Source organism: Equus asinus, chromosome 29 (assembly GCF_041296235.1).
Source record: "Equus asinus isolate D_3611 breed Donkey chromosome 29, EquAss-T2T_v2, whole genome shotgun sequence".
Classification (NCBI taxonomy): domain Eukaryota; kingdom Metazoa; phylum Chordata; class Mammalia; order Perissodactyla; family Equidae; genus Equus; species Equus asinus.
The window spans coordinates 15,548,047-15,674,935 of NC_091818.1; the positions used below are offsets into that span (position 1 = coordinate 15,548,047).

At 39.8% G+C, this 126,889-nt stretch overlaps 1 protein-coding gene and 1 long non-coding RNA gene across 51 annotated transcripts; one reads left to right on the top strand and one right to left on the bottom strand.

Annotated features, from left to right (window-relative positions):
- Positions 1-26,599: 26,599 nt before the first annotated feature.
- Positions 26,600-88,775, bottom strand: CREM (cAMP responsive element modulator). 50 transcript variants are annotated; one of them, XM_044762545.2, is made up of 10 exons: positions 88,468-88,683; positions 79,805-79,931; positions 72,221-72,344; positions 57,508-57,654; positions 55,007-55,104; positions 54,716-54,858; positions 46,710-46,898; positions 36,141-36,176; positions 32,304-32,460; positions 26,600-27,326 (listed from the first exon to the last, which is right to left on the bottom strand). In XM_044762545.2, exons 2-10 carry the CDS (start codon positions 79,846-79,848, stop codon positions 27,182-27,184), a joined length of 1,083 nt encoding a protein of 360 aa, XP_044618480.1. In that variant the 5' UTR covers positions 79,849-79,931; positions 88,468-88,683; the 3' UTR covers positions 26,600-27,181. The 50 variants fall into 50 exon arrangements, with proteins under 50 accessions (XP_044618480.1, XP_044618479.1, XP_044618489.1 ...); XM_044762544.2 differs by having other exon boundaries at positions 26,600-27,735; XM_044762552.2 differs by lacking the exon at positions 26,600-27,326 and adding an exon at positions 29,094-29,128.
- A 136-nt stretch (positions 88,776-88,911) lies between these two features.
- On the top strand, positions 88,912-98,259 carry LOC106836626 (uncharacterized). The gene is made up of 2 exons (XR_001399415.3): positions 88,912-89,812; positions 95,195-98,259. It is a non-coding gene; the product is annotated as an uncharacterized lncRNA (long non-coding RNA).
- Positions 98,260-126,889: the final 28,630 nt, after the last annotated feature.

The window sequence follows — 126,889 nt, forward strand, 5'->3', positions numbered from 1 at the left end:
GAGAAACGCTGTTGTGAGTTCATTGTTCTCACATTGTATCCTTCCTTCTTTGTTGGGGATGGGGAGGTTAAAAAAAGGAAGGAAATTCTGACATATGCTACCACATAGAGGAAACTTGAGGACAGTATGTTAAGTGAAATAAGCCAGTCAGAAAAGACAAATACTGAACAGTTCCACTTATATGGAGTACCTGGAATAGTCAAACTCAAAGAGATGGGCAGAGGGGTTGGTTGCTAGGGGTTGGGAGAGGGGAAAATGAGAGCTGTTGTCTAATGGGTACAGAGTTTCAAGTTTGTAAAATGAAAAAAGTCCTGGAGATTGGTTACACAACAATGCAAATGTACTTAACACTACTCAACTGAACACTGAAAAGTGGGTAAAATGAGGGGCTGGCCTGCTGGCGTAGCAGTTAAGTTCACCAGCTCTGCTTTGGTGGCCCAGTGTGTATGGGTTCAGATCCTGGGCACAGACCTACATACTGCTCATCAAGCCATGCTGTGGCAGCATCCCACATACAAAAGAGAGGAAGACTGGCACAGATCTTCCTCACACACACAAAAAAGGTTAAAATGGTAAATTTTATGTTATGGGTACTTTACCACAATTAAAAATAAATTTTAAGAATGAGTTAGGAACATGCATTAATTCATTCAGTAGATATTTCTTCTGTGCCTACTATGTGTCAGACCCTGTTCTTGGAGCCAGGGCCAAAGTGCTGAACAAAGCAGCCGTGCCCTTGCTGGCCGTGTGGGTGCAGAGTCCATGAGGGTGCACAGCTCTGCCATCTGCCTGATACAGGGCAGCATTTTAGGACACTGGTTTTCACAAAATAAATGATTTACTCATATATGTGCAACCCGGTCTACTTAGATGAAGAATATATCTGAAGTTTAAATATCTTAATTCTAAAAGAGCATAATGATTAAAATTTAAAAACTGACCTATTGCCAACATCCTCTGAGTGTGTTCGCTTAGTTTTTCTTTCCGTTCTGTAGATTAAGGAGTGGGACGTGAGAGACTAAATACACAGACAGACAGTGGCCAGACTGCATACGAAATAAGACATCACTGCACCCTACCACAACTGCCAGGACAGCAGCCTCTCCTCAAAGCCAGGCCCAGGAGGCCAGCCTGCTGGCAGACAGACTTACAGGACGCCGGACTGCTATCACCAGTGACAATGCAGGCAGCTAAACAAAAACTTCTGTAACAGTCAACCTGAAATGGCCAGGACTTGATCAATAACTGACGGCTTCCCTAATGTTTGGCCCTGCTTCCAATTTAGGAACAACCAGAGAAAGCCAAATATACACTCCTAACCAATCCCACAGGACGCCCTGCCTCAGCCTGCCTACAGCTTCCCCAGGCCAACAGCCTCCCACCCAGCACACCCAAGGCCTCTCCTCACACAATATAAAGCTTTCCCATCCTCTGTCTGCCTTCGAGTCTCTCCAAAACGTGAGAACATGGTTGGCTGCCTTCTGCAGCAAACTCAGGAAAAACAGCTTTTGCTTTGCTCATTTCCTCTGTCTTTGTTTACTTCCACAGATGTTTACTATATAATTACAAACTGCTATTCAACCTTTTAAAACAGCTAATAACTACCGAAGATAACTGTTGCAGCTACTGGGTTACTATCAAGATCACTGTCCTGTCCCGTTACTGTCTCCACCTAGCTGCCACGACATTGACCAGTCATCCAGCAGCTGGCACAATCACTATGGGCCTGCCCTGGATCCAATAGTTCTTTCATTATTACAGTGGTATAATTTTTAACAACAGATGATCATTTGAAAAATTCTTTTAGAACAATTCTTTTGCCATTTAGACTCCTGGTCAAATGATCTTTTTCTTTTCTTTCTTTTTTGTTTTGGTGAGGAAGATTGGCCCTGAGCTAACATCTGTGCCAATCTTCCTCTATTTTCTATGCGGGATGCCACCACAGCATGGCTTGTCAAGCCATGTATAGGTCCATACCTGAGATCCAAACCCACCAACCCCGGGCTGCTGAAGTGGTGTGTGCAAACTTAACCACTACACCACCTGGTTACATGATCTTTGACTGTGCTTACCTCAGACATTGAGTTTGTTTCTAATGTCTAATGGGGGTGGAGTGGCCCCAGAAGATGACCTCCAAATAATAGGACATTTGTACACCCTTGAGAAGGCACATGCAGGAGATCAGGGACAACATCCGTTTGCTTGGACCTGAATAACTACTGGCTAACATCAGGCATAAGAAAATACCTGATAAGCTGGGTTGACTGTGATGCTGAATAATCAGTGAAATGGATATTATTTTTAAGATACATCATGTGCCTTTCTCCCTGTCCTCCATGTATATGACCACCCCCCCACCCCCATTCTGTTGGCAGCGTCCATTTTCCTCAGGCTGGATTAGGATTCCTACGGCAGGAAGGCAAAGAGAAAATCTACACTTTTACAGTCTAATCTTTGCTTTTGAGAATTTTTAAGATCACAGGGTTGTAAAACAGGCTTTCAAAGAGGAAGGACTTTCTAAATTCCAAATACTCCCTCTTTATATTTCAAGAGGCAAATCTGGCTGGCTCACAGGTTATTACAAGGGCGTAATTTTTAACAATGATTGATTATTTGAAAAATTTAAAAGTAAAACAGAATTTTACGTGAAACTGGATTGTAAGGGAATCCCATGAAATGGGAAGGGAAAATAGAAAAATCCCTTCTCTTCTCAGGTCTGGGAAGAGGAAACCACAGCAAGACAAGTGGGACCAGACTTCCCCTCTTGTCAGAGAACTACTTGGGGAGTGGCCTCTCATGGGCTGAGAGGAGAGATTTCCTACACTATTTTTCTGGTCTTTTTCTCGAAGGCTCACTAAATCATCTGTCACATTACATTCTTCCTGATAATTCTAAGTTTGATGTATTACATACTCAGTCTTAGAACTCGGTGTCTGAGTATTTCCCATGAATCTGCGTCTGCTCCCTGCTCCATCCTCATCTCTGTCCAAGGGCAAAGGGAAAAGATTTCATGCAAAGGATCCTTTTGTTGAAAAACATATATTGCTTATGACCTTTTTTAGACATCGAATGTGTTAATTATGTTTTTTCAAGAAAATGTTTTTAAAAATCTATCTTTCAGAAAAGTGATTAATTCTCACCCGGGGCTTGTTTTCAATTTGTGCTTTAAGACTAATCAGCCCAGGAACTGGGGAGTGACATCAACATCATGGTGGAGTGAACCTGCCCAGGACTCTCTCCTCTCTAACATACAATAAAAAGGGGCATCTACAGTACAGAATTCATTGTAACAACACAAAATCCTCAGAGAGACACACAAGCACATGACGGAGGGTGGAGAGGTTGAAGCCCGCCTCGGAGGAGCTGGAATGGGGTAAGAGAGAACTTTGCTCCCTCCCGTAGAGACTGTGGTCGCTGCTGCCAGAGGCTCGGTGAGGGAAGGAGTGGGGAGGGGTTGTGTGTCTGCAGGATCACCCAGGACGCCCTAGCACCCTTGCAGCCTACAGGGAAGCCCTCTAATGGGGTGAAAGCTTTCCTGCTGGGTGACCTCATCAAGCCAAGACCCCAGGAGACCAGATGGTGAGAGCTGATCAGGAAACCCCCAGACTGCACACAGGAGGAAGCACCCCTCCCTCACCCCACATGGTACCATCTCACCAGAAGGCAGAGAGCTCAGAATATGGGCTCTTGACTCCCACCCAGTGCCGATAGGCGGCAACTGCAACCGAATAATATCAGAATGAGAAAGACCTGACCTTCCAGCATCAGATACTTCATCAAATCACCAGACCAGAGAGAAAATGACAACCACCCAGAACTCAGCCCCAAGGACACAGAAATAAGTAAACAAAATGACAATGAATTCAAAACAGCTATCATCAAAAAACTCAATGAGGTAAAAGAGAATGTAGAGAAACAACTCAACAAGTTCAGGAGCTTCTTCACAAAAGAGATTGAAACTATAACGAAGAATCAATCAGAAATATTAGAGATGAAAGACAGAGTGGAAGAGATAAAACATTCCATGAATGCTTGAGTGGACATGATAGAGGAGCAAATCAGCATAATCGAAGATAGACATGTTGAAATGCTCCAGACAGAGGAGGAGAGAGAACTGAGACTAAAAAGAAATGAAGAAAGTCTCCGAGAAATATCCAATTCAATGAGGAAATGCAACACAAGAATTATAGGTATTCAAGGAGAAGAGAAGGAGAAGGGAGAAAAAAGTTTGTTCACAAAATAATAGCATAGAACTTCCCAAACCTAGGGAAAGAGAGGGAAATCTGTGTGGAGGAAGCCTTCAGATCTCCTACATTTGTCAATGTAAAAAGACCTACTGCAAGGCATATAGTAGTAAAACGGGCAAAACTGAATGACAAAGAAAGAATACTCAGGGCAGCAAGGCAGGAGAAAATAATCTACAAAGGAACCCCTATCAGACTTTCAGCAGATTTCTCTGCAGAAACATTACAAGCTAGGAGAGAATGGGATGAGATATTCAAAATTTTAAAAGACAAAAATCTTCAGCCAAGAATACTCTATGCAGCAAAAATATCCTTCAGATATGAGGGAGAAATTAAAACTTTCCCAGACAAACAAAACCTAAGGGACTTTGTAGCCACGAGATGCTCCCTACAAGAAATCTTCAAGAAGGCTCTCATACCTGAAAAAAAAAAAGAGCGGGAGACAGGGGTCACAAAACACAGAGTAAGGAGATAAATAGGTAGATAGAACCAGAATAAGATAGCAGATATTCAACTATTGCATTAAACTAGAGGAAAGGAAAACACCAAAAACAAAAATAATCCTGTCATTTTAACCATAAACTCACAACACAAGTCGGAATAAGATATGAGAAAAACAACTTAGGAGGGGAGGAGGAAAGGGACTGAATCGGTTTAGCCTAAGGAAATAAGAGGCCATCAGAAAATGGACTATCTTATACACAAGATTCTGAATACAAACCTCAGGGTAACCACTAAACAAAAAAGCAGAACAGAGACACAAAGAATAAATAAGGAGAACACTAAGAAACACATCATAAAAAAAACTACATAATTCAGTGGGTGGACCAAAACACACAGGATGAGAAACAAAGGAAATGCAGGAAAACCAGAAAATGAGTGATGGAATGACAGCCTTAAGCCCTCATACATCAATAATCACCCTAAACATAAATGGATTGAATTCTCCAATAAAAAGACACAGAGTGGCAAGATGGATTAAGGAACAAGACCCAACAATATACTGCTTCCAGGAAACACATCTCAGCTCCAATGACAAACACAGACTCAGAGTGAAGGGGTGGAAGACGATACTCCAAGCTAATGGCAAACAAAAGAAAGCAGGTGTTGCAGTACTTATATTAGACAAAATAGACTTCAAGATAAGACAGGCAAAGAGAGACAAAGAGGGGCAGTATATAATGATCAAAGGGACACTCCATCAAGAAGAAATAACACGTATAAATATCTATGCACCCAACAGAGGAGCACCACAGTTCATAAAGCAACTACTAATAAACCTAAAATAAGATATTAATATTAACACAATAACAGTAGGGGACCTCAACACTCCAGTCACATCTACGGATAGATCGTCCAGACAGAAAATCAACAAGGAAACAGTGGAATTAAATGAAAAGCTAAACCAGTTGGACTTAATAGGCATATATAGAACACTTCATCCAAAAACAGCAGAACACACATTCTTCTCAAGTCCACATGGAACATTCTCAAGAATGTTGGGAAACATTTTCAACATATGTTGGGAAACAAGGCAAACCTCAGTAAACTTAAGAAAATGGAAATAATAACAAGCATCTTTGCTGATCATAATACTATAAAGCTAGAAATTAATTACAAGAAAAAAGCTGAGAAAGGGACAAAGATATGGAGACTAAACAACATGCTACTGAACAAGCAATGGATCATTGATGAAATTAAAGGAGAAATCAAAAAATATCTGGAGACAAGTGAAAATGAAAACATACCATAACAACTCATATGGGATGCAGCAAAAGCCATATAAAGAGGGAAATTCATCACAATACAGGCACACCGTAACAAACAAGAAATATCCCAAATAAGCAACCTCAAATTACACCTAAGTGAATTAGAAAAGAAGAAAAAACAAAGCCTGAAGTCAGCAGAAGGAGAGAAATAATAAAAATAGGAGCAGAAATAAATGTTATTGAAACAAAAAAGGCAGTAGAAAGGATCAATGAAACAAAGAGCTGGTTCTTTGAGAAGATAAATAAAATTGACAAGCCCCTAGCCAGACTTACAAAGAAAAAAAGAGAGAAAGCTCAGGTAAACAAAATCAGAAATGAAAGAGGAGAAATAACAATGGACACCACAGAAGTACAACAGATTATAAGAGAATACTATGAAAAACTATGCCAACAAAATGGATAATCTAGAGGACTTGGATAAATTCTTAAACTCTTACAACCTCCCAAAGCTGAATCAAGAAGAAACAGATAATCTGAATAGACCAATCTGAAGGAAAAAGATTGAAAGAGTAATCAAAAGCATCCCAAAGAATAAAAGCCCAGGACCAGACGGCTTCCCTGGGGAATTCTACCAGACTTTCAGAGAGGATTCAGTACCTATCCTTCTCAAGCTATTCCAAAAGATTAGGGAAGATGTGACACTTCCTAACACATTTGACAAGGCCAACATCACACTGATACCAAAACCTGACAAGGCCAACACAATAAAGGAAAACTACAGGCCAATATTATTGATGAACATTGATGCAAAAATACTCAACAAAATTTTGGCAACCCAAATACAGCAATACATTAAAGGATCATACATCATGATCAGGTGGGATACATACCAGGGACACAGGGATGGTTCAACATCCACAAATCAATCAACATGATCCACCACATCAACAAACTGAGGAATAAAAACCGCATGATCATCTCAATAGATGCAGAGAAAGCATTTAACAAGATCCAACAGCCATTTATGATAAAAACTCTTAACAAAATGGGTATAGAAGGAAGTACCTCAATATAAAAAGGCCATATATGACAAACCCACAGCCAACATCATACTCAACAGGCAAAAACTGAGCACCATCCCTCTCAGAACAGGAACAAGACAAGGGTGTGCCTACTGTCACCACTCTTATTCAGCATAGTACTGGAGGTTTTGGCCAGAGCAATTAGGCAAGAGAAAGGAATAAAAGGAATCCAAATAGGGAGTGAAGAAGTGAAACTCTCACTGTTTGCCGACGTCATTATCTTATATATAGGAAAGTCCCAAAGAATCCATCAGAAAACTATTAGAAATAATTAACAACTACAGTAAAGTTGCAGGGTACACAATCAACTTACAAAAATCAGTTGCATTTCTGTACTCCAATAACGAACTTACAGAAAGAGAACTCAAGAATACAATCCCATTTGCAATTGCAACTAAAAGAATAAAGTACCTAGGAATAAATTTAACCAAGGAGTTGAAGGACTTATACAATGAAAACTATAAGACATTACTGAAAGAAATTGATAATGACATAAACAGATGGAAAGAGATTCCATGCACATGGATTGGAAGAATAAACATAGTTAAAATATCCATACTACCCAAAGCAATCTACAGATTCAATGCAATCTCAATCAGAATCCCAATGACATTCTTCATGGAAATAGAAGAAAGAATCCTAAAATTCCTATGGGGCAACAAAAGACCCTGAATTGCTAAAGCAATCCTGAGAAAAAAGAACAAAGCTGGAGGCATCACAATCCCTGACTTCAAAATGTACTGCAAAGCCATAGTGATCAAAACAGCATGGTACTGGTACAAAGATAGACACACAGATCAATGGAACAGAACTGAAAGCCCAAAAATAAAACCGCACATCTACAGACAGCTAATCTTCCACAAAGGTGCCAAGAACCTATGATGGAGGAAAGATAGTCTCTTCAATAAATGGTGTTGGGAAAACTGGACAGCCACATGCAAAAGAATGAAGGTAGACCATTATCTCATGCCATACACAAAAATAAACTCAAAATGAACCAAAGACTTGAAGATAAGTCCTGAAACTATAAAACTCCTGGAAGATAATATAGTTAGTACACTCTTTGACATTGAACTGAAAAGGATCTTTTCGAATACCATGTCTTCTCAGACAAGGGAAACAAAAGAAAAAATAAACAAGTGGGACTTCATCAAACTAAAGGGCTTCTGCAAGGCAAAAGAAACTAGGATCAAAACAAAGAGACAACCCACCATTTGGGAGAAAAATATTTGCAAATCATATATCTGACAAGGGGTTAATCTCCATAATATATAAGGAACTCACACAACTCAACAATAAAAAAAACAAACAACCCAATCAAAAAATGGGCAGAGGATACGAATAGCTATTTTTCCAAAGAAGATATACAGATGGCCGATAGGCACATGAAAAAGATGCTCAACATCACTATTCGTCAGGGAAATGCAAATCAAAACTACACTAAGATACCACCTTACGCCTGTTAAATTGGCTATAATCACTAAGACTAAAAATAACAAATGTTGGAGAGGGTGTGAGGAAAAGGGAACCCTCATTACACTGCAGGTGGGAATGCAAACTGGTGCAGCCACTATGGAAAACAGTATGGAGATTCCTCAAAAAACTGAAAATAGAACTACCATATGACCCAGCTATCCCGCTACTGGATGTCTACCCAAACAACTTGAAATCAACAATCCAAAGTAACATATGTACCCTATGTTCACAGCAGCACTATTCACAATAGCCAATCATGGAAACAATCCAAGTGCCCATTGACTGATGATTGGATAAAGAAGATGTGGTGTATGTACATACAATGGAATACTACTCAGCCATAAAAAAGACAGATTCATCCCATTTGCAATAACATGGAAGAATCTGGAGGGTATTATGCTAAGCGAAATAAGCCAGACTGAGAAAGACAAACACCAGATGGTTTCACTCATATGTGGAATAGAAACAAGCACATGGACAAAGGAAACAGCTCAGTGGTTACCAAGGGGAGGGAGGTGGGGGGTCAGCACAGGGGGTGAAGGGGAGCACTTATGTGGTGACAGACAAGAAATAATGTACAACCGAAATCTCACATTGGTGTAAACTATTATGAACTCAATAAAAAAAAAAGCTAGACAATTGGTGAACTCAATGCAGTCCATACAGAAACTGATATATAATAATGTACATCTGAAATTACACAGTGTTATAGGCCAATGTGACCTCGATAAAATAATTAAATTTAAACATTTAAAAAAAACAATGAAGACTAACCAGCCCAGGATATAGGATGTCATTTCAGTTTCTTTATCAATTTGGCTCCCTCTAGCTGTCAGTTTGCAAATTTTAGTAGGTTCTAATTATACATTCTTGGCCCCTTTTAAAACACAGAGCAGAGTAATTTTTCATAGGAAGGTTTTGGGGAAAGTGATTGACTGAAATTGATTAATAAATATATTTTTTAGCAAAGATTATATTTAGTCATTTTTTGAAAAATTACTAAGGTTTGTATACATGGTTGGCAAATTTAGCAAATAAAAATACAGGGTATCCAATAAAATTTAAATTTCAGATAAAAAACAAATAATTTTTTAGTGTAAGTATGTTCCAAATACGTTAATCCAGCAACTCAATGTATTTGTGTAGTGTTTTACATCTCTTTTAACAAATGAAGATTCTGAGGGTCAGCATTTCCAACTCCAAAATCTTTATTTTTCCCATTTTCCCATGGCTTGTCCATGTTTTTTCTTTCAAAGTTTTCCTCTAAATTCCAAAAGAAATCAGACCAGAGGTCTGATCAGATAGCACCTGATCTTAAGCCCCAGGATGCTGAGCTGTCTTCACTGTCGCACGACCAGGTGGCATGGCCCAGCACGCACTGACCACTGTGCCAGGCCCCAGGCCGCTGCACACCCCAGGCCGCTGCACACCCCCACATCCTTTGCACTGGAACCCTCTAGTTGACCTGTGTGTTTACAGCTGAGGAACTGAGGCTCAGAGTCAAGGTCCCACTGCTACTAAGTGGGGAGCTGAGATTTAAGCCACATAGCCGGCCCCCAGATTCTCGGCCCTGCTGTGGATAAGAAGCACACAAGTGCTTGCAAAAACCACCGATGCTCACCCCTCAGCCCCTCGCTACACCCTCATTCTGATTCAACTGGACGGAGGTGGAGCCCAGACTTCATATTTTTCCAGAAGTTCTCCAGGGATAGACAGACATGAGAACCACAGTTTTCAATGCCTCTTAGTCTGAGGGTTGGTTTCAGAGCTGAACTTCTCAGCTCTGAACTTGGCTGCATCTTAGGGCCACCGAGATGGGGCGGGGAGGACTCTTGCAACTTCAACACCCAGGCTCACCCCAGACCAATTAAATCAACATCGTTATAGCTTTCCGGATGGCTCCAGAATTGAAAACCACTGTTCTAGAGCAGGGAATGGTTTTCTGTAAAGAAGCACAGAGTGAATATTTCAGCTCTGCAGGCCATGTAGTATCTGTCGCAAAGACTCGACTCTGCCGTAGGGCGAAAGTAGCCACGGCCAACCCCAGACGGGCATGGCCGGGTTCCCACAAACTATCTATGACAGTGAAGTCTGAATTTCATATAGTTTCCACGCATCATGACAGATTATTCCTTTGACTTTCCTCAGTCAGGGCAACTCCATTCTTGGCTCTAGGGATGGGCAAACTGGGGCCTGTGGGTCAAACCCTCCCACTGCCTGTTTTGTAAATCGAGCGATTCCTCTCCTCTCTCCTTGCGTTCCTCTTGTAGCGCATTTCCATTAGTTCTTCAAGGTAGATGAACTCTTATGACAGATGTTGAGATTAATCAAATCCAATGTTCTGTCTTTCCAGGCACAATATAGGGCTTTTGCTTAAGCAATTGTCTTATAGTAATCAGGAGCTCTTTTAAAAGACGAATTGTATCATTACATTATATCTATGAATTAGCACAAGACTAGTGTATTGCTTTAATAACATTGTTGTTTAACCAGATAGTCCATTAAGCATCTTCCTCTTAACCAGGCATTAATCTAGGCAGAATCACTATAAAAAGAAATGCACTTCCCTATTGTGATAATGCATCGGGAACATATGCTCAAAGTTTTTTTTGGAATTACACCTTGCTCATCCCTTCTGAAGGGACAGATCACCGTGATAAGCATTTAGATCCTGGTGACACCTCACCGAGTGTGCTCCCCTGTGCCCAGAGGAAGGTGAGTGAAGGAAAATGGAGCCATCTGCCTGGGATTGTTGCTAATATCTCTTACAGTGACATGTTATATGTTTTCCTTTCAAGCAGTAATACTTTTTCTACTAAAAGTGGATTAAATCTTAAGCCCTAAACAAAATTCATAGCATCTGAGACAAAAGGTGAATTTGAAATTGCTAAAAATTAATTTTTTAATTATTTGTATCCCGTCTTAGTTTTCAAAAGATATGAATGAATCATTCTGGCTTATGGGAAATGGTTAAGGTATTAGGTATTGTAGGGCGTCAGAATATGCCACCCCAAAATATGCCACTTTGGCATAAGGATCATTGTGAGCTGAAGGCAACCGAGAAGAAGCAGATACATGAAAACTCTCTGCCCTCCCCCTATTTGTGTAAAAGCAAGACGTACATTCCCCTTTCTCCTCTCTACTAGGAAGGACAAAAGTTAATCACTGGGGACAACCCGAGACCCTTATCAGCCTGGAGGCAGGACCAGAGGAATCTACCAACAACGTTTACCACCCAGCTTTCATCTACCAGTGGTTTCCCATCTATCTCCCTTCCCACAGTTTGCCACCCCTAGAGACTCGAGGTTCTTTTCCTTTGTTTTGTCGCTTCTCTAAAAATTTAGTGTTCCTTTGCTAAGATTCCGTATTAGCCCAAGTTCTAAGCACTCCTTGGTTTACCCATCTCTGAGCTCCATTTGTAAGGCAATGCACATGCTGACGAACTTCTGCTTGCTTTTCTCTTGTTTATCTCTTGTCAGTTCAGTTTACAGGGCCCCAGCCAGACAACCTAGGAAAGTAGTGGGAAAAAGAATTTTTTCTCCCCTATAGTATCTTGAAATATGTTCTTTGCTTCACAAGGAGGATGGTGTTCTGGATCAGCATAAACCCATGCCCACGCACATGTCCCCTGAGGCCCGAGTCCCCGGTCACGGCAAGTGAGGAGGAGACGAGCGTCTGTGGAAGCACTGGTCGACTCTGACTGGATGTCAGCATTGTTGGTGGAGCCATTTAAAACTGCAATTTCCCTAGAGTTTGGGATTCAGTGGGCCTGGGCTGAGGCTCCGGTTAAGAAGACTTCTTCTTACGGGACTGAGGAGGAGCCTGTGTGAGTTTCCTGTGGCCACTGGAACCAGTTACCACAAACTTAGTGGCTGGAAACAACACTGATTGATTGTCTTCGCTGGTGGAGGTCAGAAGTCTGAAATGAGTCAGCAGGCCTGCATTCCTTCCGGGGGCCCGGGGCCCCATGGGAGATCTGGTTCCCTGCTTTCTCCAGCTTCTAGAGCTCCCTGCATTCCTTGGTTAGTGGTCCTTTCTTCCATCTTCAAAGCCAGGGCTGTAGCATCTCCCAGACTCTCTTTCTCTCTGAGTCTGGCCCCCACGCCTCCCTCCTATAGGGACCCTTGTGATTACTTTGGGCCCACCTAGGTAATCCAGGATAATCTCCCCACCTCAAGATCCTTAGTCACAGCTGCAAAGTCCCTTTTTGCCGTGTAAGGTGACATATGCACAGGCTGCAGGGATTGGGGCGTGGACATCTTTGGGGGCCTTTATTCTGACTACCCGAGAGCATAACATAAGTTAATTGTACAGCTCCACCCTCTATGCCCTGCCAGCTGCAGACATCACTAACGGCTCCACCGTACCACAGCCTTGGCCAAGGTTTCTGCTTTTGCGAGTGAGGAGGGCAAAATATAAGAGACAGAGAGGACTAGGGTGCCACAAAGGACCTTTTTGCTCAACCACCTTTGCCCTCCTTGATATCCGGATAACTAAATAGGGACTTTACCACAAGAACAGTATCCTGTAAAAAGCCCATTCTCTTTCCGGCCAAATGAGGGGATGTGCGTTCAAACTCAGTGATTCCCCCAAAGCTATGAACTTTAATCTTTTCCTAACAACTGTGACCTACCAATGCCCGTTGGTCATCACAACCCTAACTGTGACCTCAGGCCCCACACTGGAGGGAAAGCGGGGCATAGCTTGACCGCGGCCTCGGGCTTGCTCCAACGGCTCTTCTGCTCACGGTGGGGACAAGCACACCCCACTGTCTAGAACACTGTAGTCAATATGTAGCCTCCAGGGTCATGCTGCTTCCACTCTACTCCCCACGTCTGACCACTCTGCTGTCAGGTCTCAGTCCCAGAAGACTCTCAGTGCTGCCTTGTCCCTTCCTCCTCTGCAGCGTAGCCTCCCGACAGCCGCTCCCCTGTCCTCAGCAGTGCTCTGCTTCCCTGACAACTTGCTCCAATGGAGCCGGATTTCACATGCTGCTTCCAGGAGCTCCCATCCACCTTGTGCATGTGGCACGAGTCTTTCTGGTTCAGCACATGTGCAGAGGTCTTTCCTTGTTCTGTAGCGTGCATTTAGAAATGTGACACATGATTCCACCAAGTCCCCATCTGAGTGTTTTCAGGCACTCTGCCACAGGACCCAGTGCGTTGACAGCTCTGAATCCATTCAACGTTCTGAAGGTGTGACTCCGTAAATTCTTTCTTAAATCTCTTTTGCTTCTCTGCCTCTAAGCTTCCGATTACTGCAACATTTTGTGGTAAGTTCCACAGATGGCCAAAAAGGCCCCTCTCCTGCATTCCCCAGTAACGTACCTGGTTTCCGGTATCTTCTCACCTACCGGGGGGCTTTAGAGAGAAAAAGGAAAAAATAAAATCTCTCTAAAAAAAAAACCTGAATTGGCCTGGTGTTATTTTTTATAACTATTATTTATAAAAGGCTATGGTTTTCTGTTTTTTAAGTCAGTTTGGAAGTTTATAACTTTCTAGAAAAATGGTCCAATTTGTCTCAGTTTTGACATTTATTGGCACAAAGTTGCCAGAGATTGGGCTCCCTGGGAAGCCGACTCTAAGGTGGACTCAGCACCCAAAAGATTTGGTAAGGATGCTCTTGGACAGACATCCGTGGAAGGAAGGGCAAGAAACCAAACTGGGCAGAGGGAGAAGCTGAACTGCTGTGCTGCCCAAAGGATGGCCTCACCTGACCCCAAAGGGAGGCCTGATTGGACCACAGTGGTCAGTCGCTGGATGTGGGCCATCATCACTTCAGGTGAAAGAGCTCTTTCAGCTGTGGCCATCCCAGAAGGGGCCGAGCTGAAGGTTGTCTGCTGACAGCACTCTCAGCTATGAAGGATTCATCCCCTTTATGGAAAGGGAGACAGGTGGTGTGTCACAGTGTTAACCACCGTCGACCCCGAGAGATGCTCAGATTCACATACATATGGGAGCAGCTCCTGCAAGATTCTGGAGGGCCTCTTCCTGGGGGCCAGTTCAGAAGAGGAAGGTTAGAGAGACAAACTTATAGCCCCTCCCACAGCACTAGGCTTGGGGCTACAATCAATACTCTTCATCTCCTTCCTCCACTGTCCATTCTAGATCCTCCATCCCTCAGCTATCACGCCTGCTGGCCTCAGTGGGCCACCTGGCAGTGTCTGAGCCCTTGGTCACTCTGTCCTTCTCAGCCTGGGGTTGCTGCACTTGTCCATTTACCTTTAAGTGGTGCCCAATGGGTCACCTAGGTGCCAAGCATATTCTTCCCTGTCTCCAGAGTGGAACAGAAGCCCTTCCCCCTCCTGCTGATCATGGTCAACTAACGCTGCCAGGAGGGTGACCATTCTTCCTGCTATTAGGTCCCTTGGTACAAGGAGCCTGAGTACCAGATGGCACTTCTCCTGGTAGAAGTGTCGCCTGAGAGCCAGGACCTGTACACCTGCAGAGCCCAGAGTTGTGAAGGTGGAAAACAATTCCTTCCCCAGTGGGTCCCTGGGAATGATGCAAGCAGGGCCTCTTGGTCTCCAGGCCTTGTATTGTGCCTATTGAGTACATAGCACTGTGTAAAGGCTTTATATTTAAACTGTGGGCTGTCCTAGAGGATGGCACCTCATCCTCTTAAAGCATTGCCCCGGAGCAGGTGCTTCAGCTGTGCCTTTAACAGCCAGTTCCAACTGCCTATCAGGTCAGCTTCTTTTAGGTTCTGTGACTCAACCAGGGATCTCATGGTCACAGGCACACTCACAGCCCTGTCTTGCTGTAAGTGGGTTTCCAGGCCTGAAGTAATGTTACGACACATCCGGGCCAGTGGATCAAACATTCTGTGAGGCTTGGGGTAGCAGTGCTGGCTGAGGCTCTCCAAGCAGGAGAGGCAAACTCATATCTGGCTTATGTGTCTATTCCCATCAGAATGCATGTCTGTCCCTTCCAGGGTGGAAGGGGGTCCCAAGTAGTTGACTTGTCTCCTAGTGGCTGGTTGGTCTCCTTGGGGGATAGTGCCAGTTAGGGGCAGTGCTGGTCTCTGTTGTTGGCAGATTCAGTTGCATAAATTGCTAGATCAGTCCTAGCAAGTGGGTGTATCAGTTATCTACTGCTGCATAACAAATAACCCCAAAGCTCAGTGGCACTTTCTGTGGATCAGGAATCCAGCCCTGGCTCGACTGGGGCCTCGAACTCAGGTCTCATGAGGCTGCCGTCAGCACATGGACCAGGCTGAGTCACGTGGCTTGGAAAGACCTGCTTCTGGACTTGCTCACTGGGTACTCTACCTGCTGCCCCACGAATTATGAGTGTTTTCCGCTTTGGCCGTTGGACACACAAACTGTTCCTGGCTCTGCGTGAGCTCTGAGAGCTGTTAAGCCTGCTCCTTTCCCTGGTCCTTCCTCAGGCTGGGGACAGAGCGCGAGCCTGCTGTCGGTGCACAGCCAGACTTGAGGAGCAGACTGCAGGGCTGGGGGCTCCTCTCTGTGCAGCTCTCTGGTCTCTGGGGATGCTGACGGCCTTGGCCTGCCCGCGCCCTCAGCTCTGTTTGGCTCCTGGCCCCAGCTCTGTGGCCTTAGAAACCCTCCCCAGACAGCATGGTGGGGTGGTTGCAGAGCTCCTCTCGTCATGTCCCTTCTCTCAGGGGTCTCTGTCCTGTGCTGCTACAACCAGTGTTTCACATGCTTAGCTCTTTCTAGTTGTCTGAGGTGGCAGGGTACAGCTGGTTCCTGTTGTTTTGTCACGGCCAGAAGGGGACGGCACACGTGTCCTAACATTCTGGGTGGCCATACTTCTTACCTGACCAGTCTAATAGTTGTAAAAGGGTGTTTCATGATCTTCAGTCGTATTTCCTTCATTACTAATGAGGTAAAACACCTTTTCATGTGTTTATTGGCTATACATGTTTCCTCTTGTATAAAATACTTTTATGTCTCATTTATTTTTCTTTGGATTGACTTCAATATATAGGAATTCTTTATATATTTTAGATATTACTCTTAATTACAAATATTGCAAAAATTAGCATCCAATTTGTTTTTTAGATTTTCACTTAAAAATAGAAATTCTTAATTTTAATGTAGTCAGATCTATCAATCCTTTCTTTTATGGCTAGCCTATTTTTGTCTTGAGGAAGAATTCACTCCTCCAAGGTCAAGAAGATATTCTGTATATGCCCTTGATAGTTCTGCTTCTCAGGTTCAAGTTTCAGCCCATCAGGAGCTGAGCTGCGGACGTGGTGCGAGGCCTATTTCCATCTTCCCCCGTGAATAACTGCCTGGCGCGGTCTATGCAGTGTGCCTGCCTCCTCACCGATTGAAACCCACCTCTGCAGCCCTGCAGCGGGGACGGTGTTTCTGCTCTCGCAGTGGCTGGTCTGTCACATGTTTTGGTGATCCTTGCAGGATCCTTGATCCCTGAGCCCTTCGGGACTAAATTAGGGAAGCTTTCCTCCAGAGATGATTTCTTCCCCACTGTGACTCTGCTCAATGCCCTTCTCCACCCAGAACGCAAACCCAGCATCCTCCACACCCTGGCCTAGGGTAAGCGTCCCAGCAGCCACGCCCCTTCAGGATGCCGCCTGCTCCCCCGCAGCCCACACTGAACTTCAGGGGGTGGCCGGTGGAGAGTGTAGGGGTAGGCATCTCCAGAGTCTAGCTGAATTGCCGTGGAGGGTCTCTCAGAGCACCTAATGGAAGGGAAGTCCAGACCATTTTCTATACATTTATATACATAGGGCTGTGTGTGTGTGTGTGTGTGTGTGATTTTTGTAAAACTACTGGGCTCACTCTTTTGTATTGTGCTATAATTTTGATTTCTCTGAAGACATATCTTGGAAAGCATTCCTTGTTGGTGTGGATCATTCTTATTCAGTTTTAGTATTGTAATAGTATTTGATACCCCAGATACAGCATAAAGTATTTAACCACTTGGGTACTGTGTTAAAAAGGCCTGTGGCACTTTACAGGTCTCTAGGAGAAATGGACAGGGTGCCATCTTAAATTTGAAACATAAGAAAAATAAATTGCTCTAATCTCCCAGTGCTTTAACAACCAGATCTAAATATGCCCTGTCACCTGACGTGGTTGCTAAGTTGTCTCCGGCAAGGAGCAAACATCAGGGACTAGGGAAGGGCCGCATGCCTGTTTCTTCTGTTCTTCCAGATCTTTCGTTCCAGAGGCAGCTCTCCGACTGTACAGGTGCGAGGATTTTAATCTAGAGTCCATGGGTTGGCTTAAGGGGACCCTTTAAATCCAGGAAATTGCAAAGTTAGGAGTGTGAGTGTGTGTGTTTTCTTTGGGGAGGCTTCCTTTTCTAGGGGGAAGTAGCCTGAGAAGGCTCCCTCCTTCTGCTCAGGAAACCACCCTGGGTACCCAGAGGGATTTCTGCGTGCATGAAGACCCGTGCTGCCCATTTGACACCTTTGCAGGGGACACCAGAAGTGCATAACCAAGTACCCACAGATAGTTAACAAGACACTGAGAGATCAGTCCTGAAGCCCACACAATGACCTGCCGTGTTGTGACTGGAGCGTGGTGACTCTTCTTGTATCCATTGACAAAACACAAAGCCCAAAAGCAACACCTCAGCTGGAGACCCAGTGCGTCTCAGCCACTGCCCTGTCAGGTAGGTGAGTTGCAGGTTATCTTCTTAGACTGCTACAGCCAGGCACAAAGAATGCACTTGCCCCGTCCTGACGAGTCACTGCCAGCTGTCAGCGTCTCAAGTTCACACAGTATCACTGTTCTGAAGGCACACATGATTTCTCGTGTCGCGTGGAACATATGCAATGGGATGGAGAGCTTGAAGTGTACGATTCACAGCTGCAGCCTTTGTCATGAACCCAACACAACAACACGCTGCCTTCCATTCTCTCCTGCTGCTCTAAATTGTCATCACCAAACATGAATTAAACACCAGGATTAGCAATTGTTCAACTAAGGGAAAATGTCTCCACAAAAAATATTCACATAATTTAAACAGTGAAGATTTTGCTTTAAGTCGATTCCATTTCTTCGATTATTTTTAACTTAACAATGTCTCATGGTACTTTAGAGGCCATTGGGGGATGAGGGACAAGGGGGCCAGGGTTGTTGTTGGACTTTTAGTTTAATGTTCTGTTTTATTGGTAGAAACCAAACCTCTCAGGACCAGATCAACGGCAGTGACCAATAAGCTTTGCAGAAACAAGCAGTGTTTCCCCTCTGACCCCCATCGGCTTGGACAGGGTGTCAGGTCGCTAGATTCAGTAAGCCTTCAGTGGTGAGCAATTCCTTGAGTGGCAAATATGATCCAAACAGAATCAAAATACTTTTTAAAAATGCATGTTTGATCCCCGAACAGGCTTAGTAACAATGGCTCTTTTTAATTTCAGAGTATAGTCCTCATTCCCAAGGACCTGATTGTGTCAAAAGTACTCGATCAATCAAAGATTTAATAGTTCTGACTTTTTTGGTGTGGCTTGCTAAGCCTAGGCACCTTCTAAAGAAACACATACAAAAAATCCCTTCAAGAACAGAATTCTTTCCTAGTTATTATGAAACTTCCAGGCACTTCAAATTACAAAAGATACTTTACCATTCTTTGTATCACAGCAAGCAAAATAAAAGCAAATTAGTTGACTAGAAATGAGTGTGAACAATCTTAGTGGGATGGTGGAAATGTTCTAATCTGGATTGTGGTGATGATTGCACAACTTTGTAAATTTGCTAAAAATCATTGAATTATACACTTAAAATAGGTGAATTTTATAGTATATAAATTATACCTCAATAAAGTTACTCACACACACAAATTAGTTGCAATGCTTCATAAGACCACAAAATGTCAGCAAAGACAGCCATGAAGGAATTTTCCATACACCTTTTTCCAGGGAGAACACCACCAGCCACTAGATGTCACTGCTTTCACTGCAAAAAGTACTTCCCTCTGGGTCTCAGACGCTTGAAGTTACCACACCAGAGTCAGGTATCAGGAATAAGGAAAGATCTTCAAATATTGTTAGGCAGTTTTACAATGATTGAGCTATAAAAACATTTTACCCATAGAATATACAATAAACAGAAAAGATCTCATACCTCAATAATTTTCAATAAGCAAACTAGAAATTCATTCCTATTGAAAGTATTAAAATCATTTAAAACTAGTTTTGGACTAGTTAGACATTCTAGTAAATACGTTATATAAACTTTTATTTTTATGACATAGTTTACATTTTAAAAAATGTATATTTTAAAGTATAATTAAAAATTTCCATCTAATTCCCTTTCAGTTAGAAAAAAAATCAAACTTTTCAAATAACTAGTTAACGTGAAGAAATCTTTTAAAAGGAGTACAGTCTCTCTTGTTACTTCTTTAGTTCTTACAGAAACATAAGAATAATGAATCGGGTTACAGGAAGGCAGACTTCTGACCCCGGCGAGGACCGCGGCCGCTCGGGGCGGGTGCGCTTCCGCCTCCTCCTCCTGCTCGGTGGCCTGGATGAGATGAGGAAGGAGGAGGGAACCTGCGGGCTGGAAGAGTTTCAGTCAGTCACACGTGGAGCATATTTACAGATAACTGTAAATGAAGTACCATTTTTCCAAATAAAGTCTCCATGTGTCAAAATCTTAACTGTGGCATCAAATGTATTTTTATTTTAACCCTGGCTGGTTAGGTGAGGAAAAGGATAATAAAAATTCTGGCTGATCAAAGTAGTGTGTGCGTGTGTGTTTCTTTTTAAACAAATTAATGCTGAAATGGATTAATGTTCTAAAATTTGGAATGTCTAACATTCTCTTCTTATTCGTAATTTCATGTTTCATATCAAGTCCCTGAACTGAAATTGTTCAAAGGCATATGACCTAATTCTCACTCCTCTGTGTCACTAATCTGCCCTCTCAGCAATCGCCGAGGCTCATTGGTGCCTTCATCTCCAGTTACATTTCCTCTATCTTTTGAGCTGAGATAACAAGACAAATGCTGATCTGGCATCTACTAAGCAACAAGATAGAACATATTTTTTAAACTGTGAAAATATCACTGCTCTCGCAGAGTGAATGAAACACTTTCCCAATGTCATCAATAACTTCCAGGGGTGTGATCATGCTTATCCGACCCTCATGAGGCCAACAGTCTGAACAGGTTAAGAACTAAGATGCCACCCGTGGCCAGGACTGACAGGTACCCACAGGTTACATGGTGAGCAAGACTCTTGGACCTTGGTCTCCCTTTCCTTTATGTTCTAACCACCTAAGTAACTAATTATAAGCAAAAAGCAAAATTGGCAATTTAGTGAGAAATGACTGATTTATTTTAAAGTCACTTATTTGCTAACACTTTATGACCTGGAAGTAATTGATAAGGTTCCTATATCAAATAGCTCATTCTACTTGCAAGTAACTGTGTACCTGTATACTCCTGGGGGAAATCTACACTCATAGGGTTTTCAGATCTTGTCAAATTATTGCCCCTCCCCCATAACAGTTTGCCCACAACTTCCCAGGGTTACTGTGAACAAAATTCACTAAACTAGATCAGAGAAAACTGCTTTTACCCCCTACTGTCAAGGGACTCTGGCACACACTTGGAGAGTCCATGGCAGAAAATATCACCCATCAGCTTTGAAGTCTTCATAGACTTAGAATGTTTCAAAGAAAACAAGGAGTTATAGAAGAAGCACACACATTATGTAGAGCTGTGGTTGTGACAGTAAACACTCTTATGTGCTCAGTAAATCCTGGATAAGTGCACCCATTCCAGATCATCCATGACTGAAGGAAAAACTGGATAAGGCCTGACCCCAGAACATACAGTTCAGTGTTCTCCATTAGTGTGCTTCAGAAACAGGCATGGAACCGGTTAAAAACAGGAATACCCTGACCTACTGAATCCACATTCAAGACACACGGAACGGCAAACAGAATAAACATATGGGCACACTCGTGTCATCCTCTATCTAAAAAGCCCATTTTCATTAAAATCCTCTTTATTTGGGCTCCTTACCTCCTCAAAAGTGTACCAGTAGCTACTGTGCTTTGAAAAGTAAGAATTTAAAAATTTATTCCTAAGTCGAGCCTGACACTGGTCTGCTGTAAGTCAGTGCTTTCCAGAGCTCACCAGACACTGAAAGCAAGACATATCACAAGCCTTGTTAAGAGCTATTGTTCTAGAAACTATTGTACCATCTGTCAAATATCCTTCATAAAGCGGTAGGCCATGATGGATCCGGCAGGGTTCCTGTGTCCTCCCATTGTTTCGAGGAGACCAGCTGGACCTTTGCACAGCAAATGACAGGGTTTCCTTCCAGTGTTTCCATCTATTCAGACGACTAGGGCAAATGCTTTCTCAGAAAGCTATGCTTTCACCAAAGCTGGGTGAAAACCTAGTTTATAGAAAAACAGAGGCATCGTGGTAACATAAAGATGACTACACTAGTTAAGAAGTCTGAGTATTTCTAGTCTCTCCATTGCTAATAACTATCCACATTTAAGTTATTAATATTAAAAACACACGGCTTTGTTCACTAGAACAGGACAGGTTCAGGTATTCCTAAACCGAACCACTTGGAACCACAGGATGACCTTTCCACAGCCACACCTACTGCAGCATGCGTCTCTCTGGTCACTCTCCTGCCTTTGGGTCCAGGCGAGGCGGCAGCTGCCAGGGCAGAGGAGCTGCGCCCCCTGCCGGTTTCTGCTCCTGTGGGGCCCATCGTGTGGCACCTGGCACAGGGTAAGCACTCAGTAAATGGCAGCAATGATGTCTGATGATCACAAGTGCACAAATTACAGCATCCATATAACTCAGCACGTGACTGAACAAAGCCCGTGAAGGTGCTGGTAAGTCAGCGTGGCCATCGCCCCCGGTCCTCTCACCTCTGGACTCGTCTCACTAACGCTATCTCACTTGCTGCCTTGAAGGAATGAACATGCTGACCGTGTCTCTTTCTAGAAACGCCACCTCACATGGCCCTGAAGAGGGGACAGTAACTTAAGGAAACAGGTGGCGTGGTCAATGAATTAGAGGTCTCTCTCTCACACAAGAGCGACTGGTGAGAGCGGCTGCCCCCGAGGAGGGCAACTGGCTTGAAGCCAGGGAGGGGAGACTGACTTTTCAATATATCCTGTTTTATCTTCTGAATTTTTGTATCTCAGGTATGTCTTATCTATATTAAAAGGTAAAGCATTTTTTACCATGTTAATTTTTGAAAAGTAAAAAGACACAATTTGTATTTTTAAAAAGTAACAGCTTCCCTTAAGTAGTTGGGGAGTGGAAAGGCGAGCTTCCCACGCCCTTGGCCGCTGCCCTACCCATGCTCCCCACACCTGGGAGGGTGTGGGCAGAAGCTGGGGGAGGACAGGGACCGAGAGAAGCAAAAGCTTTGGTTCAGGAGGACTCAGGTTTTGACTGGTTTCCACACAAAGGAAGCAAAGGAACTCCTACTGTAGATGCGGAGCAGGGCTTTATCTCCACCTCGCATCTGCTGCCCAGGGAAGGCAAAGCCCTGAATCAAAGAAAGGACAGATGGCACAGGAAGTGAGTGAGTGAGTGAGTGTGTGTGTGTGTGTATGTTGTGTTGTGTAGTCCAAATGACCCATGCTGGGTCAGCTTTTCAATGCTGTTTTTTAAAATATTATTTTAATAGAGAAAGAAATCTGAAAACACTGCATCCTCTTGAAAAGACAGAGTTGGAAAGAACAAGGGTGGCATTTTATTTGAGCAGGTACAATCGAGTACAACAAAGCACAAGGTTAGTTTCCTCCTCTTATTCATATTTTCCATCCCTGATGGAATTATGTGTGAAAGTGTGAAGAGAATGGCCCGGGAAAGAAATCTCTTAAGTCTCACTCAAAGCAAGCCATCACACAGTATCCCATGGCAAAGCAGATCTTTGAAGACCAAGCAATACTGTGTTAAAAATGCTTTGTGTAGGGGCTGGCACCATGGCCGAGTGGTTAAGTTCGTGTGCTCCGCTGCAGGAGGCCCAGTGTTTCGTTGGTTCGAATCCTGGGCGCGGACATGGCACTGCTCATCAAACCACACTAAGGCAGTGTCCCACATACCACAACTAGAAGGACCCACAACCAAGAATATAGAACTATGTACTGGGGGGCTTTGGGGAGAAAAAGGAAAAAATAAAATCTTAAAAAAAAATGCTTTGTGTTAAAAATACATTTGGAATTCTAAAATGTGTAAATATGAAATGTAATTACGAGAAAATGAATTTATGAGGAAATAAGCTACACACAAAGCATAAAGATTAAAACCCACTATGCTTGAGTGGCTCAGAATCGGGCCTGCGTCTTTAGGATGCCCTTAGAAAAGGGGAGGCCTGCTGAAGTTTCCTGGTACACTACGACAGAGCAGTGTCACGTCCTGGCCAGCCAATGGCAACAGCTCTGCTTGTCTCAGTGTCCAAATTGCTTACTGATTTTCAGTTGTAGATAAGAAAAACAGTATGTTGGTTTCACAAGTCCTCATATTTTTAAAGGTGCACTTTAGGCAACAGGGCACAGCCTGTACTCGACATGAGATGAGAGTATGAGGAAAACTGCGCTTGCTGAGGCAGAACGCCCTCGGTTTCGGGCAAGCATAGTGCTTAAGCACACTTAAATACATGGCACAAGTTCATTTCCTTTACTTTCCCGTTTCTAATGATTTAACGTCATGAACTACCAAGTTAAATCTGACAATGTGGTGTAATCCCATGATCCAGGGTCAGTAATTTTTATGTCCAAAAGTCCAGATTCTGAAACTTCTAGGATAAAGAGAAAAGACACAAATGCAGTGATAGTTGTGGATTCTCTGCAACACTGTGGTACCAGACACAGCTTCCCACCGCCCGCCACTGTCTTCAGTGAGAGGCTGCAGAAGGAGCTGTCTGAGGCTGCAGAGAGGGCTACCCAAACATGCTATCTCAGTAGCAAAAGCTTTGGTTTCAGGGACAAATGAGATAAGCAAGAATTAAGAGTTTCTGCGTATCTTTGAGAGCTCAAGCCCCAGCTCTCAAAAGCTGCGCCCAACTTCCTGGGCACTATCAGCGCTCACGCATCAACCCGATGGCAGACACTGACGGCCACATGCTTCACAGAAGCCTGAGCCCTCCCAGCCGCACGAACTGAGTCTTCCTTAGCTAGTAATCCAGAGCTCCTGTTTGCATTCTCCCTGCCAGGATTGGTTAAGGAAGGAGATTATGATGAAAACCTAGCTGCTGAGACTCAGGGACTCTGCTGCCAAAAGTCTTCTGTGCCAGTTTTTCTTGCTCCTAAAACAGGACAGAAGAAAGGGGTGCTGTCTGTTCCCTCCCTGGAGCCCGCAACTGTGGCAGCAATATGTGTTAGGATCAGGGGACCAGCCTAAACAGGGCGCAGGAAGAACGTGGCGGCGATGCCACTGTTAAGTCACTAAATTAAGCAACCCTGGGACTTCCTATACCTCTGAACTTCTTGTTCTGTGAGATAATGAAATTTCCTTATTGTTTAAACCACTGGGTGTGGGCGGTGCGGGGGAGAGGCACCTGCTATCTGTGGTCCCCAGTAATCAGATGCAATTCCCTTCCTCTGAAATGACAGAACCCATTTCATAGAGTGGAGTACACACACGCATGCATGCTGTCTCTCTCTCTAACTCTTGTGTGAGTACTAACTTTGCACCCCACCCCCATCTCCTAAATTCGGGCTCCTTGGAGTAGAGCGCAGGCTCTGCATTCCCCATCTGGAATACCCTCCTCCCCAGCACCACCACCTACTTCAACGCTCAGTTCAAAGTCTGCCTCCTACGTGAATAATTTCTTATTTAACACCTGCCTACATCTTTCTCTAACAAATAGCAATTACTGCCTCTAACTTTTTTCTTTTTGGGGAAGACTAGCCCTGAGCTAACATCCCTGCCCATCTTCCTCTACTTTATACGTGGGACGCCTGCCACAGCGTGGCCTGCCATGTCTGCACCAGGAATCTGAACCAGTAAACCCCGGCTGCCGCAGCGGAACGTGTGAACTTAACTGCTGCGCCACCGGGCCAGCCCCTGCCTCTAAATTTGTCACATCTTGTTTGCTTATTCCTGTGTCTCCCTCTCAGCGTCTACCTCTCTGAGCACACATTTGATTTAAAGACTGACTGACTGACCGACTGAGTACAAACCACCATTTTCCTTCACCTGAAACTCAGAGTTTTCCTTTCCTCTTTTCTTCCTTGTTTTCTTTCCTTATCTTCTCTGTAGAAGAAAAGACAAAAACTGAGATAAAAGAAATTCAGAGCTCAGACTCTGAAGGAAGAATAAGTATTTCTAAGGAAAGGTAAAAATGGCATGCCCTGCCTTCTGGGAATCACAGATGAAGTGAAAGAATGATGAGGACGTGGGGACAGCAGTTAGACACTACACAGCGACCTCCTGTTTCTGTAGCTCCCTACACACACTGACCGGTTCCGCTACTGAAACCAGGGCTGGGGTCACACTTAACAAATTGGAAGTGATGGCAGGAAAGATTGCAGAGTGTGTTCCACACTCTCAAGAGTGTCAAGATGACGGCATCCTGTAGTGAGGGCTTTGAGCTTACACCTGGAGCTTTTTATCATAAAACAGAATGAAATGTGGATACCACCAACAGCACTGCTGTCTCGATGTAATGAACTTCATCCGAATGTGCTGATGTAAAAATATTTGATCTAATATAAACTTCAAGCTGTTTTAAAATGGAAAATAACATCTTGGGTTGTTTTTGTTTTTACTTTAAAACTCCTACGGTTGTTAGCTAAACCTCAAAATAGAGGGTCATTAGCAGGAGATTTCCAGACCATCTGCAGAAAGGCCCACGCCATCACCCAAGCTGAATCTCTAGTAGCTGCTCTTCTGTGAGAAAGCTCTGGGCCGTCCTTCTGATGAGATGGCAGAAAGAGCATGCGCGGAGATCATGACCCAATGTAGACATCGGCTTGCCTACCTTTGAAGGTATGCAAGCGCAATTCTAACTTTTAAGTCATTCCAGATATTAAAAAGTTGTTGTAACTTTCATTAGGTAACATCAAACCAACACTAAGAACTTCTGCAAGATCTTTATATTACACAATAGAGTAAAAACTGTTGTCAATGTTCAGATAGTTAAATGAGCACCAAACACTACAAAGTGTAACCAACATGGTTCTATTAAAAACTCTCAACTATGGCATTCAAGGACAGCAATACAATATTTCCTTTACAACGCAACTAATATAAAAATCTGCAAATGCCATAAATTCATTTATAGGCTATTATTTTCACATAGGCATGTCATTAGAGTCTTTCAACTCTTTCTTTCAATTCTTTCCTGAGGTATTTTTTGTGGTTTACTTTTATTGTACTGCTGGATGCATTATCTTTGATGATCCTTTCCTAAAATGATTTTTAAAGACCTGCAAAAAATTTTATTGCATAGGACACTATTCATGACAGAGATTGGGAACTGCAAATATGTGGCATTGAAACAAGTCTTACAAATATTGCATTTTAAGAATTTGTTACATACATTTTTTTACAGTTTGTCTCTTTTAAAAAACTGAAGTTACAGCTAAGAGTTAACTACGTACAGTGAAGCATTTTGGGAATGTTAGAGATTAGAGAATACGATGAATGATACAAAGGAAAAAGCCATAATTCTTGTCAGCTATATATTGTATTGCCTTCAAAAGCAACTGTACATGTTGTAATCAGTTCATAGTCAAATATTTATACTAATCTGTTTTAGGAGAGCAAATGTCTTTCAAGGTTTCAAGTTCCTCTATAAGCTTCTTGTTCTGAACTTCCAGCACAGCAACTCGACTCTCCAGACACTTTACATATTCTTTCTTTCGACGTCGACATTCTTTAGCAGCTTCCCTGAAAAAAAGCAGAAGCAAAGGGCAAACAAAACATTTGTTGCATGCTCCTGACAGACAAACGGAAGTAAGCTTGGTGAATGTGAGCATGGCTGCATTCCAAATCTTGGAACAACATTCCCAATTCCATCTCAAACACTAAGCCAAACTGGATTCTTAAGGGTCAGAAGTGTCCCCTCCACAAGTCCACATGACAATTAGTAGAACTGCTGCATCTCCTGCCTTGATTAGAGTTCACAGTAAACAAGGTCCAGGTCAAAGACAGTTACTCTGCTTTATGGCAATAAAGATCTTTGAGGGCCTTGAGTTCCTCAATGAGAGTCTTGTTTTGGTTTTCAAGCACAGCCACACGATTTTCAAGACATTTGACATATTCTTTCTTCTTCCTGCGACACTCCCGGGCAGCTTCCCTGGAACCAACACAAGGCAAATGACTACAGGCACAACCTTCCAGCACAATCCAGAGTGGCTCAGTGAGCTGCCCCCCAAACTCAACAGCCAGTCAATCCTAGGCAAGGTTTGTACAAGGCGACACAACAAGTGTAACTAAGCACAGCATTTTGTGAGACTACTCTAAGACAACAAGAACAGCTTGAAAGCAGTCAGTTCGTGGGCATTCCTCACAAACGGTGTCTGTGTTTTCATAGGGCATACTTTCCATGATAACAGTGACCAGAATGGTTTTCAGTAACCTAAAATAGAACACATCCCCAAGTGGAATTTCTACAAAAACAGTCACAGATCCTTTTGATTCTCTTAGTTATTTTTGTCCACCAAAAGCCACATATTCTATCACAATGAATCAACATTATTCGATCAAAAATGATTAAAAAAATTAATCCTCAGAAACCTGAAATGTCAATATTGGAGATTTTAACTCTTCAAGACTAAATCTGAGTAAAACAAATAAGATCAATCACGACTGCAAAAAAACCAGTTTATTGGCTAGAGAACAACATGGATAAAAATAACAATAAACAAATCATGCAGATTTTCATAAACAAAAATGAAATGGACTCTGCTTCTCAAAACTAAAGAAGGAAAGAAGGGAAGGTACGCAATACAATACTCGATTATTCAGACAATTTAAACCAAGGAATATGAGACCACCACAATTAAAATTATGAAAAGGAAGCTACCGAATAAGTCAAAAGTACATTTCAAGCCTGTTCGCTCATCACACGCATTTACTGCCCAATATGCTGAATTGTAAAGCACTGCAGGCATGCCCAGAGGAAAGCAGACCAGCAGCCACAGCAGCAAGCTTAAATAAACAGATGGGTAAGTCAGTCATTTTCAGGTATCATCCCACCAAAAAATAATGACTACAGCAACACCTTCTCTTTCTCCTTTTGTTCAGGGTGGGAGGCGGTGGCAACGACATCATTTACTGCTCTATGGAATACACCCGCTCAGAACACCTTTAGTTTGGAGTATTCAAGTGAGAATAACTGCCCTTGGGGTACCCTTCACATGAAAACAGCCTACATTGAAACAGATAATTCAAACACGTTTTAACAAAAGTCACGCTGAATGTCTAAACCCCAGTCACTGTAATGCCAATTAGCCTTGCCGCAGTTCTGAACCTGGAGTGATGTGTACAACAGATTGGCCAGTTCTGTTTTTAGGATAGTTCACTCTCACTAACAACTGGTTATCTCTGTTTTCTCTGTGGGAAGCAAAAGTCAGCAGAAAAGAGACCTTGAAATACCAATGAACTGCAGGAAAAGATCAACCCCTACTTCCCAACCAACAACAATGCACTCACCCCGTGAACTCAAAGTTCTCAGACTTCTCTCTCAACTGGTTAACAAAAAAATAAAAAATGTAAAAGTGAATTGAATCTGATAAAGATTAACTTAATCTAATTAATAAGCAAGGCGAAATTAAGAATAATTTCAAGCACATTTATACATTTGCCAATTTGGGGACATAATTCAACTCTCTTCCACAAAGGAACTAAAGTACATTTATTAATACCAAAGTTTTCATGATTAAATCATTACATTAAATTCTAGATTTAGAAGGAAGACAGTGATTTTACAAAACAAGTTACCAGTAAATGAAATTTTAAATATCTAATAGGAGTGTTGTGGGATATTTAATTTTTAAAATTTCACTTGTTCACAATAAATAGCACACAGTAATCGTAACTTCATATTTCACGTGTTCGTGCACGCATGTTACCAGAGTCAAAATGTTCCAAGCACAAAGCTTTAAATGATCACACCAGTAGACGGTACATTCCTAAGTACTTCTCAGCTATGGAAAACACCTGTTTCTTCTATTAATAGTTAGCTCAGTTTTCAGGCCTTGCATTTGTCTGGATATATCCTCAGCATGGAGAGGAAATACATGGCAAAGAGGAAAAATTGACAAGGCTATAAAGAAATAAAAACTGTCACTGGATTGGTGAAAATATAATTAAATATCTATTATAAATGCCACCCAAAGAATAAAAAGAGACAACGTATAAGAGGTCTTTCACGTTAAGAAGTAAAACCTACATCCTTTCCATGAAGTTAAATCTGAAGCTGACGTTGAGGTCTTTTTGAGGTGACTCAGGTGTTTTAGAGAAGTGGGCTGGCTCTGGAATAAAGAACCGTCCAGGTTCTGTCCAGTTTGGGCTATGTGATCTTAACCAACTTATTACTTAACCTCTCTGAAGCACACTTTCTCATCTGTAAAGTAAGGATAATAACCAGACCTATTCTCACGTGAGAGCTACATGTGAGTTAAAAGAAACAACAGAAATAAAGTACCTAAAAGTTACATACGATACTTGCTCAGCAGATATTGAGCAACCTAATAGCCATTTACCCTCTGCTCTTCTCTTGTCTTGCTCTGAAACTGAGATTTGGAAAGCTAAAATTGACCCTTCTCAGAATCCGTTGCAGCTAGGGCTTCTATGAACTATTTCTAGTCAATGGAATGGGGTGAAAGCTGCCAGTAGGGTCTTCTAGGAAAAGTTTTCACAAGGGCCAGACTCAGCTAGCCTCAATTTTTAGCTCAATTTTCCTGCCTAATGCAAAGCTTAGAGGTGGGGCAGCCATGCCGTGATCACAAGAACAAATGTCACACGCTAAAGATGACAAGGCAGGCAGGAGCCTGGATCCTTGATGACCCTGCTGGCCTTTGTTCTGGCCGCGCATACCTTTGGACCAGCTATGTAAGACCACAACACCACCTGCAAGGTTAAGCCTCCATTTCCCTTAGTTATTTACAGCCCAAACACAAACGCTACCCAAGAGTTACTAGCAGCTAATTATGTTTTTAAAACCCCAAATTTTATGATTTTTTTTTCCTCAGGGAGATCTCACATGTATGCGTGGGTAGTTGTGGGGCATGTTTCTAGGAACCCACTACCTCATATTTTATCTATTTCATTTTGGTAATTCTACTGACAAAATTTTTTAATCTAAAAATAAAGGTGGAGAATAATGACAAAAGGGAAATAAGAAGGCTACTTCTTAGTTCTTCCTTTTTATTTTCTTTGGGAAAGTAAGACATCAATGAACAAGTTTATAGTTTGCATTATTATCACATTTTATATCTCTAAACTGAACCTCACAGTGTACATTCTGTGACCAGAGGCAATGATATCCCTAGGTCCTGAGATCTCTGCAAGTGCAGGTGTGAAGTATCCATATTCCTTCATCCGATCAAAGTCAGGGATCTGACAACAAGACTTCCATAAAACAACTATGATAGAAGTGAGCGCCACCCACTCAGCCCCTGCAGAATTTCTGAATCCAGGATGATTCGGTAAACCTGGCACAAACACTGAGAAAGATGTGTTTATCTGAGTGATCCTATTTCTGGTTGTCTGTTGAGTTCTCCGGGGTGCAAAACTCCACCTAGTGATCTGTGGTAACTAATAAGCTTGGGAACTGTGGCCAACTTAAGGAGTCCCACAATCTATCAAATTGTGGCATTTAAAAGGCTATTAGTAACCTGAATATAGCTACTACTGGTTCACACTCAGTTACAAGGGACAGTGATGAACTCAGCACTATTTCCAAATTTTAGAGGCTCAGAAGCCACAATATCTAGATTAACTAGGTTGCTAACACCCAGTAAATTAACTACCACCATGTGGTCCTAACCATAGGCAAGCACATGATCCCATCTGAAATGTTTTGTTTTCTTACAATGAGGACATTATTTAACACTTAAGAATATGGTGACAAAACTGCTGGGAAAACTCATATCATATTCTGTTCATTTTGAAAATCAGATTAATTTGCACCATTCTCCATAATAAAAACTAAACCAATAAATAACATGTCAGTTAAATGAAAAAGAATTTTGGAAAATAGCATTTTTATGATATAGTGCTGTTTAAAAAATAAAATTATAGAGGTATGGTGTAAGAATAAGTGAGAAAAAGAGAACAGACTGGAAGTATACATACTATAATATTAGTAAGTATCTCTAAGTGGTGGGGACAGGTGTAATTTTAATTCTTTCTGTTGTTTTGTATTTGCACTAGACTAGAAATGATCAGAATAGGAATTCCTGTATAATAGAGAAAAAAGCAAAGTTACAAGGTAGATAAAAAGAAACTACTTAGAAGTAAAAGACTTATAAAATTCTTAACTCACCCCTATATTTATTTTGCTCATAAAGAAGCTAAAAAATTATACTTATCACCTACTTCACAAATACTAAGTACAAAAGAAATCTTTATTTGTAATAAAGCCCTTCCATCGTCACTAAAAAAATAAATGAATCTTTTAGACATTACCCTTACAAAACATAGGTATATACCTCTTGCTGATGAAATAGTTTCACAGCTAAGAATTCTGACTAGAAGAAAATCTAATTATCATCACACATAGGGCACAAACCAACATAAAAATGCCATATAACACTAAACTGGGGAGAAATAGCTTAGGAAAAGTAATTTTCTTTAAGACCCACAGTAATAAATTATAGGTCCTATAAGTGGTTGCTGATATCCAGTGAAACATCTTACCTGTTTTTCATTAGCCTCAGCTCTCGTTTGCGTGTTGCCTCTTCTGCCAGTTGCTGGGGACTGTGCAAACTTCCTGGTGAGGCAGCCATCACTACCCCCTGTGGCAAAGCAGTAGTGGGAGCTCGGATCTGGTAAGTTGGCATGTCACCAGTGGCAGCTACAATAAAACAAAATATTACAAGCTTATATGAACAATTTACAACTTGATATTTTATATAGAACTGACCTGAAAATAACATACTTCTTCTTACATGTCATTAGAGGTGATCTTGCTAACACTTAAGATGATTATTCTGAGTATTACAGAAATCTCAGGTATCAAAGATCTTCTTCAACATTTGGAACAATGACATTCAGCATGCTCTATACATTTAAAGTAGAAAAATGTCCTAGCCTAAAATCAGTGGTGTGCTGATAAACATTTAACAACCAGCTCTCTGGGGTTGTTGGCCCGGACCTGTAGCATCTGTCTTTCCCATGACATGAGTTCTTTCACCATGGCCAAATTCAAGCTACCAATGTGACTTCACTGAATGCAGAGTTGGGAAGAGATACACAGTAAGTACCACACCATACCGATAAAACAGATGTAAATAACCTCAAGAACATAGATAAAATAATTAGAAATGATGTTTTGAGTATTTATTGTCGTTTTTAATGTAATTTATTTGTTAAATGTATGTGCGTGTGTGTGTGTATAAATTTTTAATAATGACTGTTTCAACAACCAGTTCACAAAAATCCTGAAAATTTAACAATCAGCTCTAGCAAACCAGCAGGAGCCGGCTCTAGCACACCACTGCAAAAATTCTGATTAAGCAGAACATCTCCATCCTCTGCCTATTCCAGGCAGGAGACTTTCCTGTACCCTGTATCATGCCTGAAACAGTTACCAAACGTCTTCAAGTGTAAGTCCTACTAACAGAGGAGGACTGAGGTGCTGAAGGAAAATACCAGCTCACCGTATTTTCAGTTAAAAGTCAAAAACAAAGCAGCAAAGCTCTACTTAAAAGTGGTTTCTCTGGGGAATGATCATTTTTGTCTTTCTTAGGTTTCTTGGGATAATACATTTCTAAGTATTCATTTTTTAAAAATATTTCCTAATTATTGTATAACCATAGTTAAATGATAGACTTAATATTTATTTAGTATTCATATTGAGTACTAAAAGTCCTCAAAATGTCCTAATTTATATTCAAAATTTCTCTCTCTACTGCAATAAACATAGCTTCCCAGAAAAGACAGATGGATTTAAGTGATGAAACACATTTCTACCACCAATATTTCAATTTTGAGAATGTATGGTCCAGAGTTAATGTGACATCCTGACAGGATATTACAAGCTAAACGCAAGAAAAACGTTTAAAGAAAGTTACTAAATCCTGTAAAAATTGGTCTGAACCAAATGCCAATCACTTCCATATTTCAATAAAATGTATTATACCCACTGAGTAAGAACTAAAATTTTACCCAAAAGGAAGTCAAAGACTTTTTCACTTAAATAGGATAGTATCAGTGAAAATGGCCAAGTAGTTTAAAAGATCTGTCAAAAATTTATCTATGTGCTTCTTTTTGGGTAAATGTCAGGTTTGTTTTCTCCTGAGGGCTCAAGAATAAGGTGAAAGACTAAAACAATAAAAAATATGGCTTTGGGAGAAGATCATTAAAGGTCTTCATAAGATTAGTAAAAATACCACTTATAAGGTTGTACTACTTCTTCCTTCTGTATGTAATTTAAAAAAACAATGGTGATAAATAGTAACTGTGATAAATATAATGTTCACTAGCAAAATCTCTATTGACAACCTTGGGAAAAATTCTAAATTTGTTTTTGTGACTATTTAAAAATACTGTATACATAGATGTCTCACTGTATGTCACAGAAAATTTTATAGCTTTGAAAAATGTAACACAATTTTAAAACCAGTTATAAACTGTTAACATACTGAACATTTTTTTAAATATGTATTTTATCATTTTGTCAGAGGAGATAAAATAGAGCACAGAATGACATAGTTCTCTCCTCTCTTCTCTTTATCCACATCCAGGGAAGAAAGTTATGGGATAATAAAGGTTGAAACAATGGAACAGCTGCAGGGGACTCAGGCTTTCTACAACTGGAACAATAGCCAGTGACGAATGAGAAGTTGAGGTGTTATCAGACTGACGTTTGCACACGGCAAAGATGCAGACCTTGGTCCAGGGTTGTTCTTTCCAAACACGGCTCACTGAGAAGTGCAATAAAATCAACAGAAAGGTACAGAGGAGTTCATTACACCCTCTCTGGTTTTATATACATCTGCTATTTTCTCTACTGCAAAGTTAGAGCAGAATGCTTACATGATATACAAAAGTTAGTTGAAGAGTATCCATTTTTTTGAAAAAAGGAAATAAGGGGGGTGGGAATACTTCACAGATGAAAAATAAAGCTCATTCATTGGTCTTAGAATCTGAAATGGTTCTAAACTTTTGCCTGTTTCCAAAAGCTGAAACCACCCTCAAAGGAACATATTCGGCACTATCAAGGATAATGGCAATTCCAAAAGAGGCATTCTTAAAACATTTTCAGCAACCGCTCAAATGATAATGTGGAAGAGAATGATATACTTGGATGTACTAGTTCTGGGATGTTAGCTAACAAACTGGGTTTTATTACAATTTTTTAGACATACTATATTCCTTTTATCTCCTTTGACAAAAGTCAGATTGCAGCTCATTAGTTCAAGCCAGAAATATGAATTAGTATAAATTAGTAGGAATTAGTATAAATTTCTGTAATATCCCAAAGAATCTATAAGAAGGTACACTTCTAATGGTCACTGAACAAATATGAATGGATAAATCCCACATATTCAAATAGGATCTTATTAGTAAATACATTAAGAAGATAAGAGCAAAGAGCATCTCTTGTTTTGAGGAAATCCAAACGTCAAAAAGTTTTGTTTTTGAAACAAGTTATAAAAAAGTTTTTTATCTTAGTTAGCTCCAGTTTCTAGTATTAAGAATTCAGTGGTAATTTAAAGCAGATAAGATACCTGGGCTTACAGATCAAAGAACCATCCTGTGTCCTTTGATGACATATCTTATGCCTGCACTCTTATAAAGGCCAATTCCTGTTCCATCTAACTACTAAAAGTGTCCAAATTGATTTTTATTCTAGCGTTTCATTGTATAAATTATTTCTGAAAATAAATGGATCATCAGTGGGGACTTTAAACTCATGATTGGGGAAAGATAATAAGAAAAATATATTTATACACTAATTTTATTCTAAGGCAGTGAAAGCTTTAAAGACAAGTCTGGCATATCTTTTTTACCTTAGAATCTAGCACAGAACGTGACATATAATTGGTGCTTGGTGAGTTTACACGTGCGCTATGAAGTAAATTCTGAACTTCCCTGGGTTTTGCACAAGCCCACTGTCATTTGGAATGTTTAAAATAAGCAGTCTTATAAGACTTTCATTAGCTATCATTATAGCTAAGTCTTTAAGTCTTTAACACTAAGACCTGGAAAGCCCTACAAGATGCTACATATTTATTCAAACTGGCCCTTCTTGAAAAAGGCATTATTTCTTCAATCTTTCCTCAGATGTTAGTCATCTAACCCGACATTTTAGAAGCAGAGATGTTCTAATTATAGTGTTTCCAACCATATAACTCTTGACATGGAAAAAAAATCTTTAAATTGAGTATCAAATATTTCATGGGAAAAGAAAATTCCTAGAACTCAATTCTGGTCATTAACTTCATACCTCTCTTTGCAAGCTTTAAACACGGTACAGCAGAAAAAACATGGGGTTTGGAGTCTGGGTTCTAGTCCAGCTTTGCCACTTACCAGCCATGTGACTTGGGGCAAGTTCAGTTTCCTCATCTGTAAAATGGGGATACAGTATCTCATTTAATACTCACAATACACCCTGCAATGTATGTCAAAGTGTCTAGCACAGTGCCTGGCACGTGGGAGGCATTCAGCAAATGTTAGTGCCCTTCCTCTTCCCTTCCTTAAGTTCTGAAAGACAACGTTCCAAGTTATGCTTATGCCGTGTATTAGTCAAAAGGCATATAACATCCATAAATATATTTTCCCCTGGAGTCTCCCTGCTAACAAACCTGGGTAATAGAATGGTGAAATATACGCTTTTTATTCCTTATTTTCTTTAAAAATATGCCTATTAAAAACTTTAAAGCTGTATACTGTATTTTATTATATTCCTTTAGAGAATAAATTATTAAAAGATTATATAAAATGTTCTTTTCAATATATATAACAATTTAAAACAGAACCTCAAAGGTGAAGAATCACAAATAACCAAATGATATCATCTCAGCAGACTGGTAATAAGAAAACTGAAAGATCCCACAAGTCAAAGAGGTATTTGTTTGTTTCTTCCTAAGAAAGAAAAAAGAAACCCAGCCAAATGCCTATCTAGATAGCTTCCAAAGTAAAATGATTTATCAACACCCCAAATGATGGTGACTTTACTTGCTTGCTTGTTTATTTATTTAGATTGCTATAGTACTGAGCACATTAAGTAAATAAAAACAGCTTTACATATGGTGCTCCTAACGTCATATGACATTTCGCCATGTGTCACTAATGCCAAGGACACCTAAGTAATAAGCAAGAGAGGTAACCTGGAAGTCATACTTATAAAGCAAGGGGCTTCTTCCCCTAGCTCCAGCAGCTATGCCATCTTCCCTTTCTTCTGTGGTTCCCCCCCTCCCTCCCATCACACCAGTGCTGCTAATGCCCAAAGCAGGCTTGTCCCTGCCTGTTGCCTCAGTCATAAACTGTCCCTCCCCTACTGCTCCACTTTTGCCAAGAAAATTAAATCCTACATAACCATGACTACGTAAGCACTGAACATTTTCAAATTTGTTACAATTACTAGAGCACACAGAATTAAGTCATTAAATATTTATTACTTTAAGGTACACACAAGGGAACTTTCTGAGTTGTTTATTAAGTGTAAACTTTAGAGTAAAAAACAAGTCCTTGTAAAAAATGAGATATTATGAATACTGAAATTTAAAGTTCTATATAATAGCAAATATATGCTCTATTGCCCTATAGGAGTAATAATAAATATTCTAGGAAAAAATCCATTTGACTACTTAAAATGATACTAACTTCATTTTGCAGGTTTATAAGCAGTGGGGAGTGTGCTACTGTAACTCATCTAATGTTAGCACAGTTCATCAATGTCAGGCGAATTTGGAGGAGCAATGTAATATGGTGTGAAGAGAACCAGACAAGCAGTCTGAAGATTCAAACTGGCTCACCACTTGCTGGCTTCGAAAGCCTGCAAGAGTCACCTACCCACTCTGAGCCGGGCTCAGTGATCCGCAAAATGAACGCGATACTATCTGCCCGGGGTGAACCAGTGAGAGTGCACGGAAGTGCTTCCCCTCTTCTCAGTGAGGCCTCCCCTCACCCTCTATTACAGGCTTCCTGTGGGTCTCGCACCATCTGACAGCTTCTTTGATAGCACTTACCACATCTGTATTTATGTCTTTGTAACATTAAGTGATTTTTTTAGTTTAAAATTTACATAAATGCAAAGTATCATCATAATTATTTTTATTAGGCAATATATTCATATAGGCAAATAAAATAGGGCAAAGTAAAACAATTATCCCAAATTATATTTCATTAAAAAATTTTCCAAAATGGTGGGAAAATAGTAAAATGGCCCTTTCAGTAAAACATCCATACAGAGTTTTATTGAAACTTAAGGTAGATGAGTGCCTTGTTATTTTCACTTCCAACGTGATTATAACTTGTTTTGCTAACAACTTCAACAAACTGTTACAACCTGATCCAAACCATTCTTTTAAGTGAAAATTTCCAAACAAAAACCTTTCCCAGTAGCCTCCTTTCACAAAGGTGAAGTGTATTCTTGTTCTCATGCATCAAATATTAACTAAGATGTTGTTTTCCAAATTTGAATAAGTTGGAATGTTTGTTTTTCACAATTCAGAAATCCATGCTGAATACTACTTTTTAGAGTTTTTTAGACACAGGATCTAAAAAATATGGAGTTAGACTCCTAACATAATCAGCTTGTGAATAAAGCCAAAAAATATTTCTAATAAAAATCTAACCTATACTCAACAGAATCAATAATTCTCTAAACTATAGATGTTCACTTTTCACATTGAATTCCATGATGCTATATATAAATGCTCCCAAAACCTTTTCCAGTCGTCAGTATTGCTGGGAGCCTGATTTTGGTCTAGATCAGTTTTTCAAACTTTAAGTTGTAGACCATTAGTGGATCGTAAAATCAATTTCATGGGTCAAGAATAGCATTAAAAAAAGAGAAGGAAAGAGAACAGAAAAGTATGAGTACCTCACATACAGTAAGGATAAGCATCGCTTTTGAAACTTGTTCTATATTAATGTAGGGCACACCCACGCACAGGTCTACTGCACCATGATGTAAAACAAGGGTCTGAGTCAAAAAGCGCGCAAGCCAGCGGTCTAGGTCAACCCTCTGGGTTCGCCCATCCACACAGGCACACCACAACTCAGAATCCAAAGGCTGCCCCGGAAGCTGCTCTACTCCACCTGCGAAAAGCACCTTAGACCCTGCGCTCTTTGGACTCTTCAAACAAAAAGAAAAAACGTGTTTTTCATTTTAAAACGGTATTCCAAACAGAACTGATTCTGTGACAACTGACCAGATTTCCAAAAATGATGATTTCCAAAGGCACAACGATGTCTTGTGAAAAAAGGCTGACATCTTCTAGTTTCAGCATTTTGAAAATTTTAAATTGGAAAGGGTAAAACTGTGAAAAAAAAACTCTTTAAGGATGGTATGTTCATTCTGTAAACATAAATGTATAAAAATGTTCACTTATTTACAAGCAAAGGTTAAAATTTTATGCAAATCTTTACCTTAAACTTTCATCTTTAAATATATTCTGAGTATTTTTAAAAAAAATTTTATTTTTTGTTATGATTCTCATGCTCAGACAAGTCAAATGCTGAATTGGAATTAAAAGCTTAGTAAAGAAACATATAAACCAATCACTAATTTTTTGATATATGTGCAGAAAACTGCCTTTTGGTTCTGAGTCATATAACACGCAATATCTGAGGTTAAGTCCATCTATATCTTACAATAAATTTGTATTGGAGAGGTTCTGCAATCTGTAGCATCTCTAAAACTTCACAAAAGCTCGAGAGAAACAATGCGTCCTCAAGATAATCCTACAAACAAGCGACCACGGCTTTTGCACGCTCCCGACACGGGCCTGTCGCCCTGGTGGCGAGGCCGCGGCGGGCGTCCGCCAGCCCCCTCTCCGCGCCCACCTGCGCGCTCGGCGCCGGGGCGGCGGGCACACGCTACCTCAATCGACGCCGCCGCCGCCGCCGCACGAAGGACAGCGGCCACCCGGCCACAGCCGCGACCCGCACGGGCACCGAGGCACGCGCGGAACTCTTGGGGACGCCGGCCCCCGAGCGTGCCCTCGGCCGGCAGACACTCACCTCGAGGGGGGCGGCAAAGCACGGCTCGCGAGCGAAGCTGAGCGGCGGGAGGGCGCCCCGGAGGGGCGGCGGGGCCGGCCCGCGCTCACGTCAGGGGCCGCACGCGCCAGGGCCCGCGGCCAGCCCGGCTGCTGGCTGACGTCGGCGCGCCGCCCGCCGCAGGCCCCCGGCGCCCCCGAGCGGTTCCGGGAGGCGCGGTGACGTCAGCGCGCGCCGCCGCGAGCCGAGCCGGGGGCAGGGGCCCGGGGCCCGGGGGCCGGGGGCCGGGGGCCGGCGGCGGCGGCGGCCCTCCGCGCGGCTCCTCGGCTCTAGGCTAAGTGCGTACGCGGCGAGGAAATCGGCAGCTCGGTTTTTGACAACTTGCAAACTCTGTAAATTTAATCTGTAGCGGCATCGGACCTGCAACAGGTTGCAGATGAAGTAACAGCTTATTTTGGTAGAGCGGAACGGAGAGCGAGCGAGCGAGGACCACTGCCGTGGTCAAGTGAGCGAAAAGGCAAGCACACTGAGATGCCTCAACAGAGTGCGGAATTTACAGAGAGAGAAAGAAAGGAACGTCTTACTCCTCAGCTACCGGAAAAGTCATACTTTCTGAAACACTCAGGTGTCCCGAAATAATTTTTTTAAAGTTCAAAAATTTTTTTGCAGAAGTAATTTAAATCCCACTTTAAAATTCTTACCTGTTTCATCTCCAGTTACAGCCATGATGGGCTTCTGCATACAAACTGCCTTGTTTCCCCTCTCACAGGGCAACAGAAAGTGTTCCGAACTAACAAGCATGGGCAGGGTACGTAGGAGTATTGACATCACAATGACATCACTAGCCTATCACTGCCATCAGTTTGCTTTGTCACAGCCGAGCTCACTGAAACCCAAGCCCTATGAAAACCCTTCCTGCAATAAAGCATCTTAATGCTCGTTTCTCATTTTTACATAAAAATATGTTGGGATGGGCTCTGGCAAAAAACGTCTCATTAGCATTAAAAGTTACATAGTTGTTTCTTATGGGGCTACTTCTTTATTATTGTCCTGTCCAAGTTTCTAGATAAACAAAGGGGGCATAAACCCTATATAGTTTTCATAACTCACAGAAGGAGGAAAAAAATACTTGGAGATTAAAAAAACAAAAAAAGAACCCTAACATTCAGCCCTGAAAGACACTGTGAAATACACAGAAGTGTATTTCATAGACGCTTCTAAATTCACCCAGTAAGAAATACCCAGCCACCTTTGTTCACTTAGCACATTTTTATTTGCTACACCACCATAAAATCAAGCTGTTCCTAAGGTAACATAGAATTTGCTAATTTCACTTGAAGGGAGTAGATACTGAAATTTTAAAAATTCACTGTGCCAAATGTAGCAAGTATTATATGGCATTCTTCCATAAATATTAGATTGAACCAAATAAATCTGCTGATATTTGACTTTTTTGGCTCACAAAAACAGCAATTTCATGGGGCTCAATCTAATACATTATTTTACTAAATTAAAATCCCTTGAAAAGAATTTTGTGATTTTTAAAAATTCTTAAGTCAGTCACAATTATTATTTGTAAATTTTAAAAAATATGTCCAATTTTATTTGGGTCACCTAATGAAGGTTCAGTGCTTGAATTGCTGGTTCTCTATAGGAAATTTAACAATTGCACAGTTAGACAAAAAACTGGCATATGTTCAACAGTATAATAGACCACAGCCTGGGGAAAAACCTGATTTGCATCTCTACTGCAGAAAAATAAGTGACATGTCACTGAGACCTTTTACCTCTATCAGAGGGCTGCACAAAGCCCATTCTCTTATCTGATTAGAATCCAACCCGACCTTATGTCAATGAAAGGACACTCTACCACAGTTTGCCTTATTCAATTAAGCACCTTCTGGTAAAGGCAGGGACTTCACACTTAGGTACTAAGGAGGTGAGACATCAGGGAGTATCAGGTTTTCAGTGTTCTCCAGAGCACATGAACTGAAGACAGCCTGCCCTGGCTGAGGAAAGAGGTCTAGGGATCAGCCTAGATGTTAACCCCATCAGAGGATCCATGAACGACTCTTCCATCCCAGCCTCACCTAAAGGTTTGGGTCCAAGTGTCAATTTTATTTCCAATTTCAGAAAGTTCAAATAGATTTTTATGTCAACATTTCTTTAAATTGGCACTTGGTACTCAATAAATAGTGTAAAAAAGGGTAGAGGAAGGAAGGGCAGGAGGAAGCTTGGTTGCTTGGCGGACTACTGCTGTAGTTAAGTTTTAATATACTTGCTGGACCAAACTCAGTTAAGCAGCACACAGAAGTAGTAACATTTTCACAGACGAGGAGTACTTCACTCTCGTTCAGTAAATGGTTACTGAATGTTTATCATACGCCAGCGACTGTGCTAGGGACTAAGAATCCCTGTCCAAATAGAAGTTCCCATCTAGGCAGGACATGGAGCTTCACAAGAGTGTGAGATGTGCCCCAAGAAGGTGCAGTGGGAACTCACAGGAGGTATCTAAGCCACATCTGGAGGATCAGGGCAGGCTTCCTGGAGTGCTGTCTAAGGTGAAAACTGAATAATGCACATGATTAGGGAAAGTGTTCTTGTCAGAGCAAAGGCTACGTGCGAGGGCCCTAGAGAGGAGAGGGGGCATGGCATATCACAGAAAATTAGAAGAATCCAGCACAGAGCTGCACTACAAAAGACGAAGAAGGTGAGAGGAAGGAGGCCTGGATCAGGCAGAGATTTGGGCTGTGTTAAGGATCTGGACTCTGTCTAACAAGTAACAGGCAGTCAATGAAAGTTCTTGAGCAGGAGACTTACGTAATTAGATGTGAATTTTAGAAATACCACTCTGAATTGCAGAATTGAGAGTATAATGTAGAGAGGGAAGTGTCGGAGGCAGAGACTTGTTTTTAAGAAATAGTAGTAGCTCCCAGGATCATTGAGAAGGATGAAGAAAGAGAGCCTAGCTGAACTTTCAGGAACAATTCACAAAAAACCGGCCAAGAAGGGATCTGCTGCCTCTGGCATGACTAGGAAGATCAAGAAGCTGCTCCACAGTGGCCAGCTTCAGAGCAGAGATCGGAACCTGCTGTCGTAATCCAGGTCAGAGCGGATGGCAGCCAGAACTTGGGTTATGACTGGGTGCAGAGGAGCGAAGAGGTGTGATTTGGCTAGGAGGAAGAATGGATGGGGGGAGGGAGAGTAAGGGATGATGCTCAGGTTTCTGGCTTGAAGCAACAGGATGGACAGTAATCCATTACTGAAATAGGGTAAACAAAAGAACTGGGGTAGGGGGTCAGCCTGGTGGTGTAGTGTTAAGTCTGTTTGCTCTGCTTCGGCGGCCTGGGGTTTGTGGGTTCAAATCCTGGGTATGGGCCTACACACCGCTCATCAAGCCATACTCTGGCGGCATCCAACATACAAAACAGAGGAAGATTGGCACAGATGTTAGCTCAGGGACAATCTTCCTCACCAAAAGGGGGGAAAAAATACTTGGGTGGGGAAAAATGGATGTGGAGTTTTGGACTTAAGGAGTTGAAGATGTGTGTAGGATATCTGAGCAGCCAGTTGGAGTCAGGGGCACAGTCACAGTGAACTGAAGCCATGGGCAGGGATGAGGTCATCCAGGGAGAGTACTCAAGTCTGACAGCAGAGGGCCCAGGATGCAAGCCTGAGGAATGCCACTAACACTTACGAGCCGGGCAGAGGAAGATCAGACCAACAAAGGAGACTGAAGGAGAGGCAGGAGAGAGAGAAGAAACTACAATAAAATGCAGTATCAGGGAAGCGAAAGAAGCAGAAGTCAACAGTGTTATACCGCTGAGCGATTAATTGAGAACTCACAAAGAAACTGCTGTGACCTTTCAATGGAATGATAGGGGGGAAGGTGGATAGAGAGTAAGACAAGAGTGCCCAAGGATCCTGTGATGTGTAACGCAGAACTAGAGCGGCTGGCCACCATGATTTTAAAAAAAAGTAGAGGAGGAAAGGAAAGGAAAAGCAAAGGCCAGGCAAGGAGAGAAAGAAAAAGAGAGGAATAAAGATTGGAAGGAAAGAACAAACATCTTACTTGTATTTGATAAAAGCATTCACATAGTATCACGGATAGATTCACAATGAATCAGCATATTATTAGCAGTAACTATAGTTTAGCAAGGTTAATAGATAAAAGGTAAACTTTTAAAAAATCAATAATATTTCTCTTCACCTGCAACAACTAGAAAATGTAATAGAAAGGCAGCATTCATAACAGCAATGAAAACCAAAAGCATTTAGGAACTAACTACACAAAGAATATAAAAGACTCCCATGGAGAAAATTTTAAATTGTTAAAAGAAGTTAAAATAAGATCCACCTGAATAAATGAGACGATCAACAGTTTGGAATAGGTCAGTTTAACATTATAAAGCCTTCAGTTCCGCCTAACTCTTGTGCACTGTTGGTGGGAATATAAACTAGTGCAGCCTTTAAGGAAAACAGCATGGAGGTTCCTCAAAAAATTAAAAATAGAACTACTATCCAACCCAGCTATTCCACTTCTGGGTACTTATCCAAAGGAATCAAAAATACTAACTTGAAAAGATATCTGCAGTCCTATGTTCATTGCAGCATTATTTACAACAGCCAAGATATGGAAACAACCTAAGTGTCCATTGATGGATGAATGGATAAAGAAAATGTGGTACATATATACAAGGGAATATTATTTAGCCATGAAAAAGAAGGAAATCTTGTCATTTGTTACATGGATAGACCTTGAGGGCATTATGCTAAGTGAAATAAGTCAGACAGAGGAAGACAAATACTGAATGATCTCACTTATATATGGAATCTAAAAAAACCCAAAAAAACCAAACTCATAGACACAGAGAACAGATGAGTGGTTGCCAGAGGTGGGGGGTGGGGAACGGGCTAAATGGGTGAAGGTGGTCAAAAGGTACAAACTTTCAGTTATAAAATAAATAAGTCCTGGGGATATAATGTACAGCATGGTGACAACAGTTAATAATACTGTGTTGTATATTTGAAAGTTGCTAGGAGTGTAGATCTTAAAAGTTCTTATCACAAGAAAACAAAATTTGTAACTATGTGTGGTGATGGATGTTAACCAGACTTATTGCAGTGATCACTTATTGTGACTTATACATATGTGGAATCATTATGTTGTACACCTGTAACTAATATAATGTTAAATGTCAATTATAGCTCAATAAAAAGACCAGTTCTCCCTAATTAATCTATAAATTAAATGCACTCTCATTTTATTATATGACATTGTTATTATTTAGAAACTCAAACTTATTCCAAATGCATACGAAAGAATAACGGTTCCCAAAGGCTAACTCAGCACTAAAAAGACCCTAAGCAAACAGACAGACAGACAGACAAAAGGACAGAAAGGGGAACTTGTTCTGCGAACCAACAAACCAGTATGGCACTGGCACATAGAAAAAGAGACCAAGAGTGCAGAATGGAGAGTTCTGAGACAGATCCAAGTATACATGAGAACCTATTGTTTAAATACTATTGCCCCATAAATTAACTGGGAAAGGACAAACCATCAGTAGGGAAAACTAGCTCCATACATGGAGAAAAAATGAAAAGGAATTCCCACCTAATAGTATGTACACAGGTGAACCTCAGGTGGATTAAGGACCTAAATGTGAAAAGTAAAACTACAAAGCTAATAGAATTAATGTAGAAAAATATCTTTATGACTTATGGAAGAAAAAAAGTTCTTAACTAAAACCCTCAGAGGACAAAACTTATGTTTAAATAAATGTGTTTAAACTTCTGTGCATATTATCTATGCAAAATATAAAACATTTTAAAAACTCTCCTTGTTGTTAAAGTATCAAGTTTGCAGCAGGTTTTCCATATGAAAAAGATAAAATTAGAAGAAATGATTATTCTTTATGATTATTCATTTAGACACCAGAGTTCACGAGTTATCAGGGAAATATGTAGGTGGACTTAGTTTTACATTTAAAATTAAAGTATTGGGTAAGTACTATGTATTTTTTTTTACTCCATAAATGCCACCACTTCAGTTCTTCATATACTTTTATTATTGTCCATGCTAACCCCCAAATACCTAAGAGAAAAGCTAATTTTCAAGAGATTCATCAATTATAATCTGCTTTTTTCCACACTTGCAAGATTTTCAAACTAAAAGAACTGATTACTCCCCTTAAAATTAGTGCTATATCATATGCCCTAAGCAAACAGACCAAGCAGAATAGAATTAAATTAAAACAGAAGTTTTGAAAGTTGTATTAAACATATTATAGTTATTATAGTTATTATGAAGACAATGAAATTAAAATAATGTAAAACTCAACTTTGATCGAAATCTTAGGTTATCCTAAAAGCTTAGGGCTATGTGCCAACTGTTTTATTTCACTACTGTCAGCTTCTGTAAGAGGCAGCACGAGTACCTCAGAATTCAGATATACTAAGAATGGTCTAAAGAAAAACCAACAACTAGCCTTTGTTTTCAAATGAGATGTCTAAAAATGAGACTTGAGTGTAACAGCTGGGGAAAGACCCAAATTCAGTGCAAAATGGACTGGATACTTAAATCTTCATAAACTAGGTAATAAAAATATATTAGGCGCAATATTTCTAACCCCCAAATGAAGGACATTTACTTAATTCAAAAATTCATTCATGTTTCCAACTCCCTTTTTCCATCATGCTACTCTGAATTTAACCTTTCTTAAGAGCAATAAAACCTGCTAAAAAGTGAATCATATAATTTAACTTGTTTAATGTATTAAAATCTTTCTTTTTCAACCCTTTTAAGTGCCTCCCCCCACCCCCCCAAATCTACCGTCTGTATATTTCAGAAAACTATAAAATCACCACTAAATGGTATGATATAATAATCCACAGGTATTCTAAATGTATTAGATTAATAAAATATACCTTGAACAACAACCTGGCTGCCTGGGACAAAGAACTGCTGTGTGCCATCAGCTGATTGTGCTGCATACTGTACAATTGTAGCACCTGGTGGAGGAGCTCCTGAATTTGTCATTGTTAATGCCTGCAGTCCCTGAACACCATCAGATCCTGGGTTAGAAATCTGGATTGTTCCACCTTGGGCTATAGCAACTTAACAGAAAAAGAAAAGAAATATTAGAGAATTTCACGATTCATTTTTAATACTCCCAATACTGGAAGAATATACTCTGGGCCTCTTTATTACCAATGCTTCCCATTCTAAGTTACCCTTATTGCTCTATGCTGAATTGATAAGGAGGTCCTCCTTCATGGGACCACACTCTGAAAAAGCTCATAAATACTCAAAAATAGCTCATATTCAGAATTGTTTGACAGACATAGAACCCATGGAGTTTTCCGTCTCCCTGGCATCCATCCAACTAAATTATTTAAGAAGCAGACTGGAGATGCAGACAGGGAGAAAGTCCAGCTTCTTGATTTTCTCCATTCTTTCAGATATTTTTAGTTATAGATAAATAGCATTCTTCCAACATTTAAGAAATGGTCAGCAAGGTTCCATTGAGCATAATTACAATGAATTTGTACCTTCATTCAGCTAACCACTTTTCTAATTTATCATCAAGAAAGTAGCTTTTAATGGAATATATTACATATTTTGGTTTTAAAGCTCAAGTCTACAAAACTGTAACCTTTACCATTTTGACTATGCCAGGAGAATCCTGACAAACAAAATGTTAAGCTGGAAAGGACCTTAAAAGGCAACTGTACTGAAAGATTGTGTGCTACACTATTTACCTCTACCAAGCATCTCCAACAACTGCAGCTAACGGCAACAAATATGAGGCAGATTTCCTCTACATACTGAGACTTGCCAGACATGTTTAAAAGTTAACATATTTATGGAAAGTTTCAAAAGAATAATTGATTAAATGTTTTGTTTTTAAATTTCACTCTAAAGTACTCTTTAAAATATCTGAGAGTACTGTATACTTTAACACAAAGATTATGACCCCATGTTTTAGTTTAAACACTAGACATTAAGTGGAACTAAGGGCTATCCTTTTTTCAAAAAATCACATATAAACTAGCTAACCAGACTTTACAATGAAAATAAAAACACCACCACCAGAATAACACAACACTTATAAATCAATGTGAATGTCTGACAGGAATGTTATAGTAGTGTTAAAATATACTCTGAATCTTTCCAAATCATTACATAACATTTTTAAGAGTGTCTGGGCAAAGGACCACTTAGTTGATGACCTGATCGTTTACACTTGTCAGAACTATTAGAAAGAGTAACAACAACAAATCTTCAGTGCTTTGACCTAAGGTTGTAGGGCCTAACACAGAAAGATGGGTTAACATTTTTAAAAACATTTCAACATAGATGCATTCTCTGCATTTTAGTTCACTGACATGCCACTAGTAGAATATGATTGACAGAAACTGAAGAATCAGTTACAGAATGTCAATAGTGCTGAGGTTGAGAAACTCTGATGTAATATCACTTTATTTATCTCGTTCACCTAGAGTACTATATTCTGTACATATTTAAAAACAAGATTTTACCATGACTCCAAAGATTTGCGGGACTCTCCCCTTACAATAAAAAGGTTTGGGAGAGATCTATGTCTAACTTCTTAAAAGGGAAGGATAAAGAAGAGATGCTGCTTCCTGGGTCCTCACGGCTGGACATGAATGAATTTCATATGTTATCATACATTTGAATGTGCATTTTCAGTTGATGATTAGTTTGATGTCATAGGAATAGTGCTTTAGAAGGAACAGGCACAGGCAGTGTAACCACAATGTGTAAGAAGCACAAGCCTAGCATATAGCAGGCACTCAATAGAAATGATGAATGAATGGCCTTCATTTCCTCGAGACAGACTATATTATGAACAACTTAAGCCACCTGTGAATCTAGAAGAGTTAAATGAAGTATGGTTTCAAATTCTAAATGACTCATTTCAATGCCAATACAATTATCCAGCTTTTGGACTAGTAAAAAGCTGAGGTGAGAGTAGTTGCTTCCAAGGATAAGAACCATGAAATAGGTAGATAACAAAGATCCTTACTTTCTTTTTTCTTTCCATAGTTTCTTTTTTTTCACTTTCTTTTTCAATGTTTTCCTATAATTCCAACCAAAACTTCCTCACTTTTACACCATAAAAAGCTGATATATCAAGAATTTGTTCCTCTCACCATTTTCTGGTCGAGTCATTATATAATTAGATGTGGACAAGAGACACACACACACACACACACACACACACACACACACACACACACACGCTGGCTCCAGGGGGAAAACGGTCTTACTAAGTCATCTTGTACTTTGGCCTAGCTTTTATTTTTTAAGCCAAAGACACTGTTGATTTTGGCATTATCAAATGACAGAGGACTTTCCTATTTAAAATGTTACCTCTCAATTGACAATAAACAAGATTTCCCAATGCTTCAGGATACTGGAAATAAGCTTTGTGCATGCATCTGTGTATTCAAAAGATTTGAGGAGGAAACTTCCTAGGCTAGAAAATATTCAAGGACAGTATAATGTGTGTTTTCAGCAAACACTCATCAAGATAAATCAAACGGTAGGAAAAACTAAGATGAAATTAACTGAATGAGTTGTCATAACTCATTTCATTTTAGCTAATTATTTTTTTTTAAAAACTTATGGAAGTTTTCTAATAAACAGAAGTAGAAAGAATTTTCCCTACCCACTCATCCCAAACTTTTTTTTGTCTGCAGTATTTCAAAACAACTCCCAGACATTGTGTCTGGCTAATCATTTTTAAATGAAACGATGGGCCCATAGGAAGGCCATTAGCAACCAATGAAAGTAAAACACCTTTGTATTTCCCACTAGCTTTACTTGGGCACCCAGGCTCTATTAATGCTTTCTTGGACTGACACGTGCCTCTGAGGCATAAAAGCTTGTGCCTATGGCCACACTGTTGTTCACAATGAAGACCCGACACTGGCCTATGAACATTGATTTGCACTCAAGCAGAAGTCAAGGGTTTTTTTATTTTAGACCATAAGCATATGAACTTTCCTCTTTTAAGTAATCCTTTATAACATTACAGTTTCATAAAATAATCAAAATTGAATTAAAATTGGACAGCTAGATTATATAATCAATGATTTAAGCCTACTGGTACGTCACCTGCTCATAGCAGTTGTGGGTACAAGTTAGACTCTTTTGTCCTAGTTGCTCTGGGAAGGACCTGACTCTTTTCCCCTAAAGTCTCAGGTGAGCTGTACTTCATAATTAAGTAGGTCACTCTGTATCCACTGGCTGAATGTCATACACACTGACCTTACGTTAAGAAAGAGTGTCTAGATAAAGTGTAATTCATTAATTTACTAAGCATTTTTCTACTAAGTTAGTTTTAGTTACACAAATGTCTTTATAAACTTCTTATATAGTTACGGTATTTGGTTTCAAATCAGTATTAACTCAAGGATGTCTTACACATCCCCAACTTACCATATACCATGGTAACCAGGATGATATCATGTCAACTAGTCTAGGCAATAAATTCTTTACAAATTCCTGGTATACAAAACTGTGTTTAAAAAATCTGCTCCTCCCATTACTCACTGCCATTGAGCACTTCTCTCCTGGAGCTGTTAATATCATTGATATAAGGAAAATATTACTTATGGGATGAAAATTCAAGAGTTTTGGTAAAAAAATTTTTAATTAAAAAATTAATATTTTAAAGTCTTGTCTAATCATTAAAGAAGGAAGAAGAGAAAGATAAATAAGGGTAGGAACTGAAAAAAAGAGTTCATGACCAAATGAGGAAGGAGTAGAATTTATATAAACTAAGATTTCATCTGACCTCTTTCCACTTGATGCTAATATCTGTCTTTAATCTGAAACCTTTATATATGAGCTAATTCAAATACATAAACATATAAATATTTAATTATTATTTAAAACCATCTTTATTCCAAATTGTAATAAAGAGATTCACAAATAAAATTTCATTGAATTACCTTTACAAAGAACACAGACCTTATGCCAGTGAATTCTCAGGTTTAAATTCAAAAAGTGAGCACAAAACAGAACCTGTGAGGACCTGGGCCTTAAAGGCCAAGGAGTGCATACAGCAGAAGAAAGACTCGACAGACTCATGCTGTAACAAGAACAGCAACACCCAGGTTAAAGAGCCAGATTCCCATGGGTAGATCCCTCCCGTGTTTGCTTTGAAAGCGACCTTGGGAGAATGTCAGCAAAGTTGCTACTGAGAATCATAAACACAAGTGCATGTACTTTAGAACGTATGAGCCTGTCAGGTGGCCAAGGCCTTGATGGAGACATGGAATCAGTGTCCATTCAAATGGTCTCCTGAGAACTCTCAATTCATGAAGCAGTCCGCAAAGTTCATGTCTATCTTTCCCATGATGGTGGACTATGGATTGACCCACTTACCTTTAGTGTATAACAATTCCAGTTAAAAGGAGTTCATAGACCCTCATTCTAACAAGGTTCCTAGTAAAATAAAGTAGGAACAAGCAAATAGACGGGACATTTAGCAAAAAAAAAAATAACTGGAAGTCTTGGGTGATGGTCCTTAATTGATAAGGGAAGAGGTCAGGTATAGTAGAGTGGGGGATAAAAAAACTGTCTTTAGAGAAAATTTAGTGAACTATGAAACCCCAAACATTTTAATTTATTTAGCTGCTTTACTATGCATTTATGAATTCACTTGCATTTAATGCATATCTTAAATGTTTTACGTAGCAAGTAACATTCTTTGCTAATTCTAAGCCTTTCTGAACCGCTTTCAGAAATGTTCTTCTGTGACAGAACAGATTTTTTTGACCAGAGCGACGTACTAAGCACACAGCAAACCTATCACTAAGATCTGTACTTTCAGGAAAGATTTTGCAAGTGTGGCTGTCTTGGTGTTGCAATAATGAATCCCTATTTTAAGTTATTTTTCCCACTCCCAGGGAGTAGCCTATTGCAACTTTCACTTATTAATTTTTGTAATTAAAAAAATAAGTTAAAATAGTAAAGCCAACTTCTGTCAAATATTTAACTTTCAACTACTAACTGCTTGTATACAGGAAAACCTGGGTTTACTTATTTTCATTTTATTCCTTCAGCTTTGACACACCAAGTTCTTTAGTTCTTTTTGTTTTTAACTCCAACTAACTCCTTATACCAAATTAAAAATAAATAATCTAAAATAATAATCTTTGAAAATAAAAAACAAAGTGAAGTTTGGGGGAAAGTCATCCATGGATAAAAGTAGAAGAAAAAATTAAAACTAAAAAAACAGTTTTACAATAAAAGGTTATCAAAGGGTCTCAAAAATAGGTATATGCAAATACATAGAAATGTCTCCAGAAATTCTAGCAAAATAAACTTTTCTATTCTAAAACCAAAGGACACCAGTAATTATTTCTATTTCTAGATATTTAGGAACAATATTAAAACATTAATATCTGTTAAGTTATTCCTAGTGAGAAATATGATTAATGAAAATGGATTCTGTGTATGTGTAAAGATACAACCACCATCCAGTTAAAGTCAACATCTTCTAAAAAGTTTCAATATTAGTGTTCACTTCTTGAATGAAAGAATTATCAACAGAAACAAGTGGCACTGAATGTCTAAGAAATACAAAATTTTAACAAAGGCAATATGGCTTTTCGTGAACCAATAAATGGCAATTTTCACCTGCAGACGGCGCACATAGAATAACCACAACTTTTCATTAAAATAACTGCCAGAACCATACTGGAGGGGTCTCAATTCAGAAACCTAACTTACAGACACTGCATGACTTCTAATGTTGCAAACAGATAAACGGCTAACTTCTAAACATTCGATTTTCTAGTTCTCAACCACAACTCCCGACTCCACTACCCCCTCCCCAGCCTCACCCCCAGTGACATTTAAAGCCGAGTCCCCCACTGCCCCCACTGCAAGCTGCACTAAGAGCACAAGAAACAAAGGCTTCAGCGCTAGCTGGAGGGAGCGGGCCAACGGCCTTGAATGAGACGTAGCCGCAGCTGGCTTACATTTCTCTGTTGCCTGTCCAAAGTAGCAAGTCTCTCTTCCTGGACTTGTACCTGTTGTCTCCTTTTGTCCTTACACTAACCCCAGAGTTTGGTAATTTGCTATTATTCCCATTTCAAAGACTAAAACCCTCAGATGGGAAAACAAAGCTTCTCGCTCTAATCCAGTCAGTGAGCAGCAGGACAAGAGTGCCTTCCCCACGTCATCTCTAGCTTCAGCATTCTCTCAACCCAACGTGTTGTCATGATGTCAATGTTCAGCTAATGATCTAGGCAAATGAACTGAGGCGTCCCCTTCCTGTCACCTTGTAAAGAGACCACCGCGTCCACCACTCCAAAGCAGCATCAGGACACGCCAGGGAAACTTTTAAGATGACAGCCTCTTTGGTCATCCCTCAAACTTTAAGATGTCTCAGCATTATTTTGGCAGTAATTTCCAACCTTTTCCCCATCACAACACAAACAGAAAATCATAATATGTGTAGAGTCTACTGTCCAAGGCCAGAGCTGACCCATCGGGAGGTTCTAGCAGCTCCAAGGCCTGCCCAGCCACTCTGGGCCTGAGAGCACGAGGAACTCACACACCTGTGACCCGTGTGCCGCTCTGCAGGGGCCCACCGGCTGGCAAACCCGGATGTGCAGTCTACAACTCCCACCACGTGCTCCCAGTGGGCCAGAGAGAACAGCATGTAACCCAGAGAAGTAACAAAAGAGGAATGACAGTGAAAACCTCAAGGTCTGACTCTTACAAACAGTGATGAGTTTTCTTTTCCTAACAGTGACTTTGGAAAAGGCAAGTCAGTACCCTGTAGAGGCTGTGGACAAATTATACCCCAGTTCTGCCAGGTTTGATGAGGGGAGCTACCCAAAGAGCGCGAGGGACCAAAGGAGAATGGGTTTAATACTGCAAATCCACTGCCACTGTCAGAAAAACTCTAACATACTCATGACAATATAAGGTCTTTATATATACTAAAGAAGATTATAGCTTGCTTCAATAGCCAGGTCTTAAATTAAGACTTGAGATTTTTCTAGATATTATTGCTTTTTAAAGGGAAAACAGAAAATATATCTAAAATCTTAACACTGTATTTGGACCAATACAGTATTTAATATCACACATATTCCACTACCTAAGCAGCCTTTTTTTAAAAAACTTTTTTCTGTCTTTCCCTCCTCCCACTTTCTTTTCTTCCTAACCCTCAATTTTCACTAAAGTATTTTTATGTATCAAACATTCTTGATTCGGGAAAAAACTAGTGCTTTAATTGGAGCAAAAAGCACAGAATGAACAGCTCATTAAAATGCACAAGACTAAATATGAATGTATCTGTTTATTTAGAGCTTTTGGTACTTAAAATTTCAAATAAAACGATCTGTCCAATTGCTGTAGTTCTAAAAAGTAAATCATTTTTCCATTCTCTTCTGGAAAAAACCGCAGCACAAATTAACACAGAGAGTAGTGTAAACAGAATTACATTTAAAACACAATTTAGAAAACATATGTACTTCTTGTAGATTAGTAAGTATAAAATGTAATTGTTGGTAACAAAGGCCAACAAAAATGAAACACATTTGTATCTTATGTTTGCATGCATCATAAAGACAACAAAAAACTGTAAGTTTTAAAGTTTTACTAGACATGAATATAAACATATAAATAGGAAAAAATCCTTTTATTCTACCCCCAAATTTTCTTCTATATTCAGTAAAGAACTGTATACTTTTCAAAAGTATATGTGTGTATATATACAAATCTCCCTCTTCTTGAACAGGTACTTTTCATTCAATGGTACACAGTTTAGGTATCATGATGCCTTTTAAACCTGAACCATTCAATGTCAACTCAGATGCTTCGCTGTTCCTAGAGAAGACTTAAAGCTAGCCTGCACCATATCGTACTGCAGCATACATACTGTATTGCCCCGTGCTAGTCTGATATATGCTAGTCGGTACTGCCATGGTAGCGATGTGAGGTGGCGTTCTTTCTTCCTCTGATTTTTCTTCTTCAATCTTGGGAACACCAGGCCCATCAGAAGAAAGTTCATTCAGTATTTTTCTAAAATGTAATTTAACAATAAAAATAATTAAGATATACAAATGAGATTTAAAACAGAAAAGCTATAACAGAAGAATCAGTTTGATGTATAAGTATTCTCCCTTTTTTGGAAAAAGTATCATTACAGTAGGAAACTTAATTAACATACCTATAAGAGGGTCTTCGTGAAAGGATTTCTCTACGTTTATGAGAATCAATTACATCTTCTGATTCTGCAGACTCATCTGTCTCTGCAATCGTTGCTACCTATAATACAAGAGTTTCTGAAATGCATCACAAAATATGTGATCTCCTTCATTCAAAACACGGTGGTTACACGTCTCTGTGTGCACTTCAAAGCCAGCTGCTGGGGAAGCGCCCAGCAATACAACACAGTGAACCCGCACTAATGGAGCTCACAACCTGGCTTAGGAAAGGAAGCACAGACAGAAACATTTCAGCTGTAGAACAAGTGTGTGTGGAAAGGAATGGTACGGACAATAAATACTAGAGAAATGCAAATGAAAGAGTGGTTGGAATGCGAGGTGAGGCTTCCCAGGAAAGGACTAAATATAAGATTAGTAAGGTCTAAGATTCTGACTCTGAAAGTCCTCTTACACACACAGCAGGGAGTGAATGAGCGAGTGACAGAAGCAGAAAAAGTGTCTCCATTTCACTGCCCTCTTCACAATACCACAGCTGACTTGAGCTAGGTCTTCAAATTAGACATTAGATAGGCCCAAAGAAGAAAGGATATTTGAGCAGGTAAACAAGTGAGTTAACAAGCCTGGTTAAAATTAGGATTTACATTACAAGAAGTAGGTTGGGGCTTGATGGTGGTAGGTCTTAAAGGTCAAAATGAGGAATTTCTCCTTAAAAGAAAGAGTAGAGTTTTAAGTATGATTTCATTTTTTCAAGTCAAGTAATAATATGATTATTAAACAAAATCAGAAAACTAAAATAATATATCTGTCTACAACATGACTGCGCTCAATCTATCCATCCATTTATCATTCTGGGCCTAGGATAGTTCTGACTTTACAAAACTCACTTTACTCATTACAATTTAATATTACAGTTACATGGGAATTTGATTTGGGCAAAATCAAAGGAGCTTTTTAAAACGTCAACAATGCAAGCAGGAATATATACTGCCCAAGGCACAGGGATGTGCATATATGCTCACCTCCAAATGACCATGTCACACCTAAGTACACTCACCAATGAACAGAACTTACTAGAAAAAATGTTATTGCAATCAGACAATAATACATCACCTATCATTTTACACTGGGCTTTCACACATCTCTGATATAATCATAACAACCCCCTATGTGAGGCAGGCCATTATTCTCCCTTTTTAGAAAGGTGAAAATTGAAGTTCATGCAGAGAGATTAAGTGACTTGCCCACGGTTCAACAGGGAGGAATTCTAAGACAATGATCCACTGGCACCTGGCTCTAGAAAGATAATTAAATCATCCATTTACTAAAATCCAAAAAAGCCTACTGAATATACTACTTTCTTCTAATACTAGCTAAGTTAAAACTAAGGAGAAAAATCTGCACCCCAATAAAAGACATAATACAAAAAGGAGAGTGGAAAGACTTTCTTGTTTTATAATTAAGGTCAAAGAGTCCGAAACTCTTGGAATCAAGGGTCATCACAGAAAGAAGAAAAAGACAATGCTGAGAATTATTCTTACACTTTTGAGCAAGACAGGAAAAGACACCTGTTCTGCAAAGATAACCAAGCTTTTAATGCATGTATATTTATTACTTCAGATATTGTGTTACAACTTTGTCCTGATTCTGCAATAAACTGTACTCATATATGCAGGAAAAGGACAAGATTAAGTATGTGCATCTACGTTTTCCTCACAGATCTTTCTGTCATCGATTAGGTTAAAATAATTTCAAGATTTAACAGATAACAACAAACAGATCTAAAAAAGGGACAAATAAACTCAGTAAACAGGAAAAGTATGCTTTAATAAATGAATACTCATTTTAATTAATCAATAATCTATTGATGCAAAAAAGGTTTTAGCTTCAAGAAATGTTACGGATTTATGACCAACCTTGATAATAATAATAAAACACATCTCTGGATCACAACCACAATAATCATGTCTATAAACACTAAGATTTAATCTGAGGGGGGTTCATGACGTATAAACGCAACACCAAGGTGACAATATCATTTTATTTTCTATGGATTACACATATTGAGTTAAAAATGAACTAAAACTTCTACATACCTACTAATGTGAGTATTCATGCAAACAGCATCAGTACTACACTCGCTACATCAGTGTGTTATCAGACATCTTCTCCAAAGAATCCTCAAAATATTGTTAAGCACCACTGGAGAGCTTTGCTCAATAAATCTGAGTTTGAGCACAGAGCAACAACGTGAAGAAGAATTACTCCTCTGTCAATTACTGATTCTGCAAATGAAGAGCTGACAATAAAACTGCAACTCTTCATCGAATCTATGTCTCTAGCAGGGCACAGTACACTGCACACATAAACAGGAAATTCCACCAAATGTCTAATAAAAAGACTTGAGAATCAAAGCTACACAAAGAAAAAGGTCATAAATGCATTAGTAAAAGAAAAAGAAAACCTCAAGAAAGTGCAGGACAAATTACCCAGGAAGGAAGCTGACCTGAACAGTCTGTATTTGTGGTGACTGAATAACCGATGGCTGTGGGGTCTGAATTACTCCCCGGACATGGACAGTTTGCCCTGAGGGTAATTGTACTAGAGTTACAGCTGGAGAGCCTCTTCCGGTGCCTGATCCAGCTACAGAGACCTGCAAAAATGATCATCATTGAGGATTAAGGTTGCACCGTTTTTTGTTCTTTTAAAGAAATATAATTCACTACTATGACTGGCCTATTTTTCCTTTCTTTTTCCTGTTTCTAAGAAATGACGAGCAAGCCAGAGACTTACCATTAGGAGGCGGTCACTGCCCTGGAACAGTCATCCTCTGATGTGACAGATAGTAGAGAACCCATGCTCCTCACTTTCGGTTTCCATGCTTCGGTGGCTAAGAAGGTTCCCAGCACAAAGTTCTAAAGCAGTTAAACTACCTCACTACGAGCTCAGGACTACTAACAGTGAAGCCTTACTTAAGCCAGAGGAGAAACTGCCCCAACTTCTTAAGATAAATTGGAGACAGAACTTAAATATGGTGAATTATTTTTTAATAAATGAAATGTTCAATATACGATATTCTAGTACTACTCCAGGTGCAAGATAATGCCTTGTCTCTATAGTAATGAAAATTGCAGCTATTTTTATGCCTCCATAATCGCAAAAGAGGCACAGGCCAAAGAAATTCCAGGACCTTTCACGCCTGTAGTGTCTCTGACCCACAGAAAGCTCCTGCCTTAGGGCTGGTGTGGCCCTCTCACACTTTTTCTCTTCCCTAGCCTGAACATCCAGAGAGGGCCGGACCATCACTTAGTTTGCACAGAGAGAAGAGAGCACAGCCATCTCCCAGCTACCTTGAGTGCTTTCGACAGAGATCCCAACCAGCAAAATACAATAATACCTCCACTCCCCAGGACTCAAAACCTGCCAAGTTTTCTAATTAGTGAGCAACTCGGTCCTATAGACCAATGTAATCTTAGAAACTTTGCTTCATTTTACTAAGTTTCACTATTCATTATCACTTAATCAAAACAGTCAGACTTCGGCAATGAAATAAGCTACCAGTTCCTATTATGACTGGCAGGAGAATCGCAGGATGTAAAACAAATTTTGAAGGAAGCCTCTGTGTAGGACCTCACTTTAAGGAACACCAATGATTTCCGATCTACTTATATTTTAAAAGAATTATTAAAAACTGGGTTTATAACAGATAATTTTAAGATTTATTTACATCATTCCCTTGGAAAGCAAACTTTGGCAATCCAAAAGTAAAAATTCTTTTATCCAGGCAAGAGAACCTATATGGTAAGCACTGTACTAGGTACACCAGGGTAGAAAGAATTAATAAAACTAACATCTCAGAAACAATAGCACAGCAAACAGTATGGAACTAATTGTTCCATGGGACAGGTCATGAAAGTCATAGGAGCACAGCCTAAAAGATCAGTATGGGCCTGAACAGTAAGTGAAGGCGCTGTGCAGGTGCCACAGCTTTAGCCGGTCCTTGATCTGAACCTGGAAAACCGCTGGACAGAAAAGGGAGAAACTAAGGCACAGCCAGCCAGCCAGCACGTAGCCGAAGGGGCAAACTCAGCCCATCTGCCCCCGGAGTATTATTGTCTACCTGAGATTTTAGGGGAAAGAAAAAGGTTATCCCATTATGGAACCAGATTGAACAACTAGATGTTAAAACAAACAAAATTGGAAGAATCTATTCTGCAAATATTCCTAGCACAAGAGGCAAATCTGTATGAATTATAAAAAGGTATACACCTCCATGTGGACCAATCACCAAAAGGTACTCCTTTGGCCGCACAACTAATTCTCACATCATTTAGTCTCAGGAGACCTATACACTCTTAGAAATCACCGATGACCTCCAAGAGCTTCTGTCTGTGTGATTTATATCCAGCAGGGTGCTGCAAGCATTTAACAGCCAGCTTTGGGCAAGGGAGAACCTTGATTTGTAAATTTTCCTGATTTCTGTCATGTGAAAACTCCTACTACAGCAGATTTCAAGCTACCAACGGACAACACTGAGCACACAGTTGGAAAAAGAGGCACACAACCAGCTCTCACAAGCCAGCTCCAGCACACCACCGGTTATATGAATTGATATTTACCATATTAAAATTAAAACTGAGAATCTAAAAGAATATTTAGCAACTCATTTAAAAATAATTCAATTACATGGTAACATAATAAGCATTTTATGAAAATTTACTTTTCTAAAACAAAAAAGATGAGTGACAGTGTTTTTACACTTTGACAAATTCTTTTAATGTCTGGTTTAGCCGAAAACAGCTAAATTCTCATACCTATTTCTGTACTCAATCTATTGCAGTATTATTTTAGTTGATATCTGAAGAAAATTTGGAGCTCACATAGATATATGATTGGAAAAGGAGGACTATCTTGATAGCTTCTTCAGAGAAATGTGGATATTCTTCTTTGATACTACACCCAAACTCAACAAGTAGTTATCTCTTAAAGGTTAGAATCTGAAACCTTATCAGTTAGATTAAAATCCATTATCAATCTTGTACTTTGGATGGATCTTTACATATGCATGATTTTGTAACATCATGTGGTAGTTATTTGGAAAATATTGGCTCACTGAGTTAAGCAGATCTCCCAAATGCTGACACATTCCATGAAACACTATCAGAATACCACATTCATTAAAATCAACATCAACCTCTTCAGAAAACTGTAAACACTGGGAAACTATCAAGCTCAAAATGGGAGATGCAGGTTTTCCAAAATTCAAATCTTCTGCTTAAAAGCTTGAATTTTAACATTGGCAATAAACACTGTCAACTGTTTTCCCTGAAGTGACAAGCTCACTCCATTTGCTTTTGAGAACATTTGTCAAATATTCAAGTTTGAATAGCCATAGTTTGGCTGTCAGCCATTCTTTTGAGAAAATTGGTGTGCTGTGAAGAAAACCCAGCTAGTTCACCCTGCCGCTTAAACAATAACTCAAGTGTTTCCTTCAAGAACCCCATCAGTCTTCAGTATGCAGCAGAAATGCTTTCAGCGATCGTCTCAATTTCACAACAGATTATTAAAACAACCTAAGGGTCAAGATTCAGTACAAGTGGTGATAATCACTGCTTCATCAAGGATATTCTTAAGTGAAACTGACTTGTTTTAGCTGCATGTGAATGGCGGTGAAGAATACAGTGACGCCTAGTACAGGATGGTGCCACTGACTTGATTCCTGCTAAGGCAGCAACAGTTTTACCTTCCATCATTTTTGCACCTTTGGTGCAAATGCCAATACAGAGAAAAAGGAAAATAAATCTCCGTGTTATTGTGAAAATAGTTTTGTCCTCCCAAATCTCCTGAAAGGGTCCTCAGAGTCTCCCCCAGGGTTCTATGCACTACACTTTGAAAACAGCTGCTCCGTGCTATTGGCCCCCAGACCGTGACTCACAGCTTCAAGAGCAGAGTGCTCAGGCCAGCTGTAATTCCAGCTCCACCACGGCAGCACCGACAACGCAGTAACCCCGAGAGTTCATGTCAGAGACTGAGCAAAATGTAACATAGATTGTACCCAAGAGTACTACAAGTCTTCTTACAGACTGGACCTGTGGACTGAGATGGCAGATGGTGTCTACGCTCACTTTCTGTGGGGAAATACCCTAGCTTCAAAGAAATTAGATATTTGAAGAACTGAAGAACAACTTAGGAAAGATTCATAGGGATTTGATATGTATAAATCATGCTTTAAGTTGCTTTAATTATCTTTCAAATATAATTTCCAGAATTTTAAATTATTAAATAATTGCTTTATCAAAATGGGCTTAGTGTCAAGAACATGTGCTGTGGAAAGGGAGATGTACTCACTAATACACACCGTACTCCTAGAATTCTGGAGATGAGTTATGTGAATTCTATAACTACAATGAAACTTCTCTCTGTCCAAACTGTGGGCAGTGCAAAAGCTCACGTGACAACTCTTTTGTTAAACTGCTGAAACAAAGGCTGAGCAGCAACACAAGTGACACTCCCTAGAGTTAGAATTCAGATGTATCCTTAAAAAAAACCCCTTAGATCTAGAAAATGTTCAGACATTCTACATTCTCACCGGTTTTGCAAAAATTGGTGACTAGTACTAAGCCTATAACTGTATTGGTAGAGTTAACAGGCTAAATTTCACCATTATTCATTAAAAAAAAAAACCACGTGGCTCCCTACCTTTGCCATCTTGGCATTATCATTATATTATTATACTGATCACATGGGCCACAAATGAATCACATGGTGCCCTTGAAGTAGAGTATGGTAGACAGATGGCATAGAAGGAACCAAGGCAATGAGTCAAGAACACGCACGATGGGGGCTGGCCCCGTGGCCGAGTGGTTAAGTTCACACGCTCCACTCCAGGCGGCCCAGTGTTTCGTTGGTTTGATTCCTGGGCGCAGACATGGCACTGCTCATCAAACCACGCTGAGGCAGCATCCCACATGCCACAACTAGAAGGACCCACAACCAAGAATATACAACTATGTACCGGGGTGCTTTGGGGAGAAAAAGGAAAAAATAAAATCTTTAAAAAAAAAAAAACATGCACGATGGCCCCAAACAAAAATGGGTAAATAAAGCAGCATCTTTTTGTTTTGTGTAAGGTTAATAGGCAGTGTTAGGAAGGCTAGATTGAAAGCAACGGTAGGACAGCCAGGTGGAAATGTTTAATAGGCAAGGAGAATTGTGGGAGTGATGCTCAGGTGAGAGCTCAGACTGGAAACACAGATCTGAGAAACAGCAACAAAAGGCAATCTACAGAGTATTATAATTACTTTATTCATACCGTGTAAACAGAATTCCAAAGAAGCTCTGGGAAAAGAAGGGGATTAAGTCTTTCTTAAAAGACACTACTATTACAGAGACAAACTTTAGTTTACTTGATATAAAATACATATAAAACATGTAGAAATAGAAAAATCTTTCTTATAAACATTGAATATCCATTCCGCAACTTTTTAACAAGAAAAAATCTCACAGAAATAAGTCATACTTATGAATTAACTCATTCTTTTATTTACTCAACAAGTATTCATTGGGAGCTTGTCACGTGGAGCAGTCTAGACAGTGGGGATACAGCAGTGAACAAGAAAAGTCTCTGCTCTCCTCAATCAGAAGGAGCCAGAAGATAGATGAGGAAATATGCACACAATTTTGAGTGCTGCTAAATTCTTAAAAGAAAAATCAAACAGGGTAAGGGATCAGAGACTGACAAGGTGGGGGGAGTGTGGAAGGGAACAATCTAAGAAATACTTGTAGAAACGTCTCGGGGAGGAACATTTGCACAAAAAGCCTAATGAAGATAGCTAGAGGAAGAGCTACCAGTACATTCCTCACATTCCAGCATCCAAGTGGGCAACTGCTCAAAAACAAATTAAAGCCATTAAATGGATGTATTTCATATTTCACAATTTTTAGACCTCTGTTTATGAGGCTCTAACAGTGTGTAAAATGAACTCCCAGTAGCTGTAATTTACCTTTTTTTCCAGGTCTCCTGAAGAATAATCCTCTTCTACAGGATGCCTGAAACACAGATTATGCTGGTGCCACCACATCCACCCAAACCCCACTACAGACAGTAGCTAATCTGAAGAAATCAGGTAAGATGATGCAACCAACAGCCTTCCGTGGCTTTGCAATTAAAAAAAGATCCTAATAATGACACATAACTGGGAAAACCTCACAATGTTATAACACAGCATTTGATTAGCACCTAGTAGACTAGCTCCAATCCACAGCCAGCTTCCCTTATGATGGGGTTTATGATGTCACAGTACAGCTGCAAATGTCACAGGGCTACTCGGTCTGCATTCAAGACAGTTAACAAAGGATAAAAAAATGTGAATTCACAATAGAGCAGGTTGCGCTATCAACTCTGCTGTCTGAGAAATCAAATCTATCTATCACCTAGTTAAATTTCAAGAACGACAATGAAAATCCACTAACAATCTAAGCAAGAAGCTGGAAAACTATCTTGATTTCTGTGTATTAAGACAGGATTCTCTAAAGAGTCTGTTTCCTCTATGGAAAAAAAAGTTAAAATATTTCAAATATTTTAAGCTTAAAAACAGAAAAAGAATATAAACGTGAATACTTGAATAAAGATGCAAAATGTCTCTTTATCTTTTTTTAAATCACATTTAATTGTTCTAAATGAAGATAAACACAAAATTAAAAATGCAGAGTTGGTCTCATTTTAATGTCTTTACTGTCTTTCTTTTCTATTGAGGTTTTTTTTTTAAACAGTGTGGCTAACAAATTGCAAAATCAGTGAAGTTAAATTTTTAATTTTAACCTGAGAATATCAATTGAAAATATTTATTGATAACAGAGCTAGCCATGTAAGACTAATATTTTTATATCTACTATGTTACAGTTCTAAAGAGAAGTACACAGGGATGCTGCTGTCTCAGATCCTTTTTGTGTGTATAGGGCGTAAACAAATACTACCTGAAATCCATAATCTGAATAAAACAAAAACGGAGAAGTGAATCACTTTCTGGTTTTATAAACACAAATAGCCAAATAGCGTCTCTCTTTAAAAACATTCCCCTCTTGAAAGCAAAGTAAGTATCAGAATCAAGTCATTCTTAATGACACAGTCTATTTTGACAATACTGCCAGTAAGCAGTGATGATCAAATTAAAATTAGGAGTTCTTTATCCTTTGAAAAACAATGCCATAGCTGATCTTTTTTTTAACCTAGTTAATCCTTATAGTATCTTGAATTTCCTATTTAGACTAGTTAGAGCCTTTTATATCTTAGCTAATATGAAATGTGTTTCACTTATCATAATATATTTTAAAAGTACCATGAGAACAAACATGATTTCTATAGAAGTGAAAATTCATTTTAGCTCTAGAACTTCTAAAAATCAATCTTGTATTTTGTTTCATTAAAACTGAAACTAAAACCGATCAAAATTTACTAGCCACGTGTATTCACACACAGAGAGAAGTAAGTTGCAGTGAGATGCTGAGCCCCAAATGGCATTCATCCAGAAGATAATCTTATGAGGGCAAACAGTGGATATTAAAACTGCTCCTAACAATAATACAGACCACTTCTAACAATGAGTAGAAAATGGACAAGCCAAATGCCAGAAACCACAGAGTGAATGCCTGAAACCACTTACTCTCCAAAACGTCATGTTAATTTTTATTTCTGATCGAAAATAACTCTTTATAGGAACACCTATGAAGCAAACTACAATTCACTTGAGTTACCTGTCTTATTCTACCAATCACTTGTTAGAAGTCCAAAAGAGCACTGACTTGGCAAAAACAACCTTAAAAAATAGTAATAACAGGGGCTGGCCTCATGGCTGAGTGGTTAAAGTTTGGCACACTCTGCTTCGGCGGCCCAGGTTCGCAGGTTTAGATCCCAGGTGCAGACCTACTCCACTCATCAGTCATGCTGTGGGAGCATTCCACATACAAAATAGAGGAAGATCAGCATGAATGTTAGCTCAGGGCTAATCTTCCTCGAGAATGAAAAAAAAAAGGAAGATTGGCAACAGATGTTAGCTCAGGGCAAATGTTCTTCACCACCCCCCCCAAAAAATAATAATAAACAAAATACAATATATGCATACAAAGGAATATCATTCAGCCTTAAAAAGGAAGGAAATCCTATCACATGCTACAGCATGGATGAACTTTGAGGACATCATGCTAAGTGAAATAAGCCAGTGTAAGACCAACTTACACTGGCAGTACCCATCATGGTATATTAACATGTCCAATATCAAATATATACCCATTACTTTTTAAAAATGCACTTATCATCTGTGAAAACAGAGGTCTACCGCTGTAGAGAACACACCTATTTAAAGGCGTTGTTCCTGAACTACATCTGCTGGCATCTTCTTCATCTGATACTGTCTCTACTTAATATATTCAACACCATCACCAGGCTTTTCTCTCCCATGCCTTTTTGGAGAACCACTGGAATTTCACCTCTGATAGGGCTCAGAAAACTAACATTTTTGAAGAGTACTATTAAGACGTTGTCATTAGAATTAATCAGTGAAGTGAAAATTTCTCAAAGCCTCTGTGTTTTCCAAATGTAATTCCTTTAACAGTTCAAGGTTTACAAAGGTTGTAGTAACAAAAATTAAAATAAGGCAAAGTAAATAATCTCTGAATCTTTTCAAAGAAGAAACTACAAAATTAATGTTTCTTTTTTTCAAATTTCAATGTCTAGTCCACTCTTTTGTTGTTGTTATTCTTTCTTTTTATTGTGGTAAAACATACATAAAATTTACCATCTTAACCATTTTTATGTGTACAGTTGAGCACTAAGCATATTCCACACTGTTATGAAAGAGAACTCCAGAACACTTTCATCTTGCAAATATGAAACTCTATACCCCTTAAACAACTGCTCCCCTTTATTGCCTCCCCCAGCCTACTCTTTTTTTTTTTTTATTAATGTTATGATAGATTACAACCTTGTGAGATTTCAGTTGTACATTTCTGTTAGTCATGTTGTGGGTACACCACTTCCCCCTCTGTGCCCTCCCTCCACCCCCACTTTTCCCTGGTAACCACCGATCAGATCTCCTTATCAATATACTAACTTCCACCTATGAGTGGAGTCATATAGAGTTCGTCTTTCTCTGACTGGCTTATTTCGCTTAACATAATACCCTCGAGGTCCATCCACGTTGTTGTGAATGGGCCAATTTTGTCTTTTTTTATGGCTGAGTAGTATTCCATTGTGTATATATACCACATCATCTTTATCCAATCATCAGTTTCTGGGCATGTAGGCTGGTTCCACGTCTTGGCTATTATAAATAATCCCCAGCCTACTCTTTTACTAAAAAAAGTTCAGAGAAAAGGGTAAAAAAATAACCGTGTTTATACTCAGTTATTTTCCCATTACCACTAGTGACAAACTACCCATTATTAAAACTAAGAAGGAAAACTTGAACATCGAACAAAAAGTACCCAAACCTCATAGAAAATCATTACAAATGACAGAAAATCTTAATCTCTCAAACACTAAAACAAATTTGTTTTGATTATATATATTTTTGATTATATATTTTTTCTGATTATAAGAAGTACGAAAACAAAATCTTTTTCTGAAATTTGACTTTGCTTTACACTGCTGAAATTATATTTGAAACATCAAATTTTATTCAAAGCAAAATATTATCACCTTTAATACACTGGGATGAAAACACTAATTCTAAAACTAAACACTAACCTTTAAAGAAATTTATTAGCTATTACAGTCATGCGTCTCTTAACAATAGGGATATGTTCTGAGAAATGCGTCAGGCAATTTTGTCATTGTGCAAACATCATAGAGTGCACTTACACAAACCTAGATGGTATAGCCTACTGCACACCTAGGCTCTATGGTGCTAAACTTCTGAAAAGTCATTAGGCAGCACGTGACTGTATAGATAAAATTATCAAGACATGAGTACAGGCGTACAACAAATTCTTGTTCAAATTGAATAAAATGGTAACTAATAGTAACAGCTCACAAATTACTTTTACTTATGGTCCCTCAAACCTTGAATTACCTTAAAAAATGAGTTACCTTTCAAAGCAGTATGTTTTCTTGAATTAACTAAGGAAAAACAGATAATGCAAATTTAGCATTTACTGAAAAAAATTCACTATTTTTACTTTTTCTTTCAAGTTTTGTCCACTTTTAGAGATAATTCTAAGTGAATACAATGAACATTATGTTCAAAAAAACTAAATTAGGAAGGAATACACAAAAATAAGAAGCAATAGAAAGAAAGGCAACCATAAAATGGAAATTTTTATTTCAAAACCTTAAGAGGAACATTTTTCTCCTTCAGCAGGAGTCCCTCAAGTAACGGAATTAACATACTGACGTTTAAAAAATAATATTCAATTTCAACACCAAGCTTAAACTAGATCTACTTAGCTGGTGGTAAATATACCAAAGCAACCTAACACGATGTAGACCATCTTTAATATACAAATACAAAGTTGCTGATGTTGCAAATGTTGCTTGAGTTTGTTTTGTTTTCTGATAGCCATCCACATCCTTCCTGGTCCTATTTAGGATCAAGAAGATAGATTTTTTGCCGAAACAATGAGAAATGCCATTTCAATTGTATACCAGATTGAAACAGAAAACGTACAGCTTATATATTAAAATATATCCCCTGTTAAATCATTCCTACTTCAATCCCTCACTGTGAGCCAGGTCTGTTTTATTCCAAGGTGCTTCTTTACATACTGTTTGCATTTAGAATTGAGAGATAAGAAGGGAGATTAGCAGAGTACAATCCCTGAACAACATCCCCTAGTGGCTTTCTCTGTTCCCTAGAGTTGCCCTGTTTTCAAAAATACAAGGTCCTCAGAAAGGTTAAATTTTACATCACGGTAATTCTCTCGAGGTCCAATGCTGACCCTGATGATCTCCACTTTCCTTCCAGCTCTATGACTCTTGTGACTCTGCTCCTTTCATCTTTCCTTTCTATCTTTGCTGAAACACTGAGAATTGGTCATTTACAAAGAAGAGTTATTTAGCTTTCAGATGTATAGGCTTCATCAGCAGCTAAAGGAATGAAGCTCCAGAAAGCTAGTTTTAAAGCACACCCTTTCCATCCAGTGGCTCCATCTGGATTACCTCGCGCACCCAGATGTTAATGGCAGTTATCAATTCCCAAAAGACTTGGAACAAGAAAGGTTCAGGATGTCATCAATGTTGCTTTCAGAGTAGATTACACATTTGTGAGATACGTGAGGGAATGTGAATGTGAAGTGTGTATCATGCCAAGGAATTATGCTTGATTTTATTAGGTATGATCATGACATTTGGTTATATAAGAAAATGTCTATAATTTTTTAAGAGCTGCATACCCCCAAGTAAGCAGGAGAGAAGTGACATGATGTCTGAGATCTGCAGAGCTGTTTGAAATATTTCAATAAGAACAACAAAGAAAGTAGATGAGGCAAGTCCTACAAAATCTTAAGTTTGTATATACGTAGGAGCATTATTCTGCTCTTGTAAATGTTTGAAATGTTTCCTCACAAAGGACATTTTAGCTTGTCATTCCCCATCGAAAGATTATATTGTTTCCAGAGGATGTGTCACTATTTTTAAACTACTTGTATGTATAGTAATTCTGCCTTTCACCAGTTTGGCTTTTGGAAAGGATTTCTTCCTGGCTTGGGTATTTAAAAGAGACTTTCCAAGAGTTCTTCCAGGGGGAGGGGAAAGACTGGATCGAGTCTTATATATCAACACATACACTTAACAAATAACAAATAAGATACCAGCTTCAATTAAAAATAAATCAACAGAAAAAATAACTCAGGCAACAAGGAAGCCAATCTACAATATTTAACCTCAATTATCTGCCCCCCCAAGATCTGTTAATGGCAACTCCTGCTTCCAACTCTGACATCATCACCACCGTGGCTTCTATTTACTTTTGAACAAAGATACACGAGAAAGGCTGTATTTATATCCGGGAAGTTATAAAATAGAAAAACTTAAAACTCCAGCCTCCCTTGTGCACTACTGCCTCCTCTCCATCAGCAGAACAGAGGCCTGAAGGCCAAGGGCAGGTCAAGTTTTCAGGTCTTCATAGACAGGATGAGTTTCAGAGCAAACTTGAGCAGAAGTAGTTTTGGAAAGGCCAGGGCACTCAAAACTAGCAGTGTACTATCACCTGATATCAGATGCGAGGGATCAAAAAGACTCCATCTTTTGGTTACACCTTTTGTTCCCACACTATTTAGTGATCATTTGATGTTGTAAAAAGGAAAGTAAGTGTTATAAATTCCTCTTTGTATGAAACTGAATTTAAGTTTAAAACATTTGGGAATTTACAGCCCTCTGCTTGAAGAAAATGAAACGAGTAGCAAGTAAACACAATGACCTCAGGAATTATCAGAAGAGTCAGTCACTTTCTGCATACATTGTAGGTTTCATAAAGATTTCACGTGATTTCCCAATCCTTCTATCACATAACATGGCATAATGATGATCATGAATACTCATAAACGAACAGTTTCAGGTATCACAAGAATCTAAGTTAGAAATTATACTTAGAAAATTTTGACTGCTACGAATTGTGTCCTAATTCTTTGAAAAATCATGATCCATGGCATAGAGGATAACTCTTAGTTAAAGTAATCAATGAATCAACATACAGATTACTTCTTAATCTCCTAACGTTTCTCATATGTGAAAGATAAAAACCATAGTTTATTCTTTGATCAAATACTTCAAATATACAGAAAATAGAATAAGATAGCAAGTCTATGAACTTGCTATCCAGACTTAATAAATATCAACATTTGATATATTTAAGGTTTTCAAAGAACTAATAAGCATTATAAACGTAAACCACAGGTTTTTACTAGTTCTTTGATTCAATCTTCTCAGAAATCTGTCTTTTTGTTCTATTTTATTCAAAACACTTGCAACTTTCCCACAGCCCAGCTCTCACAGACCTACCTTTATTATTTCACAGAAAAATTTCTTGAAGAATCTATACCTCCAATTCCTACTTCCTCTCCCTCTTATTTATTCTCTAACCTATTAAAACCTAGCTTCTGTTCACTGGACTCCTATTCAATTCCAAGCCCTATAAACCCAAGGTTATTTTTTAGATTTCATATTATGTGGCCTCTTTAGTAACTTCCAACTGCTCACAGAGCTGGGTGTTACCCAGGCTGCAGGTCCTCAGAAGTGCAAATTATCATCTTTGGACAATAAGGATCTATTGTTTTGACTATGCAGGCCCAGAAGGCTGGGGGAGGAGGCCCGTAGGAGTCCAGTGAGTAGTACCACAAGGGAGGGAAGTGGAGGCAGACAGAAGACGTGCTTTCAACCTCAACTTCAGCAAAGAAGAGCAGAACCATAGACTACGAGTCATAGTTATAAAACTCTGGAAGACGTCAAATTCATGAAACAATACGTGCATTCTATTGTAGTCACACAAAGGGACTAACGGATATACACCAAAATGCTAACAACCACTAAATTTCCAGATGTCAAGATCATGGAGAGTTCTTATGTTAATGTTCTATAATAAACATGCTTTTTTTAAAATATGAAAAAGGCTAATTTTTTTAAATAGCAAAAGGTTTGCATGCCTGTCTTCCAGGCTGACAAAGGAGGGTGTCGCCAGGGAGCTGTAGCTGCACAGAACACTTGGGAGGAGAAAACCCTAGGGTGACAGTGGGTGTTAGGAGCTTGAAAGAGGAAACACAAGAAGGCTGGCCGCACGGGGCCCAGTCTTGAGAGAGAAGACCCGTCACAGGAACCAGTCTGGCCTGAGACTATCCAAGAAGTGCCTGGCATTCCCCCTGGGCTGCCAGTTAGCCATTAGGTCCCTTCTTGTCTTCCTTCGAGCTCCTGTGAAAATTTCGCTACTACCCTGTACCCTACACTACCAGGACTCCACCCAAATGGTGTCCCCACCACAGGCTCGCCGACTTCCAATCCCACCTCCACAGAGCTACTAGTGTGGTAAACACAGCGAACACTGGGGAACAGCTCAAGACTGTCCAGGATACAGGACACCCCAAAGTCTCAGATGTACACGAGCCTCTGCTTACCTTCACCAGCTCCACCAGCCAGCCCAGACACCAGGGTCCAGGGAGGCTCAACTCCTGCGGTTCCCTGAGCACCCCAGGCTCTGGCTTGGTGCCTCGGCACACACTCTTCCCTGGCCTAGGATACACTTCCCTACCCTATCCAGCTGGCAAAGACCCACCCACCCGTCAGGTCCAGCTCAAATGGAAGACCTTCTGTAAAGCACTCCGAGGTAACTGGCTGCTCCCTCCTCTCTATGCCGTAGCCATTTTGTACACAACATTTTATATAGCACTTCTTAGACTACTGGAATTAATCCAATACCTGTCTACCCTACTAAACCACGAGATGTTTAAGGCCAGGAATACATATCCCCATGCACCTAGAATAGTGCCCAGATGCAGTAGGTACTCAAAAATATTTGATGAACCAAATAAATCAATGTGTTTTTACTACATATTTTCATAGATATCCCAGAAATAAATTTTAGGAGCTGAAAAACAGGCACTAACTCATACTGCTGCTCCCTGAGTGAAACGGATTCAGGGGCTGGCCTGGTGGCATATCGGTTAAGTTCGCATGCTCTGTTTCAGTGGCCTGGGGTTCATGAGTTCAGATCCTAGGTACACACCACTCATCAAGCCATGCTGTGGTGGCATCCCACATACAAAATAGAGGAAGACTGGCACAGATGTTAGCTCAGGGATAATCTTCCTCACCAAAAAAAAGAAAAAAAATCAATTCAAAGTTTAAGACTGAACCAAAAAGAAAAGTAAAGATATCAAACCAAATATATACTGGGCAAATGGTAAGATTTCTGCCACATTTATGGCTAAGAATATAAAACTGTATCAATTTGGAATTACCAACCTTCTTATAATAATTTGAGGATTGCATATTGTGGAGGGTTTCTGTTTTTCTGAGAATAGTGGTGGGGGGAGGAGCGCTGCACAGTGTCTGTTACGATGCAAAAGTAATTCAAACACGTATCTTCTCTTTGAAATCAAATCAGTAAGAACGGCTGACCACCAGGTAACAGGGGAAAATTAAGATCAACTGCAAGAAAACAGAATCTGCACGCAATTCTCATTTCTATATATTGTAACTTCCATCAGGACCTGCCTACTGCCTACACTGAATTTACCTGAGCTAAAGTAGGGACTGAATTTTGACCAGTCTGGGTCTGCATATGAGCAGATTTGCTCTCTGCCACAGAATTTGTTACACCTCCATCCTGCTGAGATTCAACTGTTTCCATGGTCATTTGTCTGAAAAGACAATAAAAAGGAAGAAGTATTAAGGCCCTATCTGATATATTTCTGTTTTCACCTAGCTTTCTGATAAGCATTTCTGTCATCCAACTGTACTCTCTGATTTTTTCAAGCAATGGGTTCAGTGGCAGAGTCTTAACTCTCCTGGCTAAGGCACCTTCTCTTCTCACTGGATATGAACATGACCAAGGGAGTACTGCCAAAGGCTTTATGAGAATTTGTTTAATCACAAATTTTTTAAATCTTATAATAAAGTCTTCTTGATAATTATTTTAAGCCCTCTAGTAAAAATGAGTGATAAAATGGGGTTTTCTATCTGACACGAAGCATAAATATTCTGTGACTCTCAAGGCCTAATCTCCCTGCTTTACAATATGATGAAGTATGAAGGCATTTCCCCATGTCTAAATGAATGCATTAGAAAGACGTGTCTAGCTTTGTCAGTGCTAAGTTGTTTCTGATAAACAAGCCCGAGATCGGATCACTCAGATTGACCACTTGTCCTGTAGCTTCCCAGTTACTTAAAGAGGAGAATCTCATTTTTCCAGGAAAAATTTCTGACATAATTTTTTTGCCTCTGATTTCAATTTAAGTTAATGATTTCTATATGGAGTCTTTCTAGACAGAAGGTAAGCCGTATTATAATAAATTTTACCCTACTAGGAGAAAACATAAAATGTAAACAAAATGAATTAAACAAAACCAAATTTCAAAAACTTATAAGAACTACTCCATGCTACTGTCTATCTTTTCAACTGGCAATAACAAAATGTGCTCTTCTCACCTTATCAGTCTAAATACCTATCCAAAAAGCATGCAGCCCATTTAGAACTTGGAATTAAAACATCAAGATCTTTTTTCCAGATGTAATTAATTACCAGATCCTACAGATCCTTCATCTACTGTCTTTCACTTAATACCTTCATTTGCATTTCAATAGCCATTACCTGAATCCTCCATTCTCAAACCTGTCTGCTATAGTCTATGCTATACCTAGAGTTACTCCTCACTATTCAAAGTCATTTTAATAATTGTGACTGACCATGACAATTTAGAGCAACTGTAAAAAATAAAAATCTATGGTCTACTGTGAAAAAATGTCTTTCTCTCAATATTCCCCAATTCCTTTATCTCTTTTATTTTCCTGAATGGCCCCTCCAATACTAGCAAAGTATGGCCATCACCCTGCATAAACTGTCAGTTCCTGTGGCTTTACTTCTGCTTATGTGAGCAGTTCCCAAAGAGAATACCTTAGAACATTAGTTCTGCAGGATATGAAAAGGTATTAGCTAGGACAAGAGGGCAGGGGGAGCACTTAGTAAGAGAGTTCTAAACATCTGGGATTAAAAGGGTTTCTTTGCTGCAGAACTCCCCAGAAGCATGAATCCACTAGTGTGCCTTGAGAAGGGGAGAGGCTACATATCCAATAGGCAGCGTTTTCCAAAAGTATCTGACCACCAAAAGCCCTTTTTCCACAAAGCATGTCCTAGCAGCTGTGTTTTCTAAACAACCTGAGAAATGTTGTCTTATGCTATTTCTTACACCTTTATTAAAAGTTCTTTTAAGGCTCTGCCAAGAACTTGAGTCTCAACGCAACACTACATGCTGAAAGGCCTTCCCAGTAAACTCTATTCATTTCGGAAACAATCATTTAGCACCATCTACATGACAGGCCATGAAAATACGAAAGCGGGTAAGTCACAACCCTTGTTCTGAAGGCATTCACTCACCAGTTGGTCCTCGGTTTCTCAAAGAAGGACAATGTGTATCAGAATTACCTAACATACTTGTGTTTTTAAAAAAAGCAGATTCTGAGGCTAAACCTCAAATCTACTGAATCAAGCTTTCTGGGGGACCTACTTTTTTATATGCAAGAGATTCCAATATATATTAAAATTTGAGAAAAACTTAGCTTACTGGTAAATTCTATCAGGTAGACCAATAATGAACACAAGTAAAGCAAGTTCTTAAATTGTGTGAAGGATGTTATGTATGAAATGCTTTGGGAAATATAGGAAGGAATGATGAAGTGTGCCTGAGAATGGGACCATATGAGCCATACAGAGAGGGATGGGAAGGATTTCACCAGGTAGAAAACGAAAGGAGGATTGTGAGAACAGCTGGGTGTAGTCAAGAATCTGGGTGAGGAGGTGACAGAGGAGGACAGGAGGAAGTGCAGCAGGAAAAGCTGGATGGAACCACATTAGGAAGAGCCTTTAATACTCTAGAGAGAAAACAATGTCCGCCTCATTCAGACGCCTCCTCTGCTGAGGTCCTTCAGTATCTATGGAGTCAATCTATACCGTATAAGTTTCAACCATTTGATACCTACAGAGAAGTCAGTCAAGAATCAGACAACGAGCAAAAGGTATCTGTTAATAGGCAAAACAAATGGCCCAAAGTCCATACACTAAAACTTCTAAAACAAAGAGAACCTCTCCTGGTCCATACTTTAAACTCATTTGGTTTTATTCTAAATACAACTCTACTTTACCCGGTTTCTAAACATACTGGATGTAAGAAGTGACAGCTGACAAGGGGGAGGGAGAATTATAGAGAACATGACAAAGAGATTAAAATTCCGAGTGTGTGGCAATTTGGGTCCATACAGGGTAAAGTCATCTAGTTCTTTATACTCAACAAATTTAAGGATTTATGAGCTAAAATTCAGTAACTGATATTTACAATAACTATCCTAAGTCACCAAGAAAAGGTTAATGACACTTACTATACTTTAAGGAAAGAAGGATCCACAGAAAAAAATCCAGGAAGACTTCCTCCCATCAAAAAAAAGCTCTAACGCTTAAAAAGGTCAACCTGAACTGAATAGGACTCATTTTTTGAGATATAATAAAAGACTTTGTAAGTTACTAAACATTTCAAAAGTTTAACACATGAAAGTATTTTTATATACATTATCTCATGTAATCACCTTATTTGCTCCTTTTCTCTTGGTTATTCCTCAGAGTTCAATCCTTTGCCCTTGTCCCTTCTTCAGGCTACATACTATGGCTTCTTCAACCCTATATGCAGATGGCTCCCAGATCTGTATTTGTCCACATCCCCTTCCTATTGAGCATCTCACCTTAAGAGTTTTCATGGACACCTGTCTGTTCCCTTATATTCCTTGTTTTAGTCAACAGCATCACTATCCATTCAAGCCCCAAAGCTAGAATCATGTCTCTATATGTGAGTCAGTACCAGATCACATACAGAAAAACTCCACATAGCTAAACCAGCCAAATCAGGCCCTGAGCCTCCTGCTGAAACAAGGCAGAAATGGAAAGTCAGCGGCCACCCCGACTCATCCTCCTTGCCACACTTGGCATCATCCACTATAACCAACACTGACTCAAGCAGCTGAGTAGCTGCTCCTCACAACTGCTGCCACCCACTCTAAAGACCACCTATCACAGACAGTGGGCCTCCCCCTAAGCCATGACTCAACTGCAAGGTCCCTTCACCCAAACCAGAATCACATCCATCAACACCTCACATTCCTACTTCCCCAGTCACTATCAAAGACACAAGCTTTCCCATAGTTCATCTTCACTCTCATAACTAGTGCTTCCTTCCCCCCCCATAATACAATTGCTCGTTCCCTCAATTACTCTCAGAACACCTGTTATTCCACCACACTGAGATCTCCAAACCACTTTCTCCCCTTCCATCAGCACCTCCATTTTCTTCATATCCCATCTTATTTGGCTTAGAATCCATGGTTTCTCATTTGAACCATTACATCCCAATACCCTAAATTCTCTTTTCCTTTTGTTGTATCAGCTTAGCAAAGACCAATCTCAGATAGAACCAATTCTGTCACCTCTATGCCTGCACCATGACTGATGAACAATACTGAACAAAACTATAAAAGAAAAAAAAACCCAAATGGAGGGAGTTTGGAAACCTTCCAGGTTGGTGAACATGAAGAGATTCAGAGAGAGTGATATGCTCAGAGAGCATGGAATCTCCCCACCCTTTCCCACACACATTGTCCTATGCATCTCTTCTATCTGGTTGTCCCTGAATTATATCCTTTTATAATAAGCTGGTAAAATAGTAAAAAAAAAAAAAAAAAAACTATAAAAGAGAATATTATTAAAGCTATCAAATTTAGGGTTATCAGCCTCAAAGGGGCAGCAATCTTATTGTTTCCCTAGCGGCCTTACTCTCCCATTCTCTACAATTGTTTCAAATTTTCTCCCTCTCCTCAAATCCCTGAGCTCACCTACTACCTACACTCAATGTAAAACCTTGCCTTCTGTTTCAGATGAGAACTCCCTCAACTTCCTGCCACTAAACCTACACAACCATCACTTTCCCTTGTTTCCTGCTCCCATACTCTTAAAGCCCTCCACATGGGGCTGGCCCCGTGGCCGAGAGGTTAAGTTCACGCGCTCTGCTTTGGCGGCCCTGGGCTTGGCCAGTTCAGATCCTGGACGCCGACCTACCACTGCTCATCAAGCCATGCTGAGGCGGCATCCCACACAGAAGAATTAGGGACCTATAACTAGAATATACAACTATGTACTGGGGAGCTTTGGGGAGAAGAAGAAAAAAAAAAAGATGTGAAACCTCTAAAAAAAAAATTCCTCTACCTCCTCTGGATTGGTCTTCAGGGATATTATACTACAGCTTAGCCCCTCCCCTCTCTACTGGTTTCTCCTATCAAGATGTAAACATGTTCAAGTTTCTCCAATCTCAAACACACACGCACACGCACACACACACACAAATTCACTGAACCAGAAGTCTTTCTCTAACTATTCTCTTGAACCTCTCTTCTCCCTCACACTGCTAAACTACTTTAAAGAACTGCCAACACTAGCGCCATTTCTTCACCTCCACCTACTCCTGGACAACCCCAAACTGGCTTCTGCCTCACTAAAACTTCTCTAAAAAAGGTAACCAATCTCTGTCACTAAATCTAATGTTCATTTTAAGTCCTATCTTGTTTGATCCCTCAGGAGCATTCAAAACTGTTGACATTTCCCTTCTTGAACTCAATCTTGATGCCATGATACTGCATTTTTCACTCTCATTCAATTCTCTGAGAATTCTTCCGCAAGCTCCTTTGCCAATTCCTTCTCTTACTCAATGTTAACCTCCAACATGGCATGTCTTCAGGGCTGTTTAGCCTTCTCACCTCACTCTGAAATCTCTCCTGCGTAGTATCATCCATTTCTCTAGATTCAAAAACCAGCTATAAGCTTATGACTCTCAAATCTGGATTTCTAGCCCAGAGGCCTCTCTTGAATTCCAAAATCATATATCCAAATGCCTATTTAACATCACCAAACACACACCCTACAGTTACCTCAAACTCAATGCGTCCAAAACTAAACTCACCTTCTTGCACAAACATGTTTCTTACCTCAGGAAATGGGGTCCCACCATCCATCCAGTTGCTAAAGCTGGAAAGCTGGTGTCATCCCTGAAACCCTCTCCCTTTCATTCCCTACAGCATTATGACCAGGTGTGATGATTCTACCTTCTAAAGAACAATTTAGTTCCTTTCTCTACATTCCCACCGCCACCGCTCTATCTCCCTACTCTAATCCATGCCAACGGTCATCTTTCTAAAACATGTATTTCTGCTTAAACCACTTCTCTGCTGAAAACTCTTCAGTAGCTCCCTACTGACTGCAGGATAAAATCCCAACTCCTTATAATACTAACTACAACTATCATTTGTTAAGTGCTTACCATATGGTAAACGCTTAAACTAGTTTTAATCCTTAACAACCTAAAAGGTCAATACAGTTGCTTCTTCTTTGAGATAAAGAAAAGGAGAAGCGAATCTCGTGGACGAGCGGTTAAGTTCGTGCACTCTACTTCAGAGGCCCAGGGTTTCACCAGTTTGGATCTCGGGTGTGGACATGGCACAGCTCATCAAGCCATGCTGAGGCAGCGTCCCACATAGCACAACGAGAAGGACCTACAACTAGAATATACAACTATGTACTGGGGGGCTCTGGGGAGAAGAAAAAGAAGAAGAAAAAAGAAGATTGGCAACAGATGTTAGCTCAGGTACCAATCTTAAAAAAAAAAAAAGAAAAGGAGACACAAGGAGCTTAAGAATCTGATTTTACCACAAAGGTATTGAGTGGCACAGCCAGGTTTTGAACTAAGGTCTTTTTCTAAAGTCCATATTCTCAATTACTAAACCAAAGTGCCATTCAATCTCTTTCACAAGGTGACCCCATTTTACTTTTTATAGCCTCATCTCCAGTCACTTCACTCCTTACCACACTCTGCATTCAAGCCTCCTTATAAGCCTCTTTTTTTCAAATATACCTCTTATTCCTCTAGTTCTAATTTTCTATCTGCTCTTCCTCTTCCTGGAATGCTCTTCACCCTTTCTTTGTCCAGTAGGCAAATTCCTACTAGTTCTTCAAGGCCTGGCTCAAAGACATCATCTTTCAAAAGGCTACTCTAATAACCTTGGGCAGAATGAGTCATTCTCTTCCAACTTCCCAAAGCATCTTATGCAGTACCTGCACTATAATATTTGTCTAGCATATAATACATTTGTTCACAAAGTTCTAACACTAGTGTGAGCAACTCAGGGACAGGGATTACATCTTAGATTTCAATGTATTCCCACTGTCTAGTACAGAATCTATCATAATCGTTTAACTAATCAACTATTCTGGAAGACTATGCAACTGTCAGATGTTACTAAGTCGATAAAAATAAGGTTCAGAGAGATTAAGTGAGTTTCTATGGGGTACATACTAGACAGCATGATAGAGGGTGAAGAAGAGGTCTAGTGACTGACTCCACGGTTCCTTCCACAGCCAGGACCCTGAGTATTCCACGTTAGACAACATTTTACAATAATCATGTGCTTCTGAGTACACTGGAACTATTGTCACAATTTTCATTCAGATATGCTCTGTCTTTCACATTAGGATGTACGGACCGTAATTTTATCCCATTTGTATTCTTCTAGAGTGCCTAGTATAATGCCCAGTACATCTCATTCAGTAAAAGTTTGATACTAAAATCAATTTTCAGGTAAAAATCATCTACAGAAGAGTTAGGTCAGCACTATTAATTTAAAATAAACCCTATCATTTTCAAACAAGTTTATTCTAACCCATATCCAACCGCTGTCTAGTACAACTTCCTAAACCCACTAAAAACCAACCCCAGGGCAGGACTCAGGGCAGAAGATTCAACTAACATTTAAGTGCTCAAGATAAGGTCAAGCACTGCACCGGGCATTTCAAACACTATCTCAGCAGGAGATGGAGGACCCGAGCTCAGCTACAGATGACGGACACATGACAGTAACATCTGTAAATCAGCCTCAGCTAGTCCAGACAGAATTGATTTATAAACTGTAAGAGAAAGATCTATTACATACATACATACATTATTAATTTATCCATCATTTTAACTCTGAGCTAAGTATAACTTTCAAAAAAACAGAAAAACACATATCCACCTACCTTACATTTGTCTTAAAATACTTTTTCCTGCCACATTTGCTCATTATTAAGACATTTGTAAGCAACGCTTTTTGCTCCTTCCTCGTTTTCTTCTTTATTTATCCTGCAGTAAAATTATAGCCTTGAACTGGGAGATAAAATTTAAAAACATTAAAATCTCTCAAAACTACTCCAGAAGAATACTCTAATTTCTATAAAACTGAAAAAACAGAATAGAAAGCTGAAATCATTCCATATTTTTTTAATCTTAACGTCTATTCAATTTTCTTATCTTCTGAGGAAAAAAATTCAAAAAACTTAAATCGTGCTATTTCTCAGATTATTTTCTACTGAAGAAAAAGGAGTGCTGTCTAAATCATTTAATATACAATATGTATATCTTGTATCGGCTCCATTTTAAAATGATAATAATCACTTAATAAACTGAATGAATTTAACGCTTTCATAAATTTCACTCCATTGCAACAAATTTGTCAACTGTTTTTTCATTTACCTTAAATTCAAACTGGGTTTTGTCAAAGAATTTTAACCCCAAACAAAATATCAACAGTTCATTTAAAATCTCCTTCCAATAGCCTTCAATCCACTAAAAAAGCTGTTTTAGATACTCCAGCAGTTAAACTCCATTTTTTTTTTTTTTACTAATATCTTTAAAAAATGCATTTGACATGCTGAATGAAGTAAGATTGGCAAAGAAAAAGACCAAAGCATATCTTGGAGTCCTTACTTATTTTAGAGTTGGAAAGGCCCACGCACCTCCCTCAGTACCTGCTAGGCATCTATGCCAGCAACGCTGGAGCTTAGCCACAAACATGCTGCTTTCAGGGTTCCCTCCTAAGTGGTCCCCTCTAAAATGCTGTCACACCATCCCAGTCAATTTTGAAACTGACTCAGCAGGCAGGTTTGCCACACGCCACTAAGGGCACTAAGACAACGGTTATTGCTGCTACCACCTCCTCCCACTGCCCAGCATAGGGACAGCAGGAGACGCGAGGGCACTTGAACCAGGCTATTGACAACATGAACAAAAAGCAAGGATGCCACCCTTCCTTCAGACTAAACCTTCTTCTGTGTTAAATTATGCTGGCATTTTACACGGCGACATCTTATCTTCCCTAAAAATCATGTAACCAAGAGGGCAGGGACCATTTATTTATTCAATAGTGAATGGCGCCCATAATATGCAAGGCCCTTGTGTTAGGCACCAGAGACACAGATAAAATGTCGGTGCTCTCCAAGAGCTTGCAATCTAATGAGGTAGACGGATGTTTAAACAAAAAATAATGACAATATTGTTTAAATAATAATGATGGTTATGGCACCAAATAAGAAAAGAGAAGTAACTGCTAATTTCTCATGGAAATATTTTCTTTAGTTTAATTTTTGAATAAGTAATACCGTCCTATGATTCAGGATTCAAAAAGTAGAAAAAGGTATTCAGTGAAGTCCAGAACAGCCACCTATTTCCTCGTCCCAAAGGCAACCAGCGTTGAAGAGAGTACCAGCTTTCTCCACCACAGCCGCAGGAGGTTAGAAGAGAAAGCCTCATACCAGAAGAATCCCATCAGACAAACCCGACCCGGACCCGGCCTATCAGAGAACGAGTTCTTTCCAACTACTAAGTCACCACCGACTGCCTGCTTGCCAAATCTGAAAGGATGCTTTTTAGTCCCTATCTTCCTTAATACTCCTACAGCATTTCCTACTCTCCAAATTTTGTCCTCCTTGAACTCTTTGTAACACGTTTATGCTTTTCTTCCAAATTATCCAGCCCTTTGTTTTTGGTCTACTCTTTAAAGGCTGGTATTCCCAGGTTTCCAGTCACAGCAATCTCCTCTATACATTCTCCCTAGGTGACTCTATCCTCACTTGACAAGTCTCAAATCCCATGTCCAGCCTACAACTCTCTCTCCTGAGCTCTAGCCCATATCTATCTGCCTATTAGTTGAATCTTAATGGTTAGCTCACAGATCCTCAAGCTCAAATTTTCAAAACTAACCTCAGCTCCCTTGCTCTGCATCTCTCCCCTCGCTGTGCTCTTGTCTCAGTGACTGGCATCACTATTCACTCAGCCCCTGTCTGGGAGTCCTCTTCTCCCTCCATTCTTCAACTTCCTTTGTCCCCCATTCCTGAGTAGCAGGATGGTAGCGTGTAGTATAAAAGCACTGGCTGGCCCTGGAGGTTGACCTGGGTGTTGAGTTCTATCACTTATTAGCTATGTGATCCCAGACAATTATTTAATTTCTCCAAGCATCCTTTCTCATCTGTCAAATGACACCAATCTTGTGAGGAGGAAAGGTATTAATAAATGCAAAATGTCTAATTGGCTTGGAATATAAGCAAGGACCACCAGCTTACTCAGCCTCAATAATTTTCTCTCCTAAAATTCTCTCCTCCATTCTCTCTGTCCTCACTGCCACTGCTTTAGTTCTGAAACTGATCATTTCTTGACATGATTAAAGTGATAATAGACTCCCTATAAGTACTTCACCTCACTCAAGCCTCATCTCAGTCCCTCATAACCCACTCCATTAGACCACAACGCTCTATTCAGAATGCAAATCCAAACATGCTATTTCTTCATTCAAGATCCTCCAACGCTTCCCTGCTGCCTAAGAATGAATACCCAAAGTTCTCAGCGTTTTAATTTCAGGTACTTTGTAGAGGCTTGATAAAGTTTGTGTAAAAGCATTCAGATTTCAGGTTTGCCATTCTTTTCTATTACATCAATTTTCCAGGCTCAAAATTACCTTATGTGGATTTGCAGGAGATCCCATTTTACCACACTATAAACTATGCATACTTTGAAAAACTCAACTGCTTTTTATTCTGTTGATCTCATCCCAAATCTAGTTTTAATGCCCTAGAACATACTCTAAATGGGCAGACTAGGGCTGAATTTAGCATCCACCACCTGCACATACACAAACACTGGAATGGCTAAGAGCTCAAATGTCCTAATGTGCTCTCAGGATGGGCTTAAGACAATGTACAAATATTCTATTTAGCCTACAATGTACCCCTAAATTCATCATCATTTCATGATACAGTCTGACATCATAATGTTTAACCCGATCTCCTTATACCTAAAATCACAAAGGATACTGATGTCATGTCCTGTATACTACCAATTTTCTACAAAAATAATGTTAAAATCCTATCTAACAAGGAAGATTTATCTTTTAGAATAGAAAGATATATTTTAGACTGGTTTATTATAGGCAAATAGCTTATACTAAGACAGAAAAATGAGTTAAAAAATTCTTTTGCCTAGATGTGGATTTCTGTGCTGAATCGGGAGGAAAGCCATTTCTCATAGTGATAAAGCTTTCTGTCATATATTAGGTTTGATGACAAAAGTAACATTTGGCATTCAACCTACTCTTCACCAGTGTGCTACTCTATTCACCCTTTGGCATAACAGTTTCCATTAATTTCATTGCTATCAAGTATCCCATAATAAATAGCTCTCTACACCAATTAAAGATAGCATTATATTTACACTTAAGAGTTTTGAACATATACTCTGCTGTGGTTAATTACATTAATATCTTGATTTTTCTGAAAAAATTACATTTATTTAAGAATCAAACTTCTTGGGCAACTTGCCTGGAATATAAAAGTTTACCTAACCAATCTGCACCTCACCAACCAACTCTCTGATTAACCAATGTTCTCCATTCCCTCCACAGATTAACTACAGTTTAGCAAATACCCACTGCAGGTGTTCTCCAGTGTGCCCAAGCGCTTACGTTCCTAACGGCTGGGGGGATGCTCACCAAGAGTCAGTTGTATTTATCATCAAACCTGATTATGCCAGCCATACTTATTATTGCAATTTTGGAATTCTGTTAAACAGCATGTTAGACAAAATTATTAAATAGATACAATGATTTAAAAAGAAGAGCTTCTATGAAAACTAAGTTGAATGATTTGGAAAGACAAAATAGGCTGCTTTTAAAAAAATCCTTTTGGACTAGACATTACAGTGGAAAAGAACTATAAATACTGGGGAAATATTATAAAAATGAAGAGTTCTTTATAAAGACACTTGCAAAACAATGTAAGCTCTTGCTCTACTTTCAAAAACACAAAAATAGAAAAAGCAAATTATGCACTGAGATAGTTTTTGCAAGAAAGGCAAAGCAAAAAACCCCTGCACAATTAGTATAGTCAAAATAAAAGGAATGTGGAATAAAAGGCAGTACATGTCCTATGGAAGCAGGAAGAGAAAGAGAACACAGAAAAGGGCAATCTGTTTCTTTGGTTCTGGGATGAAGCAAGGTTTTAGGTCTTCAGGAAAGCAGGACATCTTCGTAGGTTAACTGTGATTTAAGGAGCAATATTGTAAAGCTGGTCCTTCTCAATCAAGTCAATTAAAAAGTTGGGAGAAGGCAGGGATAGCTAGAAGCGAGACGTAATTCCAAAGAGCTATATCCCTGAAGTTGACAGGGATGAGCCTATGGTTATTACGAATTTCAGGTGAAGGAGATGAGGAAAAACAAAGTGAGACAGCAGTAATGGGAAACTAGATCACTTTTAAAGTTTTGTAATCTTTGTGAAGGAAAGTTACAATAACTTTCAAATAACAAACTTTACACTTTTGTGTAAAAACAGAAGTAGCCAGGAGCAATGCTTGTAAATAATTATTTGAAACACTTGTAAATAATGTCTTTAATATTTTGAACATGAATCATATAGAAAATCAGGCAGCTTCTAATATAGATTCAAGGCCACTCCAATTTAATTGCTTCAGATACCTGCTATTATTTAAGAAATCTTAACTCTACTAAAATCACCAAAGGATTAACTATTCGAGCAACTCTTTTTCAATTCACTCCCCACCTGGTGCCTGCTTTTGGTTATGTCACAGTAGGTGAACAGCAGAATCAGCTGCAAGGGGGAAATGAAAAATGAAATTCAAATAGTCATGGCTTATCCCCACCTCTCCAAGCAACAGGCCCGCCCCGCCCACCTCGCCCCCACCTCAGCTGTCACACACACACCACTTCTGAAGCGAAACAAAATTTGAAGTCTTTTGGGGGAGTTATTTGCTTGACTAGTCATTGCAGGGTTCTTTTCAATAGCATGCTTCATTACTGCACTTTACATTTCAAAACACCTCTACATGAAGGACAACTGCATTGCTACCGACTAGTAAATGTGGGAAAGAATAGATAACACACTTGAACGAGCTAAAGTTTAGAGAAATGAAGTTCAACATTATTATACTTACGTAGATTGCTCCTATCTTGTGCATATGAACAAAACTGGCATCTTTCTAAACGCAGAAACATACCTAAACATACCGTCACTTTCAAGAGGAGCAAAGCATCCCGAGTGTCCATATACAGTAACATAGGTCTTTACGCACGGTACAGTTGCCCCAGTTCCAGAGCTGGAAGCTTTCATCACAATCAATGCTAGGACATAAATTCCAGTTTAAAATATTTCTAAGCAAAAATTCAGTTTTGTGCTATCAATGAAAAAAATTGAGGCTGTTTGAGATTATGAACAAAACTGTATGACACTTGACATTGAGTTAGGATGGTCTAATTTTAAGTCTGTTGTGTCAAATTTCACTAAGATAACTTTGAAGAAGCAGTTTATTTTGTGAAATTCTCGAAGTGTTAGAATCACATGAGCCCCACTGCTAAAATTTCACAGGATTTTATTTTGACATTTAATTGGTGTGTTTTGTCACTGTTCAGAAAACATGCATGAAGATGCTTCCCATTTTGGGAGAAGTGGGAACCTTCCAAAGAGCATCACAAAAGAGTTGCTGGTAAGGATCCTGAAAGGCCTCCATCCTTCTTCACCAGTGGGACAGTTATTCAAACATTCTTTGAGCAAAACTCCCATATAACTTCCTAGATATCCTTTTCCTCAAAATTGCTTCACATTCTCCTTACTAGTCATTTCCTCTAACACTCCTCGGACAGCAGTCAAGAGACGTGCAAAATATTTTTATTTTTTAAACTTTGCTATAGCTGAATTATACCAATAAGACTCAAGGTGTCTTCAGGAGTAATATCAAGATAAATTCCCACTAATGTTATCCTTAGGGTTTCCTCTTCATTCTCCCTTATTCTCTACTGGCTATCCTAGAACATCAGAAAAAGAAAACCCAGGCGTGAAAGCATCTACTCTGAAGAACAGCCAGGAATTCATTGTGCATTTCCCATGGTGAAAGTGTTTTAAATACCTTTATGTATTCTTTTAAAAGAAATTAACAAGATGGTTTTAAATGTTTATTTCTACCTAAGTGTAACAGATGAGAAACACTTTCCCTGAAATCTACATTTTTATAATCTATATATCTGTATTGATAATATTGAAAATGCATTCGAGATAAGATAACTCTTCACAAAGTTGACTTTTATATATGCAATTCATCAGCTCAATACAGTAGAAATACTTAAGAGTTGAAAGACACTTCAGGCTTATTTCATTAACAAAGTTGACTGCACTTCAAAATATCAATGGTTCAACTGTTAAGTGTTTGCTTTATTAAGTTCAGCTTTATTTTTAAAAGTCAATCTAAATGGACATCTGAGTACTTTCCAGCAGATAGTTCAACAATAAACCTGGCTTAATTTTCTGGCCCAATACTTACTTGTAGATAATACTAAGTTGGGGAAAACAGGATCAGAAATATATATTTAGACTGGTAAAGATTGGGTCAGAATGTATATTTATAATCTGAAACTCTTCCCTACCTTTCATGAAACGGCCATAATTCTAAAGCAGATTTTATTTTTTAACCCTGCAACGATTACTCTAGTTGTGTTGTGTCAGTAGCAAACTAGAGTAGTCTAGGGAGTGGGGAGTCTGTTAAAGTCATCAGTGGAAGCAAACTTTTTTTTTTTTTTTTTGAGGAAGATTAGCCCTGAGCTAACTGCTGCCAATCCTCCTCTTTTTGCTGGGGAAGACTGGCCCTGAGCTAACATCCATGCCCATCTTCCTCTACTTTATATGTGGGACGCCTACCACAGAGTAGCTGGACAAGTGGTGCCATGTCTGCACCCGGGATCCGAACCGGCAAACCCCCGGCCACCGAAGCCGGACATGAGCACTTAACCGCTGCGCCACCGGGCCAGCCCCTGGAAGCAAATTTCATTAACCTTCCTGGACAATGCAAAAACAAAAAGACTAAAGAGAGCCTCTGTATTTACATATTCAATAAAAATTTATTCACATTCTCTTACAAAATATGTACACAAAACATCAGTGTGATTACAACTTCACACCACGACTCCAGGTGGACCAGCAAGTCACTGGGAAAGCATGTGCTTACACCGACCTATTGACAGATTCACCAGAAACGTTGGCGTAATTATCAACACTTAATACGACAGCGCTTTAAGGGTTTACTCATCCGGGATCAAAATCATTTAAATATCTTTTTAAAACTTCTGTTTGGACCAATAAGTAGTTCCTTAAACATCAGTTTTAACACCTAGCATTTACTGGCCAAAACACACTGTTTGCAATTTGCCTTTCTTTAGAAAACAACAGTTACTTTAAGTTCAAAGATTTAAAGACTACTCCGACTTATGCAAGGAAAGCAGCTCGTTCTCCAAAAAGGCCATCAAGACTAGGAGAAGAGGGGCCGAGTTACCACCTAGCGCGGCACCCTTTTCTCGGGGCACCGCAGCCCGCGGCCCGGACCTCCGCTTCTGCGGCCGAGGGGCCGCCCTCCCGCCCGATTAACCCGCACCGCAGCCAGCGCCGCGGAAGCCGCGAGGGGCGCCGCCCGTCGGAGGCGCTGCGGCGGGGCTCCGGGGCGCCCAGCGGGGCAGGGTCCCGGCGTGCGGCGCAGCGACGGCCCCGCGGCCGCGGCGGGCGGAGTGGGGCGCAAGGGCGACCCCAAGGCGAGGAGAGCCGCGATCCGTGCGCCCCGCCTCGCTCACCCAGCCTGTCGTGGGGACCGCAGCGGCCCCGCAGCCCGGCCCTCGGACCCGCGCCTGAAGAGGCGGCGTTAGCTGACCTCTCAGCCGACTGATACCCCGGGACAGCGGCGCCACCGACCGGCGGCGGCCCGCCCCTCCGCTTCTCCCGCCGCGGAGACCGCACGGCCCGGCGCCTGGCGCCTTCAGAACCACCCCGCCTCGTCAGCCCACAGGACGCGGGAGCGCCGCCCGGCGCAGGGGGCGGCCGCCGTCGGCGGGGCGGGACGGCGCCGCGAGGCCGCGCTGCCCCCGCCCTGGACCCCGGTCCCCGGCCGCGCTGCCCACCCCCTCGACCCCCGGCCGCGCTGCCTCCACCCCGACCCCCGGCCCGAGGCCGCGCTGTCCCCGCCCTGGACCCCGGTCCTCGGCCGCGCTGCCCACCCCCTCGACCCCCGGCCGCGCTGCCTCCACCCCGACCCCCGGCCAGAGGCCGCGCTGTCCCCGCCCTGGACCCCGGTCCCCGGCCGCGCTGCCTCCACCCCGACCCCAGGCCCGAGGCTGCGCTGCCCCGACCCCGGCCCCTGGCCCGAGGCCGCACTGCCCCCACCCCAGGCCCGGCCTCCATCCAGTCCCCACCCAGCCCCCGGCCCCCGCCCCGAGGCTGCGCGGTACCCGGCCCCCGCCCCGAGGCGGCCCCCGCCCGGCTCCGCTCCGCCTCCTGCGCCGCGTCGCGGGCGCCTCGGCCTCGGGTCGGGCCGGCGCGCCACTTACCCGCTGCGGTGGGGTTTACGTAGCGGACTCGTCACAGCTGACGGACGGAGAAGGTGGAGGCGGCACCCGACCGCCGCTCGGGCGCCGCGCCGCCGCCCAGCAACCCGGCGCCGCCGGCCCACGTCGCCCCACGTCAGCTCTGATGCGGCCGCCGCCTCCCCACCAGCTGGGCCCAAAAGCCGCGCAGCCGCCTTCGGAACCGCGTCCTCGCGCCCCGCCCTCCGCCGCCCGGCTCGGCGACTGCCTCCTGGGGCCGCCCGGCGGAAAGATCCAAGGCTCGAACCCCGCCCCCTGCAGGCCGCCCGCGGGAGTGCGGCGCTGACAATCCAACAATTAAATAGAACGGGGCAGGGGAGGGGGAAGGAGACGGCGGGGGCGGGGCGGGGGCGGGGCGGGGGCGGGGCGGGGGGGCGGGGCCGGGAGGAGGAAGGCCGAGTCCGAGGCGGGGCCGGGGGGCGGGCTGGAGGCCCGACGCTGCCCCGCCACGCGGGCACCTGGAAGCCGGTTATCTGCTCGCTAGGTTAACGGCAGCCGCCAAGGCCTCTACCCCTCGAGGTCACCTCTCCTCTAGGCTGCCGGCCAGGGCGTCCCCGTCCCTAACCCCAAGCCGAGGTCCGCGAGCGTCGTGGGACGCTTGCGGCCGGAGGCGCATCCTGCGACCCCCGGGGATGCCGAGTGGGCCTCCGGAGCGTGGCCATCCCGAGAGACGCCCTTCTGCCCAGAGTCCCCGGCTGGACACGAGCCGCCCGGATGCGCCCTGCCGCCGCCTCCGCGGTGACCTTGTCTCTGCGTCAGTGTCGCGGAGAAACAGCGACAGACCCGCTGGAGATGTGACAGCAGAGGAGGGCCTTTGATAACAATCAAACCCCTGCCTCTGGGAGAGTCCAGCTTTCGCCCGGCTGGACGCCGGGGCTTCCAGAGGAGCGGTTCTGTCCCGTAGAGCAGTCACCTGTTGTCAACCGGGAGCCCATTCTTGCGCGCTCGGAACAGGCGAAGTTGTAAGGCGGAGTACGCGCTCAAAAAGGCGGGGCTTTTAGCCTAAAAACAAGCCTCTTTACGTTTAGAAAAGACGAATTTCCCACAATGACCTACCACCCACCTCGTGGCGCTCAGGAGTGCGGCTCGCTGGAGACCGCGGTGGAGGACGCTACTTGAAAAGTTGCTGAGGAAAGAGAACAAAAGCATTTGTCAACGTAGGGCAGGTAGCGAAGGGAAGCTTTGTGAAATATTAGACGCCCCAGCAGAGCGGGAGAAAATCTTGGACTCTTCAGTGCTAGATTTTTGCCACCCTGAACTACTTGCAGCTTTAATTGCATGCTAGCAGAGATAAGAAAGTAAAAACCCGGTAAGTTCACTTCCCCCTCTTGACATAGGCAGAATTCTGAAGTTCCTCCTCCTAGTATAATAGATGATGTCTATCTCCACCACCTTATAAAAATTACGTTCTTAATGAGAAACATTAGCAAATTAGTAAAATGTAAAAGTTAACCAAGTCCTTTTTGTGTGTGGTTAGACAAGGCTGGCACAGAATATTTATTCATAAGTAACCTGTACAGTTTATTTTAGCTCAGAAAATAGGAGTCATTGGAAGGAAAGACAAGAAAAAAGGCCAGATTACTAAACCCTGAAAACAATGCCATTCGTTATGGTCGAGACTGACCATGTGCCAGATGGATAGATTTTAAGCTACAAGTGATTTGGGGGAAACTGTGATCATTCTCCTTCCCAAAACATTGTTCTCCACCTATTTGTTTATTCCTAAATTTCTCCAACAAAGTATACATTACATAGAATTTATTAGACATAGGCCTTAAAATGCTAGTATGAGTGGGAAATCAACCCTTACTTAGATGTAAATGTCCAGTCCTTCTGGAGAGCAGGGGAAGAGCACCCGCAGAGGGCAGGAGATAGCAGGAAAGGTACAAGTTGTTTCCTATTGGTGCTACGACAAATTACCACAAACTCAGTGGCTTAAAACAACACCAATTTATTATCCAGCGGTTCTATAGGTCAAAAGTCCAATCCACATCTCACAGAGCTAAAGTCAAGAGGTCAGCTCCAGGGTCAGCTCCTTGTCTTTTCCAGCTCCTAGATGCAGCCCACATCCCTTGGCTCATGGCCCTTTCCTACCATCTTCAAAACCGGCAACAGCTGATTGAGTCCATCTCTTTGATTCTCTCTCTTGCTTCCGTCTTCTACTTATAAGAACCCCCGTGATTACATTGGGCCCACCCTGATAATCCAGGATAATCTCCCCATCTCAAAATAACTGACTAGCAACCTTAATGCCACCTGCAACCTTCATTTTCCTTTGCCATGCAACCTAATATATTCACAGGTTCCAGGGGTTAAGTGTAGATGTGTTTGTGGTGCCATGATTCTGCCTACCCACAGTAAAGGATGCCAAAAGAGGCTTGAGCTCCTGGGACAAACCACCTGCCTGTCGGGGTCATCCCTTAAAAGTGATTCAAGCATTTGATTAGAAATGCCAATGACAGATTTTTCAGTTTCTCATCTTTACAACTACCGTACAGATGATAGAACATTTTAAATGGAATATCAGGGATAAAGAAGAGCAGCATGGTTATAGAGTATTCTCATTTTGTATGGTCAGCTACTATAGTCTCAAAGTGCCTTCATAATTTGCACTTAGTAGGACCTACTCTAAATCCAAGCTTTGTTCAAATCTAATTTTCATAGATCAAGGGAAATTGTATCCACAAGAACTGTTTCTATCACAGAATAGGAATTCATATCAGGCCAAAAGAATTATAGGAATGGCAATTTCTTGTTTTGGAAATATTTTTTACTATGTTCCCTATAATACCAATATTTCACTCCTATATGTATCTATTCTTAATTATAAAGCTCAGAAACCAGAGACTATGTCTTTTTTTCTCTCTTAATATCAGAGTGTTAGTTATTGGAATACTACATCATTTGTCTGCCGGTGTCCAGGAATACTGTGTTTTGAAGGAACTGGGCAAAGATGATACTTGGGTGACGTACACATACTTGCACGCCTACCAAATCGGGGCCTTGCTATCACCTTGCTGTGAGCTGTAATAGAAGTTAAAAATCATAGAGTCCAAGCTGGGTTTGAATCTAGATGTATTAGCTCTGGGCAAGTTTCATGTCCTCTTTAGGAAGGCATAAGTTTTTAAATGGAAAGAATAATAGTACCTACTTCTTTGGGTTGTTACAAAGATTAAATAAAGTATCTGCCGTAAGGTAAGTGCTCAGTAAAAAAAGCTAACCGTTTTGGGGTTGGCCCTGTGGCATAGTAGTTGGGTTTGGCGTGATCCACTTTGGCAGCCCAGGTTCTTGTTTTCGGATCCTGGGCACAGACAGACTCCACTCGTCAAGCCATGTTGTGGCAGCAACCCTCATACAAAATAGAGGAAGATTGGCATAGACGTTAGCTCAGGGCTAAGCAAAAAAAAAAAAAGAGGAATATTGGCAACAGGGGTTAGCTCAGAGCAAATCTTCCTCACCAGAAAATAAAAAATAAAAAATTTAAAAAGGTAGCCATTTTTATATTGGTCCACTGTATAGGTTTTTGGGTTCCTCACCTAGGCAATATTTAGTTCTCTGTTGAGGAGAGACAGCTAGACTACCTACTTTCCTGAGAAAATACAGGCTGTCACTCAACACCTTCATCCTCTCTCCTCACCTCAAAATATCTCTATCTTAAACTGTTCCTCCCTTTTTGGGTCAAGACGAGTGCCTCCTTTTTTTTTCCTTTCCAAATCCAATTGTAATATGTGTCATTTCTTTCTCATATCAGATCTGCTCAGTTATCAGCTGCCTTGTACCTTCAGTCTCTTTCTTCCTCTTGGCTCCTTCTCCTCTTCCTGCAAATGCATTTTTATCTTGTCTCTCCTTGAAAACTCTTGACACTGCTTCTCTTGCAAGGAAGGCTACAGAGTTGCCAACTCCAGGGTGCACATTCACAGTACATTTTTTGCCCCTATGCCTGTTGTTCCATCTCTTGCCATTCTCTCTCTCAGATTTCTCAAGAATAGAAGGCACTTGCTGTGGTCGCTTCCTTACCATCCACTTTTTTATTTCTTATTCTCTGGCTATCTGATTTTTGCCCTGTTCTCTCCTCTTTCTGATTACACTTTTTCTCATTCTTCATACTCTTTGACCTCTTATCCTCATCTGACATTACCAGTTACTCCTACCTTCCTAATATCATCTCCTCCCTGAGTTTCCATGACACTTGACTCTCCTGGTTTCGCTCCTCTGCTTTGCTTTGCTACTGGAGACAGTCCTGAATTTTCTGACCTTAGACATCTTCCACAGTGTCTTCCTTAGTTATCTCATCATTCCTGTTTATTTTGGAAAAAAAATTCTAAAATTTATACCCAAGCTCCCGACTTCTTTCCCTATCACCAGGTCATATTTCCAATCACCTGATAGAAATTTCCACCTGCATGGCCTAGGATCATTTCCAACTCAATAGATTCAAAACTGCATATATCATCTTCCCTCTGCATACTTGAACCTTGGGGGTTTTTTTGTTTCAAAAATGTTAATAGCACTTTTCAGCTCCCAGTCATCCTGCCTCTAATCCTTGAAGTCATTTTGGTCATGCTTTACTATACCATTGAGGATCCATTTAGTAAATAATTTGAAGTGCCTACTATGTTCTAGGCCTTATGTTAAATGCCACGTCCTATTACTTTTACCTGTAGAAGTTGGCATCTACCCTTTCCTTCTCATTCCTGCTATCACTAGTCTGATTGGGGTCATCCTTGCCTTGATATAATTCATTGTAAGTGTTTCTGTCTGGCTCATTTTCCTCATGCATGGCTCTCACGATGTGATTCTCTTCTTAAAAGTCTAGAATGACTAAGAAGGACTGAGACTTAAAGGGTCAGAGGTGGAAAGGAGACTGAATTCCCTTTGGTGGCCTCCTGAATTTTGTACTACATGTATTGCATATTCTAAAGACATAAAGTTTTAATTAAAACAAAGAAAAACTTCAGTACAATCTTATTGGCTAACAAAGTCCAAATCCCTTAGTTCAGCATAAAGCCCTTCGTGATCCGGGTCCAGCTTAAGTCTGCAGCCCTGCTCTGTATTAGTCCCTTCTGTTTCCTGCCACACTGGTTCCCATACCTTGCTGCACCTCAGGATCATCTGAAGGGCTTGTTGAAAAGACGTGTTCCCGGGCCCTAGGCCCTACCAACTGACATACTGAGTCAGAATCTCCAAAGGAACAGCCTGCAAATCTACCTTTTCTAGAGTTTCCAGATCAGTCTGATGAACTGCAAGATTATTACTCTGCAGCACGTTAGCCAAGCTTTACCACTTACTGTTCCATATATTTTCCTTACATTTTCCAATCTTTTTGGCCTGTATTCACTCCATTTTCTCACCAATTCTCTATATCTACCTGTTGAAATCTTACCCATCCTTTAAGACCCAGCTTACATACCACCTCTTTAGAAATAATCCATCTCTTCTTTGCTTGTGATTAATGATTATTGTCAGGGCTCCAGAGCCAGAATTATGAGTTAAAATTCCATTTTTCATCCTTTACTAGCTGTATAAATGTTGGGCAAGTTCCTAATCCTCTCTGTGCCTCAGTTTCCTCACTTGTGAAATGAGGATGATGTTAGTACATGCCTCATGGGTTGTTGCGAGAACTAATTCATTTAAAGTAGGTAGAACTTTGTGCCTGGCCCAAAGTAAGCACTAAATAAATGTTAGCTATAATTAATACTTTATGATTTGCCCAAGTTCCTTTGTTGACTTGTGTGGAATCTGAGAGCTAGAAAGAACCTTAAAAATCTAAAACAGCTCCTTTGTTTTATAGATTAGAAAGTGGAGGCTGAGAGGTTACAACACTTGCTTTGGCTAATAAATAGTAATATCAGGACTAGAATCCAGGATTTGTGTCTTTTAATCCTGTACTACTTCCACTATACCCAAGATCTGGGAATTTTGCATTGTTCAAATGACTGTCTTCCTACTTTGTTTATTTTACTGATTTACCCCAGGAGAGAATTAGAAATGGATTCACTTTAATGCATTTTACATAGGCCCTTTCTATTCAAGCTAGGATTTGAGGCTCTGAAAAATATAATGTGCCCAGTTAAAATATTTGAGAATGATAAAACAAGTCAGTGTAATATGTACTTGATTTATTATGTCTCCAATATGCTGTTTGGCAAGAAATGTTTCGTTCTACTAGAAAGTTAACAGTTCTAGGTTCCAACATAGGAAATATCCTTCTATATGTGGGTGTGTGAACTTTGTTCTTTGAGTTTGGTAAACTTAAACTTCCAAATCTAATATGCTCTGAACTCAGCAGAATATTTAGAACTGTAGTTAAAGGATGGATATTATAATAAAAACTCAGGCCACTGAATTCTTTAAAACTGTGAGATTATTTGCAGTCACTAAACTATGTCTAATTTTTTAAATCATAAAAATGCAATGAAAATCTACTTTCAAATGTTTTTCTACATTGTTTTAATTGACAACAAATTCACTTTCACCAGATTTACTGTTTACACACATAATTACATTTAGCTATTGTCAGAGAAAACCATAAGGCTGGAAAACTATGAAGCTTGGCTAACATTGACCTCTGTTCAACCCTAGAAATTGCAGGATTTAATAGAATTGGTATAGAGACTTGGTTCTGTTCTCTGAATATTTTTTGGTAGAATAATGGTAGTAATTGGTATTTCTTTTATTTTTATATTTTTAGGTATGTAGACGAGAGGCTGGCCAGCCCTGGTGGTCTGGTGGTTAAGATTCAGTGCTTTTGTCACCATGGCCTGGATTCATTTCCCGTCAGGGAACCATACCACCCGTTGAATCACGCCACACATCTGTTGGTTGTCATACTATGGCAGCTGCTTATTGCTGTGATGCTGAAAGCTTTGCCACCAGGATTCACATACCAGCACGGTCACCCATGGTGCACAGGTTTCAGTGGAGTTTCCAGACCAGACAGACTAGGAAGGAGGACCTGGCCACCCACTTCCAAAGAAATTGGCCGTGAAAACCCTATGAATAACAGCAGAACCTTGTCTGATATAGGGCCAGAAGGAGAGAGGATGGCACAAAAAGACAGGGCAGGGTTCCGCTAGGAGTCAGAATCGATTGGATGGCACTAACAACAAAGATGAGATGCCAGAGGAACACCAGCGTGGTAAAGATGTCAATAATAATTCATAGAGTGTAAGAACTGCTTTTTAAGTACTTTATTAATCATTTTAATTATTAAGAAGAAATTTGAAATTAGTCCCAGAATTAAGTCCAATGACTATTATATAAGGCCCTTCGAAACAATCACGCCCCACTTTACAAGAGATTAGAAGGTTAGTGGATTAAAATAAAACAGCACCTCCTGTGACGAGGAGGGTTCATTCTAGCAACTGTTTGGGACAGGGACTAAATTCTGAAGACTAAATTCCATTACATTGAAATGGCAGCTGTCAAATCTCAGTTGTGCACATGATTGTTAGAAAAAGGCGAAATCAAGGTGAGCCAAACTGAAAACACATGTCGAGAGCTAGGTAAAAAGCATCAGGTTGGATTGACTCATGATGAGATGGGCAACTGATCGATCAGACCAAAAAGAGGAAACGCAAGACCGTTAACACGGAGGAGGGAGTGTCAGTGCTTTAAGGGGGTCGGGTGCTCTGGAATCCTAAATCAGGTTGTTGCAAAGGGGGTTAGGGGTGGAGAGAAGGAGAGAATGGGAGGGAAAAGGTAAGAGGGTAGAAGGCTGTATACACACACACACACACACACACACACACACACAGTCGGCCTTCCCTATCCGTGGGTTCCTCATTGGTGGATTCAACTGATGCAGATCGAAAGGTCTGTTATAGTTGCATCTGTACTGAACACATACAGACTTTTTTTCCTTGTCCTTATTCCCTGAACACTACAGTTAAACAACTATTTACATAGCATTTACATTTTATTAGGTATTATAAGTAGTCTAGTGGTGATTTAAAGTATATGGGAGAATGTGTGTGGGTTATATGCAAATACTATGCCATTCTATAGAAGGGACTTGAGCATACCTGGTATACTTGAGCATACTTTTGGTATCTGCGGGGGTCCTAGAACCAATCTCTGGTGGGTATCAAGGGACAACTGTACATATGTGTATATATCCACCCAGCCCCCTTCAAGCCCATAAGAACTACAGCAAGGGAGAAGCCAGGCATGAAGAAAAGAGAGAGATTGTCATTATCAATATATTTCATATTGGAAAAGGGCTCTGCCATTTTTTTGCTCTGTGACTTTAGCCTCCCTCTCAGCCCACTTTTCTTTAGCTGTAGAAGAGAGATCATAATAGCGACCGCATAAGGTATTTTCAAAGAATAAATTAATAAAGATGTAAAGGCTTTGGTACAGTATGTAACACTAAGCGCTCAATAAATATTAGCTATCATTATTACTTTATTAGCCAGTTTATATCATATTCATAATATAGTAGAAGAGGTAGTAGACACATTTAGAAATCATCTAGGAAAGCTTAACCCCCGAGTACATGTACTTCTTACATTTTGAACTTAACGACATGTAAAAATCCTATCCACGAGAGCCAGTTGTACACCACCAAATGTAACGGCCCTTCAGTCTGATGAAGATTCTCATCTTGACCAAACTCTAGCCAGGCTCCTCTGAGCCCTTTTCTCACCTTGACCTTTAAAGACTGGAACGAAGGGCAAACATAGTTTCTAATACCTCAAGGCCGCATCCCTAGGATGACCCTAGCCCCCTTAGAGTGCCTGTCTGAGCAAACTCAAAGCTGCCAGAATAATCTGCAGCTTGTTCCAGCCAACACCTAAAGAAAGGGCCCGTCTCCCAGTTGCTGTGGGAGGGTAGGAGCTTCGATAAGCAACAGTTAACAAACCCAATGGGTTTCACATGGCCCAACCCTGACTTAGCACTTTTTGTAACTGATCACTTCCCTGACTCTGCCGAACCCCATTCACCCCTCTCCCTGTTCTTGCATTCTCCCTTTAAAAAGCCCAATCACTTCTCTATAAATCAAAGTTGAGTTCAGTTCATGCGGGACTCTTTTCCCTATTGCAATAGTATATACAGTAGTCTCCCATTATCTGCAGTTTCAGTTACCCAAGGTCAACCATGGTCTGAAAATATTAAATGGAAAATTCCAGAAATAAACAACTCATGTTTTAAATTGCATGCCATTCTGAGTAGGGTGATGAAGTCTTGTGCAATCTCGTGCCGTCTTGCTCCATCCCCTGCCCAGGACGTGAATCATCTCTTTGTCCAGCATATTCATGCTGTATATGCTACTAGTTTGTTAGTCACCTAGTAGCCATCTGGGTCATCAGACCAATCGTTGTCGTATCGCAGTGCTTGTGTTCAAGTAACCCTTATTTTACTTAATGGGCCCAAAGTACAAGAATATTGATGGTGGCAATTTCGCTATGTGAAAGAGCAGCCATAAAGTGTTTCCCTTAAGTGAAAAAGTGAAAGTTCTCAACTTAACAAGGAAAGGAAAAAAATCACATGCTGACGTTGCTAAAATCTACTGTAACTCTTATTACAGTATATTGTTATAATTGTTCTATTTTGTTATTAGTTGTTAATCTCTTACTATGCCTAATTTACAAATTAAACTTTATCATAGGTATATATGTATAGGAAAAAGCATATATTGGGTTCGGTACTATTCGTGGTTTCAGGCATCCACTGGGGGCCTTGGAACGCATCGCCGCAGATAAGGGATAAGGAGGAACTACTGTATTTGATTAAATTCTGTTCTTACCACTTTCACTAGTGTCTGGCTTTGTTTGTCTATGACAAGTCACAGGAAGCATTAAACATCCCTGAGTCACCTCACCATCTATGACAGGCAGGCAAACTGTCCGATCCTCCCGTTTCTTCTATTACTTTCTTCATTGGAGAGACGTTTTTGGTACCTGCCACGCTCCCCTCCTTGGCCTTGGAGTGCTTGCATTCCAGTTAGGTCCACTGCAGGCTGCAGTGCTCTCCCTCCCTCATGTGGGATGCTGTGCCTTCCTCTGACGCTTCCACACCGGTGCCCACGCTGCATCCTCACACCTTCAGCCTGTAGTTTCTCCTTCACCTCTTTTCAGCTCTTGCTTAATTGCTAAAGGAAAGGAAAAAAGACTCCTTGCTTTCTCTAATTCTATTTCATTTAGGAAGCCAGAACACATGTCTAATCACACCCCTTGGACATAATAGTAGAGGTAGTAATAGACCTATTTGAAGGAAAAAGAAATGTTCAAGTTCTAAAATAAAATTAGGCTAAAAAAGAGTCAATGCCTTCAAGCTCTGAGGAACTCATTAATGTGTGAAGTTCTGTTTAGAATTTCCACAAACGCCTCCACTGATGAACTAAATGTTTCTCTAATGACACCATCCTCCATCTTCAGCATACAAAATAAATTTAAGGACTCCTTCTACTTTATCTTCTGTTTGTTAATTACTTATAATTCAGAAGTATTGTATGATTCACTCATTAAGAAATATTTAGGGGGCCAGCCCCATGCCCGAGTGGTTAAGTTCGCATGCTCCGCTTTGGCAGCCTGGGGTTTCGCCAGTTTGGATCCTGGTTGTGCACATGGCACCGCTCATCGGGCCATGCTGGGTTGGCATCCCACGTAGCACAACCAGAAGGCCCTACAGCTAGAATATATATGTACTTGGGGGCTTTGGGGAGAAGAAGAAGATTGGCAACAGATGTTAGCTCAGGTGCCAATCTTAAAAAAGAGGAAGAAATATTTAGACAGATGTTAACTAGACTTATTGTGGTGATCATTTCATAATGTACATAAATATCAAATCACTATATGTACACCTGAAGTGAATAGGATATTGTATGTCAATCATACTTCAATATTAAAAAAGAAATATTTTTGGAGGACATACTTCATTCAAGGAGAACAGTCCATAATGATTACATTATGGCTTAAATAGGCTTCATGCTACTATTATTTATGCTATTTTGCCGTGGAAAAATATTTTTCCTTCTAAACAGTTAATTTTTCATCAAACCTTTAGAATACAGTTCATCTGTAAATTGTATATAATTTTCAAATTCAGAGATTAATGAATTGGTAATAAAATTTTCTGCACTAAGTCTTGACTTGTGAAAATCAAGATAGGATGGGCTTTTCATGTTCTCAATTCCTGAAACATGCCACCTCAGACCCTTTTCACATGCTATTCCCTCTGACTGTAATACTTTTCCCTTTCTTTTGCCTAGTTAATTTGTGTTCGTCCTTCAGAGCTTGGCTCGTTATGTCTTCTTCAATGAAGCTTCCCTTTATTTGACAGACTGGATTAAGCCACTTTAACCATTTATATGCTTTCACTTTAGACTTCTCTTTTGTAGCACTTACCATAATTGCAGTTAAGTGATTATGTCCACGAGTATTTAAAGCCTATCTCTCCTGCTAGAGTATAAACTCCACGATGGCCACGGTTTCTTTCAATACTGTTTCCATAAAAACTCCTAAATTATCCCTTAGGATCACCTATAATAAGTCAGGACATTATGGGGAACCCATTACGTAGCCCCCAACACAGTTGCGTGCTCACCTTAGGCTCTTGAATACCTGTCTGTTTGCTTTACTTGACTTGTAGAGTTCATGTCATGTGCTGGAGATATTTAATAACTGTTTTCTAATAAGATGAGGACTCAGAAGAGTCTTGTGAAAAATGTACTTGAAATGAAGGATTAGCCAGCATGTCTCTATAAAACGTAAGGGAAATGATATGCATATTATTTTGTATATAAAATACCTCATTTTTAAGCATACTTCATCGATAGTAAGTACTCTAACTAGAATTTACCAAGTTCTTGGTCTTCATAAAGCGACAACCTCTTATTTATTAGGTTATAGTGCCATCATGTGGACATTTTATTTTCCTAAAATAAAATGTAACATTTTTGTAGAAGACAGTAGAAAACCACTATTGGGAAACCCAGCCATTCCACTCCGAAGCATGACAACTTGTAATTTAGTATTGCTTTCTAAGACTGGCTGTGTAGGATTCCCGTGGGGATTTCTAATCTGAATTGTTAGTATGCAGAGTTTGGAAACACTCATTTGAATGATAAAAGCAACCTTCTGAATGTGATGGCTTGAAGATTCATGCAGTCCCTGCCGTAACCAGGTTTTTCTTTTCTGTTTTACTTATGTTTATCGGTCTATTTTAAAGGATACAGATGAACAGCCAGATGAAAAGATACACAGATCTAGAAGGGAATCCTTCCAGAAGCACATGACCTCCAGTCCCTTGGAGTTGAGGTGTGCCCCCTCCCGGCACATGGATGTGTTCACCGACCCGGAAGCTCTCAGAATCCCATAGTTTAGGGATTTTTATGGCAGCCGCATCCCGAGGGCAATCTTCAGCCTCCTTCCTTCCCCCGAGGATGGGGGAAGAGGCTAAAAGTTCCAAGTTTCTAACCAAGGCTTGGACTTTCTGTGACCAGCCCCCTGAAGCTATCTCAGAGGCCACCAAGAGTCACTTCATTAGAACAAAAGATGCTCCTATCACCCAGGAAATTCCAAGGGATGTAGGGGCTCTGTGTCAGGAAGCAGGGTGTCGACGAAAATAATCCATAATCAATCTATAAATGAAAATTTGGGAGAGTTTATTCTGAGCTAAAATCTGAGGACCATGGCCCGGGGCCTTTCTTCCTGAAGGAAGAAAAGGCACCGAAGAAGTGGGGTGCACAGAGTGGTTATATACCCCCAAACAGGATGTTTCACATATGATTGAAATGTCCCTTTTACAATAGTCTCGAGACTGCTCTGTCGGCGCAGTGATTGATGGAAACACCAGGTAGGTCTGCTGTCTCGGTGGACACAGCAGGGTGGCAGGTCTGTTGTCTCCAGCTGAGTGGTCACAGGTGAGCTGGGTGGTCAAAGATGAGCACAGCAATCAGTTCCTAGCCTAAGGAAAGATGCTTATCCTTAAGGAAATGCCAATGTAGGGGGAAGTTGCACCTTTATCTTAAGGCCATTTGTTCTTACCATAGGAAATGTTTAAAGCAGATATGCAATGAGAGCTCAACAGCCACAGTCAGGCCCTTTTGGAAAAAACAAAGTCAGGCCGAATTAGGTTTACACCAAATGGCTTCCTCATATACTCCAATATATACTATTGCTTGCCATTTCTATTTGTCAAGGGGAAGAGACCAAATACGTATTTCTTGTTATGTCACAGTTAGCCATTCTCATAGGTGTTCAGAGGCATCTTTTTGTCGTTTTTATTTGCATTTCCCTCTGGACTAACAATGTTGAGCTAAGCACCTTTTCATGGACTTATTTTCCCCTTCTCTATCTTCTTTGGTGAAATGTCTTTGCCCATTTTTTAATCGGGTTTTTTGTTTTCTTGTTATTAACTTTTGAGAATTATTTATACATTCTAGGTAGAAGTCCTTATTATATATGTGTCCTGCAAGCATTTTCTCCCTGTCTCAGCTTGTGTCTTTATTATCCTAATCACAGCTTTTGAAGAGAAGTTTTTAACTTTGATGAAATCCAACCTATCAATTTATTATTTTATGAGTCAAGCCTTTGGTGTCAAACCTAAAGAAATCTTTGCCTAAAGAACAAAGATTTTTCTCATATGTTTTCTTCTAGAAGGATAATAATCTCGGATTTTACTGATCAGCTTTTTAAATTTCTTTGTTTATGGTTATGAGGCTGTGAAAAAGAAATCAGGAGACAAAGTCTTTTTTGCCACGTTAATAGTAAAAAGTGAATTTTAATGTAAAAAATCAACAGAATCACCCAGACTGGCTCAGGAGAGCAATATAGTCTATGGAAAAGAGTTCCAAAAAGATAAGCTCCTTGAAAATTCCAGTGAATCTAGATATGAATACCAAAATATCTGTGTAAAAGGCTAGGTGCAATGACTGTCGTGGAGAGCTAAGCATTAGTTGGTGAATCCACTCAAAGTTAAACTGACATTCACCAGGAACTAAACATGGTAAAGTATATGGTTCAAGCAACTCTGCATCACAGATGTGGACCCACAGAAATAGAGAGTTGGAAGGAACTTTAGAATTCTTCTGTTTTAAAACTTTACTTAGCAGTTTAACTCCTTTTTAAGGTGAATAACTGAACTGATAAAAAAACAAGTACTCTGTTTGAAGCTGAGACTGAGCCCTACCTCCTCCAAGAAGGAGGATGTGGTTGAAAACGTCCTTTGGATTTCCCAATTAGAAGATCATTTAATGAACACTGACTATTGCTTTGTGTAGGCACTGTGTGTAGGCAATGAAAATGAGAGTCAGGAATGTGCAAGGAGCATTGGAAAATGCCAATTTTTAAGGAGGTGGGCAGGAAAGAAAAGAACTAGCAAAGACATTTGGAAGTGTGGTCCGTGTGACAGGAGCAGACCATAAGGGGTACGGATCAGCTGGCCTGCGCCTGAGCTCCTGTTCCCTCTACTGTCCCACCAGCAGCAGTGATTGCAGGGGAGGGATTGTGAGACAACGTGGAGGGCAGATGATGCCCCAAGGGGCGGGGGAAGTGAATGCTTGAGCCAGATCACTACCCTAGAAGCACTTCAACAGGAAATAGACCTTTCCCCAGTCCTAACTCCTGGGAGGAGCACAAACCAACATCTAGGCTTTTCTCCCATTCCCTCAAGTAGACATTACTAGCCAAGGCAGCTGATGGTCCCAAGGAATAAATATGAGCGTAGCGGGGAAACTTATGAAACATCTGAGGAACAGGATAACTATTAGAGTAAGACAATCATAGGACTACTTAGAGCAGAGAAAATCAAACTAACGCATCAGAGGCAATAGGAATTTTAAAATTAGCTTCATTAAAACCTTCAGAGAAAGAAGGAAGAATGTTGGAAATACAATGCACAAACAAGCATTTGTGAGTTGGATATTGGGTATGACAAATATTAATGAAATAATTCAATGAATGGGTTGAATAGCAGGACAATATAGCTGGAGAGTTACTTCATGAACTGGAAGACCGGATTAAGGAAGGGATTATGAAATGGAAAACGTGAGAAGAAAGCTAAGAAATATAGAAAGTAGAAGCATAAATATTTTTCTAATGGAAATCCTAGAATTAAAAAAAAGAGATTAATAAGAGATGAAGGAATTATTTCTGAGAATTTCCCAGAAATCCCAGAATACATAAAATACATGAAAAAGGATGCAATTGTAGAATTCAAGTTCACATATTTCTGTAAAACTGTTTTCTTCCATGCCTACTTGTTTCATGGACTGGTCCACATGGAATTAATATTCCTCCAGCAATATACCACCTCCGGTAATATACCACCTCACTTGTAGTGTAGGGACCTTGCAACAGCATATTCCCAATTCCTCTCTTCCGTTCATTGTGCTATTGTTGTCATACATTTCACTTTTACATGTCCTAAAAAGGTCCAAGACTTTTCACTCATTTTGCTTTTGATGGTTATCTTTTACAGCAATTAAAATTTTAAACAATTACTTTACCTGAACTTATTCCGTATCCAACATTCCTCATTTCTTTGTGTAGATCCAAGTTTCAATCTGATACTGTAATTCACCTTCTTAAAGAACTTTCTTTAACATTTCTTGTGGAATAGGTCTGGTGGCAATGAATTCTCTCAGTTTTTGTCTGAGAAGTTCTTTATTTCTCCTTCATTTCTGAAAGATATTGTTGTTGGGTGTAGGTTTATAAGTTGAGAGGTTTTTTCCCAGCGCTTTAAAGACGTTACTCTATTGTCTTCTGGCTTACCTGGTTTCTAATAAGAAGTCTGCTATAATTCTTATCTTTAGCCTTCATGTAATTCTACCCACTCTGGCTGCCCTAAATATTTTCTCTTTGTCTTTTTTTTCTTAGCAGTTTGAATATGATATGCCAGTGTATATCTGATGGTGGTGGTGGTGGTGCTGGTGCTGGTGTGTGTGTATGGTTAAATTTATCTTGACTGGTGTTCTCTGAGTTTCTTGGGTCTGTGATTTGGTGTCTGCCATTAATTTTGGAAATTTTTCAACCATCATTTGCTCAAATATGTCTTCTGCCCGCATATTCTCTTCTCTTTCTGGGATTCCAATTATGCAGATGTTAGACTGCTTGATATCTCACAGCTCTTGGATTTTCTGTTCTATTTCATTCTTATTTCTCTTTGTGTTTCAATTTGAGTAATTTCTATTGACTATCTTCAAGTTCACAAATTCTTTCCTCAGTTGTGTCAAGTCTACTGAGGAGAGTACTGAAGATCTTCTTCATGACTGTTACTGTGTTTTTCATTCTAACATTTTCCATTTGATTCTTTCTTTCTAAAAAAAGCATCTGATACTGCATGTTGTCAACATGATATGGTCTTTGTCTTCCTTTTCAGTTTCATACTCTAATATTTTCTCCTTTGCTCACTATGCTCTGGTCATACTGCTATCTTTTGATTCCACAAACACATCAAACTCATCCCTTATTCAGGCTTTTTCCACTTGCTGTTACCCAGAAATCTAGTTCTGCAGATCATTGTGTGACTGGCCCCTTCTTGCCATTTAAGCTCAAATGTCATCTCCTCAGAGAGACCTTCCTAATTGCCTTAGCTAACATATCATCCTCTCATCACTTTATTCCATTACCATGTTGAATTTTCCTCAGAGTATTTGTCACTGGATGAAATGAACTTTTTTGTTTAGCCAGTTTTTATCTGTTTCTCCTCACTAGAATGTGAGTTCATTGAGCCCAGGACCCTATGAATGCTGTGCCCATCACCTAGAACATTGCATGGCACACAGTAGGTATGCAACAATGATATGATGAATCAATGAATGAAAGAAGAATGTGTAAATAAATGTGCAATTCTGTCTGATTGAAATGTATAGTTTTTTTAAAAAATTAATCCAATAAACATTGAATAGTTATGTGACAGCTGACAAGTATAAGAAGACTCAGGCAGTTCTTTGGAAAGGTCCACATGGACCACATGGAATTGAGGCCTCCTCAAACAGTCACTGAGAAACTAAGGCCTGCTGCCAACAGCAACGTGAGTGAGCTTGGAAGTAGATCCTTCAACCACAGACAATCCTACAGATGACCGTAGCCCAGGCCAATTATCTTGACTGAAATCTCATGAGGAACTCTGAACAAGAACCATCCGGCTAAGCCACTCTGAAATTTTTGACCCACAGAATCTGTGAAATAATAAATATTTATTATCTTTAGCCACTGGATTTTGGGATAATTTGTTGCACAGCAATAGATAACTAATATATTCACAAATCTGGAAATTAGGATTCATCCTGTATAATTTCCTTCTCCCTCAACTCCGATACCAAAACTATCTAAATATCTCCAATTTCTCCCTTTCTTTCCCGCCACTATTCTAGTCCAAACTACTGTCAATTCTCACAAGTCAAATGCAATAATCTCGTAACTGGTCAGCCTGTATCCATTCTGGCCTGCCTTTAATCTATTCTTCACACTGAGGCTAAAATGTTCTTTTCTAAACACACAAATTTCATGGACTCCTCATTCCCCCTAAATAATTACAATGAACTATTATAAGTGCTAAACTAGAGGTAATCTCAGAGACTACAGGTATACAGAAAAGGAGCAACAAACTTGTTGAGAACAGGAACCAATTCTTCTACTTTTTTTTTTTCTTGAAAGTTTCACCCTGAGCTAACATCTGTTACTGATCTTTGTCTCTCTCTCTCTCTCTTTCTTTTTTCCTCCCCAAAGCTCCAGTACATAGTTGTATATTCTAGTTGTAAGTCCTTCTAGTTCTTCTATGTGAGCCACTGCCACGGCATGGCTACTGACAGACGAGTGGTGTAGTTCCATGCCGGAGAACTGAACTGGGCCACTGAAGTAGAGCACACCAACCTTTAATCACTAGGCCATCAGGGCTGGCTCCTTCTACTCTTTTTATTAATAATTTTTCAATAGATAATATGTAAACATGGTACAAAATTCAGATGACACTAGAGTGTACAGAGAAAGGTACAACTCTCTCCTATCTCTGTGTTCCCAGTTCTCTCCAGAGGCAACACGTGCAATTTTTAAATCTATCTTTCTAGACATACTTTATACGTATCTATTCATTGGCAATTATGGGAAATGCTTGAAGTAACCTACCCTTGTCTCTAAAACCATGGCCTTCAGCCTGCTTTCAAACCCGTTTCCTATAATCACATTTCAGATCATAATGACTTTGGTTTCAAAACCAGGTAAGGGCAATGCAGACATAATTTATACTTTTTGTTTATTGCCAAAAGGAGTTATAATAATAAGCAGACATACACATTTCAATGTAGCCTCTAACCCTTTAATCTTTTATTTCAATAACTATTGAGGATATATATTTTTCTCATTTTCCATAACTGTCTAAATATAAAATACATTGTCCCATGCTAACATCTCATTTTTTTGGTGTGAAAATTTTTTTCTTATAGTGTTTGTTGATCCTTTTATAAATTTTTTTATTTCTATTTTTAAGGAGACTGCCTCTTTCAGGAACCAAGTTCATGACTTTTAATAAAGCTTGTGACTGACATTAATTGTACTCAGCTTATTGTATGTAATTATTTAATTTTTTTCAAACTAAATCCAAGCCATCACTTTTAATTCTTGTTAAATGTCATACTGTTTGTTTCCACCCATTTCTGGAGTCTTTAGAGCATACATTCATATGTTTTTAAGAATTTTGATTCTGAGTTGACCTATAAATTGATTTCTTAACATTGATTTATTGAGTGCCTAGTATTGGCATACTGCTATGCTTTCCTAAAATTTCCCCTATCTTTAACACAACTAAGAAAAGAAGGTCAGCAACCCCCCTCCCTCACGCTATCAAGGTTCTAGGCAACCAACATAAGTAAGGAGTAGAGAAGCCTGAGGAGGCGAAGAGGGGAGGATAAAAAAGGGAAGGAGACGAGACAATCAAGGGACTAAACTCAAGGTGAAAAGGAAAGAAACGTCTTGTGCCATCTTGTGGACTTTGTGTGAGTGTGTGCGCCCGTGTGTACATGTGTATGTGTGTGTTTGTCTCATAGTAATGTTTCTGTACAGTTAGTAGACTCTGTTTAAACCCTTCCAGATGGCAGAGTCAGAAGTGATTCACCATAAGCTAATGAAGCTTAAATTTCCTCTCCAAGGCCCTTAGTGGGGCCCTAACATTTGTTTAAGATTTTGTATTCTTTTTCTTAAAGAGGACCCCTCATATCCTAGATTCAGTGAGGTTACATTTTATTGTGAAACTTTAAATACAGAGGGGAAACAATGAACGAGGGTGTGGAATATGAGGTCAATATTAGTTCAAACAGCCTGGAGAAAACCATGAATTGGTGAAAATATTTTGAGCCAACTACCTGGAAGGCTCATTGTTTTCTGGCTTAGATAGTTTACAAAGACCCAACAGATTAGACACCAAAAAAAAAAAAAAAGCCAACTAAATGAGAGAACTTTTCATACTGATTTTATAACTACTTCTTTCCATTAATAGATAGCATTATTCAGTTTAGGTTTCATGGAATTTCAACCGTTTGGGCTGGAACTAACACTGAAGATCACCTAGATCAAGCTTCTTATTTTATTACAGAGGCACAGACATTTAAAGGACTTGTGTGATGTTACAGCTACGATACAGATCTCCTGTTTCTTGTGCTCTGTTATTTCTGCTCTGTCTAATTAGAAAGGATTCCTCTTTGGTGTACTCGAATTAGAGCAATAAGCTGAGCACAAGCTGTGCTACTGCCAATGTCAACAGCAGCTGCGCTAGTTCTGGGCTAAATCCATCTTCAAGGCTGCTTTTGTCACAGAGTAGAATTGAATTATGCAAAAGATTGGTTTAGAGCCAAGGTATGACAGGAGTGGTAGGAGTGGATTCAGAGGAAACAGGAGTGTTTATGTGAGTGGTGGCCAAGCTGTAAGAGGATCTAGCATGCTTTTACCTGTGAAGGGTTGAAATCCTCGTCTCAGAGGTTCTATATTAAGAATTAGTTGGCATGAATCTGTCGTGTTGACACTTCAGTCACTTAAATCTTTGTTCTAACTTTCAGAAAAGTAAGGATAATTATTGACTCTAAAAATCAAATCAGCGACTTTGATTAAGTTACTCTGATGATATTAAAATATTTTCTCATGTGTGGCTAGACATTGGTACTTATGAGGTTAAAGTTTGATTTCCATTTACACCAGTTGGCTCCATGCTGAAAGCAACTGGTTCTATAGCCATAGGCTGTCCCACTGTCCCCTAGTTATAAGCTGCTATTGAAGGGAGGCCAGGCGAATGAATGTCTCTTGATGGCTTGGTACCTCTCTAGTAAAGAAAAAAAAGGCCAAATTATATTCTCAACTAAGTAGTCCCCAAGTGCTCTTCTTGCTGTTGAAATAGTGACCCAGCAATGGGCTTTTAAAGGTGGTGAGACAGAGAATTTAAAACTCTGGATTAGTATTCTCGAGACCAAGTTTCTGGTCTCTGATGAAAGGAAGTCTCTTAGGATCCCTGGACGTCAATTTTCTTATTTGTAAAATGGCATAATAATATGTCCTGCCTACCTCACAGGGTTGCAGGAACAAAATTGAGTTGCTAAACAAAACAACATGAACTCATAATTTGTACATTAACTCATATTTCTTTGTTCTTTGTCGCAGGATGTGGAAGTTTAACTTTGAAAACAATTCGCATGGCTTTTTATTTTCCTTCCCTGCTTTGGGAGTTCTTCAGCCCATTTTTGGAATAAGAATGCAGTAAAGTTGGAAGAAGACATTTTTCTGGGTGGAATGAAAATACATTTTTTTCATGTGCTAGTGATTTGAGTTTGATTTCCTAGAGAGTGATAAGGAATTTTATCAGGGAAATGGAAGAAAACAGAGATTTAGAAGGAAAGAGTAAAAGGGGGTGTGGGCTGGAGTTAATAGACACAGGCAGCTACAGAAGAATACTTAAAATGAGAGACACCCTCCATGTCAGGAAAATGTGGACTAAGAAAGGCTCCTAAACCCAGAAGGTGTCTAAACCTGAGAGTGACAGATTGCTGTGTGAGATACTGCTCAAGTACCTAGGAACTGTGGGGTTGGAGTTTTGGCTGACTGCTAAGCTTATGGGCAAGGCATTCTTTTCTCTGCCAACGCCGGGTTCTTCCATGTACGTATAGCCCAACGATGCCCCAAAGAATCTCTTTATTAGCATGATGGTATAAGTTCATCTGCCCCTGTGTTGAGCATACTCAGGTACCCAGAGCTGAGATAATGAGGTATGGATGTTACTCATATCCTCTAACTCCGTGAATGGCACCAGGACCACCATCAACAACCTAGAAACCTAAGCATTATTAATTCATTAATAAAATGATGACACTTATAAAAATATAAACTAAAGGGGTAAGTATAATTACAGTTTGAGGAAGGGATTCCAATTCTAGTAGTTTTGGTGAAAATAAATTTAAACAAGTTTTAGAATGAAAATCATTTTGGGAGGATTATGATCAGAGAATATGACATTAAGTTTTTTTAAAACTCTGCTTTTTAAAAACATTCTAAATATTTCTTTGTTAAGTAAAAACAATTTTTGTAAATAGTTTATGGACATCTAGTGTGTATAAAGTTCTACGTTTAACTATATGCTAAATTAAGTTTAGTTCAATTCCTTTGTTAAAAGATGATTAAGAAAAAAAGGCAAAATGATGCTTCTCATATAGGATCATCATATCAAAGACTGTTTTGTACTGTAGCACCATTTTCTTTCTTTCTTTCCTTCTTTCTTTCTTTCTTTTTTTTTTTTTTTTTGCTGAGGAAGATTCACCCTGAGCTAACATCTGTTGCCAATCTTCCTCTTTTTTTGCTTATGGAAGAATAGGGGTGAGCTAACATCTGTATCAGTCGTCCTCTATTTTGTATGTGGGTCGCCACCACAGCATGGCTGACGAGTGGTGTAGGTTCATGCCTTGGATCTGAACCTGTGAACCTGGGCTGCCAGAGCAGAGCATGCTAAGCGTAACCAGTATGCCACAGGGCCAGCTCCCTTCCTTTATTTTTTTAAACCACTTCATTGAGATATGATTGATATGAAAAGCTGAACATGTTTAATATACACAACTTGATGAATTTGGGGTTAAGTATCCACCCGTGAAACCATTACCACCAAGGTCATAGACATATCCATTACTTCCCAGTTTCCTTCCTCTCTTTTTGTGATAATGATGATGATGGTTTTAAGAACACTTAACATAACTTCCACCCTCTTAGCAAATTTTAAGCATACAATACAGTATTGTTAGCTAAAGGAACTATGTTGTACAGCAGATATCCAGAACTTTTTTCTCTAACATAATGAAACTACGTACCCTTTGATCTTCACCTCCCAATTTCCCTCCTCCTCAGACCTGGGAAACCATCATTCTACATTCTGCTTCTATGAATTTGACTATTTCAGATTCCACATGTAAGTGAGATACAGTGTCTGTCTTTCTCTGTCTGATTTATTTCACTTAGCATATTGTCCCCCAGGTCCATCCCTGGTGTCGAAAATGGCAGGCAGGATTTCTTTCCTCTTCGAGGCTAAATAATATTCCATCATGTGCATATTAAACATTTTCTTCATTCATTCATCCATTGATGGACATGTAGGTTGTTTCCATATCTTGGCTATTGTGAATAATGCTGTATTGAACTTGAGAGTGCAGGTATCTCTTCCCAATTCTAATTTCAATTCATTTGGATAAATATCTAGAAGTGGGATTTTGAGATCATATGAAAGTTTATTGTTAATTTTTTGAGGAACCTCCATATATTTTCCATAGTTGCTATTCTAATTTACATTCCCACCAACAGTGTACCAGGGTTTTCTTTCCTCCACATCCTTGCCGACACTTGTTATTTTCTTATTTTTTGATAATGGGCATCCGAACAGGTGTGAGGTGATGTCTCATTGTGGTTTTGATTTGCGTTTCCCTGATGATTCGTATGTTGAGAAACTTTTCATGTATTTGTTGGCCACTTATATGTCTTCTTTGGAAAAATGTCTATTTAACTCCTCTGCCCATTTTTAAATCAGATTGTTCGCTTTTTTGCTATTGAGTTGTACAAGTTCCTTATATATTTTGCATATTAACCCCTTATCAGATATTTGGTTTGCAAATATTTTCTCCCATTCCATAAATTGCCTTTTCATTTTATTGATTGTTTTCTTTGCAGAAGCTTTTTAGTTTGATGTAATCTCACTTGTTTATTTTTGTTTTTGCTGCATGTGCTTTTGGTGTAATATCTAAAAAATCATTGCCAAGACCAACGTCAGGGATTTTTTTCCCCTATGTTTTCTTCTAGAATTTTTATGTTTCAGGTCTTATGTTTAAAGTCTTTAATCTATTTTCAATTGATTTTTGTGTAGGTGTAAGATATAAATCCAATTCATTCTTTTGCATGTGGATACCACTTACTGAAGAGACTATCCTTTCCCCATTTTGTATTCCTGGTGTCCTTGCTGAAGATTAAGTTGACTGTATGTGCATGGGTTTATTTCTGGGCTCTCTGTGCTGTTCCTTTAGTTTCTGTATCTGTTTTTATGCCAGTCACATACTGTTTTGATTACCATAGCTTTGTAAAATAGTTAGAAATCAGGAATTAAGATGCCTCCAACTTTGTTCTTTCTCCAGATTTCTTTGGCTATTTGGAGTCTTTAATGGTTCCACATAGATTTTAGGATTGTCTTTTCTATTTCTGTGAAAATGCCATTGGAATTCTGGTAGGAATTGTTTGAATCTGTAGATCTCTTTGGGTACAATGGACATTTTAACAATGTTAACTTTCCAGTCCATGAACATGGAATATCTTTCCATTTATGTGTATCTTCTTCAGTTTCTTTCATCAATGTTTTATACATTTCAGTGTACAGATATTTGACCTCACTGGTTGAATTTATTCCTAAGTATTTTATTGTTTTTGATGATAGTGTAAATAGGATTGTTTTCTTAATATCTTTTTCAGATAGTTTACTGTTAATGTATAACAACACAATTGATGTTTGTATGTTGACTTTGTATCCTGAAACTTTACTGAATTTGCTTATTAGTTCTATCAATTTTTTGGTGGAGTCTTTAGGATTTTCTACATGTAGATCACGTCATCTACAAACAAAGACAATTTAACTTCTTTGTTTCCAATTTGGATATATTTGTCTAATTGCCAGGCCTAGGACTTCCAGTACTTTGTTGAATAGAAGTAACAGGAATGTTGTCTTGTTCTTGATCTTTAGAGAGAAAGCTTTCAGCTTTGTACCAGTGAGAGTGATACTAGCTGTGGGTTTGTCACAATTGGTCTTTACTATGTTAATGTATATTCCTTCTGTATGTAATTTGTTGAGAGTTATTATCATGAAAGGATGTTAAATTTTCTCAAATGCTTTTTCTGTATTTATTTAGATGATCGTATGATTTTTATATTTTATTCTGTTAATCTGATGTATCACATTTATTTATTTATTTTTAGACTGACGTCTGAAATTGTTTATTTAAAAAGTTTAAATAGGGGCTGGCCCCGTGGCCGAGTGGTTAAGCTCACACGCTCCACTCCAGGCGGCCCAGTGTTTCGTTGGTTCGAATCCTGGGCGTGGACATGGCACTGCTCATCAAGCCACGCTGAGGTGGCGTCCCACATGCCACAACTAGAGGGACCCACAACGAAGAATATACAACTGTGTACCAGGGGGCTTTGGGGAGAAAAAGGAAAAAATAAAATCTTTAAAAAAAAAGTTTAAATAGCTGCAAAGAAGATAATTTATGGCAATTTGTAAATATTGAAATTTTGAAGTGAAGGTATATGTCACTCTTTTAAATGTATGTAGCTGAATTTAAATATCATGGCATTCTGATGCATACATTTGCTTTAAAAACATATGAAAGAGGTCTTCTTAATAATCAGAAATTTTACGTAGTTCCTTTTATTCCTTGAATTCATATTTTCATTCCATTTACCTCCTCTCCACATTCTTTACTTAATACAGATTATATGATTGAAAGTCTTTCATTGATCATTATATCATATACATATCTCTAACAAAAGTATATTTATAAATAGAAATGTAAAATGTTTCGTTTCCTGTAACCATATAGTTCTGAGTATTAAAAAATTCCATCTGAATTATCATAACTGTCAATAATACACAATTGATCAAAATAAATATATTATGGATTTTAAAAAATGATTCCTAAACATATAAAATAAAATTTATAGGAAATTCATCTCATAATGAGATATATAAGGATTTTTTAAAATTTCATTTTATTGAGGTCATATTGGTTTATAACACTGTGTAATTTCAGATGTACATTATTATATATCAGTTTCCGTATAGACTGCATCATGCTCACCACCCATATATAATCCAGTTTTTCTCTGGCACCATGCATATGCATCCCTTTTACCCCCTTCGCCCACCCCTCTACCCCCTTCCCCTCTGGTAACCACTAATCCGTTCTTTATTTTCATGTGTTTGTTTATCTTCCACATATGAGTGAAGTCAGATGGTGTTTGTCTTTCTCTGTCTGGCTTATTTCGTTTAAAATAATACCCTCAAGGTCCATCCATGTTGTTGCAAATGGGCCAATTTTGTCTTTTTTTTGTGGCTGAGTGGTATTCCATTGTATATATATACCACTTCTTTATCCATTCACCAGTTGTTGGGCACTTGGGTTGCTTCCACATCTTGGCTATTGTGAATAATGCTGCAATGAACATAGGGGTGCATAAATCTCTTTGAATTGTTGATTTCATGTTCTTTGGATAAATACCCAGTAGTGGGATACCTGGATCATGTGGTATTTTTATTTTTAATTTTTTGAGAAATCTTCATACTGTTTCCCATAGTGTCTGCAACAGTTTGCATTCCCTCTAGCAGTGTATGAGGGTTCCCTTTTCTCCATATCCTCTCTGACATTTGTTATTTTCTGTCTTGTTAATTATAGCCATTCTGACAGGTGTAAGGTGATATCTCATTGTAGTTTTGATTTGCATTTCCCTAATAATTAGTGATGTTGAATGTCTTTTCATGTGCCTTTTGGCCATCTGTATATCTGCTTTGGTAGAAGTCTGTGGGGCCTGCCCGGTGACGCAGCAGTGAAGTGCACACGTTCCACTTCTTGGTAGCCCCAAGTTTGCCAGTTCGGATCCCGAGTGCAGACATGGCACCACTTGGCAAAAGCCATGCTGTGGTAGGCATCCCATATATCAAGTAGAGGAAGATGGGCATTGATATTAGCTCAGGGCCAGTCTTTCTCAGCAAAAAGAGGAGGATTGGCAGCAGTTAGCTCAGGGCTAATCTTCCTCAAAAAAAAAAAAAGAAAAGAAAAAGAAAAAGTCTTTTCAGATCCTCTGCCCATTTTTTGATTGGGTTGTTTAGTTTTTTGTTGTTGAGTTGTTTGAGTTCTTTATATATTTTGGAAATTAACCCTTGTCAGATATATGATTTACAAATATTCTCTCCCAGTTGGTAAGTTGTCTTTTCATTTTGTTTATGGTTTCCTTTGCCTTGCAGAACTTTTTTAGTCTGATGTAGGCACATTTGTTTATTTTTTGTTTCTCTCACCTGAGTAGACATGGAGTTCAAAAGGATGCTGCTCAGACCAGGAGAGAATGGCATGATTTATTCAAAGTACTGAAAGAAAAAAACTGCCAACCAAGAATACTTTACACAGCAAGGTGTCCTGCAGAAATGAAGGTGAGATAAAGACTTCTCAAACCAACAAAAGCTGAGAGAGTTTGTCACCCCTAGATCTGCCTTAGAAGAAATGCTGAAATGAGTTCTTCAGGCTGAAACTAAAGGACACTAATGGTAACATTAAGACATATGAAAATGTACAACACACTCGTGAAGATAAGAATATAGTCAGATTCAGAATACTCTAATAATGTAATATGGTCATGTGTTAACCTTTTAATTCTAGTGTAAAGGTTAAAGGACAAAAGTATTTAAAATAGCTATGGAAACAACAATTTGTTAATAGATATACAACATAAAAAGATGTAAGTTGTAACATCAAAAACATCAGATGTCAGGTGGGATAGTAAAAGTGTAGTGATGTTGTATGCGATTGAAGTTAGGTCGTTATAAGCTTAAAACTGACTGTTAAGGGTGTACCTCATTGTATTGTGCTTTCTTTATTGTGCTTCACAGACATTGCGTTTTTTACAAGACCCTCTCCCCGCAAAAAGATTACAGCTCACTAAAGGCTCAGATGATGATTAGCATTTTTTAGCAAAAAATATTTTAAAATTAAGATATGTACATTGTTTTTTTAGACATAACACTATTGCACACTTAATAGACTATGGTATAGTGTAAACATAACTTTTATATGCACTAGGAAACAAAAAAATTCATGTGACTTGCTTTATTGCCGTATTCACTTTATTGCAGTGGCCTGGAACCAGGGCAATATCTCTGAGTTATGACTGGATAGCTATAAGATGTTTAAATCCACGCTCAGGGTAACCACAAAACAACTTATAGTAGATACACACAAGATAAAGAGAAAGGAATCAAAGTGTACCACTGTGGAAAATCATCAGTTCACAAAAGAAGACAGCAAGCGAGGGAGGAAGGAACTACCAAACAGCCAGAAAACAATTACAAGATAGCAATAATTCTTACTTATTAATAATTACTTTAAATGTAAGTGGATTAAATTCTCCAATTAAAAGGCATAGAGTGGCTGAATGGATTAAAAAAAAGACCCATCTGGGGCTGGCCCAGTGGTGCAGCAGTTAAGTTTGCACGTTATGCTTCTCAGCGGCCCAGGGTTCACTGGTTCAGATCCCGGGTGTGCACATGGTATGGTTTGGCAAAAGCCATGCTGTGGCAGGCGTCCCATGTATAAAGTAGAGGATGATGGGCATGGATGTTAGCTCAGGGCCAGTCTTCCTCAGCAAAAAAAAAAGAGGAAGATTGGCAGTAGTTAGCTCAGGGCTAATCTTCCTAAAGAAAAAAAATAAGTAAAGATTAAAAAAAAAGACTCAACAAAATGCTGCCTACAAGAGACTCACTTCGGCTACAAGGACACACAAAGGCTGAAAGTGATAGGATGGAAGAGATATTTGACACAAATGGAATCCAAAAGAGAAGAGGGATAGCTATACTTACATCAGACAAAATAGACTTTAAGCCAAAAATGGTAACAAGAGACAAAAAAGGTCATTATATAATGATAAAGGGATCAATTCATCTAGAGGGTATAACAATTATAAATATATATGCATCAAACATCAGAGCATTTAAATATATTAAATGAATACTAGCAGATCTAAATGGATTAATAGACAACAATACAATAATAGAAGACTTCAGTATCCCACTTTCAACGATGGCTGGACCATCAGTACAGAAAACTAATAAGGAAGCATTGGACTTGAACTACACTTTAGACCAAATAGACCTAACAGATGCCTATGGAACATTCCATTCAACAGCAGCAGAATACACATTCTTCTCAAGCACATATGGAACATTCACCAGGATAGATCATTTGTTAGGTTACAGAATAAGTTTCAGCAAATTTAAGAAGAATGAAATCATGCCAAGTATCTTTTCTAACCACAATGATATGAAATTAGACATCATGACAGGAGGAAACGTGGAAAATTCACAGAAATGTGGAAATTAAACAACACACTCCTGTACAACCAATGAGTCAAAGAATAAAACAAAAAAGAAATAAAAATCTTGAAAAAAGTGAAAATGGAAGCACATCATCCCAAAATTTATGGGATGCAGCAAAAGCATGCTAAGAGGGAAAATTATAATGATAAATGCCTATATTAAGAAAAAAGAAAGACCTGAAATAAACAACTTTACTTTACATCTCAAGGAACTAGAGAAAGAAGAACAAACTAAGCCAAAAGTTAGCAAAAGGAAGGAGATAACAAAGATCAGAGAAAAAAATAGATGAAATAGAGGATATAAACACAATAGAAAACATCAATGAAACTAAGAGGTGGTTTTTTAAAAAGATAAACAAAATTGACAAGGCTTTAGCTAGAATTACCAGAAAAAAAGAGAAAGGAGTCAAATAAATAAAATTATAAATGAAAGTGGAGACATTACAAGTGATACTACAGAATTATAAAGGATTATAAGAGACTACTTTGAACAATTATATGCCAACAAACTTGATAACTTAGAAGAAATGGATAGGGGATGGCCCCATGGCCGAGTGGTTAAGCTCACACGCTCCACTTCGGTGGCCCAGGGTTTCACTGGTTTGGATCCTGGGTGCAGACATGGCACCACTCATCAGGCCATGTTAAGGCAGCGTCCCACATGCCACAACTAGAAGGACCCACAACTGAAAAAATTTACAACTATATACTGGGGGGATTTGGGGAGAAAAAAAGAAAAAAAAGAAGATTGGCAACAGTTGTTAGCTCAGATGCCAATCTTAAAAAAAAAAAAGAATAGCTAAAACAATTTTAAAAAAAGAAAAAATGGATAAATTCCTAGAAACATGAACCTACAAAGACTGAATCATGAAGAAATAGAAAATCTGAGCAGACCAATAACAAATAAGGAGATTGCTTTAGTAATCAAAATGCTCGCATTAAGTGAAATAAGCCAGACAAAGACAAACACCGTATGATTTCACTCATCTGTGGAAGATAAACAACTTGCAAACAAACAGAACAGTTTAGTGGTTACCAGGGAGAAAGGGGTGGGGGGTGGGCACAAGGGGTGACGGGGCACATTTATATGGTGTCTGACAAATAATAATGTACAACTGAAATTTCACAGTGTTATAAACTATTATGACCACAATAAAAAAGAAAAAAGAATGAACAGAAAAAAACAAAAAAATCCTCCCAAAAAAGAAAACCCTAAGACCAGATGGCTTCACTGGTGAATTCTGTCAAATATTTAAAGAATTAACATCAATTCTTCTCAAACTCTTCCAAAAAATTGAAGGAAAGGAAGATTTGCAAAGCATTTTATGAGACCAACATCACCTTGATAACAAAGCCAGACAATGAAATTATAATTACAAGACAATTTCCCTAATGAAGATGGATGCAAAAATGATCAACAAAATACTAACAAGCAAAATTCAACAGCACACTAAAAGGATCATACACCATAATCAAATGGGATTTATTCTGGGGAGGCAAGGATGGTTCAACAAATGCAAATCAATAAATGTGATACACCACATTAGTAGAACGAAAGACAAAACCTGTATGATCATCTCAATAGAAGCAGAAAAAGCATTTGACAAAATTCAACATCCTTTCATGATGAAAAACTCTTGACAAATTGAGTATAGAAGGAACATACCTCAACATCAGAAAGGCCATATATGACAAGCCCATAGCTAACATGATACTCAGTGGTGAAAAGTTGAAAGCTTTTCCTCCAAGGTCCAGAACAAGACAAGAGTGCCCACTCTCACCAATCCTTTTCAACATAGTACTGAAAGTCCTAGTTAGAGCAATTAGGCAAGAAAAAGAAGTAAAAGGCATGCAAATCAGAAAGGAAGAAGTAAAATTGTCTCTCTTAGCTGATGATATGATCTTGTGTATATATATATATAAAATCCTGAAGACTTCACCAAAAAACAGTTAGAAATAATAAACTAATTCAGTCAAGTTTCAGGATACAAAATCAATGGGCAAAAATCAGTTGCATTTATATACATTAACAATGAACTACCAGAAAAAGAAAAAAGAAACAATTTCTTTTACAATAAAACCAAAAATAATAAAATACTTAAGAATAATAAATTTAACCAATGAAGGAAAGATCTATATACTGTAAACTAAGACACTGATGAAAGAAATTGAAAACACATAAATGGAAAGCTATCCCATGTTCATGGATCAGAAGAGTTAGTATTATAGAAATTTCCATACCACACAAGGCCATCTCTAGATTCAGTGAAATCTCTATTAACGTTCCAATGGTATTTTTCACAGAAACAGAAAAAACAATCCTAAAAGGCACATGGAACCATAAAAGATCCCGAATAGCCAAAGCATTCTTGAGAAAGAAAAAGCTGGAGGCATCACTCTTCCTGATTTCAAACCATGTTACAAAGCTTTAGGAATCAAAACACCAGGGTACTGACATAAAAGCAGACACATAGACCAATGGAACAGAATCAAGTGCCCAGAAATACACTCATGCATATACGGTCAATGAATATTTGATAAGGAGGCCAAGAATACTCAATGAAGAAAAGATAGTCTCTTCAATAAATGGTGTTGGGGAAACTGGATATCTACCTGCAAAAGAATGAAAGTGGACCCCAATCTTACATCACTCAAAAATTAACTCAAGGGGCCAGTCTGGTGGCACAATGGTTAAGTGTGCACGTTCCACTTTGGCAGCCCAGGGTTCGCTGGTTCAGATCCCGGGTGCGGACATGGCACCGCTTGGCATGCCATGCTGTGGTAGGTGTCCTACATATAATGTAGAGGAAGATGGGCACGGATGTTAGCTCAGGGCCAGTCTTCCTCAGCAAAAAGAGGAGGATTGGTAGCAGAAGTTAGCTCAGGGCTAATCTTCCTCAAAAAAAAAAAAAAATTTAACTCAAAATGGATTAAGGACTGACAAGAAATTTCCACATATTGATGTATATGGGGTAGCTATTCTGGTTTAAACTGATTCAGCTTGAACAAAAGAAGCCTGATTTATGGACTATCAAACATACATTGTACATCTGCTTTAACCGCTAAAGAATGCATTAAACATTATCTCAAAGTGAAAGAATGCATTCCTTGAAGATAAGGATGCATGCTTCCTTTCCTACGACACCAGTTTCACCAGTGATGGTACTCCTTTGAAGATAAGTTTTCTTCCCCAGACATCAGGGTCATGTTGACCTGCTAATGTACCACTGAAGAGCTCTTTGAAACTTTGATGAATACGTATCTAGGCATGGTTGACATATGCTCTTTTTTCAAAAAAGGTATAAAACTGTACTGAAAATCATGCTTCTCTGGAGGGCTTTCTTCCTCTATGGAGACTGCCTCCCCAGTTATAATTGTCAGCGTGGCTCAAGTAAAACTCACCTAATCTCTCCTATCTAAAGAATTGTAGGGGCTGGCCCCGTGGCCGAGTGGTTAAGTTTGCGCGCTCCGCTGCAGGCGGCCCAGTGTTTCGTTGGTTCGAATCCTGGGCGCGGACATGGCACTGCTCGTCAAGCCACGCTGAGGCAGCATCCCACATACCACAACTAGAAGGACCCACAACGAAGAATATACAACTGTGTACCGGGGGGCTTTGGGGAGAAAAAGGAAAAAATAAAATCTTTAAAAAAAATAAATAAATAAAATAAAGAATTGTATTGGTTATTTGTGTTGACAGGACTTAAACATAAGACCCCAAACCATAAAACTTGAGGAGAAAACCTAAGTGGTAAGCTCCTGACATCAATCTTAGCAATGATTTTTTTGAATATCACAGCAAAAGGACAAGCAATAAAAGTGAAAATAAACAAGTGGGACTACATCAAATGAAATAGCTTCTGCACAGGGAAAGAAACAATCAATAGAATGAATAGACAACCTATGGAATGGAAGAAAACATTTGTAAACCGTTTATTTGATAAGAGGTTAATATTCAGAGCCAGCCCTGATGGCCTAGTGGTTAAAGTTCTGCATGCTCCACTGTAGTGGACCAGGTTTGGTTTCCAGCCACGGAACCACAGTACTTGTTTGTCAGTAGCCATGCTATGGCAGCAGCTGACATTGAAGAACTGGAAGGATTTACAACTAGAATATATAACTACTGGGGCTTAGGGGAGAAAAAAAAAGAGAGGACAATTGGCAACTGATGTTAGCTCAGGGCAAATCTTTCCCAGCAAAAAAAACCAAAAAAAACAAAAAATAAGAGGTTAGGAGCCAGCCCGGTGGCCTAGTGGTTAAATTCACATGCTCTGCTTTGGTGGTCCAGAGTTTCACCAGTTCGGATCCTGGGCATGGACATGGTGCTGCTCATCAGGCCATGCTGAGGCAGTGTCCCACATAGCACAACCAGAGGCACTCACAACTAGAATATACAACTATGTACTGGGGGGCTTTGGGGAGAAGAAGGAGAAAGAGAAGAAGAAAAGAAGAAGAAAAGAAGATTGGCAACAGATTTTAGTTCAGGTGCCAATCTTTTTTTTTTTTTTTTTAAAGATTTTATTTTTTCCTTTTTCTCCCCAAAGCCCCCCGGTACATAGTTGTATATTCTTCGTTGTGGGTCCTTCTAGTTGTGGCATGTGGGACGCTGCCTCAGCGTGGCTTGATGAGCAGTGCCATGTCCGCGCCCAGGATTCGAACCAACAAAACACTGGGCCACCTGCAGCGGAGTGCGTGAACTTAACCACTCGGCCACGGGGCCAGCCCCCAGGTGCCAATCTTTAAAAAAAAGAAAAAATAAGAGGTTAATATTCAAAATATATAAAGAACTTCTACAATTCAGCAAAACAAACAGTCTGATTAAAAAATGGTCAGAGGACTTGAATAGATATTTTTTCCAAAGAAGACATACAAATGGCCAATTAGTACATGAAGAGGTGCTCAACATCACTAATCGTCAGGGAAATGCAAGTCAAAACCACAATGAGATATCACCTCACACTTGTTAGAATGGCTGTTATCAAAAAGAGAAGAGATAGCAAATGCTGGCAAGGATGTTGAGGAAAGGGAACCCTGGTGCACTGTTGATAAGAATGTAAGTTGGTGCAGCCACTATGGAAAACAGTATGGAGTTTCCTCAAAAAATGCAAAGTAGAACTACCATATGATCCAGCAATCCCAGCTCTGGTTATATGTCTGAAGGAAATAAAATCACTATCTAAAGAGATATCTGCACCCCCACATTCTTTACAGCATTATTCACAATACCCAAGACATGGAAATAACATAAGTGTCTATCAGTGATGAATGGATCAAGAAAATATGGTACAAATATACAATGGAATATCATCTATCCATGAGAAAGAAGGAAATCCTGCCGTTTGTGGCAACATGGATGGACCCTGAGAGCTTTATGCTAGGTGAAATAAGCTCAGAGAGAGAAAGACAAATACTGTATGATCTCACTTATACGTAGAATCTGAAAACATTGAACTCGTAGAAACAGAGAGTAGAACGATGGTTGAAGGGTTGGGGAAGTGGGGAGATGTTGGTCAAAGGGGGCAAACTTTCCCATATAAGATGAATAAGTTCTGGAGGCACGGGGTGCAGCATGGTGACTCTATTTAACTGTACTGCATTGTATACTTGAAAGTTGCTGCGAGAGTAGAGCTTCAATGTTCTCACCATAATAACAACAACAAAACGGTAATTGTGTTAGGTAAAGAATGTGTTAACTAACCTCATTGTGCTAAACATTTGTCAACAAAAATAATCCATAACAAATCTATAAGTGAAAATTGGGATGAGTTTATTATGAGCCAGATCTGAGGACGAGCTTAGCCTGGGGACTTCCTTCCCCAAGGAAGGAAGGTCACCAAAGAACTGGAATGTACAGAGTGGTTTTATACCGTCAAAGAAGATGTATCACATGATTGAAATGTCCCTTTTACAGTAGTCACGAGACTGCTCTGCCGGCTGGGTTGTCACAGGGTGGGCACAGCAATCAGTTCCTAGCCTAGGGAAAGGTACTTATCCTTAAGGAAATGCCAGTGTGGGGGAAGTTGCACCTTTATCTTAAGGGCATTTGTTCTTGTCTTTGGAACACAGCAAATGCTTAAAGCAGATATACAATGCACGCTCAGTGGCCATGCCAGGCCCTTTTGGAAAAACAACATCAGGCCGAATTAGGTTTCCATCAAATGGCTTCCTCATGTACTCCAATACATCCTATTGCTTGCCATTTGTTTATCACGTTACACAATATATACATGTACCAAATCATCACATTGCATCCATTACTCTTACACAATGTTATATATCAATAAAGCTAGAAAAATAAATTAAATGAATAAATGATAAATAAAATCCTCTCAAAAAAAGAACAATGTACCAGAAGAGTAGTTGTAAGTTCCCACTCAAATAAGTGGCTCTACTAGGACATGTTAACATTAAATCTTGTTATTCACCTGATTTGTATTGTTTTCGTGTTAGTTTTGCTGCTTTGTGCTTATTACAGATGAACAATACAAATCATTCTGTTAATTTTTACTTTAAATATCCTAACAACATTTGATTAGTAATAGTGTAGCTCATCAATAAGAGGGGGAATATCAATAGAATGACTGGAAAATGGTGGTTGGGGAGACCTCCAGGGAACATATAAAGGAGCCACAATGCCCCTTCAGTGTAAATCAGGCAATAAAGATACTTGCTGTAATTTAGATAAGAAATGCTAATCCAATCTATCCTAATCAGGCCATATGAAATTGTATAGTAAAGTGAAATAAAAAACAGGTGAGGTTGGAACTTAAGGTACACCCAGAGGACACATAAAACTTACACAAAATCCAAACTTATTCTAGATCCTAACTGAAAGTCAAGGACTCGGGATCCCTTATTCCCAAAGCAGATAGATCTGTCAACAAGAAAGGCTCAGTGTGTTACTGCAAAATAAATTCAAATCACCCTGGAAGTAGCATCCTGGACCAATGTCCTGGTCAGGAGCCTCTGACTCTCACCCACCTCCACACAGTTCTGAATCTTAGATGGGCTGATCTCAGTGAGTCCAAGGTCATTTCTGTTCTCCTAAGCTGAGAAAGTGAAATTGAAGCCCTGGGAAGAGGTAGAAATAAATATAGAAATGCAGAAAAAGGAAATTAAACCTATAGTGTTAATACTCTCTTGTTTGTTTTAGGAATAAGTTTGTAGTAATTGTGTAACTTGTCTATGTTATTCTTATATTTTAAAGTGTTTGAGACTGACAGAATATAGTTTTAATATGAAATATTTAGGAGAATGTGATTGCAAACAATCTTGAAAGTTTAAAAGAGTCTGATTTAGTAAACTGGTACGTTTGTAGCCTGTGTGAGACATAGGTTTGTAACACTGTTTATGTCCTAAGGAAGATTTGTCATTATTGCTGTAAGGTTATCATTGCTTTGTTTAGACTGTGAAATGCTTGAACAATTTTGATACATTGAATTTGTGATTGTGATTTTAAAAGTTTGGTGGAAATTACTTAATAAAGCTTGTGTACGTTTGGGAAGGCTTTATAGAAATTTAATCTGTCAAAATTATAAACTAATTGAGCATTAATAGCAAGAAGTGAAGACACGTTTTTTAAATTTTCATACAAAGTGTACTTGATTTGTAACCAAATTAAGATTTGTAAATTGAGCTTAAACGTTTATGACAAACTTGGCTTTTAATTCAAGTTTTATAAATTGAATATGAATTTAAACACAATTAACAGGTTCTCCCTTGGCCTGGATACTGCCTATTTAGTTTTTGTGTTTCAGGTTACACATCTTTCCATAAGAAAGGTTTTTGTATTGGTTAGAAATGCATTTGGCTGGGAGTAAAATAAAACCAACAGTGACTTGAACATCTAATGGGTTTATTTGTCTCACTAAATAACAAATGCAGGGGTCTGTAGTGGCTCAGCGATATTTACAAGGACCCAGGATTCTTCTTCTTTTTTTTTTTTTTTTTTGAGGAAGATGAGCCCTGAGCTAACTACTGCCAATCCTCCTCTTTTGGCTGAGGAAGACTGCCCTGAGCTAACATCCATGCCCATCTTCCTCTACTCTATATGTGGGACGCCTACCACAGCATGGCTTTTGCCAAGCGGTGTCATGTCCACACCTGGGATCCGAACCGGCAAACCCCAGGCAGCTGAGAAGTGGAACGTGTGCACTCAACCGTTGTGCCACTGGGCTGGCCCCTAGGATTCTTCTCTCTTTTTGCTATACTATGCGTAGAGTGTGGCTTTTGTCCTTGTGGTCCCTATGTGGCTGCTGCATCTGAAGGCACTGTACCCAAGTTCAGGTAGGAAGAAAAAGACAAGGGACAAAGGGTAAAGGACAATAACCTTCTTATGAGACTTTGCGGTTTTTTTACTCAGGAAAGATCATTTTCCCCTGGGAATTTTGCCTACTTCCTAATCGGCCAGAAACATGTCACTAGGCCATTTGAGCTGCAAGGAAGTGTTTGCTCTATGGAGAGGCAGGCAAAGGAGAAGAGAGTTGGGATGGTGCTGGATGAAATAACATCTCTCATGTCTAAGACTGGGTTAGGTGCCCCTTTCATGTGCCCCACAGCATCCTATAAATGAGAAGACCAACTCGAATACCTTGGAATACTATAACCAGTGTAGATTTGAAATGTATTAGTGGAGAGGAAAATGCAGAGTGTATTCTGCCTAATTCATTTTATCAACCTATATGCTGCCTATATACATTAATAAAAGTAACTGGATTGGAAACTCCTTAGAGCAGTATACTGCATGCACCATGGTTGCCCTGCATCTTTACTTGAGAAGCTTGCTACTCAAAGTGTGGTCCTGAATGAGAATCATCAACATCAGTGAGGAGCTTGTTAGAAATGCAGAATGTCAGGCCCCTCTCAGATCTACGAAGCAAAATTTGCATTGTAAGAAGATCTCAAATGATTTGTGTGGACATTAACATTCAAAAAGTACTGCTTTCGGGGATCCAGCTGTGCCACCTGGCCCTCTGGACTTCACGGTTACATGAACCAATACATTTCTTTTGTGCTTAAACTTGTTTCTGCCACTTGCAGTTGAAAGAGTCCTGACTGATTCAGACAGTGACGATGTATTATTAGGTAGTTTATTCTCTACAGTGACTCATACATTTTTGTTGAATTGAATTTATAATGGAATCAATCACCCAAGCATAGGCAATCAATCACCAAAACAAATACATCAAGAAATAGTAAATGGATTTCAACTAACTCTGGTCAACTGTGGCTTCCTGGACACTCCCATTGTGTTGAGAAGGACTCGAGATTAGCCTTAGGTCTCAACAGGAAAGAGTATGCTTAGTGATGACTGCTAGTCATAAGCTATGAGCGTGTGGTGACACTGATGCCACCCTCTTATCTCAGAGGCAGATTCACATTTTATAGGGTAGTTAGAGGTGGTGGTGATAGTCAAGTCAGCTTCAATATTGCTCCTCATTCATTGCTTCAACAATTATCTTTTAGGATTTACTATGTCTCAAGCACTGTAGCAGGTCCAGGGATAAAGTGGTACGAGATATATATGGTCCCTGCCCAGCCAGAATTTATAATCAAGAGCAGGAGACAGACATTATATAAACAATCATGCAAAGAATTACTTGACTACGCTTGTGATAAGAGTTATGAAGGGAAAGTACAAAAAGTTACAAGACATGAAACAGGACACCAATCAAGTCTAAGGGGCAGGTTGGCTTCCCTGAACAAGAAGCTTTTCAGCTGAATCTTGAAGGATGGGTAGGAGTTAGCTTGGAGAAGAGGCAGTATAAATTGTCCTGGACAAAGTATGCTTGTCCTTTGACAACATC

Coding starts and splice junctions, on each gene's coding strand:
- CREM (XM_044762545.2), bottom strand. CDS start 79,848: ATGAGCAAATGTGGCAGGAAAAAGTATTTTAAGACAAATGTAAG. Junction 72,345..79,804: donor TATTTTAAGACAAATGTAAG/GTAGGTGGATAT, acceptor TTGTCTTTTCAG/ACAAATGACCATGGAAACAG. Junction 54,859..55,006: donor TCACGAAGACCCTCTTATAG/GTATGTTAATTA, acceptor ATTACATTTTAG/AAAAATACTGAATGAACTTT.